This window comes from Thalia democratica, chromosome 5 (assembly GCF_965202585.1).
Source record: "Thalia democratica chromosome 5, ktThaDemo2.hap1.1, whole genome shotgun sequence".
Lineage (NCBI taxonomy): Eukaryota > Metazoa > Chordata > Thaliacea > Salpida > Salpidae > Thalia > Thalia democratica.
The window spans coordinates 61,935,766-62,079,944 of NC_139169.1; the positions used below are offsets into that span (position 1 = coordinate 61,935,766).

The 144,179-nt window shown below is 26.4% G+C and overlaps 6 protein-coding genes and 1 pseudogene across 7 annotated transcripts; 5 read left to right on the forward strand and 2 right to left on the reverse strand.

Annotated features, from left to right (window-relative positions):
- Positions 1–8,744: 8,744 nt before the first annotated feature.
- LOC145835420 (uncharacterized) lies at positions 8,745–23,562 on the reverse strand. The gene is made up of 14 exons (XM_082943000.1): positions 23,326–23,562; positions 19,607–19,802; positions 19,200–19,299; positions 18,192–18,325; positions 17,567–17,632; positions 14,861–14,999; positions 14,265–14,425; positions 13,665–13,858; positions 13,096–13,268; positions 12,606–12,665; positions 11,161–11,285; positions 10,656–10,761; positions 9,393–9,510; positions 8,745–9,123 (listed from the first exon to the last, which is right to left on the reverse strand). Exons 1-14 carry the CDS (start codon positions 23,484–23,486, stop codon positions 9,015–9,017), a joined length of 1,842 nt encoding a protein of 613 aa, XP_082799126.1. The 5' UTR covers positions 23,487–23,562; the 3' UTR covers positions 8,745–9,014.
- Positions 23,563–23,628: 66 nt separating this feature from the next.
- On the forward strand, positions 23,629–28,407 carry LOC145836712 (N-alpha-acetyltransferase 11-like). Its single transcript, XM_082944493.1, has 4 exons — positions 23,629–23,637; positions 24,006–24,094; positions 27,065–27,221; positions 28,192–28,407. The coding sequence occupies exons 1-4, from the start codon at positions 23,629–23,631 to the stop codon at positions 28,405–28,407; spliced, it is 471 nt and encodes a 156-aa protein (XP_082800619.1).
- Positions 28,408–50,793: 22,386 nt separating this feature from the next.
- LOC145837203 (beclin-1-like) lies at positions 50,794–68,915 on the forward strand. Of its 2 annotated transcripts, XM_082944975.1 has the most exons (9): positions 50,794–50,951; positions 52,682–52,849; positions 54,909–55,045; positions 64,629–64,736; positions 65,789–65,881; positions 66,562–66,708; positions 67,085–67,292; positions 67,523–67,662; positions 68,150–68,915. In XM_082944975.1, the coding sequence occupies exons 1-9, from the start codon at positions 50,808–50,810 to the stop codon at positions 68,319–68,321; spliced, it is 1,317 nt and encodes a 438-aa protein (XP_082801101.1). In that variant the 5' UTR covers positions 50,794–50,807; the 3' UTR covers positions 68,322–68,915. The 2 variants fall into 2 exon arrangements, with proteins under 2 accessions (XP_082801101.1, XP_082801100.1); XM_082944974.1 differs by lacking the exons at positions 50,794–50,951; positions 52,682–52,849; positions 64,629–64,736; ... (3 more) ...; positions 67,523–67,662; positions 68,150–68,915 and adding an exon at positions 57,626–60,305 and having other exon boundaries at positions 55,015–55,045.
- Positions 68,916–79,505: 10,590 nt separating this feature from the next.
- On the reverse strand, positions 79,506–94,006 carry LOC145835780 (cytoplasmic dynein 2 intermediate chain 2-like). Its single transcript, XM_082943495.1, has 12 exons — positions 93,875–94,006; positions 93,534–93,704; positions 91,879–92,015; positions 91,268–91,373; positions 90,109–90,236; positions 89,113–89,236; positions 88,084–88,144; positions 87,938–88,002; positions 86,929–87,115; positions 81,738–81,823; positions 80,978–81,181; positions 79,506–80,223 (listed from the first exon to the last, which is right to left on the reverse strand). Exons 1-12 carry the CDS (start codon positions 93,961–93,963, stop codon positions 80,034–80,036), a joined length of 1,548 nt encoding a protein of 515 aa, XP_082799621.1. The 5' UTR covers positions 93,964–94,006; the 3' UTR covers positions 79,506–80,033.
- Positions 94,007–107,140: 13,134 nt separating this feature from the next.
- Positions 107,141–109,569, forward strand: LOC145835493 (xylosyl- and glucuronyltransferase LARGE1-like). Its single transcript, XM_082943118.1, has one exon. It carries the CDS (start codon positions 107,228–107,230, stop codon positions 109,226–109,228), a length of 2,001 nt encoding a protein of 666 aa, XP_082799244.1. The 5' UTR covers positions 107,141–107,227; the 3' UTR covers positions 109,229–109,569.
- A 17,223-nt stretch (positions 109,570–126,792) lies between these two features.
- On the forward strand, positions 126,793–128,740 carry LOC145835732 (xylosyl- and glucuronyltransferase LARGE1 pseudogene; annotated as a pseudogene).
- Positions 128,741–140,774: 12,034 nt separating this feature from the next.
- On the forward strand, positions 140,775–141,302 carry LOC145836713 (ADP-ribose glycohydrolase MACROD2-like). The gene has a single exon (XM_082944494.1). It carries the CDS (start codon positions 140,775–140,777, stop codon positions 141,300–141,302), a length of 528 nt encoding a protein of 175 aa, XP_082800620.1.
- The last annotated feature ends 2,877 nt before the right edge of the window (positions 141,303–144,179 follow it).

The window sequence follows — 144,179 nt, forward strand, 5'->3', positions numbered from 1 at the left end:
TATACAAAAAACAATTCTAGCCAAAAACTAATAAAATGACTTAGTTGGCCTGAGATTTGAAGTCTTCAAATAGTGATAGTCTGAGTGTGTGTCAATGTTTATAAACTATCCCTAAGTCTAGTTTATATTAAATAGGTAGCTCCAAAAAACAGCAAATGTAGGTATTGATATGCAAAGCATAAAAGTTAACTTAGTTTGACAAAATCAATGTTTGATAAATGAAAATGTATACCTAACAAAAACTATATTAGTTTATGTCATATATATTGTTTTAATTGTGTCTGTACAAATTTAATTATTACATGTAGAAAAAACAAACTTAGAAAATTATGCATAAACTAAACTTAAACTAACTAAAGTATTTTATAAAAAGTGCTTTAAATATGAGCATTTTTTTAAGTTGGTGTGCATATAAATTAGTTCAAGTGCAAAGAAAACTTCTAAAAAATTAAAAGGTGTCAAAACAAAACTTAAATAAACCTTTTTTTTATTACTATGTTGTTTTAAATGTTTTTACACTAAAACATAACATTTACAAATAAAAAATATAAAGAAGAAACTTAGGTATGAAAAATATTGGAAAGAATATCTAAGCTATAAAGAAATGACACTTTAGTTAATTACTGTGCATTACTTTTGTACGAAATTAAAAACATTTGCATTTAGTTTATTTGATAAATAGGTATAATATAAATAACTTATTAAATTGAAGCACTCTTTTTTCAGATAATTACTTGCTGTTGTAAAATAGAAGTTATTATGAAATTTAGAAAAATATCCTGTTAGAATGCTAATTCGTCTTTTTCATATTTTTAAATTAAAGTAGTAACTTCTTCTAATTATTTTTAAATGTTATACAGAGACTTAAAACCAAACTAAACAATTTAAATCGAATTACCGAAAAACATTTTACTTGAAATTTATTTTTGCTCAGCGGGCCACTTTTACATGCTCGCGGGCCACAAAATTTTCTTTCGCGGGCCGCATTCCATTCAAAAAAATAACGTGCTTGCGGGCCGCAGATTTACCCTTCGCGGGCCGCAATTGGCCCGCGGGCCGCAGTTTGCCGACCCCTGTATTAACAACACATGCGTTTAGTTATGTTTATATGGTACAACTAAGTTTCACTGCTGGGCAGATCTTTAACTACAAATTAATAGACACAATAATACAAAAAACTTTATATAAATATTGATATGTTTATGATTAATAGCAATACTAATGAAAACAAAATACAAGTATTTGAAAATTTTTGGACAAAAGTTAATTTAAAAGTACTTACGACAAAATCAGACAAACACTGAAAATTAAAAAAACACAAAAACTATTTAATTAAAAGCTAAGCAACAACTAAAAAAAAACTTAAAAGTAGGACGATTTGAAATAAGGGCATAAGGCTGCGAGCTCTGATGTTAGATTTAATGTTTTACCTCTATTTGGTTCTGCAATGGCCATATTTTTTCGAAAATAAATATTGTACACGCTTCTGGTTTCAGAGAAGGGTTAAATGGCATTTTGTACATGATCGTTCATGAAATATTACTAAAATCTTTTTTTTTGCTCATCATGTATGTTGAAAATGTTGTTTAGGTAGAATTGTTAGATATAAAGCTACATTTGTGCTGGTTATATCTTGTCTTTAAAGAAACACCAGCGGAGCTTATGTACTCGTTTAAAATAAAGTATTTAAGAAAAAAATTGATTTTGTAGTCATTAAACTAGCCTAGCATTTTTTTTTAATCCAAGTTGAACTTTTACAAAAAGTATAAGCCTAAGATGGTTATACTATTTTTTTTAGTATTTAAAAACACATATATTCCATTTAAAATTTTCTCACAGTCTTGAAAAATCCATTAATAAAAACATTAAACTGTTAAGGCAAAAATTTAAGGTGTTAGAAATAGAAAACATTGTTAATGATGCCAATATAATTTTAATACTTTTATCTCCTTTATTAAAACTGGTGAGGTAAAGGTTTGAAAAAATATTAAAACAACACTTAGTTATTGTTAAAGTAAACATTTTTAAAAAGTTTAGGAATTAAAAATAGTAATACTGTTTATGTTCACTAGTTTTGCTTCAACAATATTCATACACAAAACTTTAACATTCAAGTTTGTCAGAAGAACTTACTCAGAAACTATACTTGTTATTTTTAAATATCTTAAATCCTAAATCAGTTTTACACCCAAAGCTGTTACTCCGAGAACTCTTAGCTACAACTGATTTTATTAAACTTCTTTTACTCCAGTACAATTTAATCCTATAGAATTTCTCATTAAAGGTACTAATTAGTTCCAATATACCAGTAATTAGAAATAAATAAAAACACTTATAAATTTATATTCTTCATTTATAGCTTTTTAACACAAAGTCGCTTTTCTTTGAAGCAAAAAAGCCTGGCTGACTTCCTTTTTAAGTTTATGCATAGTATAGGAAGTAATAATTTAATACTAAATAAAGATCATTAAAATAAAAAGCCTTTGTGTAAAGGCTTTTCAATTTTTAATACTAGCACAAAATAAAGAGAACTTCCTATTAGCCTAATGTTTCGTAAAAACTTCAAAAAAGTTTTTAAGCGGCTAAAAGTTGAGTTGGCATGTAATTTCTTTAAATAAATATTTTAGATTGAAACATTAAAATGTTTTTATTCTACACAGAAAAACTTAGGAAGTGGTCTTTTCAAATCTTAAAACTAATAACGACTAAAATTTTAAATGGCTAAATAACTGATTAATTTCTTAAATTCAACAGATGAAACATAAATCACTTTATAAAAATATCTTACTTAAAAATATGAAAAGTTCAAGACTTCATTTTATTAATTATAATAGTAACAAGTACGAAGTATATTTCAACATAGAATAGAAAAATGTTGTAAGTATTCAAAAAAAAAATACATGAAAAAATAATTTAAACTAACACTTAGTAAAGAACTAAAATTTACAGTATTTACGGTCTCAATGAAATACAGAAACCAAAGATATTTTTATATAAAATAAAGTAGACTAGTAGAGTTGTAGAATAAAATTTCTTAGGTTATTTTTTTTCTTGTACATAAATAATAACTAAATTACTCTGTCCGGGTTATTTTAACGCTTTAGTCTAAATATTCAAGGTCAAGTATAACTTAGTTTATATATTTTTCTATTGCCTATTGTTTTACAGAACTTTTAAATTGAGTTACTATTTATAAATAAATAAATAATTTCAAATAATTTTAATTAAGTTTTAAGATTTAAGTATAAATATCAAATTCTAAATTTCGCATGTAGGTATTGAATAAGTCGTTTATAACAGTTAACATGTACAATAAATTTGACGTCAATTTTCACCATCATTTTTAATAAAAATATTTAAAACTAAGTAAATAATTAAGATAAGTAAAACAAAATCTATAGATGAAATAATGTTAGTTTTTTATAATTGGAACTTTTTATTCAATTTTTTTTTTTTTTTGAATTACTCTTTTTTTCAAGTAGGCTTTAACTAGTTTGAAGAATCTTACGAATCCAAATAGAATTGCTATGTAAAACCAAGTACAGCTGCTTTCGTTTTAATTATTTTCTAACGTTTGCATTTTAACACGAAGGTTTAATAACACTACATATATCACCAAACCACAAGCCATTATAGAGTGAGACCTGGGTTTCGTTCTTATTGAAAATCGTCAGTCACAACCGTTTAAATAAGAACGAGGTCTCACTCTACTATGGCTTGTAGTTTGATGATTGAAGGAGTATTATAAAACCTTTTATTAACTTGTCTCACGGCATACCAAAGCCCACACTCCACAGGCTCTGTAGAGTTTTACCGGTGTTTTTTTATTGTTTTAACTCTAGTAATCATTTAGCTAATTCAACATTTAATGTTTAAATACTAAAAAGCAAACAAATTGGTATATGTAAGTACAGTTTTTGGCTATAAAAAAATTCGATAAATAACTTAAACAATCTTTTTTTTAAGCTTAGCACAGGTTTAAGAAAAGTTTTTCAGAGTCACATCTGCAATACAACCATCTAAAAACAAGAACAAACAAGAAATTATAATAGTTTTTACAGTATAAAATAAACGAAAAAAACTAAAAAAGCAATTTATAAACTGAAATGTTTGATGTTTTTCTGGAAAAAAGTTGTTAACAATAATATTTAATTTTAATTTAACAATTATCTTACAGTTAATGAAATATTTTGATGTTTGAAACTTAGTTCTATGTTCATTTTAAAACTTTTTTAGCTAATATTGTTTTGTTTATCTTAGAAAACTTTATGCATTAGTCTGCAACAGTCACGATCTTCATTGAAAATGCAAATTTTTTGTTTACATTTCCAAAACGTTTATCAGCTTTACATGATTTTAGTTCTAAACTTGATTACAATGGTTCAAACCACGATTGTCTTTAACGAAGATAACATTTTATGGCTTATAAATTTTTATATACTTAAGCTTATGTTAAATTTGTAATACAAACATAAAACTGTTTTGCTTTGATGATATAGAAGAATACGACAACAATTTTACTTATTAAACAAAGATAAGTATAAAAAATTGACATTTGGTATGTTTTTAAACTACTTGAGAAAAATAATTGCTTTATTGGATTATAAACTTTAATTTGTTTTAGTTCAAATTGCTTAGAATATTTATAACACTAATGCTTAAATATAAATTTTCCTATTGAAAATCTTGTAGTTAAATTCTAGAACTATTAAAAAACTTCATAAAAAACTAGACGTTTAACTTATAAATGATTTTTTTCTTTAAAATGATTTTTTTTATAATAAAATGGTTTATTTTTTTAGCTTCCAAGAAAAAAAAAATCTATGTAAGTTTTTTTTGACAACTTATGTCAATTATCTTTGAAAACTTTTAAAAAACCCTGTTAGCTATAAAAACTTAGGTTGTAATTTAAAAAAGACACGTAAATTTTTTTTTGCTTTAAATTTCGGCTCATTCGAAAGATATTGTATTTTTTTATGTGATACTAGCTTTTGTAGCTTTATAAGCTTTTTTTTCAAGAAAAGTTAACCAAAAGTATTCAAACAAAAGTTGTTACTAAGTTTTAATTTATTAACCACCAACTTTCATTTTACTTTTTGTTTTGAATTTTATAATCTTTTAAATCAAGGTGTGCCTGCAACAAACTAATTTATCGTGCTTACAATCGAAGTATTAAATTCAAAATAAAATAATCAAACAAGTATAAAACTCTTAAGTTAGTTGTTAAATTAATTAGTTTTATAGTTTATTTTTGTTCTGTTGTTTTTAAGCTACGCAGATTTTATAAACCTAAAGAAAACGTTTGCCTAACATAAACAATGTATAACATGAAACAGCTAACCAAGTATTATATTAATAAACTATGGTATACAAACAATCAAAGTTTAAAAAAAGTTGTTAAATTAAGTGTGAAATTTATTTTCAACCAGCAGATGCTGCCTTTATTTGAGTACAAGTCAATGTGATGACAAGAACAAACTAAGTTTAAGCATAACTTTTTTTAATCAAACCTTTACCTAATACCTTTTTACTAGTAAAGTTAAAAAAGTTTGTAGGTCTTGGGATTAAACTGTTATTGTCATACTTGTGTACATTTAGAACTTTGTTACAAGTAAATATATCCTGGACAAGACTTTAAAAGGTATCCAAGTGGTGTGCGACTCGATAACCGGGTTTTTTTTCGTGCACCAGGTCTTAGGATCAAACATTTTGAGCGCTTTTATTTGTCGTTAAATAAACATTATAAAGTATCTTTCTTTTCGGCTACATACCACTAAATTTGTCTTTTTTAGTACTTTGATTGTTAAGTTGATAAATATGCTCTGCACTCTCAAATTTTTATTACTTAAAGAAAGCTAAAACCTAGATAAAATTCATATCTAATTAAATTATAAGTGGATTAATCAAAGGTATTTCTGAAAATGATCATTTTTCATATAAAGAAAAATAATCACTTTGTTAGTATGATACAGAGTCTAAAGCAAGTTGTTAAAATCTATTTTTTTAAATATTAGAATCTAAGTGCTATGGTTTCTTACTCTTAATAATTTAGATCACCATGCGTAATGTGTTGATGACTATTAAAAGATTTTATCAAAAAGATAAAATGTTTGGGCTTGAAAAGTCTTAAATTGTAATCATTTTGATTTGAAAATGAAGCTTGAGATCTATGCCCTACAGTTACAATTTTTATAAATTACAGTTATTAAAACAATCCAAAAAAAAAAAACATCGGCGAAAGTTTAACAGAGCCTAAGCATGGAAATTCGTATGCCGGGGTCAAGCTCAAGCTAACAAGATGGTTTGATTATTTTAACTCTAATCATCAGACCACAGCTTTCGGTGGACTGAGACCCCGATTTCGTTTTTATTCAAGTTTCGCAACCAAAAAACCTGCAGCCGTCAGTTCATCATGTTTTACTTTGAAGTTTGCTTGTATGTTCAGTGATGTCAGCTTTGTCCCTTTGCCGTGCAACGTCTAATACATGTCCCTCAGACAAGACAACTACTACGCTCGTTTTGAATACGATCAAAGAAAATACCGGCGATAGTCTTACAGAACCCAAGTTTGGACTTTTTCGTGGTAAAATATTATAAACCGCATGTAGATTGACGACTGCTGGTCTCTAATTAGTCTTTAAGATGCAACTGACTAACGAGTTTCAATAAGAACTAAACTCGGTCTCAGTCTATTGAAAGCTTGTGGTCTGACAATCAAAGTGGTACGATCAAACCTTAACTTTAACTTGAATTATTAAACGTTAAATTTTTTTTTCTAATTCTTAGTTTTAAAAATGTTGTTAAAAGCTTATAAAAATACTGCAAAAATAAATTTGTAGACTTACAGAAATCTAATAGGCATTTAAAACTTAGTAAAATACCCTAGGATAAAAACATGAAGGTTTGACATATAAGAACGTTTATGATGGAGTTAAAATAATTTTTAAGTTATATAAAAATAAAAAATACAACAATCACATTGCAGTCCTACGTAAAAAGATAATTTTAAATGACGTTCTTTTTTTTCATTAAAATTTATCACCAGTTGATTTCGTGGCCCAGTAAAAACTTATTCCCAAATTGCTTTCCAGCAAATTAAAAGATTAGATTTCCTTATTTAAAGTAAAAGATTGATAAAAATAGTAATTCATAGTACTGTATTTACCTTAAAAATAATTTCAAAGTTGAAATTTACATTAATTAGTTATATAGTGTTTTTTATATTATTTAATTTAGTTATTTTTTCAGAACAGCTCTACATATTAATGGTGTGCTTGCGGAAGACTATCGACGTTGAAATAAAATTCGAAGCACCGCTTTTCGAAAAATATCATATCAATTTAAGTGTTTAGTAACCCTACAATTAATAAGACATAAAAATGCAAAAAAAAAACTATTTTTTATTACTGTTGATAATTACTTTTCGCTTATATTGATTTATTGCTTACGTTCATTTTAAGTTAGTATCTAGGTCTGATCTAATCTTAATAAAACAGTGTTTTACTTAATTTCATTTTTCAAATAACTTTTTAAAACTTTGTTCTTGTAGAAAAAAAAAGAACTTAACTATAAAAAAATAGTTATTTCAAGTGATCTTTATTTGTGGACATCGACTAAACGGAGACGAGTCTGTTTTGATAGAGGCCAAAAGTTATTTTTATCCGAAAACTTCACTTGAAATTAATAAGTATAAAAGTTAGACTTCCGAAGAATCATTTTCAGTTGTTCTAACAGTTTCCTTACATTATTAATAATTTTAATGCTTATAAATTCATTATCATATGAGCCTTAATTATAGTTGACATACAACGTAAATAGCCATATGATCTAGTTAAAATTTGTTGTTAGTTTTGAAAACTCTCTTGTATTTTTTATCGACTCATTTAATTAAGTATTATTTCTAAATTTCAAAAAAAGTTAGACTAGCTATTTTTTGCAATTACTAAATAAACTAGGCACAACTAATAACTAATACTATTAAGTTAAGATTTCTTGTAGCTGCTATAAATACTTTGGGCATAAAACATCACATCAAAAATTTTCATTTGGTATTCTGCCGTTAGTATTCTCTTAATCTAAACTTTATAAAGTTGAATCCGTCAGAAATAGGTTCTTGTTGACTGACTTTAATTCAAAACAATGGAAATGCAGTAAGAAAGTAGTTTCGTTAATTAAGTAATAATTTATCGACTATTAACCAAAAACTTGTAGCATACTTATTTTTTTAAGTCTAAATGATAAAATCTACTACGTTTATTGAAGAAAAACTAAAAAAAAAATTAATTATAGGTTGTTGCACAACTTTTATACAAAACTCAGGTTTTTCCTCGATTTTACTACAAAATTCCAAGCTTTTATTTTGCCTACATTTTCAAATATCAGATTTTTTGGCTACTCTGTAGTATAAAAGTATATTACATTGTATCAGTTTCTTATTTACATAATAAAATATTTGTAAGGTGTAAAAACAATTAAAACTTTTAGAGTTTATTTAAACTTAAGGTTATGGAAATACGGTTATTTTGAAAGTTTTTGTTTATTAGTTATCATTGACCTAAAAAAATACTAAATATGAAACTATATAAAAAGCTAAACAAAAAAGTGTTTTACAATTTGAAGTTTAACGAAATTTCATAAACTTATTACTTAGTAGATTATTTTTGTAATTCTCTAGCTGATGTGCACATAGAATTTATTATCGTAAATTAAAACAACTTCTTATAAATCTCAAGCTAGATCAATTATATACTTTCATTTCAAATTTTATTTAAAACAGTAAAACAATAGAAACATTTTTGCTCACTATAAATAACTTTAAAAGCTTCAATGTAAAATAGAAGTTAGCTAATTAAATCAAAAAAATATTTCTTTATAAAAAAATGCACTAAAAGGCTGTATTCACAGCAAATAAATTTCCTAAATCCAAAGCCTAAAATCGCGTGTGGTTGAAAACTTTAGCGGTTCAAAATAAATTAAAAAATATTACAAGACAAATTTCCCTGGCATCAGTATAATTACTTGTAGTAATCGTCATTGTCATAATCGTCATTATAGTTGTCATAATTTCTACCCCTGCTGCTGTTGTACCTGTTGTCATTTCTGTTGTATCTGTCATTGTTGTACCTGTTTTTTTTGTTTTTTTAGATTATTAAAAACAGTCTATAAAATATATTCAGTTGTTAAAAAAGTTTTTGAACAAATTAATGGACGGTATCTAATTCGTCTTCTTATAGCTACATAAGTCGAGAACTTTCTATTATTAAATCTAACGCAAAAATCTAAATGTAATTCAAAGATCTCTTAAAGTTTACTTTATAAGAATGTTTTTTTTTTATTGTTATATATGTTATATAGTATATATGTTATATTTAAACATAACATAATTGTTGTACCTGTTTGAAGGCCTGTTATTGTATCCACCCTGGTTGTACCCTCCCCTGCTGTAGTTATCTCTCCTGTTGTACCCACCTCCTTGGCCGTATCCTCTATTTTTACTTGCTTTGGTACTCCCTGTTTAAACATTTTCACAAGTTTTTTAAAAAGGGTGTTTTGTTAGAAATCTGCACCTTAAATTTTGTAATTACGTTAATTGATTTCGTGGTTTAACTTTTTAATTGTAAAACCTTGTTTCAGCTTTTTTTTTTATAAGAAAATGTGCTAGTCGACCGTTTAACTGTTTGTAAAATTTTCATAAAGATTAAACGTGCCACCTATGTAAACCAACAATTTATGTCTGTTACACGAACAACCTAAAGTTATTAGGGTCGCCACTCTTTCAGGAAAAAAAGCCAATCCAAGCTTTTTTCAAAAAACGTTTAAACTAGCCTAAGTTTGTGGCGACCCTGATTTCTGCACAACACTGATATAAAATCAAATACACCTTGAGACCACATAGTAAAGCTTTTTATTGAACTTCAACGACCATTTAGAAGAAAGAAACGTTAAAGATAACTCAGCAGCAGTTTCAAACTCAACAAAAACTCTTTTTTATTTAAAGTAAAATTCAAGTTTAGAACAAACTCTTTTTGAGTTATATATTTATTGTAACTGAGGATCACATTAAGATTAATCATTAACTGCGTGAAACATTGCTTTACTAATAAATTTGTAACTTTTCTCCTCAGATGCAAATTCAGATATTTGATTGTTAATTTTTAAATAAATGAAAATTAACTTTAGTGAAAACATATAAATACAATTTTTATTCTCTTTTATTAAGATTAATAATATTCTCAGGCATTATATTATATTTTTGTTATACATTACTACAATTCATTATAACTGAGGATCTCATCAATCTTATTAATTGGTGGAAAAAATTTCTATAAAGAAAATTCGTGAATAAATAAATTTGTTAACTACAAAACATATTAAAAGCCAACTTTTATTTTCTCTGTGCAATAGAAATGTTAATGATAGTTTCAAATCATTTTTTGAGTTTAAGTATAATATGAATATTTATCAAATTCTTTCAAGATATTTGAAAGCAGACTCAGTTTCGGTCAAAGACTTCTTCAGTGCTTATTTAAATGTCTAAAATATTTTAAAAGAACTTAGTAATCATACTTGAAATAAAATTTCTCCTCTAGAAGTTGAGATCTTTTTACTAGTTTTCGAAAAAATAAAACATATAGTAGTATAATATGAACACAAACTTTTATTTTCTCTGTTCCATTGTTGCATCTGCCGAAGTTTGTCGTCAACTTCGTGGTCGATATTTTCCAAACTGTCGATCAGATCGTCTATTACTGCACCGTCGTTCTGTTTGTTTATTACATTAACATTTATTTTTTTTTAATTAACAATAAAGATAGTCTGTTGTACAACTAAAATTTTAAATTAAAATAAACAAACGTATACAACATTTATTTTTTAGATCGTCTATGACCGTTTCGTTTTGTTGATCAAGGAACCATATTTTACTATAGATTTGATTGTTGAAGAAAAAATAAGAGGTCGTTTCTTTGTAAAAGGAAAACAAAGATAGTTTTTATTTTTTCAAAAAGCTTATTAGGCAAATAAGGTTTCGAACCATTTTAATTAAAAATACCTATAAAATAACCTTCTCAAACAAGGGAATTTACCTCCAGCGGTAAACTTACCCCAGGTTAAGAATCGCTGCTCTATAACTTGCAAAAAAAATACCAAATAAAATTTTACCTCAGTGATAAAAGTCCAGCTGTTGCCATTTTTGCCGGCCCTCCCGGTCCTTCCGATTCTGTGGATGTAGTCGACGCAATTTAAGGACATGTCGAAGTTGATCACGTGCGCTATGTTTGATACGTCTGTGGAAATTAATATATAAAAATTCTAATTAGTTTAATCAAATACTTTTTTAACGTTGAAACTAACAAATATTTTTAAATAAGACAAACAATAGACATTTAAATGAATAAATTAAATAGTTGATAAAAATGGGTATGTTCGGTACGTCTGTAAAATTTATATGTGTATAATTAAAGATGAATAGTTTATATAAAAATACAATGTATGAAACGTCTATTCAAAAAATAAATAATGTATGCAATGTCAGATTGCTCGGTACGTCTGTCGGACAAACAACTCCTTGATATTAATGTTATAGTAAAGTGGAATTAATAAGAGTCAGCTTTAAATAACGCAGCGATATTATACTTGTAGTAAAAAATATATGCATATATTCAAACTGTATGAATGAAAACCAAGTCAAAAGTTTTCAATTACAAGCGACAAAAATTTACCTTGAACTTAATTTTTTATAACATTGTTTTTTATGCGAATTACAGTTTTATATTTTATTTTGTTGCACAAATATTTTTAATACTAAATTAGTAAACATCAGGGTTTCCACTCATTTGAATCAAAAAAAACTACCCTGAGTGACCTTAAACTGCCCCAAGTCATCCGGAGTTTTTAAAGTTCTTTACAAACAAAATTTTGCCTCTAGCGCAAACTATCTATACCTCGTAATAATTTTTCTTATAAACATCAAAAATAAAAATTGCAAATATACGCTTCTACATTAAATGTTTATCAAACTAATAAAAAATACTGTTTTTGAAGATTCAACATTTTAAGGTTGAATCGATTGAGATAAAAAAAAGTTGTGGACAATTTAATGTAACTTAATTTAATATAATAGAAAACAGTTTGATTTTTGTTATTTTAGAGTGGTAAAAAGCCTAGCCACAAGTCTAAAAAATTTCAAATTAGCATTTCAAAATCAATAAAACTAAATTCTTGAACAAAACTTGTAAATTTAAATAACATAGTATCAAAACTACTAGATCACCTAAATTTCAGACAAGATCTAGAAAACACCTGTCTTGAGATTTTCAAAATCTTAAAACTATCATAAGTTTTTATAAAACAACAAAATTAATCTGAGTCAGCCTGAGTTTAAAATTATACTCATAGTTATCCGGATACTTTTTGAAATTTTAAAGTATCCTAAATGAGTGGCAACCCTGTAAAATACAAATATGTAAGCTTTATAACTAAGGAAAACTAAAAAAGAGCATTAGTTTAACAATTATGTTGTAAATTCATGATAAAATATGAATATATGAAAACGAAATTTCTTTTTTTTATGATACACTACAAAACTATCAAAAATTCAAACAAACCAATTCCTCTTGCAGCTACGTCGGTTGCGATCAAAATGGAATTGTCCCTTCTCTTGAAATCTGTATCACAATTTTATATTATTAGAATGTTTTTGTTCATTAAAAGCGTAAAAACACAAAAGCGTTGAAGTCTAGCAATACAAGTATATAAAAAGTTAAATTTATTCAACTTAGAGGAAAAATAAGACATCTTGAACTTCAAACCTGTTAAAAGCCTTACTAACAAGAAAATTTAATTAAATGATATTGTTAAAACAAAATAACAACAAAGTTAAAATAAAACTACTATTTCAAAACGAACCAAATAAAAACATTAAAACCAAGAAACAAAATAACTTTAAAAACACTGATTCATATTTAAAATCAAACAAATTATAAAAACAACAAATATTTTCAAACAAGTTGCAACTATGAACATGACACTATAACTTTTTTAAAGTAAAAAAACTACGTACAATTAGGTTTTAAGATTTTTTTTTTCTGAACCAACCGTTTAAAACTCTATCTCTTTGTTGCTGGCTCTTGTCCCCGTGAATTGCACCCGCCTGAATGCCGTTCCTCCTGAGTACACTCTGCAGGTTGTCGCACATCCTCTTGGTGTTGCAGAACACGATCATCTTCCCTTCGTTCTGGTGTTGCAGCTGCTGCGCCAGCTCGACGAACCTGGGTTTTCATAAAACATGTTGGTTGAATGTTTATGTAGTTCGTTGTATCATACTTTATTAGATATTATCTTGTCAGATCGTTTAATATTTGTTTAAAAAAATAAACGAATAAAAAGGAGCTGTTCTTCATAATTGTTCATAAAGCTTAAAATAACCGTTTCATGAAATTAGAAAAGCGTTGGTGACAATTTGCTGTTTTAGGATTTTAAAAAAGAAAACAAAAATTTTACACCACTCCACAATTTTTTTATGCCGTCTTGCTTATAAAACTTAAAATAACTAATCAAGTAATGTAAGTAAATATAATTTAAGAAAAAAGAAACTTTTCCTGCCTCAAACCTTATAAAAAACTAGTTGAGTATTATAATCTATTTAATTTAAAAAACAATCTCACTTGTTCATTTTGGCCTTGGAAGCGATCAGGTTGAACTTCTGCGTGATAGTCTTTGAGGCGTTGAGCTCGTTTGAGCCTATTGTGACTTGCACGTGGTTCGATTTATCAGCACCCTTCACGGTCAGGAAACTGGACGCCAGTTTCTGCACTTCTTTCGGCCACGTTGCCGACCACATGGTGAATTGACGGTCCGGCTGGGGTAAACATTGAAAGTTTTAGTGAAAAAGTAAAAAATTTGGAGGTAAGACTTAAGGCTGTATTAAAATAAAAGTTCAAATTGTTGTTTGAGTTTTATTAGAACAAAAAAAACAATTTGATTACAGTGTTTTAAATATATATAAAACTTCATGGTAATTACACAGTTTAAAAAAAATAAAAAATATCATTAATGATGCATATGTATTTATGTAAGATGTTAAGATTGCTTAAAATTAAAAATAGGTTATCTCATTACTTATTTTAAAAATATTAGAACTAAAATTGATTCAATTTTCTTCAATTAAAAACTATCTTATGCTTTGAGAAGTAAACTCAGTTGCTATTAATTAATCACTAAAACTCTACATTTAACTATTGCTGACACGTTAATCGCAAACAAACCCTGATCCTCTGCACGATGTTGGTGATGTCTTTCTCGAATCCCATATCGAGCATTCTGTCAGCTTCGTCAAGCACCAGGTAGGAAACGTTATCTAGCGAGAGCTCAAACGACGTGACCAGGTCCAAAAGACGGCCGGGTGTTGCCACCACAAGGTCGCATCCTGAAGTAAAAATATTTATCTTAAAAATTTTTTTTTTTTTTAATTTTGAAGGTTGTTATTATTTTTTGAAGTTTAATGAACTTTAAGTCTGCTTTAATTAAAACTTTAAGAATTTAGTAGCAATTAGTGTGTCACTACCACCAGGTCACAACCTGGACAAATATGTATTGTTATTATTGTACGTAGATATTACTCAATTAAGTTTTATTACGTTAGTTGAGTACCTTCTATTTGTTATTTAAACTACACCTCAAGTCACAAGAAATATATATCATTGTACAATAAGAATAATTTATTCTGAAAAAATGTTGTATAGATACCAAAATAAGTTTGGTTGTTCGGAAAAAAATTGAAGATAATTTTTTACTTACCTTGTTGTAAAAAATGAAGTACTTATTGAAAAATAATAGTCAGCTTGTAAAATAAACAAAAAACCTCTTTGTAATGCGTTTATTTGTATAATTTTCGAGGCTCCACCGTAAACGGCCACGCACCTCGAATTTCCGGGCGATATCTTCTGGTACATCTGCATGCACTGGTTGGCCAGTTCTCTCGTTGGTACTACCACTAGTGCCTGTACAATATAATATAGAATTTATTAAGTTAGAAAATTACTTCAATTTTTATACCACTAACGCCTGTTCAGTACAAAGTTTATTTGAAGTTTTAAATGAAAATTTAAACTGTAACATAGTCTCAACTACGTTATTTGAAATAGACATCGAACTAATCCAACCAAATGTTTTAATTTTTATTTAGAATTCTAAAATATTTTTAAATGTGCTCCTAAACTGGTTTCAATGCAAATTATGTTTTATCAAATAACTAAAGTGATCTTCCTTTTGACTATGCACTTTGAACGCAGGCCAAAAGTGCTTACTCGAGAAAAACATTAATATATTCATTACAATATTTCTTAAAAAAAAAAATTATTATTACATAGTTCTTTTGATTATGTGGTCGGTCATAACACAAGGTTGCCACTTGTTTTTTCAAAAATTTTTCCAGGTTTTCCAAATTTCTTCCAGGTTTTTAAAAGTTAACATTTTTGGGTCTATTTTTAGTTTTAAGTTAATTTCTATAAACGAAACTGTGTTAAATAGTACAAAAACATTTAAAAGATGTTGTAAAATTACTTTAAATGTGTTTTTTAATAAAATAATTTTTGATGATGACAAAAAAATCTTATTTATATAATAGATTTTTTGTGTCAAATTAAAATTTTAGTACTGAAAATGTTAAAATTATTAAAAATCCCAGGTTTCTCCAGGTTTTTTGATCAAAATTTCAGGTTTTTCCAGTTTTTTTTTTCAAAATTTCTCAAATTCCAGGTTTTTCCAGGTTATTTTTGCCTAAATTGTCGAATTCCAGGTTTTTCAAGGTTTTTCCAGGTAAAGTGGCAACCCTGATAACATTTTTGTAATAAGTTCGATTTGCAAAAGGTTTCACTCGTAAATTTGCCATGCCAACTAGATAAGTCTCTCAACCTACATTAAGGTAAAATTGGTAAGGTATCTTGACCTTTATAAAATTTATTTGGAATTCGTTGCTTTTCTAAAAATTTAATACCGCTAGTTAAGCAGTGCAAACTGAAACAGCTTAGGTTTGCACGTATTACTTGGTTTTATGTAGTTTTTTTTGAAGCTTATCAAAAAATAAGTGTAGTTGGCGTAGTTTTTGTTGTATTTAATCCTGATAACTTTTACTTGGAAAAAGTTAAAAATATTGATTTGAAAAATTGTTAAGTGCTTTATAGTTTGTTAAATGTTTAAAAACGACGATAAACTTTGTTATAAGTATTCAAAAATAATATTTTTTTTTACAAAATAGTTTTCTTAAGCATTTACTTAGTTTAATATTTTCTCCCTAAAAACTACTGAGTATTATTTTTTACAACACACCCACAAACTACCTCTCTATTTAAATTTTTAAACAATTGAAACTTAAAAAAATGCTGGATGCTTTTATTTAACATACTTAAAACCAAGATCCTTAACATGTTTAAACGTGAATGGTTACTTTTTTATTTGAACATAAATTTTGACAAAACTAAGAATAATGTTTTTATAATTTTCATATTAAAGATAAATTAAATGATCAAAATATGCTTTAAATATTTTTTAATAAAGAACACAACGGAAAAGTTTTGTTTTAATTACTTTTAGTACCATAATACTTAGAAAGTAAGTATTTTTTGTCTTATGCATTAGTATACTGTTGACTGTAAAATAGTTTACATACTAAGAAATAGTTAAAGTTATCTTAATGTACCTCACGCCCTTTTTAATACAACCAATCTCAATATGACATGAGTTTGATAAGCTAAGATTTAAATAAAACACAAGTTTATAAAATTTTAAAGGTTGTATCAGTAGGGAGACTAACCTGATTCTTTTTAATCAAATAAGCCTCAAGTTTTTAAAGCAATCTTAAAAACTTTACTTCTTTATAAATTCATACCATGTCATGTAGAAACTAAACTATATACATTTATGTGAATTTCGATCTTTTAAAGCAAAAATATCTAACCAAGTTATAGAAAAAAATTCTGAACGTATCTTATATAACAATTTTTTTAAATCTAAAATAAATAGCCTGAAAGAGTTTTAATCTTATTTATCAAGCTAATTTGAATTCTAGTCCCTATCAAAAAGTTTTAGTATTAAGTATTAAAAATGTGCAATAAAATTATAGTTACATGCATAAGAACTAATAGAATAAAAGTTATTAAGGCTCCACAGGCTGTTTTGAGAGAGTATATAAGTTACAAAAATTTTTGTATGAAATTGAATACTTAGTTTAGATTAGAATTTTGAAAGCTACCTTAAACTTAAGGTCTAAAAATTAGTCTCAAATACTAAAAAAAAAAAACTTAAATAAATAAATTGTAAATTTAAAAAGGATAGATTAACACTTTTAATTTTAAAACCTTAAATAATATTTCTAATTAGTCAAGTGGTGATTAAAACGTAAAATCAAAAGTATAACAACTTTTAGGTTCAAGATTATCTAAAATGCATTCAATTCAGCAAAAAACACATCGACTTGTGTTCTTCCTAATATTTAACAAGTAAAGTAAAAAAAATATGAGAAACACCAAGTATTTAAAATATTTTTACACTAAAAACTTTAAAAAATTACCTTAGGATTTCCACGCGAATTGTTGCCTTCTTGGCCTTGCATGTGAATGAATGCGGGCAGGAGAAACTGAATGTAATATATAAAATCAAATATGGAACGTATAGGTCTGCTCTTATTTCATAATATTACAGATAATTGAAAAAAGGAACTGCAAGTATGAAAATTATCACACTCAAAAATTTAATGAGGTATAAATAACTTGTTATTTTATGTTATAACAGGGAAATTACACCAAAGTTATAAAATATCTTAAGCGAACATGATTAATCAGTATTGGTTAATTACATTAATATAATTAACTTATTCTACTCCAAATTTTATTGAACACTTTAGTTTATGACGAAATATGTTGCACTTTTAAAATAATAATTGCTTTTAATGTCATGTTTACCATGTAAATTTTCTATCGGTTAGTTTACCAAAGTAAATATAAAATATATATTCAATAATACAATTCAGTTGACACACTTTAACATAGTTATTTTAGTAAAAAGGTTCAAAACTATTCATATTAAAACATAAATCCTCATAAAACCATTTACAGACTTTAATTAAGAAATTAGTTTAAGTAAAGCTTTGTTGAATTGACATAAATTAACTAAAGTTGAAAAAAATATCTACTAACAGATAAAGTCTTTCCAGATCCCGTCTGCGCAATGCCAACCAAGTCTTTGCCACTGAGAGTTATTGGAAGCGTGATGGACTGAATGGGAGTTGGTTTGTCAAAGTTCAGTCGCTCGAACTTGTGGGCTAGATCGTCTGTTTCAAATGTGTTTTAGTAGTAAAATTTACCATTGCATAAATTGAAATATAAAACAGTGCAATAATAAAATTATTAGTTGTATTTAGTTTGCAATATTAGGTTTTTTTTTTTGAAAAAAGTAAAACTATCTAATAAAATGTTTATTAGTTTTTTCTCTTTGTTTCTTAATAAAATAATTAATCAAGTTATTATACTTAAAAATATGAAAAAAAGAATTAATAAATAAAAAAAGTTACATAAAACAAAAACATTATGTTTTAAATTTAAACCACCAAATAAAAAATTAATCATAAAAGCTTTATGCACAAAAGTTAATAATAACTCTCCTGCAAATAAAATTTATAAAAAATTATCTTCAAAAATAAAAATAATGTTTAGAATAATTTAAAAAATTAAACAAATAACACAAACAGTTTTAAATTTGGAAAGATTGGAAAACGTTTTTTTCTTATTAACATTATGTATTATTCAAGTAGCCACTCTTTAAGGTCTAAAGCTATTCTGAGTGACCAAAAAATAGCCTGAATTACATTATGGTAGCCTGAGTTTTTAAGAAAGTTTAGAAAATTTTACTATGAGTCAAAAACTAAAAAAAAACTGTAATTAAGGATTAAACTTGAAAATATTAACAAAGGACTTATTAAAAACATATTTTTTTAGTAAAAACTTTAGTAGATCTAGATAAAAAAATCCAACCTAAGTTGAGTTTTCCAGAACAAAAAACTTATTATCTTGATTTTACTTTTAAGCTTAAACTAGCCTGAGTTTACCAAATTTTTAAAGTAGCCTGAGTTGAGTGTGTAAAAACCCGAAGATATTTTTGTTAAAAAACATATTAGTTTCTCAGATATTCAAAAAGTCTATTGTTACCTGGTAATTTGAGCTGCGAGAAGTTCATGATTGGGGAAACTTCAAAATTGTTTGAGTTCATTTCAATGGAATGTGTTTTGAAGTAATCCTTTATCTCTTCCTGAATATTAAGTAGTACCACAATCATTAAAGCTTTTAAAATATAGCTAGAGCACAAATTGTGCAGTATATAAGTAAGCATTGTAATTTAAAATATTGTTGAAAAAAATGAGATAATATGTTGAAATACAACTATAAAATATTTAGAGCTTCAAATTAAAGGTTACTAGAAACTTAACATATATGATCATGCTTAGAAATCATTAGTTTTTGTTGCAGAAGGACTAATAAATTTAAATTTATCATTCATATTACAATTACATTTTTTGTTTATTTCTGTTTGTCATAAACAAAGTTGATCAACCAACGTCTGAAGCTTCCGTTTGGCTCAAGAGCACCTCGTCATAAAAATCTTTCTTGATTTCCCTGTACTCGACTGGCTCACCATCCGGCTTGTAATCTTCGAACAAGCCTCTTCGTGGCTGATTGTAATTGCTTCTATTGTCAAACCTGTTTCCATAAGATGAGGTGTAGGTCTGTTCGAAGCCGGCTCCAAAAAGATTGCTGTTTAAAAACAGTAAATAAGTAAATTATTGGGAAACAGAAACTTATACAACTCTAATGTTTTTTGGTTTATTATGTGTTAAATTAATTGAACTACAAAATATTTTTATCAAAGTTATAAGGAGATAATGACTTTTTTCAATAATGGGCATAAACCCTAAAATATATATATATATATATATATTAAAGGTTTTATACAAAGTTCTGATCGATAGTGCTTGACAAATCAAATTGGAGCTTAATATTTATTTATTTAATTATATAAAAACTATAATTCAAACAGCTGTTTCACACATTGAAATGTAAAATTTCATGTGATCTTCAGTGAGTTGTAGTTTATTATAATAGTGAACAGAAATTTCGATTTTAGAATTTTTTATAGTAATTATGACGTAGTAATGGTACAGTTTATTGTACGATTAGTTGAATTTGAAATACGCTGTAATATGTAATACGCTGCATAGAATAACATTTACAGCGTATTTCAAATTCAACTAATCGTACAATAAACTGTACCATTACTACGTCATAATTACTATAAAAAATTCTAAAATCGAAATTTCTGTTCACTATTATAATAAACTACAACTCACTGAAGATCACACGAAATTTTACATTTCAATGTGTGAAACAGCTGTTTGAATTATAGTTTTTATATAATTAAATAAATAAATATATATATATATATATATATATATATAAAGGTTTATTTATAGATGTAAAACTCAAAGGACTCGAGTTTTGTGCCTATGCACTCATCAGCTTCAAAACAAGTTTAAAATAAAGCATAAAACAAACCACACAAACAAAAGTTTAAAAAAAAATTAATTTCAAACTTTAATTAATTAAGGATTAATTATTATTAAAAATTAATTTTAAACTTGTTTTGGAGCTGATAAGTGCATAGGCACAAAACTCGAGTCCTTTGAGTTTTACATCTTTAAATAAATATTTTTATTAATAAAGCCCTTAAGGTGGGCTCAGTGTGAAAGATTTAATTTATCAAGTTAAATAACTTCATTCTTTATATATATAAGTTTTACTTCAGTGTCAAAAAGTATACTTTTCAAAATTAACTTTTTTGCAACATTAGCAGAAATCAAAAAACATGATCAATTGTTATTTAAATACTGATAACTTTTTTAAAACGGAATTTAATTTTAACTAGTTTAAAGCATTTTCTTGATGAAATCTAGGGTTACTGGAAAATTTTATATTGTAAGTAATAAAAAAATCATTAAACTTGGTTTTAACTCACTGTGTCTCTCTATGACTAATACCAACTTAATTATACTTTAGTTTTTGTTTTTGAACAAGTAAAACTTGTTTGCAACTTTAAGAAGTTTATTTGCTCCTTTCTAAGTATATGTAAATTTTATATATTAACTTTATAATTGAAAACTATAACACGCTTCAAACATAACAAACATTTTTAAAATTTACATACTTAACTCAGGCAGGAAACTTGTACATCTGTTTTTATGTAAATATCTATTCATTTCATTGGGAAACTTAAAATGTTTTAAAATTGTTGACAAATTTTGACTTATACCATTCTTTTTTGTCATAATTTCAAAGTCATAAATTAAAGTTTCTTCAGATGCCTATTTGGAAAATTTTACTCGACTAGAATAAATTTGGATAATTTATGTTTTTGATCAATTAGCTGAACAAATATTAGAATCATGTGTTTAAAATAAGAATATATTTTTGTATTTCAAAATTTCAAAAAAAAAGAGCAGGTAGATTAAAATTAAATTTAATTAAATTAAATATAAATTAATAAAAAGATAAAAATTAAAAAGATTAAATTATTAAAAGGCTAATGATTTTAGTCATTTAAGTTAAGGCCAAAGTAGGGGTAGGGAGTACTTGGGTGATGTTTTCTGGACTTGATTTGGATGTGTTTTTGCTTCATTAAGAAGAATCTGAAAAAAAATTCAAAAAAAAGTATGCTTGCAGCCCAAAAAACTAATTTCAACCCCAAAAATCACATACTTTTTAATTTCTTGACTTAAACAGTAATAAAATCACTTATACATGTCCTAGACTTATAATTTATGTCTTAAATGAAAGCTTTTACTTATTGACATACATTTAAGGACATATTAACTGATTTTGATGTATTATGAGGTCATAATCTACCTAAATGTGCAAAATTTATCTGTAAAATGTAGGGGTAGGAAGTACAGCACATTTTTTGGTCATATTGTAAAATTCAAATAAGTAAGTATGATTAAGATGTGTTTTGGCTTAGTTAAAAAGAATCTAAAAAAAATTATAATTTTGCAAAAAAAAAAGTTGCTGCCCAAAAATTAAAATATAAAAACATTAAAAACATACTATAAAGCTTCTTCAAATGTAATTTTTAGTAAAAAATTTATGATGATGACAAAAATTGTTTATCTATATGGTAGATTCTTAGTGTCAAATCAAAATTTTTCTATTTTACATGTAAAATTTGTTTAAAACTCCAGATTTTTAAGTGATTTATGTTCAAAATTCTAGGTTTTTCTAGGTTTTTTTTTGGCTAAATTGTCAAATTCTAGGTGCTTCCAGGTTAAGTGGCAACCCTGTGCTTATCACCCACTAAATTTCCGTAATGAACAACAAAATGTTCTCAAAATAATAGGTTCTAAGACACAAACAAAAAAAGTGCACAAAAAACCTTTTGGTTATTTACTTGTACACCACTTGGATGCAGTCCAGGACATAACCGCCCCCGAGGGGGTTGTATAGTTTACTTTGGGAAACCCTTGTGTAGAGAATCTTCCAATACAGTTTATAAAACTTTCTGATTTGAACTTTGATTGAAAACCAGTGGTTGACACATGCATACAAAAATTAAATTACTGTTTTAAGGTTATTTTTACCATAAAAATGTAAAGAAAAGTGATACTGATGTTTTCTATTAAAAAAAAATCAATTAGGTATTTTGCAGGGATGGTGATGATGTCATAGAGGAGATAAAAGTAATAAACTAGATTGAATTTTGATTTACTAATTTTATTGTAGTATGCAGTCTAGTTAATAGTGTACATAAACTAAAATAGAAAATGTATGAAATTTTTATTTTTTGTATATTTGTTTAAGAGAGTTTTCATAGCCATTATAAGGACCCCTACATCATCCTGCCAGACTATATAAAACTGTAGTTGAAGTACTTATGTAAATATTTACCCCCTATTACACATCATCACTTTTTACCACTTGTATCTGTACCTAGAAAGTCAGCAGTTATTTTTAAATATAAGTTTTTTATATTTTGTAGTAGATGTCGTTCAAAATTGAAATCAGTTATGTTGTTTATAATATTTATCTTGTGTTGATGAGGTTTTGAAACAATATAAATTAAGTTGAACAAAATTTTTTGGTTTTTCAAACTTTAATAAAAATTATTACAATGCAAAAAACTGAAAGTTTTTACTTCTCCATCTCTTTAAGGTAAAACACTTTGCAAAAGTTTGGACTATGTAAATACTTTTAAAAATATATATAAATATTACACATATAAAGAACTTACTCAAAAGTATCATCAGCATAAAATCTTTTTGTCAATACTGGATGAGAAGAAATAGGCAGTGTATTAGATTTAAATATCAAACTTTTTGTCAAACCATTATTTTTCAAACACTTCAAGGCTATGTTTTTTCTTGCAAGGCTTAAAATTTTACATAAAGACATATTCAATTATCCAATATCTTTTTTTTATTTATCTTAGTGGTGGATATAACCTTTTCAATTTTTATTTAGTTCATAAATTTTAACTATTCACTAAGTAGCTAAATTAGATAAATAAATTTAAGTCAAACTCTTATTGAACATTATGGTCTTTGTTTAAATGCAACTTGAAATAGAAATTTAAACTTTCACTGAATATTCAATTGAAAACTTGTTTGCACATAATAACTATCATACAGTGAAGTGTAGAAGTTGGTAAGAAACAACGGCCTGCGCCGCATAAACACATGATTTTGTTTATAAACGTCTTCTTTTATTTAAAGAAATTTTCTGCATATAGTTTGTTTCAAGTAGTAAAAGTGAAATAAAAAAGTTTAAAAGTTTAAGAATAATGGTGAATTTTAATTAAGTAGTCTTTTTTACCTTTCAACTTAAATCTATCAAACTCACCAACTTGAATCTCTTATATATCTCGATTATGCTACAATTTAATGGGTAACTAGTTATTATTTATTATTTCAGGCTGTACGCAGGACGCACAGGAGACTGGGGCTCGCCAGAAAGCTGATGGACCAGAGCTGCAGGGCCATGGTTGAGTCTTTCGGGGCGAAGTTAGTTTTGTTATTACGTGTGCTTTTTTTCATTAAATAAAATAACAACTCTGATTGCTCAGAGCCGCTTTCAAAATTGTTGTAGTATCCGAGTCAAATTTAAATTTGTAAGAAAGTTTTGGTTTATAGTTTGAGATCGAGTTAGTGATAAAAGTACCTGAAATCTGTACTACCTCTTATAATGTTGGCCACGGTTGATACTTTCGGAGCAAAATTAGTTTTAATTATTTACAATATATATAAACCCTATGTTAATTGATAGTAAAAACTGAGTTTTCAAATAACAACTAAGAAAGCCTATTGATAAAGTTGCAGGGTTGATTCAGTATATACAAAGCTAGTGCTAGTTGTATTTATCTGTTGTTTTACATGATTTTTTCAGTTTAGAATACTCAATATTTTTTATAAAAGGAAAACTGTGACAAAACATTCAACTTAGCTAATGTTGTGATTGAGAAAGTCTTAGGTAAAATCGTCTGTTACATATTCTACTACTTGTTACACTACCAAGTTGTAGTTGCTAAAGTTTTGTTTAGTGGTTTGACCCAGTAAGACTTTTGTTCGATAAAATAGATGTTAAATAAAAATTGCAACACATTTTAGTTTAGGTTATCCGTTGTTTAAATAACCAAGTAACATGATTAAATATTTAGACCAAGTTAATGATAGTTTATGTAACTAAAGTTTAAACTATATCATATGTTTTAGAATTTTTATCAGTTTATTATTAGTTTATCAAACTAATGAGACATAATTTACATTTCATTCAGTTAGTTCCAAATTAGTGTGACATTTTAAGTAATTAAAAATTTATTCAACTAAAAAAGTTTCTATTAATCAGTAATAGTACTTTAAATATTGGACAAATAAGTGCTGTAATATTTATATGGGTTTTAACATTGCATCTAGAAACTAAATTTAAGAATTATTTACCAAAGTGTTTTATTATTTACATTTTATTTACTAACCAGTTTTCCCATCAAAAGTTTGTTTATTTTATTTAAAACTACTGTTTCATTTTATCGTGAAAGACCTACCATTAAAACTCACTTAATTTTTTTAAAGTGTTAGAATAAAAGCATTGTGCATGATGTATTTATTTTATTACTCATGTTTATAATTTAATAAAATAAAATAAGTTTGACAAAAGGGTTGATCATGCCAATTCGATCATCAGACCACAAGTTTCGGTAGACTGAGACCGGTTTCGTCCTTATTAGTCCTAATAAGGACGAAACCGGTCTCAGTCTACCGAAACTTGTGGTCTGATGATCGAATTGGCATGATCAACCCTTTTGTTAAATTTGAGCTTGTCTCACGGCAAACGAAAGTCCGGACTTGTTCTGCAGACTTTCGCCGATTTTGTTGATTAAAATAAGTTTGTTAAGTATTTTATATCTTTATATCTTGCTTTAAAAAAAAAATTCAAAAATTTCAGTCTGTTATAGTTTTCTTAAAAGTAAAATTTGCGCAAAAAGTTAATTAGATTTTACCTTGCTCAAGTTACCTTTTTAACCGAAGTTTAAATGTAAAATTGTATTTATTTCAACATATTATATAGAAAACAAAACAGTTAAACTATATTTTATACATTTCGTGCACATTATAAAATCAGTTGTACTACCTTATAAATGTTCGAGTTAATATTTTTATATTGTAGCACATTTCTTAATTAACTTAATAAATCCGACATAATATGTAGGCAACTAAAATATTTTAAGTTTGTTCATGAACATAGTATCGTTGTTGACTAGTTTTTTTTTTTAATAATTTTTTATCAAAATTATAAGTAAATAAATAATTAAAACTAGCACTAAATTAAAATCATAAAACCTAATTAAGATAAAATGTGATAAGAAAGTTAAAATTTAATGTAATTTTTGAGTTCTACAATAAAAGTTTTTTACAGGTGGCCAATTATCACACAAACACATAGTGAACAATTAAAAACATCTTAAAGAAAGTCTAAGGGTAGCATTTCTTGATTTTATGTGTTTTTTATCACTTTTGTAAATTTTCTTTAAATTCCAGTTTTTTAAACTAGAAATGCTACCATAAAATTTTATTTGAATTGTTTTCAATGTGTTAGTGTTATAATTAGCAACATGTAAAAAAAAAACTATAAGTTTTAAGGTTGCATTTTTTGGATCTTATACATTTTGCATTGGGGTGGTTTTTAGAAAACCGGTTGGTGAAATTTTGTTCAAATCATCTAAAATTTTGCACAGGGTGGTTTTATGATATTTCTAAACCATAAAAAAATCTTTGGTTAGAAACTCAAAAGTAGCTGTAAAAATAAGTACCTTACAAATTATGTAATTTTCACAAAAACTTAAGTTTTTCTAATTTTCATTCTGACATATATCACTTATTAATCATATCTTTATAAAGATGACTAATAAAATTTATTTTCCTAAATATTCAAGTCCAAAATCTATCTTACTTTCTCAAACATTCATGTCCCTGAAAGCATATTGTTTTGACAATGATACGTGTCACTAAGTCACAAAGACACATTCAATTGGCATTTCCACTGCGCGTCCGAGTCAGCAGTAGAGTAGTACTGAGGTTGTATAATATAAATAATTAATAATTTTTTCCAATAGGTATGTTCCACTGCATGTCAACAGAGCCGCTTTGGGGTTGTACGCTGACACCCTGAATAAAAATAATACCATTTACAACTGGGTTTCTCAAACTTCATTTCCCAAAGTATTTTTTAAATAGCCCCTTTTAAAGAAATTGAAAAGGCTATGGCCCCCTTGTACCAAGATTACTCAAAACTACCATGAATAAAACTTAATACCTTTTTTATTATCCTCTTCATCATCAACTGCAGAATATCTAGTGTAAGTTTCAATTATGACCTCATGGCCCCCTGTGGCTCCTTTACTGCTCTTTCTACCACTTTGGGAAACCCTGATTTACAATTTGTTGTTAAATAATGATATTTTTTATATTTACAAATAGGTACGTTTCACTCCACGTAAGGGTCAGCAACAGGGCAGCACTGAGGTTGTACGCCGACACCCTCAAGTTCCAGCAGTCAGAAGTGGAGTCCAAGTATTACGCCGACGGTGAGGACGCTTTCGCCATGAAGAGAGACCTCACTAACCTCATCAGCAGTGTTAGTTTTTATTTATTTTATTTATATGTTTTATTTATTTTACTATGCGGATATATCTCACTAATCTAATCAGTAATTTTAGTTTTTATTTATTTTATTTATATGTTTTATTTATTTTGCTATGAAGAGAGATCTTACTAATCTAATCAGTAATGTTGGTTTTTATATATTTTATTTATATGTTTTATTTATTTTTCATTGTGGATATATCTCACTAATCTAAATAGTAGTGTTAGTTTTTATATATTTTATTAATATGTTTTATTTATTTTGCTATGAACATATATCTCACTAATCTAATCAGTAATGTGTGTTTTTATTTTTTTTATTTATATGTTTTATTTATTTTAATATGTGGATATATCTCACTAACCTCATCAGTAATGTTAGTTTTTTATATATTTTATTTATATGTTTTATTTATTTTTCTATGCGGATGTATCTCACTAATTTCATCAATTATGTTAGTTTGGTAAACAGAGATGCAAAAAAAACAAAAACAAAGTACAATATGATGTTAGAATTGCAAATCGTACATTACAAATATTCGGTGCAAAAATAGTGTAACATATATTCTATGGGAGTAAGAATTTTGATGTAAGCACTGACGAGGTCTTTGCCCGAAACTTAGCATTAAAAAGTTTTGAAAGAATAAACGTAGTATATGTATTTAAATCATTCTCTTTACCACCCAAACCGTATGTAGTTATCTAATTTAATTGGTTGAAAAGCTCATTAAAGTTGGTGGTAGTTTTCACAGTTTATAAACTTTACACAAAGATATTGTTGTTATTTCTAATTTTATTGATTTAAACTTACTAATTTTATGACATATCGCATATCTTATTTAGTTTTGAAGTATTTTTTAAACAATGTAGTATTTAATTTAGAGGTAATAACAACTTATTAATAAAAGTTTGAAAAAACTGTAAAAACCTGGAATTTGAACAAAATACTTTTTTAAACACAGTTGAAGAAGCCCGAGCCTTTCAGCATTCCTTTCGTAAACAAGAGAAAAAACAAGCTGAATGGAACCCAACACCCGGAAATAGTTGAAGCCGAGAACATTCAACCGCATGGTGGCGCTGGCGAGATGGAAACTGACGAAATCGACGATTGCGCAGGGGTGCTCGCGGAAGACAGGATTTACGAGGCTTTGAAGGAAAAATGTTCATTGAAAAATTAATTTAGACGTTTGTTGTTTTGTACAATTTTCAGAAAAAATAAGAGTTGATAATATTTATGCGAAGCTGCAAGAGTTTTTATGTTAATGTTTATTAAGTTATTTTAGTGAATGTTTAGCACAAAATATTAGACAAACTTTGTTTCATTTAGCTGTTTAAACTTTGAAAAACAAAAGCTTTTAAAACTCAGAATTTTTAAGTTAAAACACTAAATGAAAGACAGTTTATCTAACATTTTGTGCAAAACATCTCATCAATAAGTTTAATTTATTTTAATATAGGTATAATTTTTGCAGTTGTTATATAATTTTATCTAGCTTAGTCCCTAACTTATTTGAGATTTAAAGGATTGTATATTTTGTTTGGCTAAATTGAAAGTTTTTGTGATAGTTAGTATATGATAAATAAACTCTTATTTCTATTCTTAAGTTTTGGTTTTAATAAATTAATTTGAAATTTTATAAAAATAAAATGTTTTGTATTCACTGTTTCAGTAGAGACTAAACAAAAAAATAGTTTGTGTGAGCTTGTACTTTTACGTTTGTTAGCTTAATTTTATTTTGACATTTTAAAAATTATAGGCAAATATTATGCACTAATCTTTCAATTATAAACTTTACACAAAGACATTGTTGTTTATTTTAAATTTTATCGACTTAAACTTAAAAATTTTATGATATATCGCATATTTTATTTAGTTTTGGAATATTGTTTTCTACAATAAAGTGTTCTATTTAGAAGTAATTTCAACTTATAACAGGTTTGACAAAAACTCAGGGAATTTTCAAGTTGTAGAAAATCTTAGGTAAGCTCAGGAAATTTTGATTTTTTTTTACTCAGGAAAACTCAGGGCAGTTTTGTTTTTTTCAAAAAATTTCAGGGCAGTTTAGATTTGTTTTTAAATCTCAGAGAAATTTTTTTTCTAGATCTAGAATAAGTTTCAATATTTTGTTCAAAAATGTATAATTATTTTAAAATTCCTTAACAGAAGTTTTTTAGCCTTGCGGCTAGTTCTTCAATGTTCTTAGGATTTAAACTAGTTTATTTAGTTAATTTATGAAATTTCTTTTGGGACTAGAAAAAAACCCAGTGAAAGTTATTTGACTCAAACAAGTGGGAACCCTGAAAAAAACTGGAATTTAACATTTTAGGCAAAAAAAAAACACAAGAATTCGAAAAAATTTGAAAAAACTGTTAAAACCTAGAATTTTGAAAAAGTAAATCACAAAAAACCTGTAATTTAAAACAAATTTAACAAATAGAATGATTAAATTTTGATTTGATACAATAAACTATCATACACAATATTTTTTACTGTATCATCTAACATTTTGTTTGTTATTAAATACGTCTATAATTTTTTTACTGTATCTTTTCACTATTTTTAATAATTAATATTAAAGGCATTTTTTACCTTACATTTAGTTTTAAACTCGAAATGTGCAAAGAACCTTGTGTTTTCAAAATCTGGAAAAAATCTAAAAACGTTTGGCAACCCTGTTGTAGAGACTAGTTATTTTTAATATTTTAGAACAAATTGAAAAAAAAACTTTCATTAGCAAGTTTTGTAATATATTCAGCTTATATTAGGTAAATAATAAATAAAGTGAATTACTTTATATTTTGCAACACATAAATAGTTTTGAATGTCTTGTGTGAACATTAAAAAGATATTTAAAATATAAACAGTTTTATTTTAGCGATACAATATAGAATGATATTACTTGACATTATTTTAAAAGTTAATTAAGTTTTAATTGCACCCTTTGAAGTGCATTTAGAGAAAACTTTACAAAGTTAATTTCATTAATCAAACGACTATCCAATGATAAGTTTTTAGCTAGTTAACATAAATGTGCATTTCCCAGAGTCTTTATTAATAATTTAGATTTGTATATTATCAAAATTTTTAGCTCGTCTACTAACTAAAACTCATAGCTATTAAAGCTCCATATCAAAGATAGTTCAAATTACCCACTACAATGACATGCTAAATTTTTATAAACAGTACAAAGATTAAATGATCTTACTAAGACTATTTAGACCATGGTGTCCCAAACTTTTTTTTTCCAAATTGCCCCGTTTGAAAAAATTAGAAAAACTATTGCACCCTACTACACGACTACTCAAAAAACTACCATAAAAAACGCCTAAGAATTTTTTTATTGCTCTTTATCTGCAACTCGAGAATATCTAGTGTAAGTTTCAAAATTACTATTAAAACACTTAAGACTTTTTTTATTGCTCTTTATCTGCAACTCGAGAATATCTAGTGTAAGTTTCAAAATTACTATTAAAACACTTAAGACTTTTTTTATTTTTGCTCTTTGTCTGCAAATCAAGAACATCTAGTGTAAGTTTCAAAATTAATATTAAAAACACCTAAGACTTTTTTTCCCCCCACTTTTGCTCCCAAATCGCCGAAAGTTTTAAAATTGTCCCCTTTCGCTAAAAAGTGTGAATAAGACATAATAGCATTCCACCAGGGTTTTTCTCAATTTCATAATAACTTTCTCTTCACAACAGAAAGTTATTTTCTTAAAATAGAAATCGAATCTTGAAAAACTACATTTTGTACTTTTTTACAATGATAATATTTTAATTAGGTTTTAAGTTTGATTAACAGAAAGCTTTTAGCCTTTTCAAGTTTTAGTAAACTTAGGCTGGTTTGATATAACTCAGAATTTTTTTTCTTTTTATCTGGCAACCATGTAAAAAAATAGTTAATTTTTTATAATGTATTTTGTTACAGTTAGAGAATTAATTATTTAAAAAAAAGTTTGATTTAGGTTATCTACAATACAAAAAAGTATTGATTTTATTTACTTAACTTATCACTGAATTTTCTAAGGAGTACAAACTACTTAAGACGCAAAATTCATATTCAAAATATAATATTTTTAAAAATATTAAAAGGTGGTTCAAAGTAAATAAATGTATAAAAGTGACCCATAAATGTTTTTCAAGCTCGGTTTTTACAGAGAGTTAGTTTGTAAGTAAAATAATAGAAATATTAAGTTTAACTTATAAAGATTTGAGAAAACACACATTATATTAGTCAATGTAAATTTTATTCAAATAAATATTTATAACTTAAATACAAGTTCTTTGTGTAGCTAAAAGTTATTTAAAGTTATAACAACAAAACTTTCTTTGGTGTGACTAAAACCAAAAGATCATTCAAACTAAAACTGTGGCCCGCGAAGATTTTGGAAATTTGAAATTCGGCCTGCGAGCACCAATAGCCTGCCGACCCCTGATCTAGACCATAGTGAAATTCTTGGTTGTAGATAGAACAACTAAACTAAATTTAAGATAAGTAGAATTTACAATTAGTTTTCTTTTACCTCTAAGAAAAACTAGCAGCCAGTTAATTTTTTGTTTATTGTAGTTTTACAACACACGTTTATTAAATGAGGCAAATAACTTTTGTCAGTAGATTTTCTGTTATATAAAATTGCTGATTGAGTGTATGTTTTTAAAAAATGTAAAGTGCTAAAACCTAGTTTAAGTTAAGTTCCCAACAATTGAGTGAAAAAAGTAAGAAAGGTTTTAAAATAGATAATTTAATTTTTTGTTAGTTACAGATTATTTTTTGCTTCATTAAATAAAAAATATTAACTGAAAAATAAAAAGATTCAAAGAGTATGTTTAAATATTTTTAAATAAAAAAGTTCTTTTTTTAACATTCTTTGAGGGTTTACAAAGATAACAAACTTGATACATAATATCTTTTATATTACTTTGAACTTAATAAACTAAAAAATATGTGATCGCAACGATTGACAATAAATAATCAAAAAACCAAGGCAGACACTAGTGGCGTCTTTTTGTTACGGGGTGCTGCAGATTGACATTGTCAAGTTAAAAAAATCCTCTAGTTTGAAACTTTTGATAAAAATCATAAAGGTAACGTAAACAAATAGGCTAATTATAAAAAAAACCTTTAACAAATTTCTTTTAATAAGTTAGCAGTCAAATAAAAAAAATAAATACATTTAGAAAATATCTTATACCTGTATATTTCACTACTTTTTTTAAACAACTTTAGCTACTTTTTTGTAAACTTTATAACATGGTAGTTTCTGTATTTATTAAGATTAAATTTACTAGCTTAAAATTAACACTTTTTAACTAGAAATAAAAAAACATTGTTTTAATGAAAATAAACTTTGTGCTAGTAATTTGATAAGAAATAACAAGGTTATAAAAAATTATTTATTAAATAATCATCTAAAGTATCTAAAATTTTTATATAAATGACAAAATAAAGACTCAATAAAATTACTCAAAAAACCTACACGTAATAATATTAAAAAACGAAAAAAAGTTGTATAATAAATTTAAAGTTTTTATAGATATCTAAAAACTTTCAGTAACTTAAAAAACATGAAAAGCAAAGTTTAGTCTGACATAGCTTTCAATATAAATAATAAACAAATAAAGCAAAATTTTTTTAAAAAGTATTTTTTGTAAACTAAATAAATAAAAGTTATAAAATTATCTGAAACAACTAACTTTTACTACAAACAAAATTGAAGACAAGTCAGAACTAGTTTTAATATACAAAATTAACAAATAAAGCAAAATCTATATAATATAATAGATCAAAATTTGCAAACTAACAAAACTAAAAATTGTAGAATAATCTATAAGCATTAATATCTATATAATGAAATACTAGCTAAAAATATAAATTGTATCTGAAAAGAAATGAAAATTAAAGTTCAGTCAGAGTTAGCATTCAATACACAGAATTTAATAAAAAGTAAAATATTTTAGTAGTTCACTACTTGCAAAATAATAATATTAAAAGTTTAAAAGTAACCCTTGAACCATAACACTTAACAACCACAAATATTAATCAAAAACCCGAAACAATATCAACTTAGTTATGTTCTATCTTTTAATGATGATAGGAATATTGTTTCTTTTTAGATGAAATGCATCCTTCTTTCTTTTTTCTCAACTAACATTTATATAACCTTCGAATAAAAACTTTTACAAACACTAAGTAGATCTCGACCAACTGATAGCGCACTTAAGGAATTAAGTCTTGGCTGGCCCATAGTGTTTCTCAGATATTTTTTTTTCTTTTGAGAGCTGAAAGTTTTCTTTCAGCCTCTGTTAAACACATCGGCATGGCTATTAGTATGTTCAAAAGCTTTTCGATTTCAGTGAATGACTTAAACAAGTTATTTTTTTCCATACCTCCCAAAATTTTAACCAGACCACACTTATGCATTTATTTTTTTAGAGGTTTTGCTACATCTGGATAAAATGCTTTTACTTCTTCTATTTTATCTAATTGGAATGTAGACAAATACACGGTAAACTTTTTTCATCAGATAACTGAGCAAACTTTCTATACAAAACTTATTAACAAGTTTTTATTTTAAATAAATGCATGGAATTTGTGAGTTGTTAGAACAGCATAAAGTTTACTTAAAAGTCTACAAAGTACAGTCAAGCTGTAAAAACTTATTTTGTAAATGCTTTAACATCAATTTAAATATCAAGTAAAACCCGTACAGTAATGAAGTATTATTATATTCATTGTAAACAATTTTTTGTTATTTTGTTCAGAACTAAATTTAATAAATAAAATAATGAAATGCAACTAAGGTATAAGAAAATAACACATAGAGGGCTTACTAAAATTATAAATATTTACCGGACTAAAATTTACATTCGATAATATACTTCATACTTAATAAAATGTCTACTATTAAAAAATTAATAACTTTAATTTAATTATTTTATTTGTTTAGTTACCACCTAACGTTCATTAAAAACCAAGTTCAAAAAACATTTACGTATCACTTTTGTACATTTTTCATATAAACAACAATTTTTTCTTGCACTTTTTGGAATATTACTTATGTAAAACAATCTTTGCGAAATAAATAACTTGCTCTCTTTGAATAATTCAGTGATCTTTTAGGTAGTTTAGTAAAATAAATTTATACCAGTTCAAACTTTATTTACTGCAAACTTATTTTAAGTCGTTTTTAATTGGGTAAGTAGGTTTATTTGCTGTACATGTAAAAAAACCTAAACATTTTTAGTTATATAAAAAAAAGGCTAGTTTTTTTAATATTTTTTTTAATAATACAAAAACAATAACATAATATAATTCTGTAAAATGTATTTATTATCAATAAAGGAACATTTTTTACGTATAGAAAAAACATTTACTTTAAGTACTAGAGAAAAATGTTATAAATTAGCTTAAAACAAGTATTTCAATTTAAGAATTCTTTTAAAATAAACTTTCTGCACAGCCAAAATAAATTACAACTGCTTTTACTAGTACACTCTACTTTTAAATAATATAATAATATATTTTAAAAAGTGTTAAGTAATTTCAACCGTACCATTTTATTAACGTAAAGAACTACAAAATTGTTTGTAAAGAAAAAAAAAAAAAAACTGTTGCTGAGCATTAATACCGAAAAATATATTTTAACATTGCATAAAATTTAAAAAACATTTAAGAAACTCTCTGTTTTATTGAACGTTAGTATAATGTCAATAAACAACAATGAAGTTTTACTATGGTTAAAACCTGCGTTAAAAAAACCTTAAGCATTGATCTTATTTGCTAGTAGGAAAAAAGCACGGTTTATTTGCTTGTTTAAAACAAGTCTTGAAAAATTTAAAAGACGGTGTTGATTTAAGGCGTGTAACATGTGAAACAACTAAGTTTTTGAACCTTGTCCTGCTTATTTTTGAGTTTATTTGTGAAACGGTGCTGTAAAAGTAAAAAGGATTGATATAAACTTCATTTAAAAACATAGTTTCGCACTTAGTGTAAATTAAAAAAAGTCGATTTTATATTTGAATACCGCCAAAGTCAATTGAATTTCACGTTTAATCGATTCTACTATTTTTTAAAACACCCAAGTCTCACATGTTAATCATTTCACAGCAGAAAAGTTTCACAGACAAACAACAAAGCAATGAACAAAACAAGACTCGTACGATTCTCGTGGACGCGATGAAAGTAATTTTCTTCAAAATCACAAGCATCCAAGTGTTTCAGGTGCAAACTCAAAAGAAGAGTTTGCACAGAATGCGCGCCACCTTAAAACACAAGCGCGACGTGGAAAGCGCTGAAAGCGCTGCAGGCCACGAAAAGCGCGAAAAGCAGCAAGTTTGCGCGGGAACGCTCAGATCCGGAGTTTGGCGGGTTTTCATCTTCACAAAAGGTTAAGGTTTTACAAAGAGCGTGTTTTTCATAGTCACACGTGTTGGTTTCCATCTTTCCACCGCGAAGCACAAAAACGCATCTGTAATGACCGCCCGATCTCTCGCCGTAGTCGGGCTCGGCGTCAGACGCCCACTTGAAGACGAAGCCGGTGTCGTTGACGGGGTCGGAGCCGTCTGAGAACACGAACGGGTTGTCGGTGGCGTTGGCAGCTTCACTTATGTTCTTGACAGTGATTCCTATCCAGATGGCCGAATTGCTGGTTTCGTGATAATCCTCGATTAAACGTTCTGCTTTTACGGAGTTTACACTGTGAAAAATTGTTTTATCGATTTCGATTTACTACTTCATGGTTTTCAATCTTTTTGATATATTTAACGTTTTATTGTTTCGTTTTAAGAATAGCTTTTATATGTTTTTACTAGTATCAAGTTTCGTGTTTTTTCTTTTTTTTATGACAAAAACAAATTTTAAAATTTAACAACTAATGATTAAATTAACTTAGTATATGTTTATTTTACAGTAATTGAACATCAAACTTTATGAAATTGGTTATCTACGCTTATAATTTGCTTTTTATTTATTTAAACGTTTGCTAAAGAACACTTATTAAACGATAAAATAATTGTTTCAGGTAAAATATAATTTAATGTAATTAATCTTTTTATGGCAGCTGCAAAATACAAAGACCCTATTTAATCATCAAAAAAAAATTTTCCCAGCAGGTGTTTACATCGCTATATATTCAAAGAGTTCTGTTTGATCTCTTAAGTATTTGATAGCTAGTTTTCTTTAAGCGGTTGTAGGTTTAATATAAAATAACTAATATGCTGCTTAATTTTTTAATTTACTTAACAGTGTCAGAAAATTAAAAAAAAAAAAAAAACAACAATTTAACAATAATGTAAATTTTAAATACTTGATATAAATATATATTATCGACTTGATAACCGAAAGATTTTTTGCACACTATTTTGCTAGGACACAGTATTTTGAGCGTTTTTTGTCGTTAAAAATACAGTATTTTTTAGAGGTCAAAAATAATTTTTATTGTTGGTGTTTAATAAAAAAGTTTAAGTTGCTAACATTTTCAGATAAATGTTCTCTTTTTTTAAAAATTAGGTCTTTGTTCTGTTATAGGTGGTGTTCAAAAAAAGTTACGCTTTAAAGTTAAAAAATATACTTCTATCTTTCAAGTTATTAATCACAAGTAAAGCTGATTTTTTATTACAAAATATATCGTTATACAGCTATAGCCTTTTTATTTATTAGTCATTATTTTTGTACTAAGTTGGTTTTTAAATTTTCTGAAGTATATTTTGTCGCATAGTTGTACTTTGTTCTATTAGTCATTGTTTAGTATAAGTTGGCTGTTTTAACTTTGTAAAACAACACTGTTTTTCTATAATTTGTTACTTTTCCTAATAAACTAGCTTTAATAACTATAAAACAAACTGCATTTTTATTCTACATGTACAAGTTATAAATAAATTTTTTGCTACTACTAAAAAAATCCCTAACACGACCATTATTTTGATGTAAAGTTGCTCTTAACCGTAAAATCAATATTATAAACTGTTATTAATTTTGTACTATTAGTCTTTTTATTCGTACAATTTCAGAATTTTAAACGATAAAAAAAACTTTTATTTAAAAATGCAATACGTTTTTTATAGTTTTATTTTTTAAGTTTAATGAAAACTATACCTTTATTCAACAAATACAAATTTTTGAAAAAATTGTTGTAATAGTACAAAAAAATGTATTTGACCACTAAATCGTGACTATCCACTAAAAATTATTTTTAATCAAAAGTTTAAACTATAGCATATACTTTAGTTTCATTTGTCTTTATTCTTTATAAAGTTAAATTGACGTTTTAAGTTTAGATAAACTATAGTTGCGTTTTATATATTTTTTTTCTACCGTTTTAAATTTTTAGATTTAGTAGCTACTTTCCAAGATAACAAAAGCTATTGTCTACTGAAGTCGCATTTTAAATAATTCGCTATTTACTCATATTCTTTTTAGGCTTAGAATTGTAATTTTGCTTTGTTTGTCATTTTCTGTACAAATTTATTCTTTTAAAGTGAATGTTAATTTTCTTCGAGACGACATAACTTTAAAACAAAATCTATAAGTTACCGTAAATTTGGATTTTTATTCTAGGTTTTAAGTTTCTAGTTATTTTTTTTCAAAATACAAGATAAATTGTATAACTAGCTAAAGTGATTTTTGTTAGTTACATATATTCATCACATAGTATATTAGTCACTGAACTTTTAAAGGAGCTGTTTTAACTAAAGAAATAACATTATTATTTTAAAAGTTTTAAATATATTATATATAAGTTACAAGTTACTTTAAAGTTTAAAATTAAAATAAGCTAATTATAATTTGAATTACTTAATGTTTTTTTTTTTAAGTTGATAATTTAGTTATTAACTAATAATAGTTTTATTCTGCAGTTATGATTTTTGGATGAAGTTTATATAAATAATTTAAAATAAAGCTTTTCTGCCTACTACTACAGTCCCTTCTTTTGTATAATCTTCCTTTAACCATAAAATATTTATTTATCATAAAGTTTTTATTTTTTAAAAACATGTATTCGTTTTTTTAACATGTATTTAAAGTTGTTGTTACCAATAAAAACATATTATTCTTGTCTACTTTAGTTTTTTGGAGCTGCTTTTTGATCATAATGTTTATCTTATCAAAAATTCATTCCTTAGTTTATTATTTTTATATGAATTTGCAATCAACCTGTCCTTGAGGTCTTCCGATGCCATACCACCCGAAAGACTTTCGCATGCCTCTTTGGATTCTGTAAAGCTCGCCTTGTTTTTCGTTATTTCATACTTTTTGATGCACTCTGTAACACAAATTATATCCTTAATTCAAGCTCATTAAAAACTCCAGTGCTTTGGTGCACAATAAAAAAAAAAAACAAATCGAAAGCAGTTTTTTATGACTGACATTATTAAAAGTGGTAATTTCAATTAAATACAATGTACAACTGTTGTACAATTAGTATTAATACAACAAAAATATGCGAAAACACATTTACTATCATTAACAACCCGCTGTGGAATTTTTAACAGTTTAAGAACCACTGAGCTGTTGACCGATTCGTTTTAAGTGATAAAGCCAGTCATTTTCGTTCGACATTTTTTCAATAGGTTTTTAAACACTTTTAATTTTATAAAGAACTTAATTTCATTAGCTGATTACAAAGCTACTTAATTTGATTCATGTACTTGTACGTCTGAACTGATTTCCAACAAGTTTTACAACAATTAGTGTGATGTTAGTTGTATACCAAAAAATATTAATACGAAAAACTACATGCTGTTTGTAAAAATAAGAAACTTATAAAACTAACTTTTTGTCTCTGTCGCCTGCGTGTAGAATAGTAGTGTAGCTGCCATTAACAAATAATTCATTATGTTAATTTAGTTTTTTAACTAATGAATAAACTGTTAAAAGTTTAAAAATTATTTTTTTTTATTAACGTTTTGAGAAATTCGTTAGTTTGACGATTAAAATATAATTTTGTCGAGAACAACAGAAAAAAAAAATCTTAAATACAATTTATTTTGTTTGTAAATTTAAATAACAAAAATACAAAAAGCTCTAAAGCATCTCATCTACCAGGTTCAGCATTCTATTGTCTGTACAGAATTTTAAAACTGGTAATTGCTGACAAGACACCAGCGTATTTATGCTGAACACGGCTGGGCGTTTTCGTAATCTGTGATTGGATGAAATTTTACACGTGTAACTATATCAGCTCATTGCACGTAAAAATGAGTAAGAAGCTTGTTGTTATTACAAGTTTCTTAATAAACTGTTGAGCAGCGTGATTAAATGTTACGTCATCAAAACTTTTTGTTTGTTGCTTTATGTATAATAAGTACGTAAGCACTGACTAATTAAGCTTCTCTAAAGCGCAGCTTGCTTATTTTGTTTGTATTTTAAGTTAACTTATTTAGTTTAGCTTTTTTCAAAGCACATGCGATACACTAATAATGAAGCGGCTTAACTAACAAAAGCTACTCACGCTAGACTATTATAAATGATACTGTGTACACTAGATTGTTTACAATGAACAGCTTAATTACTGAAACTTTTTATTATGTTTTTTGCTATGTGTCTTATAACAAAATAGTATTAAGTTCTCCAAATCATACTTTACGCCTCTGAAATAATCTGTTTCTGCGTACTCTATCTACTTTTATACAGACGCTATACTTGTTTGACTTGCTTGTATAAAGCTGTTGACTTCATAAAATGTCTTGTGTAAAAAGCACGTAGGCGTACACCTTATTGAGCGTCTTGAAAATAAGTGCTGCTTGCTTACTTTTTGTGTTTAATAATTTAAGTATGTAATTGGTATTATTTTCAAGGCATATATGATACTCTATCGAAGCAGTGACTTGCCAAATTTAAAAAGTAGGCAATTAGTAAAAACTTTATGTGCACACTAGATTGTTTACGAATAACTTATTGTTGCATATTTTATTACGATTAAAACTTATTGATATGTAGTATAAGAAAGTAGTTAAAGTATTACTTTGTGCTTCTTTGATAATCATTTTTTCCTCAACTATATAAATTTATAATGACACTTTACTTTTTTGACCTGCTAAAATAAAACTAAACCATTAAGTCTTTATTTCTTCAAAATTGTGTAATAAACTAAGAGTTGTAGAAATTGTTTAATTTTAAAACATGTGGCTATAGCAAACATTGTTTTTTTGTTAAAATTTATATGGTTTTGACTAGCTCTTTTTAAGTAAGAATTTTTTATCTTAAAATATCAAAAGTTTTAAAATTGTTTAGAGTGATTTATTTATTATTATACTAAAATAACAAGCATGAAGTTAACTTTGCTTATTTGTTAACGCTATAAGTTAACTTTGCTTATTTCTATTCAATTATTGTAGAATTACTTAATAATTGTTACTTCAATAAAACTTTCTTTCTATTACTTGTTGTGTAATAAGTACGTAGGCGCAAACTAATTAAGCTTCTCAACGGTAAAGGAAGCTTGCTTACTTTGTTAGCTTTTTAGTTTAAGTTACTTACTTTAATTTTTTAAAGTAAATATGGTACTCTATCGAGATAGCGGCTCGCAAAATTTAAAAAGTAGACAATTAGTAAAAATGTTATGTGCACACTAGATCGTTTAAGATAATCAATTTACTTATTGATGCTTATTTTATTACAATTAAAATTTATTGATATGTAGTATAAGAAAGTACTTAAATTAATACTTTATGCTTCTTTGATAACCATTTTTGCCTCAACTATATAAACTTTTAATGACACTATACTTATTTGACCAGCTAAAATAAAACTAAACCAACAAGTTTTTATTTCATCACAGTTGTATAACCAACTATTAGTTGTAGAAATTGTTTAATTTTGAAACATGTGGCTAAGGCAAACATTGTTTTTTTTTGTCAAAATTTATATGTTTTGACTAGCTCTTTTTAAGTAAGAATTTTTTTATCTTAGAATATCAAAAGTTTTAAAATTTTTTTCAGTGTTTTATTTTTAACATACTAAAACAACAAGCATAAAGTTAACTTTGCTTATTTTTTAACGCTATAAGTTAACTTTGCTTATTTCTATTCAATTATACTCTAAAACTTAATAATTGTTACTTCTATAAAACTTTCTTTCTATTACATGTTGTGTAATAAGTACGTAGGCGCAAACTAATTAAGCTTCTCAACGGTAAAAGCAGCTTGCTTACTTTGTTAGCTTTTTAATTTAAGTTATTTACTTTAAAAGTAAATATGATACTCTATCAAAGCAGCGACTCGCCAAATTACAAAAAAAAGACAATTAGTAAAAATGTTATGTGCGCAATGATTGTTTACGATAAACATCTTAATTACTGAAACTTTATGTTTCTGTAATTTATGTATATAACTTCTTTATTATGTTTGTTTTTTATTTGTCTTAAAAACATAGTATTAAGTACTTAAGACAATACTTTATGCATATGTACTACTCACTTTCATTTTATTCTATCTATTTTTTAATGACGCTATACTTGTTTGACTTGATTATATAAAACTATTCTATCAAGTTGTAACTTATTGAAAATTTCATTGTCGGTTAAGAGTAGCAAAACTTATTTAACTAGCAGTTTTGAAACAAGTGGCTTAGGTTAGCGTTGATATTTTATTATTGCTAAAACTTTTGACAAGCTAATTTTAAGTAGGATTTTTTTCAAATCGAAACCTTAATGTTGTCACACACTACAGGATTAGCGAGGACCGGATTAGCGAGGAAGCACTGTACACGAAAAAACTTTTCGGTTATCGAGTCGCACACCACTTGAATACTTTCTAACGTTTTGTGCAGGACCAAAACGTGTAAATACAATTGCTCATAATAACATTTAACAAATATCATTTCTGAAAATTTTTGTTGTGTTCATCCTCGTTCATAAACAAAAGTGCACATTAGCTAATCATCACATTTGAAACAAAGATTTTGTAAATAACAGGTAATAATTACCGTGTAAAAATTGTGTAGCTAAAATAAATTAAGTATAACAAACATATAATCTGTTAAAAAGTAAACAACATAATTGCAAATAACAATTGTGTTGAGCTTTTACAAATAAGAATTTTTTAACTCATACAAAACTTCAGGTTCATGTTTTTATAACTCTTTGAACAACATATCAACTTTAATTTAAAAATCACACCTTTTTTTAACCATAGAGTTTAAAGTTTATATTATTTTATGTTAGTTAGAAGACACTTATTTTTATACTTATTTTTGTTGTTGTTGTTGTTACACATTTCAAAATAAAAATCAGTTAACGAATATAAAAACAAAGACAAGTTTTTTTTTACTTTTTTTTATAACAAATTTATTAAATCTTATGATTGTGTTGCTTAATATATTTTTGTTACAAAATTTTACAAAAAGCTAATTGTAACGGTTTTTAAAAGGTTATGTTACAAACCTAAAACGAAAACGATTAAATTCAAAAAAAAATTAATACAATACAGAATATTTTCTTTTCGTTCTTCATGAATGTTATTTACTTAAGCATATAACAAACTTTAACTAATTGTTAGAGTTTGTTAACACCTTATTTACATTTATTAGAATTAAAAAAAAATTATTAGCAAAACAGAAACATTTTGGAAAAGTTAAAAAAAAGTTTCTATAATAAAAGTATAAGCAAAACTACAAATAAGCTATCATGAAAAAAATTACAGTATAAAAAAAAGTTCATTTGATTTAAAATACGGATGGCTTTTATAAGTCGCGGACTTAATTTTAGAGAAAATTAATTGCGGGCCAAACTGTATAGAAAATAGTATTCGCGGGCTTCATTTATTTAAAATGTTTTTAGTAATTACCAGTGGCGTCGCGTGGTACTTTTCTTAAGTGGTGCAGAAATTAAAAAACAAATACCGAGTTGCCCTGCTCGAGTTGCCAGTGGTCGAGTTGCCTCTGCTTGATTTTACCCTGCTAAGATTGCCTCTGCTCGAGTTGCCTTTGCTCGAGTTGTGCCTGCTCGTGTTGTATCTACTCGAGTTGTCCCTGCTTGAGTTGCCGGTGCTTGAGTTGCCGGTACTCTGCTCAGCTTTGTTTTCTTTTTTTTTTGTTTACAACAGCTCGTGGAGCAAAATGGTCGTTGTCTAAATTTGAGTTTATTATAGACTTTAATCTAAAAAAATAAACAAATTGTTATAGCTTATAACAATGTTTATAATAATAAAACTATAAGATAAATTGTATAATTTCACACTTATGGTCAATGACAGTAATTTTTGCCAATATATTTTACAAAAGTTATACTTAATTACCTACTTTAGATATTTTAGAGTGTTAACTTACTGCAATATCCTCTGAAAAAAAAAAAAAAAAACTTGTTGATATTCAAAACAGAATTTTAATAAGTCCTGTACTTTTCGAGCTACATTACATTTTCACTGTTGTAAAAACCACATACGACAGTAAATTTTAATAATACGTAATTTTCTACAATGTTTAGAACCATCAATCTTTATTAATCTCCTAATAAACTCCTTTAAATATTTAATTTTGAACAGCTTCATTTTTTATTTGAAAAAATAATTATTTTGAACAAAAGTATATTACTTATTGAATAATTATATTTTTATTAAAATAAAACATCTGCAGATCTTTTTAAGAAGTTTACAAAATTAATAGATTTTAATAATAAAACGAAAAATTGCAAAACATAACATTTTTATAAAACCTATCGGAGTATAGAACAAACAAAAATTAGAGATTGAAATTATAAGTATAATCTCTACGTAAAAACTATCAACTTTTTACTTAAAGTTTTTACTTTAACAAACAGTTTTCCAATACAAACGTTTGAAGGCTATCATTTTGAAAAGTTAAAGTTGTTTTAAACTTTATTCATCTCTAAAATATAAGACCTGTTAATTATAAGAAATTGTAATAGCCAATTAATGATAAACTTTTTTCATATAAACTATGTAAAAAGTTTATAAAGATATATTTCAAAAGTTTATTACTACTTTTTATTTAAAAAAAATTACAAATCGAATGTTAACACGTTTAGAAAACATTTATTAACAGTTTATTAACAACTAACTTGAAAAATATTTACAGCAACAAAAAAACTATTAAGCAGCACACTTTTGTGAAAGTTTATATAGTTTTGTTTTGTTTTTCATAACTAACTTTTACTTGATAACTTAGAAGTTTTAATAATTAACAAAAACTCAATATTTATGTACTCTGCCAAATTATAATATTCTACATTAAAAATTAAAAACGAATGTTAATAAGCCTTTTTCGCGATAAGTTTCGAATAGTTTTCCATAACAAAGTCAATTGTACTAACAAACAAATAGCTTTTATTATTTTTGAAAAACATTCTTAAAATTTATGAGCATGTAATTACTTATGTATACAAACATTTTAATTTTAAAAGTTACTTAGCACATCACTGCGGGCTCGATCCAGCCCAAATATAGAAATATCTAGCTCGCGTCAATTTTTTTTTAATTTAAGAACAACTTCCACAAAAGTAAAAAGTACTTTTTAGCATAGAGTATAAAGACTTCAAATGGTTCTACAGATTTATTTTTTGTATATAACACTGCTTGTTTATCATTGTTTATCGAATGACAAAAAAACCGCTCAAAATATTTGGTACGATTACCTGGTGAACGATGAAACCTTTTAGTTATAGAGTTATGCAATATTTACCACTTAGATAGCTTTTAACGTCTTGTCCAGAACAAGGCGTCTTATTTCTTTATGATAAATTAATAAAAAAGTTTACTTTAATACTGTTAGTTAAGTTTTAACCATTATTGTCTTTCGAATTCTATACGCTAAGAACTTTTTTCAAGTCCGATCCACAAACGATTTTTTCTAGTAATCTGACTTGCTGGGCATCGACAACCTTCAGCGTATTACCTTACTTACAAAGCTCTTACTTTTTTCATATATTATCAAAACAGTTCAACTTTTCAGTTATTCCAAACTCAAGAAAAAAAACTGTGATATAAACTTAAAAATTTATTTAAATACTACAGTAAATACTTTATTGTTAATTTTTTAAATGCTGTAAACGTATTATTCGATTTCAAAATATTTTTTTTTTGTCAAAAATATTTGTTCTTCTTTTTACTTTAATTAAACGAACTGGAAACTAAATTTAAAGATTTGTACAATAAAAAGACAATCACGTAAAAAAAAATCTAATAACTTATTCTTTTATATGTTTAGAAATACATAATGTATTTAGTCATTTTTTTTTATAAATTTACTTTTACATATTTTTTATTAATAAACGTTGTTTAGAAACTCAAAGTTTTGTAATAAATGTTTCTTCTCTTTCTAAAATTACTTATTTTCTGCTACTCGTCTTTTTATTGGAATTTTTAAATAAATTAAAGCGATTTATATTATACAGTAAAACTACTATTTATAACGAACTTTCATTAAAATTGAAAGATATATTAATTGTGTTTTTTTAAAAATGACTTTAATATAAATATTAAAACAAAATTTTTTATGCAAGTTATTGCACTGAATTTTTTTAAAGAGGTTTTAAATTAGTTATTAGAAGAATATAAGCAGGAATTTTATTTCTAACACAGAGTAAGTTGATTTTAAATTTATTAACTTGTCGTTTAAAGATTAAAAATTATGGCTAGTTTTCATTTTAATATAATAGTTAAGGTTCAATTTATAAATGTTTTATACCTACATACGAGCTGTTTAAAAACTTAAATGCCAGTTTATTTACTTACTAAAAGATAAAAACAAAACTTTTTGCCTAAAATATTTTGCAATCTATACCTACAACTAAAAATACAACTATATAAGATTTTGATTTAAGCGAAAAAGTTTTTAATTTAACTAAAAAGTTAGCAAACTTTAAATCTAAAGCAAAATGCATTTAATAAGTAAAATTAAAATTAGCTGTAAGTACATTTAAAAATTACCATTTTATAAATATAAAAACTATATCGATTTTAAAGTAAGTGATATTTATTATATATATTAAAATATAAAGTTTGAATGAAACTTTAAGATGCTGTGCAATCAATAAAAATTAAGTTAATTGCAAAAACACTATTTTTGTTAGAATTTTCTAAAGCACATTTTGAATTACTTTACATAAAAGCTTAAATAGCTAATGAATTGCAAAAAAAGATTTTGCCGTGTTTACTGTTGATCTGATTTTAGTTATAATTTTTCTTTTAACTATTAATACTCAAAGTTTAAACTTTGTATTCATTAAAACTAATTCTAGAAAATACTAAATAAATATTTTATACTATAGAAGATTTTTAAACTTTATTTAAAAACAATGGTTTTTATTTTTTAGATATAGTTTTGTATATTCATAAGCTTAAATCTTAGTTTAAAAATTACAGGCCTTTTTTTCTTGAATACGTATAAACGATAGTAAGTAACAGTGCGTGTTTTGACTGGTTTCCTGTTTCCTGTGAACCCCCTGAAAAATTAATCTTATAATATCACTAAAAACGTTTTTTATTGACTTTGTTTTGTTTATTTGATATACTTTGAATAATAAATGTTGAATTTATAACACTGAAAGATTATAAATTTCCGTAACAAAAAATGCTCATTTTCGCCCAGCTGAAATAGATTTTAAATAGTTTTTTTTATTGTAAATTTTATTAAAATTTTTAAAGTAGCATTTTTTTTCTAGAAAACTTTTTACTAAGATGCTCTTAATTCCCATTATAAATTGTTACTTAGTGTAAATAACTTTTGATTAAGTATTTTTTCAACTACTAAGTACAATTTTAGTTAAAAATGTCCAATATAATCACTTAAGTTTTATTTTACTTAGTTAATTGTATATATGAAGGCTAATATATAATATATGCTGTGTGAAGCTTTTAATCCTTAAAAAGTTCAATTAAGAGAGTTTTCAAAATGATCTTTAGACCACTACACCACATGGCAGTTTATTCTTTAATAATTTAATGGTATTTTATTAAATTTATTTAAGTTATTTATTTTGTATATCTGTTGGCCACTATGTTGATTCTTGATTTTTGAAATTTTCAACACAGAGAGATTTCAAAACCATCATTAGAATCCCTGCACCATCAGACAAACATTTAATTATAATTTAAAGATTTTTTCAATTTAGTTGTTTAAGTCTAAACATTTTTTTTAGTGAAATTTCAATTTTTATTAAGTTCTTTTATTTTTGTATATCTGTTGGCCAGAAAATTGATTCTTTATTTTTTGAAATTTTTAACTCAGAGAGATTTCAAAACCATCATTAGAATCCCTGCACCAGCTGGCAAACACTTAATTTTAATTTTAATATTTTTTAGTTTAATTGTATAAGTCTAAACATTTATTATGGTGAATTTTCATTTTTTATAGATTAAATTACTTAAAAAAATATTTTTAAAATAGACAGATATATAAATGTAAAGAGTTTAGAATTTAAAAGAAAAACTTGTAAAAACTCCATCTGTACTAACATTTAAATCAAAATTTGTAAGTTTATAAATTTTTTCTGGTTCTTTTAGTTTTAGTTTATCTAAATATAATACGTATAATAAATAAAAAAATATTTTTTTTATTACTACTTATATGTTTTTAAAATTTCTAAACAAAAAAAAAAGCATTTTAAACACAGAGTTTTTCGGCTAAATATTGCGTACTTAACTGACTGTGCTTACCTAAGAAATGCGTACTTGAGTGGCAAATTAAGAACAAAAAAAATGTGAATCCCCTTTGAAAAAAGTCTAGACACGCCCCTGGTAAGTAATTAAACAGTTTGAATTAAAATTGTTGTCGTAAATCGTTAGATTAAAACGTTTTAATTGTTTCACAAGGCGTTATTAAAATTCTTAGATTCTAAACAAAGCAGAAACTTTGTAAACTAAAACAACATGTGTTTTTAAATTTTATTATTTACTTGATTAATATTTTTCTATTTGATCTGAACTTCATAATAAACCTAACCAATTTAAGCATAACTGCCAGTTTTATCAGCTAGTAAAAGCCACACATATCTAAAATAAATGTTAAAAAATTTAAAAGTTTAAAAAGTCTGTACATTTGTACGTATACGTTTTCGGCTAAAAAGCAAAGTTTTTGGATCTTTATAAATAAAAAAATATTAACTTTATGTTAAGGTTTACATAGATGGTAAATGAAAGTTTGTTTTGTTATTTTATTTTGAACGTTCTTGTATATCTTCTTAAGTACGAAAACCATTTTAAAAGCACCTTTTACTGTTTTTTAACTTATAAAAACTTTAAAAAAATTTCAGACGTAATTAAAACTTTAAATACTTTAATATATCTAATTTTTTTTTTGTAATTTTATAAATATTCTTTAATCATTTGACATTATACTTTTTTATTTTTATTTTCTAGACTTTTAAAACTTTGCTGTACCTTTGATACATCTGGTTTGATCTGTAATTTTTAATTTTATTTTATGTAAGAATTAAATTAAAATTAGTAAAGATCAAGATCTTAAAAAATAAAGTAGTTAAACTGCAGTTTATTAAAAATTAAAATAAACATAGTCATTTAAATTGAATGAAACAATAAGTTCATATAAGTATTTATCAAGACGGTTGATAAAGAATACCTGGAGGCTAGTGGCTTTTATAGATTTTGCGACTAAAAACTTACAAATTAGAATTTTTTAAACGATAAAAATCTAAATAAATCAGTTGTTATTCCATATTCAACGATTAAAAGTTTTATAGTTTGTATCATATATAGAAAAACAACAATCAAAATAAAAAAAGTCCGGATCCGGACCGGATTCTATCCTTCACCAGTTGTTATAAAATAGCCAAATCAGTCTAGAAAACGTTTTCAAAAATGGGTCGGTACAGATACTTAAGGGGCTATGAGCAGCAAATGGGCCAAAGGGGGGGGGGAGGCATGAGGTCATAATGTCATAATTTGAAATTTACACTAGATGTTTTTAGACATTTAGATTTTTAATGGTAGTTTATAGAGAAATCTTATTGGAGGGGCTCATAGCTTTTTTAACTTCTTTAAAGGGAGTTTTTTGTAACATTTTTGGGAAACTCTGGTCCAGAATCTAGATTAGTTTATTAAACATTCTTACAGATTAAAAAATATTTCATCTGAAAACCACCGTTTATTAGCTCAAAATGTGATGTATTGACTTTTTAGGACTTTTAAGTTTATGGGGTTTTATTTTGATAAAATCATGTGCAATCTTCTGCTATTGGAATAGTCACCCTTGAATTAAATAAAATTCTTTATAGCTTAACATTAATTGAAAAATCTGCTGAAACTAGATTATCAAACATGTATTATGCTAAACACAAACTAACTTAATCATGTCCAATATTTTTATTTTTTTCTTTCAAATGAAAAGGACATTTTTGAGATACATAACAGCTGAACCTTATAAAGATTAAAGAATAACAATAATTGTACTAATAAGTTTTTGATTAGAGTTTTAAATTAATCACCTTTTGTGCACAAAAATTTTAGTTTTGGTGCAGCAGTGAATACTTGAGAATTAAAGGGAGTGTGCCAGAAAACATCTTAAAAAATATTTCTCTTAACACATGCATGACATTTTTTCAAAAGATAGGTCTCATAAGTTAAATTTATAAAATCTATTGTTTTCAAGTTGATTCTTCTCTTTGTTGCAATTTAAAACTTGGAACACAAGTTATGTGTTACAAAGTTTTCATTTATGTGTTATGTCAACTTTTGAAGATTAATGTATAAAAAAAATTACCACTTAAATGAAATTAAAACTAAATATGTATTCCATTTAAATCATTTCTACGTAAGTGTCATTTTATTAGAAAAATAATACTTCTGTCATTTAAACTTTAATACATACTTAAATTTATTTAATCTCTACTTCCACATCATTTCATTATTTGAAACACAATGAACCATATTTTCTTTGACTTGTAAATAATCTTTTAACAACTCTTAACATAATTAAAGCATAAAAGCTTAATCTAACTAAGAAAGTTAATCAATGCTTAAAAGTAGTTAAATTAAGGTTTACCTATTTGAAATATAGATAAAAATTTAGTATTTATCCTTGAATATAATTTTAACTTTTACATAATCAAACTTTATTTATTTGCTTCAAAATTTTGACCTGTCATTGATTTTTTATAAAAGTACGTTTAAGGGGCACCTTAAATCTAAGTTTATATGCTTTGAAATGTATTCTATATAGAAAGTTTTCTTAATTTTCAAATGCTTTAATTTTGCTTGTTTGAACCAAGTTTGTACACTTCAAATACTATCTAGAAATTTTAATATAATGGACATGTAGGTCTCTAGGTTTTTATTGACCAAAATACACTTCTTGACTACAAGTTAAGACATTGACCTCAGTCAATTTTTCTACCTAATAACTTGATAATAATTTTTGGTCAATAGTAAGAACAATTTTAAAATTATACTTGTGAGCTAGGCATGTTGCTAATTTGCTCATTCTTTCATTATGATTTTGTTGAGGAACAAAAGTTTTGAATATTTGTTATAAATTTACAAAAATAACCTGTACAACACTTTGTTTGAAAAATTGACCAGTTTAAAAGGCTGTAGACTCATGCTTCAAGCCATAGTCATTACAAAATAACATAAACTTTTAAATTTTTAGAAATTAACTTAAAGAAAAATGTCTGATGACCCAAAACTATTTTTTATTTGTACCAGATGCAACAAGTCCCTGAAACTTGACCAGTCTTTTGATGTTTTTTCAGAAGAAGATATTTGTGGGTTCCAACTAGCCAAGTATGACAGAAATCAAGACTATACTAATGTAAGCTACTTAAGATATAAAAGTATAATTTGAAACAAATTTTCTTAATACTTGTTTTAGTTAGTTCAGTTTTAAATTCCAGTGAAATAAGTTGTAAACAGTTTATTTTTGAGAAATTAATAAATTATGACTTTATATATTTCAATATTTTAAAGAACATGTCCCTTTCTGAAAAATTAAATCATTTTAAGTTTTTTGTACAAAAAAATAAATTATATTCAACATTAAGGCCAAGGGGAAGTATAATCAATTTTTTTAAAAGTTGATCTTAATTTGTAAAGTCTTAACTACACTATAAGTTGCTTTTTACAGCTTTTTACTATTCAAAATATTTTTTGAGATATTGCTTGTTTAAGTCTGAGATAACAAAATGTTTTTTAAGAAAGGAGAAAACTTAAAGGGTGTTTAAAAAAATACCTGAAATCTTTTTTCTCCTTGTTGTTTGAGATACATGCTTTAATTCATAGGAAAATTTCTTGCAATGTTTAAAAATATTTTTTTCATAAAATTTTAAGATTTTCTAGTAAACTATATAGATTTTTTTTAAATAAACATAAGTTTACTTTTAGATCATAACACTTTATTTTATAATTTAAAAAAAATTTTTTAAACCTTTTTTACTCTCTGACCTTGACCAGCTATATCTCATAAATTGTTTTAGATACCTAAAACTTTGAAAAACTACTTATAGCTGAGTTTAAACTCTACAAATTAACAAAAGTCAGAAATAATGATTAAGTCCTCTTCTATGGTCTTCACTTATATTTCACATATTCGAATTTTCACAATAAATTTACCAAAAAGGGCATTAGACGTCTAACATTTGTTTCACCATAATTGACATTTACTTTTAATTGAAAGCCAAAAGTATGCATATTTAGTAAAATCTGTTAAAACATAATTTAAAATTAAAAAAAGGACTAAAGAAAGAAAATAAATGGCTCAAATAAAAGTTAGCGAAAATTCCTTCTGATAGTTTTTTCTTACTTTTATATTATAAAGACTAGACTTGAAAACCTATAAAAAGATGTCAGCAATGGTATAAGGAAATAGATCTATGAGAAAATGTTTATTGTGCTTTTTTGTTTTCCAACTTACTTAAGGAGCCTATGAAACTGTCTAACTTAAATTGCTTATATCTTAAAACTTATTTTAAATTATATTGATGTGTAAAAGATAATTGGTAAAAAAAAATAAAGAACTAATAATAGTTATGTACCCACCCTATTTCCTTAAATTTTTGATTCTGAAGTAATTGTTACAGTTGATATATTTTTTTAGTTGGCAGTTTTTACATGCTGTATACAGGGTTGCCAAAAAACTTGGAAACCTGGAAAAACTTGTAATTTGACAATTTAGGCCAAAAAGCCTGAAATTGAAACAGTTTTTTCATATGAAGTAGAAAAATTTTGATTTGACACAAAAATCTACCAAATAGATAGAAAAAATTTGTCATCATCAATTTATTATCAAATAACACATTTTAAGTAGCTCTACAGTATCTTTTCAATGTTTTTTATAATATTTGACACAGTTTTTTACTTTAAACTTAACCTTAAACTAAAAATAGACCCAAAAATGTGTACTTTTAAAAAACTGGAAGAAATTTCAAAAACCTGGGGAAAACTTGCCAAAAAATTTGGCAACTCTGTATATAAATATGATGTGTTATCATTAAGCTAAATACAATTTGAAAATTAAACAAAATTAAAATACACAATATTTTCCAGGAAAACTTGGAAAGTTTACCAGACAGACTTTACACTGACCTAAGGTCGGCCATGAGAGAAAGGTTAAGTGACGACAGCGAAATGAGTGTGAACAACTTCACACCCGTCGGCAGTTCACACTACACTTCGAGTGAGGGAAGCAGCAGTACCATAATGAAAAATATCAATGTTAGTTTTCTTAAATGTAGAATATAATTGAAGTTTGCAGAGTACTCATACTGAGTATTTCTGAGTTTAGGTATTAAAAAACAGTTTGTAATTGTACAGATTATATTAAATTAAATGTTTAAAACAGTAAGGCAGCTTAAAAACACTTAAGGAATCATGGCAGTACGAAAATTTGTTTAATTTAGTTATAGATAAAAGTTGTGTGCTTAAGAAGATTTCTCAAAAATACAAAGTAATAGTATTACTTTGTATTTTTGAGAAACCTGGGTAAAAATGTTAAAAAAACAATTTACAACACTTAAATTGAGTTAGTATTACTAATACTAATTCAATTTAAGTGTTGTAAATTTTTTTTTTCTTTATGAAGGTTTTATTATTTTTTAAATATTCTAATAAATATAAATCTCAGGACGTGAAACCGTAAAACTCAACGTTTTTGTTAATAAAAGATAAATTATGTAATTTTTCTCATCAATGAGTTTTTAAGTAATTTTTTTACTTGACATGTTTTAATATGATATTTTTTATACCCTTAGGCTAGTGGAACTTTTTTGTGAAATTTAACTAAATAAGACTATTGTAAAAATAATTCTCCTAGTCTTTTGCATAAGTATTTTTCAGATTTTAAAGTTAAACAATCAGGATAAATTTGCTATAGGTTTGAGTGTTGAAAGACAGGGTTGCCACTTTACCTGGAAACCTGGAAAAACCTTGAAAAACCTGGAATTCGACAATTTAGGCAAAAATAACCAAAAAAAACCTGGAATTTTGATCAAAAAAACCTGGAAAAACCTGGAATTTTAACAATTTTCAGATGTTCAGTTGTAAAATTTCGATTTGACCCCAAAAATATATCATATAAATAATTTATTTTTGCCACAATTAAACTTTTTTTTTCTAAAAAACATATTTAAAGTAGCTTTATATTATCTTTTTAATGTTTTTATACCATATAACACAGTTTCTTACCTAGACTTAACTTTATACCAAAAATAAACCCAAAAATGTGTACTTTTAAAAACCTGAAAGAAATTTTGAAAACCTGGAAAATTTTTTGAAAAACAAGTGGAAGAACAATTAGATGTCTTTACTTTTAAAAGGAGAACTAATATTTGTTTTTGTTGTTTCAAAAGTTTGTCAAATAAACTAATGAAAAAATTACCTTTAACTAATTCTTAATTAGGATTAGTTAAAATTAATAAAATAGTTAGGTTTTTTCATAAGTAGTTTGTGAAAACACTTAAACTTATTAGTAAATAGATAAGTTAAGCATAGTTTAAAAAAAAGTTTAAAAATGATTTTCAAAACATTTGTATGATGCTGTTGCATGAAGCATAAAAACAATTGTGCTGATTTAAAAAAAATTTTTAGCTGCAGGTGCTTTCTTTATGCTAGACTTGTTGACCATAAAAACAAAATTATGTTTTTACTTTTGTTTTGCACATACAATGCAGTCGTATATATAATTTACAGGTCATTACAGTTTTTTAAAACAGTTGATGGATAACTGGTTTAATGTAGTAATTATTACACAAGAAAGTATATCAGATCTTTTTGAACTAGAACAGTTAATTGAAACTTCAGACCTATTTTATGGTTTTATTTATAGATTTTTAACTCTTTTTTTTAAAAGTTTTGCTAAGTTTTATTATGAATTAAATTTATAGTAATTTTGACTAAAAAAATAATCTATAAAGTGCAGTATATTGTACTCAATTTAACCTTAAGTTGTAATTTTAAAGTTTTTGTGACACATAGTGCATAATATATTGAGCTTTTGTGGTAGCAAGAAGTTCAAATAACTTATTCAATTACTTGATGTTTATAACTTTTAATAACAATGTACATTTGTTCATACTGGTTTTAAGATGTTATTCTTACTTTTAAGTGTATTTCAAAAGAAAGGTTTTCTTATAGTTAATGAAGAAACCACTGCACTTTTTAATTTAGTTGTTATAAATTTTTGTACTAGTACAGTAAGTGTCGTATGAATGCTTTGTACATTAAAATCAGTTCCAAGTATTTCTTGTAACAAATATTTATTATTATTATTTTTCAGAAAGTTGCAACAGTATTCGATATAATATCAGGAAGCACTGAAATTGATCATCCTTTGTGTGAGGATTGTACAGACTACCTTCTACAAACTCTGGATAAAGAAGTTAATGACCTCGAGGATCAGGGTTTAAAGTATAGGTAATGTGCAGTGTTTTACAATGACATACATTTTAAGTTTAGTTTTTTTACATCAACTTTTAAATTTAAACTATTTGGTTAATGTAAAACCAGGTTTCTTGTAAAATGAGGAAAACACTTAGTACATGCTTATCACTTGATCTGTGAATCAGTTTAATAGTTTATTCAATTTATAGTAATTTTGAAAAGAAAAAGCTATAATCCATAAATTAAATTTAATACAGTGATATCAAAAAAAAAGGTTTAAGTAGCTTTTAAAAATTTTATAACAAGATTCCAGTAGAAAAAAAAAACTATTTTAAATAAAAATTGAAAACTTTATCTTGTTTATACTTGAACATTTTTTCTAAGCAGTTTTTATGTATACTTAATTTATTTTGTGTTTATACAAAGTTATACAAATTAGATAATTTAGTGGCTTACTTAAACTTTAGTTCTACTTAATCAAGTTAAGAGTTTTAATATTGTTAAGTTTTGTATATAATTAGTTAATTTTAGTTTTAGTTAAGATAAGACAAAAGTAATTATAAAACAGTTTGAATTTAATTTAAATAGCTTTATTAAGCTTATCACTCAAAGGAAGTACTTTTGTCAAACTCTGTTTACTGACTTAGTAGATTGATGTTTCATAAAAATGTTGTTTTAATTTAAATAGCTTTAAGTACTTTACAAGTTTTACATAATTAATCAAAAGTCACTGATCGTTAATATGTCTCAATATGTATTTATATTTATGTAGTTTAATTGTTTTTTTTTTTGGTTTTCTCAGTAGTTTTTTTTTCTGAGGCTCGTATTTAAATCAAGATAGTCATAATATCCTTAGAAATTTTAGAATATATTGAATAGAATTTTTTTTTACTTATCTGGACAACTATAACATTTATTGAAAGTTGTTTTCAAACTGTTTTCGAAAATTTAAAAGAAATACTATTTAATATATTACTTGTATTAGTAATGTAGTTTTTAACATCATAAAAACCTGAACCAGTATAAATAGTAATTTATTAAAACTATCCCAGCAAAACATGACTCAACAAAATACTTTTGTTTCTTTTTAACTTTTTCATATGCGTTTGAAAAATAGGTTCTTTTCCATAGAACTATACTATGCATTTAGATCAAGGTTTCTAAAAGTTGGCAATAGCTTCTCTTATGGAGGGGGGATTTTGGCTATAAGATGGCAATATTACAAAGTAATTATGTAGAAACTAGTAGTAAAAGGCAATATATCAAATAAGGGGGAATTCGTTTTTTTTTAATTTGAGCCATGTAAGCGAATATGAGAAAACTTTAGAACTCGAACTTTGGATAAGATTCATATCAGTTTTAGTTTTAAATATATTAGTTTGTCTTAGCTAATAGATTGATTTAAATGACTTTGCATTGTCAGCTCGAAGTTTAGTAGTTAATTTGAGATTTTAAAGCTTGTTAAGATGATACCTACTGAATAACAGAAAATTTTCTCTAGAATTTTTGCATTTATGTAGATTTAATATCACAATCTGTATAAAAAAGTGTTGTGTTTTTAATGCAGGAAGTAATAAAGTTTAAAAAAAACTATGTTTTTGTATTTTATTTGATGTCTCTAAAATTTTGAACTAAATAAAGCACTATCAAGTATATTTTGATAAACAATGTTATTAAAGCTGTCTATAGATTAATTTAAAAAAACTAGTAATTGGAACGATATTTAATATCACTTATACCTATTTAAGTTTTCAAAAAGCGTGTGTTCATTTTGTTAAAAAACACAGTGGTTTTGCCTTTATAAACAAATATTTAAAAAAAGTTGCCTTTATATACAAGTTTTGTGAAATATTAGATTGTTAATATGTTTATTTTAAAAGAACTGAACAAAATAATTCAATAAAATATGACCGTAACAATAATTTGCCAAGTAATTGGCTTATTAAGTTTGTTGTGTTACTAGTTTAGTTTTGTATTTAAAACTTGTTTTTTAAGTATTTTATTAAGTTATTAACAAAATAAGTTTTAATCTCTTAAAAAAAGCTGTTGTTGCTTTAAATTATAAACTGTTTTTAAACACTTTTTAATCTTTTTAATTTAACTAATTCAAGTTAAGTTAAACTGTTTGTTACTGTTCACTCGACTTACATGATAATAAGTACTATACTACTTGAAATGTATTGAAACTTTTGTCATTATCTAATTACCTATACATGTTATAAACTAATACATTTAAGTAGGTAAATTTGTTACTGTTACTTAAGCAAATTAATTTTAAAATTCAATGTGATCCTATCGAAGAAATAGTGATAAGTAATAATTTTTTATAAGAAGATTATCAATAAGTAAAGCTTAAATGAAGTTAAAGTTTTTAACTAAAGTTGTTCAACTACTTATACATTTCTTATTATCATTTAGTTTACTGAAACTTGAAATATTATTTATTAAAAATGTTCAAGAAATTTATTCTATTAAAAAGTTTACTAAAAGTTTTACAATTTTGTTTGCATATTAAATAATAAATAAAATACTTAAATAAACATTTACAAATATAAGTAGAAATAGCACTTTTTATGAGTCATGTGTTTGATATTATGTATTGTTGCGTTGCAGATATTTTTAGATTAATTTGATAAATGTCATCAAGTCCAAGCAACTTACACCGAGGAGTAAAAAGGAGTCGCGCCAACAGTCCCGATTCGGACGATTACTACCCAGCAAATGTAAAAGTTCAAGATTTAACAAGGCACAATTCTAATAGTGGTTTGCACCAGAGCTCTCCAAGTGCTTCAAGCCAAAGCTCTTCTAATGGTTCAAATCAGAGCACTTTGTACGGACCAAGCCAGAGTACTCAAAATGTTAGTGGTTTTAATCAGAAAGCTATCAACAGTTCATACCCTAATGTTATTAATGGTTCATTTCAGAGTTTTATAAATGGTCCAAACCCTAATGCAACTAATGGTTTAAACCACAATGCTCAAATTAATGGTTCAAACAAAATTTTTCAAAATACTAATAGTTCAAACCAGAATACTCTAAACACTAATGGTTTAAACCAGATTGCTCCAATTGATGGTTCAAACCAAATTTATCAAAATATTAATGGTTCAAACCAGAATAATAAAAACACTAATGGTTCAATCAAGACTAGTATCAATGGTCCAAATCCTAATGGTATGAACCAAAATGTACAAAACAGTGTGAATCAGAATGCACACAATATGTCACACATGAATGCACCAGTCAACGTTGCTCCCTCTTCTCAAATGTTGCAAAGACAAAAAGCAACATTGAACAGTTTCCCCATGCAACAAAGTAGGGTGAATCCAGCCAACAATGTGAATGTCAATCCGTATGCAGTTGGTCCATACAGTCATGCTTTTGGTCAAAATCAGCAAATCTTTCAAGGTCCTGTACGTAACCATCAAAAGTTGTGGTCAAGAGTTCAAAGTTACCAAATGTCCCTTCCAAATCCTCAGAACCAGCAGATATTCCTTCCAAGTGCTCGGAACCAGCAAATACCCCCTCTAAATGTCCAGCACCAGCAAATATTCCATTTAAATACCCAGAAAAAGCAGATGTTCCCTCCAAATGCCCAGAACCAGCAAATGCCCCCTCAAAATGTCCAGAACCAGCAAATGTTCCATACAAATGCTCAGAAACAGCAGATGTTCCCTCCAAATTCCCAGAACCACCAAAATCCCCCTCAAAATGCTCAGAACCAGCAGATGTTCCCTTCTCTTGCTCAAAGCCAACCAGCGTTTTTTCTGAATGCTCGGAAACAACAAACAATGAGCACTAATTTACCAAACCATCAAAAGCCTCTTCCAAATGCTCAGATGCAACAAATATTTAACCCGAATGCACAAAACCAACAAAATTTTGTTCAAAATGTTCAGCATCAAATGGCACAGGCTTTAAGTTCACAACCGTTTGTACCTAATGGGCAGAACCAACAAAATTACCTTGTATACTCTCAAATGCAACAAGTTAATGCAAATGCTACAAATGGTCAATTGATAACCAATGCCCAGAATCAGCAAAGAACCGTTCCAGTTAGCCTGAACCAGCAAGTATTTCCCAATAGCCTTGTGCGTTCACACGCTCAACACCAGCAAGCAATGCCAAACCCCTTCAATGCTTTGATTTCCAGACATCAGACTCCGCGGTTTCTAGTACAGAATGCTCATTTGCAGCCCAATATGATGCAACAAGGCCCTTCAAACGGTAAATATCTTTACTGCTGCAAAACAAATCGCGTTGTGAGCACCGAAAACTGGGGTGAAAAAATCCCAAACTTTGACGAGGCAAACCCACAAGTGGGTGATAAGGAAAAGTTTGTTGGGGTCGATGTTAAGTTGACTGAAAAGGATGAAAAAGAAGACTGTGCTGTTTGCTTGGGACCTTACAAAGAAGGTGGACCCTTGAAAGGTACAGGCGTCTGTAAACATTTCTTTCATGAGGAGTGCATTAAGGGCTGTTTGAAGAACGACTCCAAATGCCCCATTTGCCGCAAAGTTATAATAAAAACGCTTGGTCCCTGCCCCAACGGGTACATGTACATTGCCAGGGATCCCAACGCCCGTTGCCAAGGACACAACGACTGTGGGATCATCAGAATCAGGTACGTGGTCGAACCGGGAGTTCAAGGACCAAAACACCCAAACCCTGGTAAAAGCTTCAATGGGGACCACAGGCAAGCGTTCCTGCCGGACAATGAAGAAGGAAGGAAAGTGCTGGAGCTGCTGAAGAAAGCGTGGCTCAGGAGGTTGACGATGACCGTGGGACCGAGCTTGACCAGGGGAGTGAACGACGTGGTGACTTGGAATGACATCCACCACAAGACTTCACTGGACGGAGGGCCCTACGGGTATCCTGATGCCGGGTACCTGCAGAGAGTGACTGAGGATATGAACGCTCTTGGAGTGAAGTTGGACGAATGATGGTGTTCTAGATGAAGTTAGAATGTGACACATTTGTTTTGTTAAACGTTTTCTTACGCTTATGCTTTTTAATGAATTGTTTTTATTTATTTGATGATTTATCTACGAAGTTTAGACTTATGCACAGAGTTTTTTACACTTTGTTAAAGTTTTGCATCAAAAAAAATATTGAATTAGACCAGCTACTTTGACTAAGTGTGAACAAGTTTTATAAATTAAGTTTTTCGCTGATTTTTATTTGATGAAATATCGTGGAAACTATTGAAAAAGTTTTTTTTAATGTTTATTTAATGAATTACTCATCTTTATAAAGTTTTTGTGTGCTCCGAGTTAAAGTTTTGCTAAATATTTTTTGAACTATTTATCTGATGAATTATTTGATCTGTATGCATATTGTTTTAATCTTAAAAGTTTAAACTGTAGTTAGTTTTTATGAGTTATTTACATGAAATATTTGTCTTCAAATTATTTTTGGTTGTTGATTAAAAATAACTAATAAGAAATTATTTTGTTGTTATTTTTACCACGATTTGTTTAACAAATACAAAAAAAAAACTAAAGTGACATTTTTTACTTATTCAATAAGTAGCTAGCTTAATATGCGTTTTAGCCCTATATTTCTCATTTTTCTTTCAAAAGTCCTCTTTAAAGAAACACAAAAAGCTATGGCCTCCCCTGACAAGATTTCTCAAAAAACTACAATTAAATATGCCTGATTTTTTTTGCTCTTTATCATCAACTTCAATATGTACTGTAAGTTTCAAATTATGGCCTTGTGGCTCCCCCTTTACAGCTTATGGCCCACTAAATTTCTGATATTTTCCTATAATATCTAATATAAGTTTCAATCTACCCTTAAGACTTATTTTGCTCCTCATCATTAACTCCAGAATATCTGGCGAAAGTCAATGTCCTTCTGTAGCCTCTTTGCTACTTATGGCCCCATTTTAAGAATTCCTGTTTTAGACCTTTTTAGTTTTTATTAATATAGAATTTAAAACTAATTAATAGGTTATGTTGTTGCTTTTAAACAACTGTAGCCTAAAATGAAATAGTTAAAAGTAATGCACCTGACATATTAGTTTTGGTAAGACTATAATATTGAATATTAAATAATGAACTTCACACGACCAACAACAAAAGCATCCGAGACAACCTACGACCGGTTTCGTCCTAATTAGGACATCACATGCAGTCATAGTTGCGAGAAACCGCTGTTGTGATTTCACCAAGCAGGCTTAAATACAAAGTACTGAAGCGACTGTTTGTGAGAAAAGTTGAAAAAATTTAAAGTATAACATAAAATAAAAGGAATCTTTAGCAGAATATAAAGTTGACATAGTATACTAAAAATTTAAACAGTACAATAAGTCAACGGAAATTATAATACATAGATATCGTAATATTTTTCTTGCACTTAGTTTCATATGCACATGTAATAATATAAATACAAATATACAGAATAAAATAATTAGTAAAACTTTCCATGAAATTTCTAGCTTAAGATGTGGAATAACACATTGTTTTGTGAAATTTTGTGCAAAAGAGTAGAAATACATATTATAAAAATGTGGTAAAAATAAAGTTTTTAATTACTTTGGATTATTTGTTTCAAAACTTTCACTATAAAATCTCAAGAAAACTTCGAATTTACTTTAAAGAAAACACTTAACGAATATAAATTTAGTCCTGTAATACTTGATAGACTGTTGAGTTGTAATACTTATTTATTAGTTTAAAATAAATTAAAAATTCAAAATCGAAACAACTTCATGTTTAAATAACCAACAGATTATTGATTAACTTGTATTAGAATATAATTACCTTTTACTTTTAAAATTTTAATGTATGTGTATGAATATTAAACCAAAAAAGTGTTTAATATCGAAAAGGATCAATGACTTTAAGTTAAATAATAGTTATTTAGCTTAGATTGTAAAGGTTAAATTAAATTTACCAACGTTAGACAGTTCTGGGTCTACCGTGAATTATTTTAAATAGGTTTGAAAATTATATATATAATGAATTATAAAAACGATCAGTGACTTGTACGATATAAAACAATGGCACCATTTTGAAAACGTTACAAGACCATGTGCAAACTATGCAAATATACAAAAAAATTAACTCTCGCCATCAAATGAAAATCTATTAACATTTTAAAGTTTTTTTTAATGTAATATGTAATAAATAGTGAATAATTAAGAACTATTGTGTTTAATATTATCTCAGTAAATTTAGGTATGAAAAATATAATTTGGTATTTTTTTTTCGATATAGTTTTATTTCGTAGATTTATAAGCTAGGTACCTCTTTGTTATTACTGTTATTAAAAATTAAAAGTTACTTTTTAGTTTCAACGAATTTATTTAAGAAATTCATTAGATTTCTTATGAAAGTAGCGAATTGTTAAGCAAAAATGAATGTTTCGATATGAATCCATCTTCTCCCGGTGTTTGTATGAGATTATCTTGAAGTTTCCTCATTTGATACATCATTATATAAAAAAACGAGTTATAGTAATTTTTTATTGTTAGTGGTTAAAAGAACTTTTATTTTTTGTTGAAATTCACTACACGAAGTTTTAAAAAACTACTTGGAATTTTATTTTTTATTTTAGGTCTTAAGCTTGTTGTGATATAATTTTTCAAACGTTAACAAAGTCCACAATAACTACTCTTTCAAAACTGACTTTCTCTAAAGCTAAAAGATATTTTTATATTAATTAAAGTAACTACAGTTCATGCTTTTAGCTTTTAATGTTATTTCTTGTTCACAATGCTTTTATTCCCCTATGGCCTTAATAGTCTAAGATTTAATGAAAAATGACAAAAAAAAAATCTGTTTTACAACTAAGAGAAGTATATTGAAGTATTGAAAGTTAGAATTTTATTTAATTTTGCATTTGGTTATGAATAACTTTAAAAATTAGTTATAGTAGAATCTTTTTAAAACTTTGGGAAGAATACTGACTTTATGAATAAAACTTATTTTTAAAAATCACAATCTTATAACACAACATGAAACCCACTGAACTCTTAATTATATACGCAATATAGAAATTTAAAGACTAGGGAATAGAAAAAAAAAGTATAGGCTCTTATATAACATCTTTAAAAATTAACTATAATTTAATACTTAAGTTTTCATAAAGTACAAGGATTGCAATTAAAATTTTAGGTAAAGTCTATTTGTAAAATGCTTCTAATAGAAATGTATGAACCACTGTGTTTTATTGTCAACATACTTTGAAATTAAAAAATACACTAACAGCATAATACTTTTTTATGGAGTTAACAACCTAAAATTTTTATGAGACATTCCTATAATAGTTTAGAATATTTAGTTTTTATTTTTTTAAGTGCTAAATTGCTAAAACTTCAGGTTGCGTACTCTGACGGGGAAACATCATTAAATAAAAGGAACGAGTTAATATGCTCTTGTATACACTTTAAGAAGCTTTATTTCAAAACTTAAGAGCGTTTTGATAAAAAAATATCTATTTTAATTTGTACAAGTACTTAAACCAATATATAATTACGTCATAATACAATAGCCAAACTTTTTTTAAACGAGTAAACTTAACTTAAAGGTTTAGTTAAAGAGATGTTTTTCTTTGTTAGTTATCTAAAGATTTCACAAGGCCACTAAATGTTAGTAGAATTATTTTTTATTATATATTTATTTTTTTTTTTGTTTAAGTTTTAAGATTGTATAATTATTAAGTAACGTGCATTTTCCTAAATTTAGCCTAGCAACATTAAAATCATCATACGCTAGTAACTTTAAACTATAGGTTTTAATTAGATTTTACTCAGTTTTTTGTTATACATTTTTTCTTTTTTTTAACTTCTTTTATTTCAAGTTTAGCCTAATGTCTTCCTACTTGTTATCACATAAATTTTTACAGATTTTAAACAACTGAAGATCTCGTTTTTTTAAACGAGTGAAACATTGTATTGTAATAAAATTTTAAAAATTTATCATTGAAAACTTCAGGTTAAATAATGTAATTATTCAATTCTTTTTATTTTACAATTAAAACGTTTCCTTGGGTAGAATGATTTATTGTAAGGGTTACTTTCAAAAGTTTGAATATATTAAAAAAGTTTTAAAATAAATTGTGAACTTAATGACTTCGATCGCTTGTATCTAAAAAGTTACTTTGTTAAGCAGTTAAAGGTGCCTGTTAAGTAAGTTAAAAATATACATTGGAAGATCGAAAATAACCAATACTAAAGTTGTATGACTTTTTATATTTTTTGTTTAAAACGAAAAAAATAGCTATAGAGTAAATGTAAAACAATGGATATAGTATTGTAATTATAAAATTATTTACTATTATTTTAGTCTTCGTATCAAATGAGCTTTAAATTAACTATGTATTTAGTATTTGTGTGTATATTTTTATCTCAAACTTATTGGTTAAATATTACTATTTTTTAAATTGCTGCTTTAACAACGAAAGTAAATTAATAGTTTTTGTATGTTAAAAGTGTTTTATTAAAAAAAATGTTGCAAAACTGGATTTATCATAAGGAATTAAATTATGTGATTGCCATAAAAACTAAAAATGAGTTCGTCAAGAAATAATTAAATTTAAAATTTTACTTCGACGGTTAATTTGTAGTTTTTCGCATTTTAACAAATAAAAAAACAGTCAACTTTTCCAGAGAATACTACCAATCTGTACTGACTGCTGAAACCGAAGGCTTGAAGAAAAATGATTTAGAAAATGACATTAGTGACTTGGAAAGGCAAATTGAAGAAACACTCAAAATGTTAGTTATGTGTTACAGTGCTTTCCAAAATATGAACTTGTGTATGTATAGAAATAAGTTTCTTGGGTGTTTTCAAAATAATGAAATACTGTCTTGTTTTATACTACAACACTGACTTTTAATAGTTATCAAAAAGTACAAGTGTTTTTATAGTAACAAATGCAATTAAACCTATAATTGTAGTGCTTTAGAAAAATATTTAACTTTTTGGTGTAATGTTGTTTCTATATTTTTCTACCGAGAATAGTTTTTGAAAAATTAAGAAATCAATGATATATTTGTGCTAATAAAATGATAAATTTCTAATTTTAGTAATGATTAATTTTTCGTTTTAAGTTTCATTAAGTTTTTTTAATTTTTTTTAAATTTTGTTAGTTTGTTTATTTGATATAAATTTTTCAACCTTATGTTTTTTTATAATTTTTTAAATTTAAATACTTTCAAAAAAAAAAAAAATTTAACGCTATTTTTTTTTCTTTATTGATAATAAGTTTTGCAATCAGTAACTGTTTTTGAGTGCGAATTATTTATTTGATCCTTTTAAATACCAAATTTAAATACTGTTGTAGAGATTCTTAATTTGTAAAATAAGTGTTTAAATCACCATCTTAACAATTTTACCAACTCAGTTTTTGAGATCATTATTTATTTTTTTTATTAAAAAAGTAGACAATACGGAAGCTATACAATAAATAGCTTTGTTTTTGCTACAAGCACAATTTAATACTGCTTTCAGTACAGCCTTATTTATTGTCAAGTTTAGAAAATTTTATGTTTCAAAAAAATTAAAAACTTTTAAAACTACTTTGACCATACTTAGGCGTAAACTATACAAATATGTTTATCTCAGTGAAAATTTTTTTTTGCATCTTAGTTATACCATTTTCATGAGTATGCTATTTATTCTTAATAGTAAACATATAAAAAAATTTGAAAAAAAAATATTTATGAAAAAAAAATATTTATGAAAATAAGAAAATTATAAAAATCTGACCCATATACTTCATATGTTTATAAATATGCGTACAAGGAAATTCATTCTAAAAATACAGTTTAGAAGAAACGGAAGCCGAAAGGTTGTCCGTTGAAGCAGAAACTGAAAAGTTGAAGTTGGAGGAAAAACAGTTGAGAGACGTGAAAGAAAAGTTTGTATTTTTTTTAGTTTACTGTTAGTGTTTTGTTAGCACGTCTACAACAGAAAAAGTAATTATAAACGTTGATTTCTATAAAAATAAATTTATAACGTGGGTTACCAAATACAATTGATAGTTCCTAAAAATACATTGATGTTGTTTTAGTTACTATCGACTTTTAGTTTCTTTTGTAAAATTTATGAGTCTGTAATGTTAAAAATTTTTTTTAGTAATTTTTGAATGTAATTTGGTTGCCATTGTTTTAAAAACGTTCATGATTTTTTATTTGGACATAACCAATTTTCTCTAAAGTTATTTTACTAAATATTTATTAACAATAGATATGAGTTGAATTAGGAAAAATTTTCCGAATAACTACAAACACTATGCTCGAAAGCAAGACTGTAGCAGAACAATTTTCTTTGTGCAGAGTATAGAATATATGTTAAGTTTCAGTAACAAATAATTTAAAATTTTATTATTTATAATAACACAATTACACTGTTTCACCGCAAAGCGGATTTTCAAATTGTAAATCTTATTCAAATAAAATCCGCTTCTCGGTGAAACAGTGTAATAGTGTTTCTCAAAATAATAAAAATTTAATTTTCTATCTCCTTCTTTGATAGATTACCCTGTCAAGTTTTTTTTAACCTCAATAGTTAAATAAACTAGTCGTACATTGAATTCAGACAAACTTGTGCGAGCTACGATTTGAGGTTGCAGTTGATGAAACTCGAGGACGAGCACACGTCCGTCGATCAGCAGCTTGATCAGGTGGAACAGGAAATTAAAAAAATCGTGAAGGCGAACGTTTTCAACGCCACTTTTCACATATGGTAGGTTTTATTTTTGTTCTTATCATTTTTATTACAAAGTATGTATGTTAAACAAGATTACCCGAACAATGCTTTTAGTATATTGTAATTTTTTATTACTTAACTCTGAAAGTTTACCCAAAGAAAAAGGCTTTAGTTGAGATTTAAAAATTAATTGTAACAAATTCTTAATTGTTTTTATTAATACATTAAACGTTGCCATCATTGTAAAAGAAGTATTTCTGTTGTTCAAAGTTTTCAAATGACTGAAAACTTTAAAAGACAAGTATTTGTGATAAATCAAGTTGGGATGTTAAACAATGTCCCAGCTCAATTATATTTATAAATGATAACATAATCAAAACAAAACTCTAATAAACCAAAACATCCACAACAGGCACAAAGGAGCGTTCGGCACGATAAACGGTTTCAGGCTGGGGAGATTACCTGAAGTGAACGTGGAGTGGGGGGAGATAAGCGCGGCGTGGGGGCAGTGCGCCTTGTTACTGAACTGCATGGCCAAGAAGCTGAACCTCCAGTTCAGCAAGTACAAGGTGGTGCCGTTCGGTAACTTGTCATACATACTCGACCTCAAGACTCAGAAGGTTGGCCGAAATAAGTGGAATTTTTAGAAAACTATTTTATATAACATATTTTTTTTATGTTTAAAGCATTTATTTTATTCTTAACATTATACGACTTAAGTAGACATTGTTACTGTGAAATTATTTTTGTTGTGCAGTATACACTACTACTGATGTTATTTTATATCAATTTTGTCTGCAATGGAGATAAGAAAAAATAAAGTAGTAAGTTTCCAAAATCATTTTAACAGAAACTCGACCTGCACTCGAAGGGAACGCACCGGTTATTTTTCAGTTCGAGTTTCGACCAGGGCATGGTGGCCTTTCTGGAGTGCTTGGACCAGTTCAAAAACGCTGTGAACAAAATAAACAACTTCAATCTGCCCTACAAGTCGGTTGACCTTCAGTTTAAATAATTACTTGTATTCATATTAAATAAGAACAACAAAATGTCTTTAGTCTTACACTGTTTTTTTTTATAATATACTACCATATTTTTATTTGGATCAATTTCAATTCAAGTTATTTTTTCCAGTTCATTAAAAGTATTAGAAGCTGTATTTCATATTTTTTGTTTAATACACTTTTTTGTCTAGTTTGAATACAGTTTTTCTTCGGTTGACTGAAGTGCACCCAGCTTTTGAAAGTTTTGAGAGCCATTGTTCCAAATAACAAATGACTTTTTGCTCGTTATTTACAATATTCGAACATTCAGGACGTACCAGGGCAAGATAGAGTAGAGCAGCAAGTTGCTGTATCGTCTGTTATGCACAGGAATTTAAATATTTTGGTACAACTTATGTTCTGAAATCTAGATAACGTATGCAACTTTGTTGCGCGTCATTTATACTATTCTAACATTCAACATTCGAACACAGGATGTACCAGGGCAAGATAGAGGACGCCAGCACGGGAGCCTGCTACTCGATAAGGACGCAGATCAACAGCGAGGAGCAGTGGACGAAAGCGTGCAAGTTCGTCCTCACCAACCTCAAGTGGGGATTGGCCTTCACCGCGTCACAGTTCACCGCACCCGTTCCTGATCACTGATTTCGTTCCGGATCGCTGATCACGTGAAAATCCATCACAGTTCGTTTCGGATGGGCAGCTTTAAAAAACCGGCTATACTAGTTTGCATTTCTGCTGAAGTTAAACTCATTAAACTTTTTTTTTTCTTTATTAATTTTAGTTATTACAACTTTTTAGATTTGTTTTTTATATGTATGTGTAAGGCTGGTTAGGAATAAAGTAAAAGGCTAAAATATATACATAACACATTGCTGACTCAGCGAATATGCAAATTAGTTGAGGGTTTCTGAAGCCACTCTTCCTAATCATTTAGATAACGTTGATTGGAAAATCATTTAACGATAATTTTAATAGCATCGAGTTATATGTTAGTATTATTTTTGAATTGCATTAAAATAGGGGTTTTATTGAATACAAATCTGTTGATTATTTAAACAAGAATCGCCAACTTAAATAAATAATTTTAATAGAGTTGCCTAATTTTTTGATCTAAGCATATTTTAAAAGTATTTTTTATTATTTATAAAATAAATTAGTGTACTAGGAACCGTTTTGAAAGTACTTGAAGTAAAATTTTTGAATAGTGTATGAAAAGAGTTAAAAAGATTTATGAAAATAGGACGCTTTTGCATATAAGTTTGTTTTTAGCAGTTATTTTTATCGATTTTTTTGATTGTTTAAAGTGCAATAGTTTTGATTAAGTTGTTTATTAATTTTGCAGCTGTTATTATTATTTCTAAGTAGCTTTAATTTAATTTATTTTTATTAGCTGATAAAAAAGATGGCTAAAATTTGCTTGCTTGTTTTAAATAGAAAGTTGTAATTAAAGTTGTTAAACTGCTAGAAAGCAGTTTTTAGTCTATTTAAAGTTGTTTTAAACTAAAAGCTTTAAAGATGTATAAACAATAAAATTATAAATAAACTTTATCTTAACAAAGTATTTAAAACAACTACTTAGTACTGATCTCTTAAAAAACATACTTTTATTAAAGTAAAAACTCAAAAAAAAAAAAGTTTGGTACCTTGACACTTTTCACTTAGACTAGGTTTTCCCAAGGAACCAAGGTTGAAATTGTATTTTGGGCGATTATAGCGACAATGGGCGAAAGAGAAACGATTTTGATTTAGTTTTTTTTTTGTTTGTATATTCAGAAGGCTGAGTTAGTTATTCGTTTTTACTTTCCGAGGTACAGCTAAAATAAGAAAAAAAAAAACACTTCTAATTACTTTTGAGAAATGAAATTTATCAACTAATTATAATTTATCATGGTTTCTGAAAGAGACTACCGGAATCTCTTATATAATAAGTTACTTACATATGATACTTTTCATTTTTTTAATTTGTTCTTAATAATAAACCAGTATTCATTTCGGCCATCATCTACAAAAATGAGATGTTTCGCGCCATCAATAGTAACCAACGAAACCGGCCATCATAAACTTCAAAATGTATCAAATTACTTCTAGTAAAAACTATTATTTATTTCATTTGTATTTTAGTAAATAACTACGCTTTTTTCAAGACACAAATACTTTTTGTTAAAAAATAGCAATAAGACATTTTAGAAGCAGCAATAACTGTGATTGTAAAATACTTTTTATCTTATGTTTTTAATTCTTGTGCATATTAAATAAACAAGTATGCATAAAAGTTTTATAAGTTCTAATTCGATGTGACATAAAAATATTGTTAAGTAATTTTTAGTGAATTAGTAGATTATAGACTAAGTATAATAAAAGTTAACGACTTTACTATATTATTTTGATTTTAAATTTATTAAAATATTGTTGTAAAGAATAAAACTAATCATAAGGTAAGTGAAGTAAATTCAAAAATTTTTGTCGTTTGTGATAATGAACAGCTAAAAATCTTTTCAAACTTTTTTTAAATTAAATTAAAAAACAAAACTCACAAAATGTTTTCTAATAATATAAATCTATAACAGTATAGTTACAGTATAACAACTTGGTAAATCTGTTGCTTTTAAAATGTTTAGTCATAATGGCTTTATTTACCTAAGAAAAAAATTAAACAAACTTTATTAACAAAAATTAATTGATGTTTAATTAAAGTTTAAAAAAATCGAAAATACAAAAAAGAGTTTCTTTTATTCAGAATAACATCATATAACTAGTAATAATAGTTTATTTAGAAGGAATGCACTTGTATGTGATAATTTCACAGAGTCCGAAGAACAACCGTGAAGCTTTTGGGTACCTATCCATGTGACATGGGGAGTCGTTCAAACCGATTTCTTTTCCCGGTTCACCTACTATATGAACACAATCTTCGTCTATTCCAGAGATATCACTTTGATCTAGCGCATTATCAGGTTGACCTGAATGCCATCTGTAAAGTGCAGGTTGATCGAGGTCTGTTACGTCATAAGAAGTTCCGTTTATCAGTCTGTAGTTGCCTTCTTGACCTCTATCATTTAGTCCTATCCACAAATGCTTGTCACCAATGCTGTCCTCTACGAGCTTTCTGATTTCTCTGCCTCGAATGTCATAAGTCTTAAACATTTATAATAGTTCTAAAACAATTTTTCTTTACAAAAATTGTTAACATTTTAATGTTAGTAGTTAATAAAACATACCCGTGTCTACTGCTCCCTTGATGATCTAAATTGCGAAAGATTAAATCTCCACCCATCTCATTACAAAGAAAACGAGATTTTTCAAAACTTCCCGGAGTCGGAGTGTCTAAAGCTGTAGCTGACTAGAATAAAATAAGCAAAAAAATAGTAACAATTATACTAATTTTCAGCTTTTCTACTGTTAAAGTTATTATTTATTTACCTTTAAAGTTAGGGCGTATAGTTTTCTTGTCATCTGAATGAGTACTAAAGAACAGGGTATCGGTTAAATACAAGTGTAAATGGTTTTAGGGTGCAGTTTGTTATAATACTCAGCCTAAAATTTATTTTTATTGAAATTTAATAGCATTAAACTGACTTCATTACAGTCGGGCCAGATTTACCAGAAAAAAGTCTTTCTCGGTTTAAGTAATTATAAATAAATTCACTCTAAAATTAAAATAAGTGATGTTTAAAAGCAAAATAAAATAATCAAATCACATTGTAGTGCTAATAGTTAACTGTTGGGACGTTTAGCACATTTCAAAAATTTGTTTACACAATATGTTTTTGAGCTAAGAAATACATTGCAGGCCAAAAATTTCTGGTGGTGGACCGTGCGTTACAAAATTTCCCTTTATAGAACAAAGTAGACAATATTTATTTTTATTACTTTTTAATTTAATGAAAACAGTAAAAGTTAAAAAGTATGAATTTTGCAGTATAAAAAATATCGTAATTTTTATCATGTTCTATTATGTAATATATCTTTATATATCTTCTAAAAAAAGAAAACAAAGTAAACAAACCGTAGTTATCTTGTACTTCGGTGTGCATGTTTTCTAGTTCATCGCAAGTCCATGCCCAGCCTCGGTCATTCGAGCATTCCACTCTTGATAAACCAAAAATTGCAATAACAGAAAAGAATAATTGATAATAGTTAACAGGCATTTTTAATTAAAGTTAATAACTAAAAAAATATTTTGTAAACAGTAGTTGTAAATAAAAAAAAAAACTGAACTTAAGTAAAAATTACGTTACTAATACAATGTTGCAAGAATATCATGTTTTACAATATACAATACTTCATGTAATATATTAAAATGTCGACTAAACATCACAAACTGTTATAAACTTAAAAAAAAATGACTTGGATTTTTACATTAAAACATAGTTATTGATTGTATAACGTAAACTCGCCCATTCGCCGGTTTACTAAAAGATATTAAAGTAAATTTTATGAAACGCTGTATTTTATACTGAAGTAAACTACAATAGGAAAATCTGCATATGTTTAAAAAATTCATGAATGTTTATAATTACATAATTTCGTTTTATAACTTGTTTGTTTTCTTTATATAACTTGTTTTATTACATTAATGTGTCTAATTATCTTAAAAAAGTTTTAAGTGTTAAACCAACACTTAGGTAAACAAAGTTATTTAATTAAATTAAACTTGCATTTAAAAAATGTATAAAGACCGAAGTATATGAACTGAAAAAAACTGAAAACTTGTGTATATATTTATAAAATCTTTTGTTTTAGGTAAATTAAATAGTGTAAATTAAAATCAAAAAATTTTAAATGATTTAAATTAAGTGACAATTATTTTAGATTAATTTCTTTGTTTAACTTTTTAACAAATCTGAGTACTATTTTACTTTTTTTATATATAAGCTAAACTATAAAAAACTAAAAATAAAACAATTTTAAATTAAGCTATACTATCTACACTTGAATGAAATTAATATAATATGTTTGTAGTTGTTTGTTAATACATTTAAATACACGTAACAGCTTTGTAGCTTTACAACATTTGGCTTATCAATTATTTCTCAAGTAAAAATCACACAACTTTAAACAATACAAAAATAAAACTTTTAGTAAATAAAACTAACTTATTTTAAATGTTTTGAGCTTTAATATTCTACACTATTCTACTTTTCTTTGTTTTTAAGCTTATATAGTAAACAACGGGGTATAACAGCTTGCTTTGATGAAAATTATACAATATACACTAAACTTTTCTTTTAATCTTAAGACTTCTGTAAGTTTTATAATGTTTTTCTCAGCAGTGTTTCTTAAGTTTTAGATAGACTGAGAATAGCATGGCGGCAAGTATTTCGGTCAACACTCGATTGTTAGTTCTTTATAAGAGTAACATTATCATTACTACTAGCAGTTCATTTGTGATTTGGTCAAAGCCAAAGTTAAAGAAAAGTTAAAAGTAATAATAGAAACAAGAAGCTTTTAAACTTTTTAAACTCTGATTTTACTTACCTCACTTTTTTTTTAGCTCATATTTGTTTTCATAAGTGAGATCGTTAATATGTTAAGAGAGTGTACAACTCAGTACATGCAATGCTTTAGTTTAATTTACTATTTCTGTTTGAATTTTTTTTTTAATTTTATGAAAAAATTGGTGCAGTGCTTTTTATAATGTTAAAGTTATACAAAAAATCTAAATAAAATAATTTGGTTTAATTTTTTCGTAAAACATTTCAAAGTCATCAACTTCTGAAATTTTAGGAAAGAATTACTAGAAGCGCTGCATATAACACCACAGTAAAACTAAAAGAAAGCACAAAGTTTTAAGATAAGGAGTTAGTAATCCCAGTGCAATTTTTGGTAACCGTACCTTCAAATACTACAATACCAACAACCAAAAAAAAAATACAGTACCAATAACCAACCTATCAACTGACTGTAACAACTCAACTGGTAGTGACTACTCAGTTCCTATCGTTGCGTTTTTAACGATTGCGATTGTTTTGGTGGTTTATAAAATCATAACAAGTACAAATTGAGGCGCATATTTTTAATCTAGAACTTTTTGAAATAAGTAATGACCATAACTTACTGTTGTTCAAATATATATGTATACTTTTATTGTAACTCTTTTTGTTTTTATTATTCTTTGATAAGTTAAAAGTTAAGATATTATTATTAGCTTATAAGCTAGATTACTAAGTTTTAACTGATATTTTTGCTTTTTTTTTCGAATATATTTGTAATAACGATTGCTAACGATAGATAATATAAAACAGTTTTAAAAACATTTAAGCTGATACTTTAAAGCTCTACAATACAACAAAGTTACAACTAAGCTTTATTTTAGCAAAATAAGTACTTAAAATAACACTTTAGTACTATGTTCACAAAAAAGTATAATTTTAATAAAATAAATAAATTTTAACTAGTTCAAATAAATAATTAAGATCTTAGCATACTTGCAAGAACGATTGGTATTTTATATATTTTGACATTTTCCACTATACTGTAGTTTATTGAACGACAAAAAAGTTGATTCAAAGACCTGGTGCACGGAGAACCTATCGGTTATACATACAAACCTTTTGACAAGACTCTCAAGTATTTCAAAGCAGATCCGCTATAAACAAAGTTTTGAAAAGGTATAACAGTTAAAGCTTCTTTGACAAACTGATGAACTTTATCGCTATTGAATTTATCTTATCTAGTCTTCTAGTAAATATATATTGCTTAATTATACTAACGAAATTACGGATTGTAAATTAAACTAAACTTAACAACATTGAACCATCCAATTATTATTTTGTTTTATAGGTAATACTTTTGTATAAGCTCTACATTCTTTAACTAGTATAAAAAACTAACTAATTCCCTAAAGAATTTTTAGAGAAAAAGTTAATGTAATTTTCAACAAACGGCATAAACTTAGGAAATAGTACCAAAATATTTAATAAAAAAGAAAATTTAAAGCTGTTTAGTTTATATAAAAATCGACAAAAACTATTTATTTCCAGTTACACAAAAATTGTTGTGCAAAAGTACAACTTATAATGTCTTGATGTTTTATTATCATTAAAAGAAATTAGACTAAACTAGTAAAAAAAACACGACAAGTAAGTTTATAAAGTATTACATATACCAGTGGCGTCGCGTGGTATTTTTCTTAGGTGGTACAGAATTTAGAAAAAAAAAATCCCCTACTTAAAAACTCTTTTTTATCTTAAATAAAGACTTTTTTCTATCTACAACAATTACATTAAATTGCTAATGTAACCTGGGAAATTTTATTTAGAAATAAAACATTTATTTTTTCAAAAAAAAATTATGTAAGAAAATAACTTTAAAAAAAAAGGTAAATACTTTGAAATTTTAAGTAAATATAAGAAAAAATTTTTTTTTAAGTAATTTACAAGACTCAAAAAATGTTAGCTTACTTATACGTATTAATTTTTAAGAAGGCTTTAAAATTTAAACTAACAGTAGAAAAAAAATTGGACAAAACAAATTTTTATTATATTGAAAAACACAGCAACTTTAATAGTTTTTCTTTTGACTTAACTTAATTTAGAAAATATTTGATTAAACATCATACTAAGAATGGTTATTTTACTAATATTTAACTTAACAAAAAAAAAAAGAGATGTCTTATTAGACTTGGCAAGAACATTAAAAAGTCTACAAACAAACAAAAAAATGTTATGTACAAACTGCAAGTTTATTTTAAGTAAAATTTATTAAAACTCAGTAGAAAATAATTGCTTATTTACTGATGAATAATGAAAAAAATAAACGAGTATCAACTTATAACTAATTAAAATTTTTATGTTTGAAAAAAAAAAACAGCTTGACTACTAAGTTAAAAACACAAAAGTAAAATAAGCAAGCTCATAAATATCAAATTTTACGAAGTCTCTAACTTACAATTTAGATTAAACTGATTAATATTATAATAAGAAAATACAGCAACTGCAATAATATTTTTTTAAGACTTAACTTTAGTTTAAAAATATTGGATTAATTAAATATCAAACTATTAATAATTGTTTTACTAATATTTAATAATAAAAAAGTCTAATTATACTTGGCAAGTAAATTAAAAAGTCTACAAACAAATAAAATGTTGTGTAGAAATTGAAATTTTTTTAAAGAACAACTTACATTACTCAGTAAAGAAATTTAAAATTCATTTATGATAAAAAAAAAAAGTTTAAATAAGTGAAAAACTCAAAAGTAAAACAAGCAAACTAAATAATATTAAGTTTTAAAAAGGCTCTAAAGTTAAAACTAAAGGTAGCTTACAATTTAGATATAAGAAACTTATATTATAATAAAAAACACAGCAACTATAATAATATTTCATTTTAACTTCAACTTTACTTGAAAAATATTGGATTAAATACCAAACTAAAAATAATATTTTTACTTATTTTTAACTAAACAAAAAAAGGAATGCATAATGAAGCTTAGCAAGTAAATTAAAAAGTCTACAAACAAAGAAAAATTTATGTACAAATTACAACTTTTTAAAGAAAAACTAAACTTGCTTAGTACAGAAAATAGTTACTACTGAATGTCTACCTAAATAATTAAACCTTAAGTTCTAACTTTGCAAACACAAATACTTAGACTCTTACTTTTCACCTTTGTAAATAAAATTCATTCTTCTCTCCTTTTGGTTGATAAATTTCTCCATCACCTCTTCCTTGAAACTAGTACAGATTTTAAGTAAGTCCCTACTAATCGAAATTACAATTAAAGAATTTAACCTTGACTGACCCATGGTATTTCTCAAAAATGTTTTTATCCTTTTCAAATATGAAAATGTTCTTTCAGCGTCTACACTATTCATGGGAATAGTTATCAAAGTTCTAAGAAACTTTGTAGTTTCGTTAAATATTTTAGTCAGGTTATGTTCTTCAAGATATAACAGTATTTTCACTAAATCATCCTGATGGATGTGAATAAAATGTTTTCAGTTCTCTTTCTAACTGTTTACATTCAACTACAGGATAACACTTCCTCACTGTTTCTATAAGTTCTAAAGGAAAACAGGATTTATAAACAGTAAAATATTTTGCCAACAATAACTGTGAAATTCTTAAACTGTTCTAACTATACAGAGTAAACTAATAAATAATTTCAATATTAAAAAATAATTCAAATAAAAGCAAGGCTGCCACTCTTTGAGTCAAAAGAAACTGTCCTGAGTGACCTTGAAATGCCCTGAGTCACCATGTGTTTTTGAGAAAAAAATCAAAATAACAGTTTCCCTGAGATTTTTTAGAACTTAAAATATCATTAAGTTTCACTGAGTACCCTGAGTGTGTGGCAATCCTGAATATAGCTAAAAAAAAGATTTAAAAAATTTTAAAAACAAAGAGTTTCATTTTATCAATAACTTTAAGGACATGAAGATATTTTTTAAATATACTTTTACTATTAAGTTTGAAAACAACTGAACTTTTGCTACACCTGAAGATAAGCTTTGCTTTTAAGGGCATAGGGAGGATGAAACACTTCTTCACAATTTGATCTTATTTTATGAAGTTTTACTAAGCTACAAGATGCTTTTTACAGATTTTAAAAATTCAAAATACTTTTTTAGATATAGCCGATAAAAGTCGAAGGCAACAAAAGGTTCCTTACAGGAGGCACAAACTAAAACAGCGTTTAAAAAAAAAGTGTTTTATCCCCCTTTTATGCCCTTAACATATACTTTAGAATTATTTTACTGAACTTATTTTATACAGTTTTAATTTAACTGCAAGGCATTTTTTATCAATATAAAAAATCATATTAATTTTTGAGATATGGGAATTCACAATCAGAGATACAAAAGAGTCCTTATTAATATAATATAAACTCAAACAAAAAATAAATCAAATCACTAAAACCATATCTTTTTTTATAAGTTGGCCTCAAAATCTTTAGATGTTTCTTTTATAAAATAAAACAATTTGCTAAAATAGATATTTAAAACACTAAGAAAAAAAAGTTATAACAAAAGTAATATTTTTTTTTTTGTATATATAAAAAAATATATTGATAGTTAAAAATTTAACACTTCTCTCCAACAAAAGTATAAAATTTCATAAAGATTAGGATGAAAAAGTTTGATAAAAATTGCTTTAAAAATGATGGAGAATATAGGTTTTCAGTAAAATTGTATTTTTTTGCTGTTTTAGTTTGCTCCTTGTATAATAAATGAATGTAATCTCTGGCCTGACCGGTTGTATCTAAAAGTTTAATTGGAAGTTTCAAGTTTATTAAAGAGTAACTATTAGCTTTCTGAAAAACTTAGAATAAGAACAACATGTAAAAAAGTGCCTATACATCCCCCCCTTACCCCTCACTATTTTGCACAATTTTTTTCAACAAACTTTGAGATTTTTATTAACTTTTTTTCTAAACTTAATGTTTTTTTTGTTGGAGGTTTAAAATTCAATAGTTTTTTAAGGGTAACTTTTATGTATTTAAATTTAATTTGTTTTTCATTTTGATGACAGTATTTTTCTCAGGAGCTCAACTTTTTAAAGTTTAGTTGGTGAGGCTGTTGAACTTTTCAAGAAATTTAAAGATAATTAATAAATATGTAACCATTATAACAGTAAAAAATTGGTTAGTTAGTTTTTATGTAGCCATAGGGGTAAAACACTTATATTTTAACTTTAAATAAACTTGTTATTTTCAGAGTAAAAAACTAAAACTGCTTTAGTCAGCCTGAATATTTTCTAATTTGGTCAGTTTTAATTTATCTTGGGTCATCTTGAGTTTTTTTAACATTTCTAAATTATCCTGATTATGAGGCAAGGCAACCATGTTTCAACAATTTTATCTAAAATTTTTGCTTTGTTTATGAAAAAAATTAAACCAAAAGTCATATAAAGTAGACTAAAGTGTTAAACTACTCTAAGTAATCAAAGTTTCTTGGGGGGTCAGACCAATATTTTAAGTTAAGGCTATTTACTTTATTTAAATATGTGACTGTTTCAATAATAATAGTTTTTATTTAATATAAATCTAAATTAATTTTCTGTAAGAGTAAACTAGAAGTTTATAATAAACTGCTTAACATTTTTTTTCAGAACTCAAATTTTACATTTAAATATTATTTAATTAAATATCTTATTAACTTTATGATTACAATAATCAGTTATAGTTAAGTTTATGTATGCAGATTAAAATAAAAAATCGAATTTTTAGACTTTGGTGATTTAAGTTTCTTATATATTTTTTTAAATATTTAATTTATGACAAGTTTAAATTTAAAAAATCATGTGAGTACATAAACTCAAGTTTAATCCTTTGCAGTAGCTTAGCTTTGTTTTTATTTTATGTTTACAATAGCTTGTAGATGATACTTAAGCATGTCCTGATTTAGGGAATTTTCAACTTAGCTTACTTACCGCAAGATATTGATTTTGCGGTAATTCTTGAAGAAATTTTGCTTTTTTGAGTTCATTTGCGGCAGTCAGCTAAGAGTTTGCGGCAGTGAAGTGGGCAAAATGGTCGTTTTCTAAATTGGAGTTTTAAAAGAGATTTCGTTCTAAAAAATAACGAAAATATTATAGATACTTAATTTTTTCCTTACAAAATTTCCAGGTGGTGCAGTTGCGGCAGTGCAACATCCCACGCGACGCCCCTGACATATACCAGTTAAATAAGGTAGTATAACTTTTATCAATACATAAAACAATGTAACAAAACGGTCTTAAATTTAAACTTAATTTAACAAATTTTATAATTTTTGCTAAAATAATGTAACTTAAACTACTTATTCTACTTTTCATCAAACAAGTAAAAAAAACCTATTTTTAAAATTATTAAATACCCTTTTAAAACAGTTATGTGTAACAATGACTTTTGTTTAATTTTTAAAATGTTTGAAGAACACTAAAACAAAAAATGGTTTTATAAATATAATCAAAAAATAATATAGTATTGAAAAATATCAAACTTTAAAAAGTTTTACTTTAATTGAACACTTGTATAACTTTGCTATGTGTCTCAATTAAATCATATCAAAACGTTAAAGTTTGTAGAAAGTTGAAATTGCTTGAATTAAAACTCCATTAAAAACTTAACTGGAAAATAAACAAGGAGCAAACCAGTTTGTTTCAATCTTATTTTTTGAAACTTTTTTTTGATTAACTACAAATTATAATTACACGGAACGTATATACTGTTCTACTCAAGCAATTTTAGCGATAAATATAAAATTCCCAATGAAAATTTTTTACATTTGATTTAAATGTCATCAATACAGATTTGAATTAAAAATTTTATGAAAATCAATATAAACATTTAATATTAAATGCATATTAAAAATTCACAGTGTAAAAATACAAACAACTTTAAGCTTTTGAATAAAAAAAAGCTTTTTCTTCAATCTTCGAAAACATTCGATTGGCTTTCAACCTTTTTCAAGTGGTTCATTTCGTACTGCAGCGAAAACTTTCCCTCCACCAGTCCCTCTCCCATCCTCCACAAAATATTCTGACCGCTTGATAGCGCTGTTACGACGCTGTCGCGCCTCAGCGAGTTCAACTGAACGTCGTTGATTGAACACGTTTCGCTGTTTGTTTAAAACTCGTAAAATGTTTAAATTATTGAAAAATCTATCTAGCTTGTACGATGAACTATACTTAAGGTTCAACACTAAACAGCTTAGATATAATTTTTCTAATAATGTCTGTTAAACTTATAAAAAATGAAATAAAAAAGACACTGTACATCAACTTAATTGAAAACTAATCGATAACAAGTGGTACTGTGCATTGTTTTCAAGGTTTCATAAATATAGCATAATAAACCACATCAAATTAGTAGCTTTAAAACAAGGCCTAAACTTTAATACTGACCAAGCGTAGCTAAAATAAATGATAATTAATGAAATTTACCGCAAGATCAACAACAACAGCATCCGACAGAACCTACGACCGGTTTCGTCCTAATTAAGACTGAAAACTCGATTAAAATTTGGATGTTGTTGTTGATCTTGCGGTAAAGTTCATTAATTATTATTGATGACGCGAAACATCTCAACTCTGTTGATGATGGCCGTAATAACTACTGGCTAAAATAATTTAAATATACTTTTGTGTACCTAGCGATTTTAAATGATTTTTTTTTAATTTTGAATTGACATGAACCTAGCCTTGACTAATCTAGTCTAAACAAACATACAACGTTTAAAACCAATATATTCATAACTATCATTTATTGATAAAGACTATGCTTAAAAAAAACTAAAACTGATGCTAAGCCCTAACTATGCTGAACAATTGGTGTAAAAATTAAAAATAAGATTAATACTAAAGTCAACTAACTTGCTGCTGCTTTCAATTTTAGCGCAGAAGTGCGCCTTCTCCTCTATGACGTCATAGCAGAACACGTGATCGTGGCAGCCAATGAGGAAGAGGCAGGGTCGCGTGTGGCTCCACCTGGCGGTTAAAAGTTGAGCGTTGAGTTTTTGCGCGAAATCTTCGAGTTGGATACAGCGAAGCGGAACGGACTCCAGCGAATGGTAGATTCTGTGAAATTTTTTAGAAAAAAAATATTATTTTTTTTTTCAATATAACTTAGGTGCTTAAAATTTTATTTTGATAATAAAAATAAGTAAATAAAATATAAATATATACTTTTTAACTATCAGACAATAAAATTCACTGTATTTTTTTTTTATATAACTGAACTTTGATTGGTAACATTTTTAATAAGAAAATAAACAAAGTTATAAAGTCATATAAAAGACAATGTATTCAAAGCAATAAATTGCTAATAATCAAACTTCATTGTTAAACTAAGTAATTAAAAGTAAACCGTTAAAAATGTATTGAGAACCAAACAGAATAAACAGATGATAAGTCTAGAAGTCTTTTCAAATAATTCTAAACAAAAAACAAAATAAGACCATTTAGTGTTATAAATTATACTTTTTCCAAATATTAAAAAAAAACTATAGTTAAAAAGACCTAAAAACAAACTTAATTAGTAGTTAAGTTAATTAGAAAAAAGCTTCCTTAAAAAAACTTGATTGTCGCTTTGTTAGAAAAAACAAAGTTATAAATACTTTATTTATAAACTAACCGACAAGTTTTATCAGTAGAAGAAGTTAGAAATATATTTCTACTGAACGGCGACCAATCTATTGAATAAACTGGTCCTTTATGTGGCTGTAAAAAAAAATCATTAAAAATTTCTTACAGTTATCGAAAACTTTTAGTGACTATTAAAATTAAAATTCATCTAAAACCTTTGAAAATAGTTTACACCAGGGTTTCCCAAAGTGGGCCATTATAGAAATTTAAAGGCCCGTAAAAAGCAAAAGGGGGCAATGAAGTCATAGTTTAAAACTTACACTAGGTCTTAGGCATTTTAAATGGTAGTTTCTAAATTTATACTAGATACTATGAAAAAATCTTAGGAAATTTAGGGATCCATAAGCTGTTAAAGGGGGAGCCACAAGGCCATAAATTGAAATTTACACTAGATATTTTGGCGTTAATGATGAAGAGAAAAAAAACGGTCTTAGGCGTTTTTAATGGTAGTTTTTTAATAAATGTTGTTTAGGCTTTTTTACTTCTTTAAGGGTGCCTTTTGAGAAAAAATTTGGGAAACCCTGGTTAACACTAATACGTTTTCAGTAGATTGAAAGTTTTTACCTAAATTAAATGATACAATCAATATTCAACAAATCATAACAAGTTTGAAAACAATCAAACCCTGTAAAAATATGTGAGTATTTTTTTATTTGGTTTAAAATAATAAACTTTTATTGATTAACTACTTTAACTAAAATCAATCACAAACAAATAATTTATATAATTAAATATTTAAATCAACAGTTAAAAAAAACAATCAAAAACCTTGTGTGCAAATGTGGCGGGGTTGTAGTATACAAAATATTATGTAAAACTCTTAAAATCATAAAAAAAAAATTAACATGAAGAATTATTTACGACATTTTAAACAAATAGGACTTTACTTTCGAGCTAGTTTAATATAGTTACAAACTTATTCCTAAGTTATTAATAAAACACACTTTGAATAAATGCAATTTAATTTATTTTCAAAAATAATTCTTAGTTCTGAAGAAAGAAACTATTAAATCACGACACAAATAAAATCTATAAAAAGTATCAACAATCGTAAAGTTACATAAATACTAACATCAACTCCGCTATGTAGACGTTTTCTTGATTCTCAATAATTGAAGTAAAACGTTACTTGATCGTACCGCGTAATAACTTTGCAACTAACTTTAACGCGTATTTGAAAGACAAAACGCCGATATATACGCGTCGGAATGAAATTAACTCCTTAAAATAATAAAAATGTTTGTTTTTTATAAAAATATGTTTGTTTTTTTAATACTAGAAGCACGTCACAAATATCTGCGCAAAACACTCCACAACATTCGCTTTTTAATACGAAAATGAGATGTTAATATCATTACATTGTTTCTTTTTAAATTTTCAATTTTAACGTTTAAAGCCTGGTTTTAAATAATTTAAATCCTTAAAATCCTACTTAAATTTAAACTTCTTTATCGATATTAAAAGTTCGGATTAAAAAAGTAAGAAAAAGAAACTATTACTTATTATCTCAAAAATTACAATATTTACAAAAATTAAGATAAGACACAACATAAGGAAAAATTAACAATGATAGTCATTTAGTTGTCCTCAGGCTTCTTATCTTTGGGGTTCTTGTCCTTGTGCCTGTTGTCCTCGGGCATCTTCTATTCCGGCGTTTCTCTTCCGATTTCTTCTTCTACGGTGGTTTATTTAGCAGGAACGAATTTTTTTAATTCGCTTGTTCTTCTCTAAACTTTAAATTCAAAAATTCATCGAAATCACTTTTTGACATAGAAAAATTCATCTTTTCATTGGCCATCATTGTAGTATTCATTTCAAAAATACGCGGCTCAAAAAAGAAAAAAAAAAGTTGAGATATTCTTTCAAGAAAGTTTAGTAAAAAGTACTATGTTACTATGCCAAAAGACAATAACGAAACTGTCAGTATTTACGATTAAACCTATTATTTTATACAAAAAAAAAATTAAGCATTTAAAGGTGCATTAAAAGAAAATTTTTAGGTTTAAAAAAGAAAAACTTTAATTTTGTTTTTAACTTAGAAAAACATAATTTCTTAATATTCAACTCGCAAACTTTAATAAACAAAACAGAAAACACTTTCTTGAAAATATTTTACAAAACAATAAGTATTATTTTCATGCACAAACTTTTATAGGATTCAAGTATAAAGTATTTCTTTTTAATGTGACACAAAACTTATGCATTGTAGAAATTAATAAAGAGAAAAATTTAGCGAGTGCTATTTTCGATCGTTAACAGTCAAAACTAAATGGGAGTTGAAAGTAATTTAAAATTCAAAATTTATAGGAAAAATTTATCACGAGTCGAATTGAAAGCTTTAAACTTGAACTTGATTATTTTACGAGCAAATAATCTGATAAATAGTTTTGTTTTAAAGTTAGAGTGGAATGTAGTTACTAAAATCTCAATATAAAAATAGGCTTATAAAACTTTTTTATAATATAATTGTTATGTCTTAGCTTTTAATTAATTAGTACCAAGCTGTAATTTATAATATAAAAAACTTCATAACACATCATTAAAAGTAAAAAAGCTATAAACTTTACAATTCAGAAATTTTATCAGAAAAGAATACAAAATAAACACACTTAATAGTTTCTTTCAGTATAATTTCTTAAAAACACTACCTGAGTTTAAAAAATATTAAAATAGGTGTTCATGTTAATAAAAAATTACAATTTTTTACCTTTATTAAAATCCGTTTCGTTAGTTTTGTGAAAATACTTATATTTTATCTTCAAAAGGCTTTATGATAAATGTTAAAAGTTTTAGACCTGCTATTAGTAATTCTGACTCTTTTTTATTCTGTGTTATAATTTCTTTTTTGTCAAAGGAATTAAGTACTGCCAAATTGTTTTTCTCTTTAGCTAATATGTTGCTTGATACGCTAGTTTGTGATTTTGTTTTTGAAGAATTGTAATAGCCTGAGTCTTGTTTATAACTTTTAAGCTGCACTGTTGGCACTTGATATTTTGGCTTGCTATCATACTTTTTATTGTAACTGATATTTTTCTGCTGTTGTTTCTGCTGTTTTTCTTTGATAAGTTTACCTTGTTTTGCTGTAAAAACAAAAACTTGCTTGTAAGCTCTATTAGCTTTTCTTTTCCTCTGTTGAGGGTTACTTGAATAATAGTTTCCGCTTAATCTTTTTTGTTGAAACTTTTGGTTGTAGTTTGAATTCTTATCTACAGCATATTTAGACCCTTGAACTGTTTTACCATTAGGACCTGTCACGTTTGCGGCTTCTGACATGTTATTTTTACCTACAACAATATCAAATTGGACTTTTTCTCCTTGTGCAAGAGACCTTAAGAATTTGTTCGGGTTGTTTTTGACGATAGCTGTATAATGAACAAAAATATCGCTGTTCCGATCATCACGTTGAATAAAACCGTAACCTTTGCGAACATTAAACCATACTACTTGACCAGTTACTCCAACTGCTATAGTGTTTTTGTTTACCTGAGCTTTTTCTTCGGCTGTTTGTGACGCCTTAGTTATGTTAAATGTTTTTGTAGGTAAGTATTGATGACATGACAAACACTGTGCTATGTTAACATTATTACTACTATTCCCATTGTATGATTTTCTTAGTTTAAAACTATCTCTATCTTGGTTATGTTGACGATAATTGTAATTATGATTAATACCATTATCTCTAAAATGAAAATTTTGTTGATGATTAGGTCGAACTTGCTTATGGTAACTTATTTTAGACTTATAATGATTTTGCTCATACTGCTGTAGTCTATCGTAATTAACTTGCTTAGGTATTAATGCGTTTTCTTTATAAGCATTCCATATGGCTTGTCCTTTCCTTTTAAAAACTTCTAAGCTTTCATCAAAATAATCCCTAATCTTATCTTTAATCGAAAAGGGCATTAAGTATGCAAGAAAAAACTTAATTCTGTCCTGCTCTGGACATTTGGCCCAACTCACGGCTGTAGCAAATATTTTATTAAAGTTCGTACAATCATTCCAAATTGGAATTTTATCTAAAATTTCAGCTAATTGATTGTCCCTATTAATAAAAAAGTTTCTTAAAGAACTGTAGTTTCTTTCACCTCGTTCTGTCATTTTATAATAGTCTGACAACTCTTCTCTCGGCCAAAACCCAGTTAAAAATTTATACTTTTCTGTATTACTATAAATATTTTCATTTAACATTTCCTCCTCGAAAAAACTAATAATATCACGAGGGTTTCTTACAAAGTCTAACCTTTTAAACTTTTTACTTAGTCTTTGCGCCTTAAATGTGTCGCTAAAGTTATTAAAATTATTTCGATTACTATTTTCGTAATCATTGTAAAAAGGTTCGCGTTTTTCTAGCATCGCACGTTCGAAATGTGGTGATCTAGACTGCTTTAATCTATTATTTAGTTTTTTTATTTGCATTTGCAAAACTTTTAACTCTTCTTCATTTGTTAGCTGCTTAACTTCGCTTGATTTTCTAAATTGTTGTTGAATGCTGTTTAACTGATAAAATTCAGCATTATCATTCATCATCTCTGTTTGATGAGAATTATTAAGATTGATATCGTCATTGTTTTTTGTGTGCATTTATTCTGTTGACTGCTTAAAGATTTGTAACCAGAAGATTCAAGGTTCTTAAAAGACACTGCGTGGTTTCCACTTTAAACAAATAGGACTTTACTTTCGAGCTAGTTTAATATAGTTACAAACTTATTCCTAAATTATTAATAAAACACACTTTGAATAAATGTAATTTAATTTATTTTCAAAAATAATTCTTAGTTCTGAAGAAAGAAACTATTAAATCACGACACAAATAAAATCTATAAAAAGTATCAACAATCGTAAAGTTACATAAATACTAACATCAACTCCGCTATGTAGACGTTTTCTTGATTCTCAATAATTGAAGTAAAACGTTACTTGATCGTACCGCGTAATAACTTTGCAACTAACTTTAACGCGTATTTGAAAGACAAAACGCCGATATATACGCGTCGGAATGAAATTAACTCCTTAAAATAATAAAAATGTTTGTTTTTTATAAAAATATGTTTGTTTTTTTAATACTAGAAGCACGTCACAAATATCTGCGCAAAACACTCCACAACATTCGCTTTTTAATACGAAAATGAGATGTTAATATCATTACAACATCAGCAATTAAAAAAAAAACAGTCAAATACCTTGTAAGCAAATGTTACGGGGTTGGACTCGTTTACTTCCACGGAGCACTTCAACACCATCCCGTTTTCCATTCCCACCACTAACCCGCTTCCCACCTGAACCAACCTCATACCTGAACCTATCAGGTTGTAGGAGGGACACATGCAGGTGATGCCCAGGTTGCCCCGACCCTTCGACCCGAAACTCCTGCGTAGGGAAAAGTATATTGTGACATAAAACATTAATTGATGAGGATACGATATGAGAATATTCGACAATTTCAGTAAAAAATAACATTTCAATGAAAGTTTACAAGTAATAAACTAATTTTAGAAAAAAATCCGAAACTCCTGTGGGGATCTATGTGGCGAGTATTGTGGGAAAGTCGTTTTGTGGCGATGAAGGTTTTTTGAGAGCACGATTTTTTTTGTAAAAGCAAACAAGGTTGGTTAAAAGTTTAAGTTTATTTATTTCTGCAGTCTAGCAGCTGTAGTGGAAAGTATTAGTCCTAAATTGATAACAATACGCTAAGGGAGTTTTTAAAATTTGAAGAGACCCTTCTAATAAAATTGTAGTTGTGAAAGTTTAGTTTTGCAATGAAGTTCCGTATAATTGTTTTATAAGTTTTAAACAGCAAAACTCAATGTATTTGGTATAAATTAAATTTTTAACAAAAACTTAGATAAAAAAAGTTAAATGCCAAAACCCATAGTTCTTATATCAAACCGTGTGTGTAAACTTAAGCACAAACTGCCATAAACATTCCTTAGAATTGTACTAGTAATTCAACTCATAAAAAACATCCTAAGAAAATATTAAAGTACTACAAACTAAATTAGTATATTGAAAAAAAAACGCAATTAGTTCGGATTCTTTATGATCAACACCTTTTATAGCTACAACTTTTAAAATGTTTTTTTTTTAGTTAAAAAACAATGAGCTAAAACTGACAAAATTTAAACTACGAAATATTTCACAGCTATTTATTACTGCAATTAAACTTTAGAAGCACATTAGGTTGAAACCTACTTTGGTATGTTGGAGCCGAGAATGACATGCTCTTTTTCGAAACTCAAACTCGTTTTAGTGCTGCCCTGTAATTTTGTTTTATGTTTACAATTGAATTATTTAATATAATAATATAATTTTAATACAATTAATAATATAGTACTAGCCTTTCTGAACTTCCAAATAATCAACTTGCCATCAGTGCTTGACGAAAGAAGTCTTAAAGATCTGTTTAAATTATTATTGTAAATAAATGAAATGTGGTTTGTTTTTATGAAAAACTGTGTAAAACAGAAAAACTTTTTTTTTTGTTAATTTTAAACTGATTCTAACTGATTCCTTAAGTTTTGTTCATTTATTACAAGTAGAGAAAATGAAACTTCAATTTTTAAATTATTTTTATGACAATTTTTAAAAAGTGTTTGTGCTTAAAAGACAATACATGTCTAAGTCTCTACATATAGTTTAACATTAAAAAATCAAAAATTTACCCAAGAGTCAAGTAAATAAAATAATGGTTAAAAAATATTTTTAAAAACCTTCGAAAGACATAATCACAAAAAACATATCTTAGTAAGTTTAAAATTGTAAGTAAACTATCTCTCAAAACTATAATTAGAAATTAAAGAAAATGTTTTAAAAACTCTAATCAATAAAGATGTTGAAAGTAATAGAAATAAATTAAAAAAGAAATAATTAACAATCACTTGAAATTATAATAATTTTAAATGTCGTACACCCTTTGTTGGTGTACAAAGTAAGTTAAAGTTTGAAAAAAAAAAGTTACAACATTAAAACAAACAGTTGGAGAACTGAGAGTTCAAACTAAAAAGTCACATGACCTTATCTTATAAATCTTTAGATGTTTAGATAGTTATATTTGGTAAAAATAAGCTGCCAAAGTAAACATATAATGTAAAACTTAAAAAAGGTTTGAAAAAAAAATCCGAATCCTTTGAAAAATTTCAACCAAGAAAATATTTCAATAAAGACACGATATTTTTTAAACAACACCACGTTAAATATACACATGTGTATGAACATTTATTTTTGAAAGTTTTAAAATATCAGAATTTAAGAAGTAAGTCATATATTTACTCACAGGGTCAAAGAGATTAAATCAAAAGATGAGCAAAAACTTCTTTTTGTTTTACAATAAAAAATACATTTATAAAACATTTTTACTGAAAACAAACTTGGAATTAGAATTATTTTCCATCCATCTGACGCAAGTTACAGGGTCGTTATGTGATTGGTTGCTATGGTAACCTTCGTCATTGCTGACGTCATAAACAACTATTACCCCCGAAAACAACCCTCCTGATAACATATAATGTTTAAACTTATAAACAAAATAACAAACTATAAAATTATTTTTGATGGTGTCACCAAGAATGAGCTTGATACATTTAGGTAACATCTAAAAACAATCCTTCTATGTCATAAAGTATCAAGTTTTTAGCTAAAAATATTGAAAATTTCAAAACAAACAACCTATGTTAGTAAAATAAAACACCAACTTTTTATATTAAGATATAAAATACCTTTTTACTATAACAAATAAAACATAACCTTTGTTTAAATTATTAAGTTTAAATTTTTGCTTATTTAGTAATATTGAACAATTTTTAATAATGTTTTAAACAATCAGATTTTGTAATTTCAACCAACTATGTGTTGTAATCGACTTTTTTATGAAGAAACATTAAGTTTGCTTATAAAAGACATGTATTTTTTGTTTTTTTATGTTATATTTTTATAGATATCTTAAAATGTAAGTTATAAAACTTTTTTAACAATACGATTTTATTCTAATTACTTTTGAAATAAGTTTTTAAAGTACAAGAAAATTCTGAAAAGTTTCTTAAAACTTAACAACTTAGTAGATGGAAATTCTAAGGAATATTTTCCAAACTATTTTGAGATAAATATTTAGTTTCTTCACTACTAAGTACTAACTGGTTGTTATGAAAAGTATAAAATATCTAAGCTCGGATATATTAGCGTTTGATAGAAATTATGCTTGTTCAGTTTGAAAAACAAAATAGATTACACTTAAGACCGATGTGAAGCCTACTTTAAATAATTTGTTCCGTCATCAAACTTTTAGCGTCGTACAGTTTAAAAAAAAAATGATTATTTTCTATCTAATTCTCAGCTTTTTTTTTCAGCAATACAAGCAAAAACCCAACCAGCAATCAACCCGTTCATGGTCGGGTGAAACTCGACCACTTGCACGCTGCTCCCAACTTCCAGCCGGTGGTCGCACTCGTCCAACTTCACCTTGGGTCGGTCCAAGTTCCACACGCAGATGTAAGACCTGGTTGGATTTGTTGAAGTTTGCATTAATGCATAAATTTGTTGTTCATCTATTTATTAAATTTACGCAGAGATTTTTTCAATGGTTGGTGGCAAAAATTCTTATCATAGTTGCACACGCAGATGTACGACCTGGTTGGATTGGTACATTTTTATTCTTAATAAACTTTTGAAACACAAAGAGTTCGTCATGAAAATCTTTAACAAATGAATTATTTGTAACGAAAACAAGTATAAATATATACTTGTTTATATATTTATAATACAAAAAAAAAGCAACTAGTTTTTATATCGTTTACTAAGTTTCAACGTTTAACACGTATCTTCAGAACGAAATAAAGTACATGGCAAATTTTTTTTAAATCACACAAAAAACACATTATGACGTTTCAAATAAAATTGAATAATTTTAGTTAGCTTATATATAAATACAGTGTAATTTATAATAAAATGAGCTACACTTCAATTATTCTACAGAAATTTACCTAGAAACTTTTTCAATAGTTGATGATCAAAAAATTCGAACTATAAGGGGTAATTTTATGGCATATGACATTGAAATACTGCTTAAGTTCAATTTTAAAACTTCTTTCAACTTACTTAACATTAATGAGGCTGTCAATGGAAGTTTGACTTATTTGTAAGCTATGACTAAAAGATATTTAAAATAATTTTTTTTTATTTAAATGATTTTTTTAGATTAATTTAGCACTGTTTTATAGCAATTATTTACTATTTAAAAATAAATTCAACTTTTAAGTATAAAAATAGTAAGAATAATTAAACTGCTATAAACTATTTTTTTTATAAATGGTTTTTCTAGTTGATAAAATATTATTTATAAAAATAATTGAAACTTCAAAAGTATAAAAATCTATTTCAGTTTAAAAAATAAACATACACTTATTTGGTGTAGTTACAAAGTTTTACTTGTGTATTTCACCTTTTTTTACTAACCTATGTCAATTATTACTTGCATACCAAGAAAACTAACTATTATAAAAGTTAAGTTAATTTTTTTTAAACAATAACCTATGTTCACTCCATGACATATTTTCATTGGAGCCATAAGATATAGCAACAGATGCTCCAGTTTTACTCCAAGACACTGAAGTTACTTCCAATTTTGTTTGAATATCTGTAGAAAGCATATCATTAAACTCTTCAAATATACAATGTTACTGATCAAAATCTCAAACCATTGTTCAAAAATAAATTTTACAGTTTACATTTTTGTAGTTTTTAAACTGTTTAAACGAGATTTGTAAAAATTAATAATTAAAGTGCTACTTAAAAAAATACATTCCTATACTATAAAAGAAATATTATAAAAAATGTAAACACTACAACTAAAATAACAACAGCAATACTTTGTACTAAAAGCAACTGTTTTTAATATGAAAAATATACACTTATTACTATTTTATTATTATGTATTTTTGCACTTAATTTAGTAAACATTAAAATCTAGATTTATTAAACCAAAACTATTTTTGCAAATGGATTCTATGAGTTGAAATAACTATTTAAGTTCAAAATTCAAACTAATTATTAATATCACCAAACTAAAAACTTTAGTTCTATTTCATCACAGAAGGTTTTGTAAAAAAACAAACTTTATTAGAAGTTAAAATAAATTTTACCTTGATCATTTTCTTCATTTATAGCTAGTTTTTCATAAAAAGTAAACTCTTCTGTTAGCAAGTAGCTAGACTCGTTTCTTCTTGACTGCAGTACATTAGCATAAGTTGATGCCATAGCATTGTTTATTTTGATTTGTCTAAAAAAATGAACACTTAATAAAAGGTACAAAAGATTTGAAAAAACTAGAGTGTAATGTAAGGGCATATGGAGTAAGTTACATGTTTTTACATGTTGATGTTATTTTGAAGATCTTCAACTTATCTAGCAGTTGCTTTTTACCGTTTTGTAAAAGTCAAATTGTTTTTGAGACATGAGGGTTCAAAGTCTAAGAGTTTAATAGGTTCCTTATTGAACGATTGAAGTGAAAAGGTCAACAAAGCATATCTAATTTAAGTTCAATTTTCTAACATAGTTTTTAGACATTTATTTTAAAACTTTCTCAGTTAAATCTAAACTTAACAATAAAATATCCTGTAATAAGAATTTTTCTAATTTTGAGTTTTTATTCTATAAAACTTAATTTGGTAACATAGTTTTGGTTAACTGATAGGAAGAATTTAAAATTCATATAAAAGGGCATGTTCTTAATTATAAAGCTCATGCTTACTACTTTGTAGTCAAGCTTAAACTCTAAAAAGTAGAAAGATAGAAGTTAAGTAGTCATCTTATTTTAAATACCTTTTAATTTAAGAAGCATTTAATAGGACACTTATAACTTAAAAGTATTTAAGTTAGTAGTTTTATCTTAAGGCTTTGTACTGTTATTAATTTTTAAATTATAATCAGTAAGTATTTATAGATTGCAGAGTCAAAGCTTACATTTTTAGAAATTGGGGTAAATCAAAACTTAACATTAATATCATTGAAAAGTTGCCTTTAAGTGTAAATTAACAGCTAAACATTTACTTCAACTTAATGTAAAAGATTTTAAAGCATTTGAAAACATAAATAAATGTTTTTGTTTATCACTATATTTTTTAGAATAATAAGTTTATTTTCAAACAATTAATTTATCAAATTCGATTATCACACGTTATTATGCACAAACAAAACACAAGCATTTATATATCTTTAGTGAGTCTTTAAAGTCACAAATATTTATTCAGGAGTTTATTCAGTAAAGACATAAAAAAATATTTTGACAAAACTAACAAATTCTCAAAATAACAAACCTTTAATTTTATATATTTAAAAAGCTACATACACAAATATTTTTGGATTAAAAAAAAAGCTTCAAGGATAATTTCAACATATTTTTATTTTGACGTAAAATGTTAGGAATGTAGCTGTGCTAAAAATACATAATACATATTTGTATATATAAAATCAACTAAACTTTTTATAACCAACTAAACTTATTATAAACACAGTTTTTAAGTACCAACTTAGAGTAGTTTAAACTTTCGTATTACTCTTAAAACTATATAAGAATAAAAAAATTAAATTCATATCTACCAAAAAAACAAGATTTTTAATAGCATCATTTATTATAACAAGAAACGTTTTTAAGGTAAATATAATACAACTTACTTAATATAAAAAGTATATCATTTTTATTCTTAAGTTTTTCACTTATACAAGATACTCAAATATATATAAACTAATATAACAACTTTATTTAATTCTTTAGTTACTATCAAAATGTTATTCTTACTTTGTCATTTTAGGTTCAACAGACTTAAGAAAGTTTGTTAACTTTTTTACATCCAAATGACCAATGTGATTTATTGTGTTGGCCTTCATCAACTGTAAAAGCGTGTCTGTTTGAACCTCTGCATCTTTGGGAAGTTTTGTTTGCAATCCTACCTCATAGGTAATTGTTTCACTAGAATTGTTTTGTTATGCTTTGTATTGCATAAAACAAACGTTTTAGACCAATAAAACCTTAAACAAATTGTTTCACAATTGTATTTTATAAAACAAAAACTTTACATAAACAAAAACTCAAACAAAATACGTACTAAGTATTGTGCTTTTTTCATATTAAAATCTTACCTGGTTTGGCTTCTTTGGTTTTTATGCTTCTTCTGTTTTTTCCATGTTGATTTAAAACTCACTGGCTCAGATTCATAATCATTAAACATTGTTAATTTTTTATAATGTTGTAAAAGTCTACTTAAGTGGTGAATAAACTTTAATTACTTTTAAAACTAAAACCAGTTTAGTAAACTGTATTTTTTTAATAAGTTACTACAAGTTGTTGTAGTCTTAATTTAAAAGGTTGTTTGGCATAGAATAAAGAGATTATTTTCTTAATTTCGAAACTTAATTTTTTAAATTAAACACAATATTTTTAAGTGTTAGCTTAAAGTCTATAAAAGGAATTTCAAAACATAAACTGAATAAAATCTTTTGTTAAGTTAATTAATAGATAAGTGTAAGGTAAAGTATTTTTGTCAAAAATATTATGAGTTTTTTATTCATATATTTACTACTTTTAGTGCAATGTTGACTGTACAGCTTTGATAGCTTAATTTTTTTTTTCCTTATTTATATTCTAAAAAGAAGTAAGAAAAGTTGTTTGCACCTTCTAATCAACCTAGTAGCAAATAGAAAAGGTAAACTTAATTGTAAAAATAAAACTTTACATTAAAAATTTAACTTACTAAAAATTGCTTTGCTATCAAATTGGCTTAAAAAAAACCACACATTTTTTTTTGAAAACAAAAAAAGAGTTTTATTAACTTATTTAGTTATTGACAATGACAGCCATTTATATTAATAATTCAAGTTTGATAATGCTTATACTCTACTAAGTTTCATGCACCTAGTCGTGTGAAGAAAGTTTATTCAAATAAGATTTATTTAAAACTATACAAAGACTAATAAAAACAATTGATTTATTTTTTATTTTATGAAATATACTTAAAGCAGTTATTTCTATTTATTTTTATATTGATACTTGAATCAATAAAGTTTTGTAACTTTGTATAAACTTTTTGAATAAGCTAATCTTATAGAAATAATTGTTAAGTTATTAATAACTGTAACTCCCTCATTGTTAAGCTGTTAAAAAAATATTTTTAATTCAAAAATATCACAACTTCAATAGTTTTTCTAAAACTATGATTTAACATTAGCTATATATAGGGTGTCACTCTGTGAAGCAATAAAGCCAGCCTAAGTGACCAAAAACTAGCCCAAGTTGGCCTGTCGTTACAAAAAATAGAAATATATAAACTATACAAGTAAAAAAACTGAAAAATACTGTCAATCAAGCTAAAATACCTAAAACAATTTAAAAAATAACAAAAATACCTAATGTAAACATAAATTTTAGAACAAATTTAGTTTGAAACAAAATAAAAATGCCTAAACTAGACTAAATTTTTCTAAAAAAACAAGCCTAAGTCAGCCCTAGTTTTTCAAAATTTTCAAACTAGCTTGAGTTGTTCTAAGAAGCCTGAGTGTGTGGCAATCCTGAAATAATGATTTAGTTTTTGGGCCTATAAAAAAATATCAAAACAGTTTTAAAGACTAAACAAAAATATCAATCACTCAAATTTATATTAATTTATATATATTTCTAAAAAGCTTAATTTTTGAGTTTTATGTCAATTTAATACTAAAAAACTTACATAAAACTTATTATTTTATTGATTTTTTATTGATAAATATATATACATATATTATTTTTTCAAATACAAACAGTATCTCTTTTTTCCTACTTACAGTATATCTTTATTAAAGTCTTTTTTTAAACTTAAAAATTTCAATTAAAAATTGATTTATTTGAGTTAGCAACAGCTGATTTTGAGTTCCCAGTGATCACATGATTGGTTTGTTGATGTGTTTTTGCTGTAGCATCGGCACATACTTACTTGAGGATTTGAGCTTCATAATTTTCCACACTTTGTGTTTTTTTGTGTTGAGATTTTAACTTTGTGAGTGTTTGCCAAGCGACATGCCACAAGGTTTTTTTCAATAAAGGGTTAGGATTAGTTTTTATTTATACTTTGGTTAGTTAAAATAAAAGTTATGCTTTTTTTGTTTATAGATAGGTTTATCTTTATTTTTAATTAAAAGGTAACTTTTTTCTTGATAAATTTAAAGATAGGGCAAGTGGAATATCGCATGATGAGCTCAAACTCACTTGCATGAACTTCAGAAAATGTTTATTGTTGCAGAGGGGAGAGTGAGTTCTGATGTTTTTCTATTTAAAAAAAAATATTTAAACTAGATAAAGCGGATAATTCAAAAATTTTGAGCTAGGATTGATTTATGAGTGTAATAGTTAATACTTGGAAAAGATGGTTAAGGGTAATGTTATTAAACACTGTTATATTTTAACAGATTGGAAAATCATATTCTCAACTTGAACTTTTAAAAGCAAAAAAAATATTTTCCATAATAAGTTTATGTTGTTTTCAAAAATCCTTGTAAAAAAGGTGTACTAACTTAAAACGCCATAAAACAAATGATATTACTTAACTTTTTTTTTGATTCTGTCAAAAGAACAAATAAATATTATGTTGAAGTGATTAAGTTTAATAATTTACAAAAAAAAAAAGACTTAACTACATTAACATTACTACCAATGATTTTAAGCATTCTAGAAATACTTTTTATGGTGAAGAATTTTATGAATATTTATAAACTTTTTAAACAGTTTATATAGATACTTCATTAAAATAAATTGTGTGTAAAGAACACAATAGGTTGTAATATACATAACTAAACTGTGTATTCATATCAAAGTAAGGTTTAAGTTCTAAATTTATATAATAAATATTAATTAACATTTGTATTTATAAATAAATTTATCAATACCATATTTTGCCTACAAATTACCTATTTAGATGTGTGCTGATATTTTGTAGAAATAGCATCAAAAATGTTAGATGAAATTGTTGAAAAACTGTGAAGTAATAAAAAAAAGTACCGCTCATAGTATACCAAGTTTGAAAACAGCTGCTCGTCAGTTTTTAAATATTAAAGTTGTTAAGTATGTTTTTTTTTAAATAAAAAATGTTCTATACATTTTTTTATTTGTTAATTTTTAAAATTCTGAAAACAGTAATAACTACTGAGTTGTAACTGGATGACTGAGGGGTTTTACTCCACACAAGGTCCAAAGGCATTTTAGAGTGTTCAGATTATCCTTTTTTTGTTATTTAATTTTAAGTAAGGTTTTAAATTACTTTTAGCTTGGTAGTTACAACTTAGTGTTAAATCTACTAAATATTTGTTGGGGAAATACCGCAGTTTAAGAAAAAACATGTTGAACTATTTAACAGCAAAAGTTATAAAACTCATTTATAAGTATATAATAAAGCAATAAAAAAAGATAAATTGAAAAAAAAATGATTTTAAAAAATAAATAATTCATAAATAAATACTTTTGGACGAAATTTTTTTGTTGAACTACGATATTTTGCTCATCATAAAAATTAAACAGTTCTACATAGTCTGTGACAAACTAACGTACATTTAAAAAGAATGTTTTGAATTTTACTTTTCTGTATTAAATATCATCACTATTAGCAAACCTGTGTAAAAAACATTATCTAACTGTAAAAACTACTTCAGTCTAAAATGGTTTAACTTAAGGTTTTATTCAAGAATCTTCGAACTAGAACTAGCATCGAAATACCATACTTCTTTACTACTTTAAACATTTTTACAGTATCTGTACTCTGTAGAGAAGTTTTTTTATGAACTGCGAAACGTCGTAAGTTAATAAATTGTTTTCGTACAAAAGTAGTTGGTTTGAAATTTCGATATTTCTGCTTGTTTAAATAACTAGACTAGAATCAAACGCCTAACTACGTTATGTTTTAATTTTTAATTCATCTAATAATTGTTACTAACAGCAACTTTAAATTTCGCTAAAGATAACATCCTTCCAGAATTATACACGTTACTTAATTTTTATCACTAATATTGCTAGATTGCAACCATTGAGTAGTGTTGTTTATTGAACGACAAAAAAAACGTTAAAAACATTTAATTCTAAGACCTGAAGTACGAAGAAAACTTTTAGTTATTAAGTAGTACATCACTTGGATACAGTTGAACGTTATTGTCCAGGACTAGTATGGTCTAATAAGGACTTGGTGTACAAAGAAACCTTTTGGTTATCGAGCGGTACACTACACGGTACACCTCATGCTTAAAAATTTTTTTATGAGCTTTTAAACATAATTTTTATATAACCTAAATATTTTAATCTTTCAAATGAAACAATCAGTTAAACGAGAAGAAAACAAAACTAAACGATTTTAATTAAATTTCGTGTTTGAAAGTTTACTAGAAAACTCTCTTATAAAAAAGAACGAAAAATGAAATTTTTAAAGAAATTTATAACATGAGATATACAATTCTAATAGCAAACATGTGAATTCTTGAATGATAGTTACAACTTTTTTAAATAATTTAATACATCTTAAAAACACTAGAACCAGATATGGTATTAAATTTCAATATGTATTAAAATTGAGGAGACAATCATTGAGTTAGTTTTAATACCCATTTAAAACAAAAAAATTAAATTCTAAACTTAGTATTTTCCTTGTCTTTTAAGCTAACTAGGAACTTTTTTTATTTTAAAGTACACTCCTTTGCCTTGCTTTTATTTAAGATAATTTTCATCAAATTCGGACACCTTTAAAAATGTTGTAAGATAAGATATGATAACGCTTGAACAGTTTAACTACTTAACTTTAATACTTTTAATCGATTAGCTTCAAAAGAAAGTATGTTTGTTGTTAATACTTATTTTTTATTGTAGGGGATTTTCTAACTAATTTCAATTAAAACCAAACAACATCTGCTTGTTTCAATCATGTTAAAAACTTTAAATATTTTCTTGATATATTAATTATTTGAATTTGTTGAACATATTTCTATCAAAGATTAGTAAACTTGAGTTTTTTAAGTTTTATTCACTGAAAAATACTTAAATTTAAAAATCCTTTTCCACACAAACAAAAACTTATTTTTTGAACATTTTAATTAACTTAAAATGATGAGCTTATTAAAAAAAAAAAAAAAAAACATTTGTTAGGCTTCTCTTTTTCTTTCAATTTATTGATTTTCCTTGTTTTCAATAGATAATTGCAAATCTGCAAAAATTAAAATAAAAATTGTTGGATTTCCCTTGAAAAAATTGAAAAAGTTAAAAAAAACATGGATTTTTCTTATTTCTATATCTTAAATAAAGAGTGTTTTTTATGTTTGCATACTATTCAAGAGTATTGCCACACACTCCGGACAACACCGGTCAGTTTGAAGTTTTTGAATTATTATGAGCAAATTGAGTTAATACAAACTGTCTCAATAAACTTAGACTGAGTCAGACTAGTGTTTTTCACATATCCCAGACTAGTATTTTGGTTATAGTTAACTTTAGGTGAGCACCAATATCAAACTGAAAATATAATATATTCGATGTCTTGTTTAACCATAATTTTAGGCTAAAAAAAACAACACTTTGTTTTAAACAAGCTATATAAATTCATAGAAAGAACTAAATTAATATATTATAAACTGTTCAAAATATAGTTTTAATTGTTTGCTAACAAAAGATCCTAGTGAAGTAACTTCACTGGAATATAAATAAAAACAAATTATACAGTAATCTTCCTTTATTCTACCAACATATGTTTCTGTGTGTCAACGAATCAACACATTTCAACTGGGTTCTGTAAAAAAATAATTACTGTAATGAGAGAATAGAAGCATAGAATAAAGTAGGTGTATACATGTTTTCATTAAAATAAGATATTTTCTACAGATAATAGTTAATAATAGGTAAAATACTTAATATTAAATCCGACTGTTATAAAACTATATAATATTTGTGATTACTAAGTCTAAAATAAGTAAAGTAAGCTAAATTTCACAAAAAAACAACAAATTTATAATATAAACAAACAACTCACGTTAATGGGAAAGATAACTGATTCAAAATTTATTGCTGTTAACTAATGAGAAATACATTCATTGCAACTAATAATTACGTCACAATGTAAACAAGGTTATTTAAACTATTTAATTTTTATTGCAAAGAACATTAATTTAGTTTTTATGTAATCTATTTTGAACAAAAATTAAACATTAACCATTGATAGTGAATCAATAAAATTTAATAAAACTTAACAAAGCTGAAGGCAATAAAAGTCACAGAAACATGATGTAACATGTATATTATATATTGAATGTTTGTAATGATTGAATCAAAGTTATATAGAATTAGGAAGCAGATTTAGTTCAAATGTAAAAATCAAAAATAAAAAAAAATTAAACTTTAAGAAAAACCAAAACACAAAAAAAACAAAATTGTTATTGGGCTTACAATGTACTGACCGATAATTAATTTACAGCGACATACATAAAATCATAATGAACTAAATTAAATATATATTGTATTTTATAATTAATAAAATAATTAATTGGTAAAGTAGGAGTCGGATGTTTAATTTAAATATCCCATACAGATATTTTAAATATTTAATAAGTAAGTTGTGTTATATATGAAAGTTAAAATGTAAAACAACAAGGTAGTCATATGCTAAGTATAAACCTGCAGTAAAAAACCTACTAGCTCTCTTGGGCGTAGTAGGTAAAAAAGCACGGTTTATATGTGATTTGAATACAGGCTCTTTTTTACAGATTCCAGTTGAAGTGTGTTGATTTGTTGACACACAGAAACATATGTTGGTAGAATAAAGGAAGATAACTGTATAATTTGTTTTTATATTATAAACTAAAATATTTAATAAATTTTATTTTACAATATCATAATCAATATATATTATTGTATTGATATAATCACTTTATATTGTAAAATAAAAGCAATTAAATATTTAAGTTTATTATTTTATAATACATAAGTTTAATTTTATTCCTGTATTTTCAAAAGATAATTTTTTAGCCTAAAATTATGATTAAATAAGAATTCAAATGTATTATAATTTCAGCTTGATATATGTGCTCACCTAAAGTTAACCATAACCGTATTTTTGAATACAAACTTGTTTTTATTCTTCTTGTTACATAGTTGTGTTTCAATTTATAATTAATGCACATGTTTGTCATAGACAAGACATTAAAAGGTGTCCATAGTGTACAACTTGATAAGCGAAAGTTTTTTTGTGTACCACGTCCTAGGACCAAATGTTTTGAACGTGTTTTATTGTTCATTAAACTATAGTCCTGGACTAGAAGTTAAAAGGTATCTGTGGTGTGCTACTAGATAACCAAAAGGTTCTTTGTGCACCAGTTCCTAGGACCAAATACTTTTAGCGTCTTTTTTTTTTGTTGCTCAATAAACTATAATAGTACTTGGCTATTTAATTTAGGTAATTAAACTTCATTAACTATTTTTATTTTCAGTACTTTACTCATTTAAATTTATTTTTTTCTATTTTATCATAAATTCTGACTGACTTAGGCTGTTTTTTATTTACCTAAAAGTGTGGAAACCCTAAAGTTTTTAATGAAGTTTCATTTTTTATAGTTAGTTATAGTTAAAATTGCAAAAGTAAAATTAAGCCTGTTAAAAGCATTTAAAAGCCTATGATTTTTTACCCAATTTTGTTCATTTATTTAAATTCTGCCCCTGTACTTAGTGTAACAGTCTTAATAAAGATTAGTTTTCATTTTGTTATATGTTTTTAATAATCTGTACATCTGTATAGTGTTAACAAAAACTTATTAAAGGCTAAGTTTTTTTTATAAAAGTAAACTAAAATTTTTAATGAAGAAAGTACAATAGTATTAATGAGTAAAATGCAAACAAAAGATAGAGAAAAATAAGTATGGAAGTATTATACAGATTGGAAAAAATGTACCTGAGTTGTTTTAAAGTTCAAGCTTTAGTACTTTATTTAAGTTTACTGTTTTACTGGAAAACTTAGAATAAACTTTTATAAATTTTGACAAAAAAAACCTGTAAGTTGATACTTTTTGAAAAAACTGTAAATTTGAACAATTTAAACCCATATACAGTGATAAAATTTAAGTTACATAATATATTGACATTAACAGAGAACATTTTTAACTTTCTCAAAATTGTTTGACCAAGTAAAGTAATTTAACAGTAAATAAACTAAAAGTAAAATTTATGATCAGGTTTTGTCAAAGATTAGTTGAAAATCAAGTATAATAATTTTGGTTGCATTAAGACAACACTAACAATTGTAAGTTTTACTGCATTTATAGTGTTAATTTGTTCAAGATTAGAATAGTTTTTTTTTATTCCTTAATGTATCAAAAAATCTGAAGTCACAAATGGCTTTACAAGGTCACAAACATCCACAGTTGCTTTGCTCCTGGAGTAGCCTCTACTAGTAATAACAGTACTCATAGTATTTATGTATTTATGCTTACTAAACAAATATGTGCTAACTACTGTTAACAATACACACTGAACAAAAAAGTGCACTAAAATAGAATTAAAAAAAAGTTTTATAATGAACTCAGGCTAGTGTATAGCCAAGCAGGCTAGTGACTATATTTTGATTAATTTAATTGAATTTAAGGTATGGCAATTTTACATTGAGTTTTTTTTTAAATCTTAATATTAACTATGATTAAAAGGGAATAAAAAAGGAAATTTAAAAAACGCACAAGGAACTTTTCTTCACATTTAATCACATTTAGTCTTGTTTTTTACATAATTAGATAAGCTACTTGTTACTTTTTACTGTTTGTTAAAATTCAAAGTAACTTTTGATATATAAGCAATTAAAGTTAGAGCCTTCAATAGGTTCTTTATGGAAGGCGTAAAAAAAAGGGCAAACATAGACTATTTTACTAAGAATCTGTCTTCTCTTTCAGTTTTTGAGCAATTGTTTTAAAACTTTTTGGAGTAATCTTTAACAAACTTTTAACAACTTGTACAAATTAGATTTTTTAATATTTGTAAAAAAACATTTTACAAAAAATAATTGATTTAAAAAAAAAATATGGTCATCATTAAAAAAAGTTTTTTTTTTTAAATCAGCTTCATAAAAGTTTTTTGTGATATTAAAAAGTAAATTTCCTGAAAATTTGAACTAAATTGCTTTAAAAATGAAGGAGGAGATAGACATTTGGTAAATTTTCAAAATTCAGAGAAAATCAATCTTGAAAATTTTTGATTCCATATGGTTGTATTTTATTTTTTTACATAATTTGTTATATCTCGAAAGCTAGATTAAATTTTTTTATTCTATAAAATGTCTCTTATAGTATATACTCTAAGCTTTAAAATAAGTGCCGATGTTAATTTTTTTGTAATTAAATAAGTGTAACAAAATGTTGGACCCCCTTTGCCCTTAACTTAAACTTAATAATCTTTTTTCATAAAATATTAAGATTTTTTATAAATCTTTATTAAGAAAGTTAATTAACTGTTATTGCTCATAGAATGTAATTGATTTTTAGTGAAGAACATTTTAACTAAAAATTTTAAATTTAAACAAGTTAAAACCTGGATTATGATACTTAAAAAAAAAATTAATAGAAACTATGTGAAAAGTTCAAATTTAAACAACATTCTTGTATAATAAACTATTTAAGTTTAAATAAGATAGAAATTATATATTACAGTCACCTCTTGCAAATCTATGCACTTGTTTGGTTACACACTCTTTAGTTATGCATTTTAGAATTCTCTAAAAATGCAACAAAAAAGATTGAAATATTCTTATTTGAATTTTTATTAAAATTTTTGTATGTACTGAATTAGTAATATATTATTTTTTATATATTATTTTAAATGATAATATATGAGGAGATAGATCTTCAGAAAAATTGATATTTGTGCATTTTTAGTTTGTGCCTTTCATAAGGAACCTATTGAACTTTATGGCTTTGCTCTTTATATTTTAGGTGTTTTTCCCCCTTATACCTTTAAATCAAACTAAATACAATTTTCAATTTACTCACAATAACTATGTCAGAAACTTCATTTAAACTCAATAATTCTCTTATTTTTAGCTAATTTGTTCCTTCCAACCTAAGATTAAGTTTGTCTTGCACGGTGTTAAATAAAAAAATTAAACTTAGGATCTAGCCTTTTTCAAGTATTGGTTAGAAAGTCAAAGACACCAATCTTGGTTACATGATGACAAAACTAATAACACTTAGTTTAACTGCAATCTACGCAAATATCTTATTTGTTCATAATATTGTTTAGATGTGGTCCTGATTTAGCCATATTAAGCTTGATATGTGGAAGCTCTGTAATAACTATAGAAATAAGGTTAAAAATAGAAAGCACTGACCATGCATATTTTTGAATATTTTCTTTTGCTTCAAAGATTTTCCTTGTCACACTAACATAAAATATATGCATCTACTAAGCTCAATGCACACTGAGTTAAAATTATTTTTTTCAAGAAAAAAAAATCTAGAAGTTTTTAAATAAACTGAGACTAAGTTATAGTCACTCCAGCCAGTTCTATGCAATCTATTGCAAGAGATAATTCTATAAACGTCAGAACACTAAAAATTTTTCTTCAATGAATGTTACTTTCACTACCCAAAGTTTCTTTCAGTTCTGCCACACACTCACGATACTATGATGTTTTTGAAAATCTCAGGATTACTCAGACTATTTTGAACTATTTTAAATTCAAACTGGCTTATGATAGTTTTTTTATATAAAATTTTCAGAATATTTTTCAGATGGTTTTAAAGTTCTATAACAGTTTTTCTTATAGTTTTTGAACTATATTTAGTTATTTTCAATTTTGTTTAATTTTTTTTCTCTTTTTAATTTAATATTTTTCTGTTAATTTTTTTTTTTAAGAATTTCAAAAGCTTAAGATGACTCTGGACAATCACTCAGGACAGTTTTTTTGACTAAAGAGTTGGGTAACCATGTTCTTAACTCACTTTACAAACTATTTTCTTAAGCCATGTTACACAATATGACTGATTAAGTTAAACCATGGTTTCTCAAACTTTACCAAGTAGCCTCCTTAGGGGCCATTACAAAAATTTAGGGGGCCATGAGCAGTAAAGGGGGGCCGTGAGGTTATAAATTAAAATTTAAACTAGATATTCTGGAGTTGATGATGTAGAGCAAAAAATAAAGTCTTAAATGGTTTTAATGGTAGTTTTGAAACTCATACTAGATATTATAAAAAAAAAAGTAGGAAATTAAGGGGGTGTTAAGTCGTAAAAAGGGGGGGGGGGGGCACAAGTTCATAATTTGAAACTTACACTAGATGTTCTGTAGTTTATAATGAAGAGCAAAAAAAAAGGTTCTAGACGGTTAATGGTGTTTTTTAAGAAATCTTGTTAGAAGGGGCCATAGCTTTTTTAATTTCTTTAAAGGGTGCCTTATGAAAAAATTTTTAGGAAACCCTGACTTAAACTGATGATTTATTTATTTGTACGGCAGCTAGCATTTAGTAGTGCTTAATAGTATATTTAAGCAGATAAGTTTTACACATTTTTAATTGACAAGAGTTTTTAAATTATAATTCATATTTTTTTAAAAGCAAAAAATTACTGAGAACCATTTTAGTAAATACCCACCGAATCTTATAAATAAATTTTCCACCAGTTTTGACTTTGTTAAACATTATTTTTGTTTACAGGTATCATAGACATTAAGTACTTATTATAATGCACAAAAGTAAGCTAAAAAAATATTGATGTTTTTCTCCTTAAATATGGCTACAAATTATTGAAAACAAATTAATGAACTTTAAAAAAAACAAGCAACAGTATTTTTTATGTACTTTAATTTTTTAGACCCACTGGTATTAGACTGAATTAATACCTACACAAAAATGCCAGGAAATGTTGTACAGTGCTTATTTACTTATCAGGACTTCACTTATCCGGACGCTCACTTATCCGGACAGTTTTGATAAGAAAATTCAAAAAAAAAATTTAACACTAACATTTTTGTATGATGCAAATATTTAAACTTACATGCTGTAAGAAAACTTGAAGTGATCTTACAAATTCTACAATTTTGTTCATTATCATGAGGTAATAATACTACTAAAGATTACATTCTATATTCGTTCAAAACTAGTTTAGTTATCAAAAAATTTTGCATGTAAAGTAAGTCAGTTTAGAAATTTTTAAAGCAATGTAATTAAAACATAAATTTTAGTTTTTTAAATAAACTTTCAATTTTTTTTTTATAGGTAATTAACTTCTGATTTTTTAGAAAATGAGTGTATAACAGTTGTTTTATGTTTGATTTTTAATTCAAACAACATTACAAAAGTTGTTAACTCAAAAACTTTTTGTTTAAGATAAGATGCATGACTATATATATATTTTTTTAACTTATATAAGTTTGACACACTTAACAAACCAGGTTTTAGAAATTGACAAGAGTTCTAAAAAAAGAAAACAAGTTACACTAACCAACAAAAACAAACTAGAAGTTTGAAAAATGGTAAAAAAGAATGTGCCAAAGTCTTTTATAATCAAGCAGTTCAATATAAACAGGTCGACATTGTACAACATTTTAAAAAATGAAGAAAAGTTGAAAAAGTTTAAAGCAGAAAAGGAGGAGGCTGGTTTGAAAAGTTGGACAGCGCTATTTATATCTGATTTTGTCAGGAACGTGAGAAAAGTAGTCCAATAACTGGTCAAATACTCTTAGAAAATGCCTCCGAACTACACTGTTTAATTTAGGGTGGACATTCTATGTCATTTTTAGCAAGCATTGTTCAAATTCATATTATTATATGAAAAAATTGATTTTTTGTACTTATTTGGAACTTTGGTTATCCGGACATGTTTACAGAAAATTTTTGTCCAATGTGTACGGATAAGTGAATAAGCACTGTACTTTAAAAACACTTAAAAACATTCTGAAAAAAAACTTGTAAAAATTATAATCAATTTGCTTGATTGATATCAAAAGAAGAGTATTGCTTATGTATTAAATGCATATTAGTTTAAGACAAAGCTTTCCAACATGCAAAATAGTATGTAAAAAACCAAAACTTTATTTTTTTTTTTAAGTTTGAGTTACTTATCCTTTATTTAATAAAAATACTTATATAATTACATCTCTATTCTTCAAAATAACAAGACTTACAACATTCTATTTATAGAAGAAGTAAATCAAAAGTACAATATTAAACAATCATCTTTTTTATATGTTGGACCATCTTAATAAATAGTAGAAAATTTTTTTTAATAAATATATTAACATCCTTTCTTAATGTTTTTGTTGATCTTCTTTGTATTATAAGAATTTTAAAATTTTAGTTTAACTATATAAAATGATTTTTATCAATAAAAATTGTATGCAAAAAACCTTTAAAAACACTGTGTATTCATAAACAGGTATAAATGTAGTTATTCCAGATGGTTATTAAACTTTTCTTGTCAAACATGTAATTTTGCAATGAAAGTTCAAAAAAAGAAAAAAAATTCCAAATGAGATTTAAGAGGAAAAAATTGGTATTTGTTGTGCTTTTAATTGCAGTTCTGATATATATCTACAGTACTAATTTTACAAAAAAAGTTGCAAAAAATGAAAAATGCAGCACAGTTCACATAGCAGTGGTCAGTGTCGGCCAGGACTCCAGCAGGCGTTTGATTGTTTTGTGCAAGTCGCTTCTGTTCCACAGAACCAAACCTCTACACTTGCATCTTATAGTGGATGATGTTTCAGAGCACATTCTTGCAAACGTTTTCAAAACTTGGAACTTGCCTGACTTTTCTGTGAGCTTCTACATGGACTCATCATACATCAGTGAGGTTTCTTGGATCAAAAACACGCACTACTCAGGGGTTTATGGTCTTTTGAAATTAATAGTTCCTGATATCTTACCTGTTTCTGTCAAAAAGACTGTTGTTTTCGATGTGGATATGATAATAAATGATGATATTAATTCCTTGTTGAAATATTTTGAAATGTTTAGCAAAGATCAAGCAATTGGGTTAGTGGAGAACCAGTCAAACTGGTACTTAAAAAGTCCATGGCCCGCTGTAGGTCATGGCTATAACACTGGAGTAATATTAATTGATCTTGTAAAGGTTAGATCAAAAAAGTTGAAAACTTTGTGGGTAGAACTTACAAAGAAGTTGTTACAAACACATTATGAGACACAGCTTGCTGATCAAGACATTATAAACGCACTAATTTTTAAGCATCCAACTGTTGTGTATACTTTACCTTGTGTTTACAATTATCAGTTAAATCAAAACGTAGTAGGGCAGTTCTGTCCATTAAAAGAGTTAGACTTGGACCACAAAATTAAAGTTTATCATTGGAACACTCCATACAAACAAGAATCTAAAAGTTCTAACCAGCACGGCTCCATAGACTTGTACAACTTTTTCTCTGAAATGAATGGTGAACTTTTAAAGCAAGAGCTCACTGCCTGTAATAAGCAAGACGTTTTTATTAATCCTTCAACAACTAGCTACCTTGTTGTAGAAAACTATAATAATTACAAAAATGATTATAACATAGAAAAAGTTTGTGAGGAGTTGATTCAAAAACCAAAATTACACAGGATACATCTTTACTTTCTACCTTACACAATAAATACTAAACCAAAAAGCACCCCAGATATCACTCTGGTTGTTCAATTTTCAATAGACAGACTTGGCTCCTTTGAAAAGCTCTGTGAAAACTGGAGCGGTCCAATAAGTGCTGCCATTTTTGCCACAGACCACGAAACAATCACACTTGAGAACTTTTATAAAAGTTCAGATGTAGTTAATAAACGCAGCAACATTGGCTACCATGTTGTATTTAAGACTTCTCACAATGACGTCTACCCAATAAATTTGCTTAGAAACATTGCACTTCAGCAAGCCAGTACAGAGTTTGTGTTTCTGCTAGACGTTGACTTTGTCCCAGATTCAAACTTGTACAAGTATCTTCAAACTTTCTTTTTAAACAATTTAGAAACTGGAAAGAAAGCTTACATTGTTCCAGCCTTTGAAAACTTATACTACAACTTGCAGTTTCCTGAAAACAAGTCACAATTGATTGATCTGGTAAAGCAAGGCAAGGTGACAACATTTCACTCGTACATTTGGCAAGAAGGTCACAGAGCCACAGACTTCGAAAGGTGGTACGAAACTGATCAATCTTATAAAGTAGAGTGGCAAAAGAATTTTGAGCCCTACGTGGTGATACGCAAAAGCTTGTGTCCATTATATGACAAACGCTTTGCCGGTTTTGGTTGGAACAAAGTGACCCACGTAATGGAACTGGACGCCATGGGTTTCGAGTTTGTGGTTTTTCCCTTTAACTTTGTGGTGCACCAACCTCACCAGTCCAGTTTGTATTTGAAGCAGTTCAGAAAGGAGGAGCATCACAGGGACTGTATGCAGTGGTACAAGATCTCGTTTGTCAGCTACTTGGTTGAAACTTACAACGTTGACAATCCCGACAAGTACAACGACTTCACTTCTGATTGATTGTTTTTTGTGAGTAAGTTATATTTTTTCTGTGGTTGTATGCTAGTAATTAATTTTAAGGGCATTTTTATATAAACTAATATTGGCTTTATATTAAAGCTTTAAGTATAAACTGTGAGTCAGTTTTTAAAGGATACAAAAGAAAAGTTTTGAATTTAATAAAAAAAATTCACAGTAATCTTCCTTTGTTAAACTAACATATTAACAATTTAACAGACAAAATTTTAACCTTGCAAAACTTTCAAAAAGTAAACACTTTTTTTGTTAAACAGTTGTTGAAGTTGTCTAAAAACATCAGTACCTAAAAACTTTTATACATACTAGCTGTTAATTTTAACATACGTACTAATAAAAAAATCTTTGATGAGTATTATAAGATTAATCAGTGTTTTTATCATGTCTTTAATTTTTTAATAATTACTTAATTTAAAATTTGTGGTATAGTTATTTATTAAATTTTCATGAAGTATTTCCTACTATATTGTTAACATAAACGATTGATATAATTTTTGATAAATTTTGTTGATTACCAAGAGATGTTTCGTACTTTTTGTGTAATTTATATTTTTTAACAAAAGTAGATAATTTTAGAGTTTTCAACCTTGCTGTATTTTTAATTATAATTTTTTTTTAATGAAACTAAAGCTATCTAAAAGCCTTTATACACATAAAAATATTGAATTACTGCTTATTAATAAGCTCAAAAGATATGTTAGTAAAACTTTTTAAGTATTGTAATACAATATTAGTCAATTTTGATTTAATTCGGAAATAATGTTAATCAGCATTTAACTTAAAGTTCGTAATAACATTGTTTTTTTTAAGTTTTTATATAGTATTTTATACTATATTAATCAAAGAAACAATTGTTATCGAATTCTGTCTTCCATAAATACTTGAATTTTTATTATTTCAAAGCAAAATCATACTTATATACCTATTTGCTGGTAATTTTATTTAGTAAAAAGACTTACAATAAAAAAGAGCTTCTTGTTAATATTTTTTTAAACTGTGTTTATTGCCCTAATCAACGATACAGATTACAATGATCATTTTTTAATATCTACCTTGCTGCATAAGTCGTTATCTATTTTTTAAACACTACTGTCCTAGTACTTTGCACTTTTTTTGATTTTGTGTGTTGTAAATGTGTAATATGTTTTTTAAACATTTAAATCACTTAAACGCGTATGTTGTATTTTATATAGAAATTTTATAAAAAACGCTATTTTTAAGACTAACAGTAGTTAAATTTGTTTTTTCATGAACAAAAAAATTATGAAATGTTTTAATAATTAATTTAAAACTGCTCTAAAAAGTTTTTTAAATTATTATTGTAAAAGCTAGCTTGAATTTTATTTTTAAACAGTTTTATAATATATTGTTTTTATTGCATTACCTTTAAAATATTAATTTTTATACATCAACCATATTTACGTAAATTTAGCTTCAGGGTTCGTGCGCGCCAGGCTAAATCAATTAGTTTTTTGTAAAAGTGGAAAAATGTCAGTTTTTGTCAGTTCAAACAGTTGAATATTTTAGAATTTTTTAAAGTACATATATTAATTAGTCGTGATTTATTTTTTTGTTAAACAAGCATATGGCTTTTGAAGGTAAAATGTCAGTACAAATACTTGAAAGTTTATGAATTTCTTAAAGAAATTTGAGAAATTTTCATATTTTGTTTTGGGTAGATTACTAAGGTGGGAAAATATTTCTAAAGAAGCATTTAGTTATTGAAAGCAAAATGATTATTAGCAAAGAGATGAGTATATTAATAAGTGAGAGGGAGGTATCACAAGTTGAGTGTATCAGTGTTGATCTATTTAAAATTATTTCAAAAGTTAAAGAATGAGTGACCTATCACACAGAAAGTGAAATGTTGAATATGTTTGTAGCAGTTGCACAACAGTTCAAGTTCAGAAAACTGCTAACTTTCATGGACCATATTTTTTACATGATATGAAATGAAAAATGTACTAGAAAGTTTAACAATCTTTAAGCTTATGCAGGGTTGCCAAAAAATCTTGAATCTTAGAAAAACCTAGAATTTGACAATTTTGGATTAAAAATACCAAGAATTTTAAATAATTTTTACATGTTAAGTAGTAAATTTTAATTTGACACAAAAATTCTATCATATAAATAAAACAAGTTTTGTCATCATCAAATTTTTTTCTTATTTAAGAACTTATTTAAAGTAGCTTTACAGTATTTTTTTAATTTTGTTATACTAAACACAGTTTTTAGCTTTAAACTTAGTTTTAAACTAAAAATAGACTCAAAAATGTGTTCTTATAAAAACCTAGAAGAAATTCTGAAAACCTAGAAAAAAATTCTCAAAAACATTTGTCAGCCAGGGCTAAGAAACTGAAACTTGTCTAATAGGTTGTGTCGTTTCATCTGGTTATAAGACTAACTGGGAGTTGACAAACAAAGTTTAGGAAGAGTTTCCAAAACTTAATTTCAAGACTTTTTGTTTTTTTAAGAAACTCTGTGTAAAGTTGAATGTAGTTAAACTTTCAGTGTTTTGTTACCTTTAAAACTCTTAAAAGCTGTAAAAACATAACTACATTAAAAAATCCATCAAATGTAGTAAAAATTACCTTTAATTTTATTTATTAACAATGTACAAAACAAATCTTGATATTATTTAAGATACATTAAAGTTCTAAAGTTAGATCTCCAAATTCAGTATAAAAAGTTAGATCAAATTTACTGTGATTTTCGTGAGTATAAGAAACTTAGTGAGCATTGTTTTTATAACTATACAACTAAAAATACTGATCACGTTTTATTTCTAAAATAATAATAAGGTGAATGTTATAAGTTCATTTAAACTTAAATTTGAGTTTTAACTGAAAAAATCATAAATATAATATCTAACCTTTAAAAAATGTTATGGTTTTAAAATATGACTTACTTTCTTTTTAAGTTTGTTTACAAATTTATCAAATAAACGTTTTTTTTTATTATTTGTTTTTTCTAAGCTAAAATAGAACTTATAAAACTGTGCAGTATTCTGTACAAAACAAACATTTTTTTCTTATAAAGAAAAAATTCTTCTACTTACATGGCAATTATCTATCATTATTAGAACAGCATACTTTTTGCTGAGACTAAATTTATACCTAAAGATGGCCTAACAAAATTATAATTTCACTAGAAAAATATTTAGAGTAAATTATTTTATTAGCAGTAATATTATTATTATTATATTGTTTATTGTGCAATGTTGGACTCAGGCATCAAAACCTGAGCCACTTAAACAGGACACACAAAAAAAGAAAATAAACTTATATTCAAAACTTTAAGATAAATTATATATATATACAAACATAATTTAAATGAAAACACAAAGTTAAACACAATATGATAAACAAATGAACTAAATTGAAAATTCAGTTCAAAAAATTCAAATTTATATATTACTTAGTACACAGAGTAAAGAAGTTTGTCTAAAATCATGGCTTAAAAAAAAAATTCATAACTACAAAATATAGAAGTAAACTAATAGTTTGTAGGGGGGAGGCGTAGGGAAACGAATATTTTTTCTTTTGTTACAGTGGAAAATTAGTGAATTTTACTGATATTTATCGTATTTAAATCAAATCTTTTTAGCTTTAAACGAAATTGTTCTACCCTCTCACAAGATACTATATCCTGAGGTAGTCTGTTCCACATAGCTTTTGCTCTGTGAAAAAATGCGCCTTGCCACTGACTGTTTTGAAAATCATGTTTACATTTTATTTTCAAATTATTTCTTCTTAGTTGATATTTATTTTAGGAAAAATTAAAAAACTGGTTAAAAAAACTTTTATATTTGCCATTGATAATTTTGTAAAGAATTAATAAATCAAATTCCCATCTTCTATATTCCAGTGATTTCAAGCCAAATTTAATCATTATATGACGTGTAAGATATGTTGCAACGACTACAAATATGACGGGTAAAACTCCTTTGCACAGATTCAATTTTGTTAATATCCTTTTTTAAATGGGGTGACCAAATTTGGGTACTAAACTCAAGTTTAGGGCGAACGTATGTTTTAAATAGTTTTGTCAGAATTGAAGCAGAATTAGTTTTAAAACTTTTCAATATTTGATAACATGTAGTTTTTGCAATTTTATATAAATAGTTGATATGTTCATTCCATTTCAAATCTTTGGAAATATAAATTCCTAAATCTTTAAAAACTTTAATTTCTGGTAACTTGATGTTATTGATTAAGAGGTCAGTTGGAGAAGATTCTTTTTTGTTAATGGTTAGAATTTTACATTTGCTAGGATTTAAGTTTAGTTTTCTTGTTTTTAACCATATGTAAATATTATCTAAAGATAGTTGTAATGAAGTATTTGACTGACTAAAGATTTTGGCATCATCTGCAAATAAGCTTAACTCACTTTTAATATCAATGTTTGAACAAATATCATTAATATAAATTAAAAAGAGAAGGGGACCAACTACACCACCTTGTGGTACTACACTGTAGATTGTTAAAGAGTCAGAAAGCGTATTATTGATGAGTACTCTTTGTGATCTATTATTTAAAAAGTTATCAAACCAATCAATTAAGCTTTCATGTAGCCCATACTGATTTAAAATTTTTAATAATCTTTTGTGTGATACTGAATCAAAGGCTTTTTGAATATCCGTATAAACTACTTTAGTAAATTCATTTTTGAGATAAGGAACTAACCAAGAATGTAAGCATGTTAACAGTTGAATGGTTGATGAGCGGTTTGGAACAAAACCAAACTGTTTGTTAGTTAATAATTTGTTATCAAAGAGGTGATTGAGAATTTTTACAGATATAATATGTTCATAAATTCTTGAAAAGCCACTTGTTAGAGATATTGGTCTGTAATTTAATGCATCGTGTATATTACCTTTCTTGTGCACAGGAATAATAAAAGATGTTTTCCATTGTTTAGGAACATCAGATAGTTCTAGAGAGCAATTAAATATTAATGAAAGTGGAAAAATTATTGATTGGATAACATGCTTGATATAATAGGGTGGAATGTTTTCTGGCGTTCGTATGATTTTATCTTTTAAGTGGTTAATTGAACTTATAATGTCTTCATAGGTTATGAAAAAATTTTGCATCTTACTACAATTCTTTTGGGGTAGCTTAAAAGACTGGTAACTCTCGTCTTTTTTAAAAACTTTTTGAAAATTTATGTTAAAAAGTGTTGCTATTTCAAAATCTGAGGTTACTGTTTTGTTTTTATCATTATCATATAAGAGATGTATGGAATTATTTAACTTAAGTTTAGATTTCACGTAGCTATAAAACTTTTTTAAATTTGGGTTTTTGCAGAATTTGTTTTCATATTCAAAGTTGTTTTTTTTAACAGCTAATTGATATTCTTTAGACTTGTTTTTGTATTTTATCAAAAGTGATTTATTTGTCTTACTTTTTTTGTATAGATTCGCTTTTTCTTTTAATAAATTTTAATATGAGATGGATATTTTTTAATTTTGTTATTTTTAGAAAAAATTGGAACAAAACGTTTGATTGAGATTTGGATTGAGCCAATGAATTGATCGTAGAAATGCTAAAGATTTTCTGAATTTTTAAATAAAGAGGTCCAATCAATTTTTGACAGGAAATCATTGATGCTTTCAAAATCTGCTTTTTTATAGTCATATGAGACTTCTTTAGCAATAGGTATTATTTTGTTTTTAATTTTAATTGTTAGTGAAAGCAAGTTATGATCACAAGTGTTTGTTAATGGAAAATTAGTTGAGTGTGATATGATTCTATCTAGACCAAAATGATTGCAAATTATGAGATCGAGAATGTTACCATTCTTATGGGTTGGATTTTCAATTACTTGGGTTAAAAAATTGTCTGTACAAAAATTAAGAAAACACTCATGGGGTTTATTGAAATCTGTGCTAGGAATCCTCCAATCTATATTTGGCATATTAAAATCACCAAGAACATAAAAAGAACACTCTTTTGGAAAAACCATTTTAATCATTTTGATTACATTTTGAACAGTCAGTGCGCATCTAGCAGACAGTGGAGGAAGGTAGACACAACAAAATCTTAATTTTATCTTTTTTAAAATTACATCTACACATAGGTATTCAAAATTGATGTTGCTAGTAGAGATAGAATCGTTTTTAACTTTAATAACTTTAAGCGAATTTTTGAAAAGGATAGCAACACCTCCACCCCTACTAGACCTATCACTTCGGTAAATGTTATAGTTAAAAGGACACACTGTGGCATCGTTGACCTTATTAGTCAACCATGTTTCAGTCAAAAAAAATAAATCAATGTTATTCAAATTTGTATAGTTCTCTAAAATATAAAATTTATTTAAAACAGATCTTATATTAGTGTAACAAACTTTTAAATAGTTGTTGTTACAATTTATATAGGAAAACTTGTTAGTGTTAAAATTAATCCTATCACTTAATAAGTTTATACCCGTTGACTCACGATTTCCTCCACTAATCCCAGATGTCCTGGGAGCGGTAACGAAAGGGCTGTTTTGTCAGTTCAACTATCTTGTTGTTCCTTATAACATATTCTATGTCCAATTTATTTTCATCAGCGATGGCTTGCTTTATTTTAACTTCTTTTCTCAATGTTCTGAAAGCTTCAATTTCCAAGAGAGTTCTGTCAGGGTTGATGTAGATTTTTGATTCAATTTCACCATTAAACATTTTCAAATCTCTCAGTCTTAACAGTCTGTGTTTGGATGCTTAATTGTTAAATTTGACTATAATTGGTCTGATTTTGTTAGCTGCAATTTTACCAACTCGATAAAGTGACTTAAACTCTTCTTTTTTCATTTTATTTTCTCCTAATACTTGTTGAATAATTTTTAGATCATTTTTGCAACTTTCTAGTGCATTATGAGTTGGATTTTTACTTTCTGGAATGTTAAATATTATTACATTTAAAGCCTTTTTTTCTTTCAGTTTTTGTTCATTTTCAGCATCTATTTTTTCTGCTACTAAATTTAATTTGGTACTAATATTTGTGATAATTTCTATTGGTTCACTTTTCTGCATAGCATCAGCATATTTGGAGAATTTAGTTTCAAACTTGTTAAATTTAGAAGAAAAATCAGACTTAAATTCTGAGAAACTTTTTTGTAATTCTGTAATTCTATTTTCTATATTGTCTATTCTCTTACTGCTGAATTCATCTTTTTGAATCTGATCAATGTTATTTTCAATAATTCTACTTTTTTCATTATAATCTTCCTTCAATTTAAGCATCTCAGCTTGAAAACAACTAAATTCATTGTCCTTCTTACTTCCAATGGCAATCAGTTTTTCTTTCAGCTGTTTCCCAATTTTGGAGGACTCAACCAATGCTTTAATTTCAGCTTCAACAGACATTTACTTTTTTATATTATAAAACCTTATTCAATATATTTGAAATAATTAGTTAATATCTTATTCAATATATTTATGAATACGAAAATGATAATATATTCTCAATGCTGTTTTATTTTTTTATATTCTTAGAATAATGGTTAGCCGAAAAGACCAAAATGTCCAAATATTTTTATATTAAACAAACAAAGATAATAAATTTGTGCTAACTGTTCTTATGTTTACTCTAAAAAGAAAATTTTACTTGTTAAAACTAATATAAGTATTGAAAAAATCATGATTATAGCTCAAAACATGTTGTTTCCTATTTTCTAATTTTTTTCATTATCATTTTCTCCTAGGAAATAATTGTTTTATTTTTTTCAAACGTTTGTTTTGTGATCTGAGTTTACAGTCTGACTGTGGTATTTAGTTTGTCATCTACACCAGTGCTTACTGTATTAATATTTTTATTTGAACTAATGTCGCTGCCTTGACTATGATTTTGCTAGGATAAATGTTACTTTTAGTATTATACTAGTAAAGGGTTTTTGGTTAACACCTGCTAAAGGATAGAAACTAGTTTGTCGAAACAGTTATTCTTCATAGAACTTTGTTAAGAAAGTTTTGATTAAAACTTGATTGTGTCAGCATTCTTATTTGGTAATTAGTGAACATTTAAGCTTTGATATTTGCTATTCTACTCAATACTTCTATACTTTAATTAAAAAAAAGTTTGTTTCAACAAATCGAGAATCGCATTACTTTGAAACTTACCGTTAAAAAGTGGTGTAGCAGGTTAGAAGTGAATTTTTTTTGCTGAAAGTCCAAAAACTGTGATGCTGAAAAATATTGCTTCAAATAGTAATAAAAGGTTTGCATGGCAAAATTGTTGTTATCAGATGAATTTCTCGTTGAGCGAAAGAACTGGTAAATTGCATTAACTTAAAACGTTCCAAAACAAATGATGTTACTTAATATTTTTTTACTTGTCAAAAGAACAAATAAATATTTTGTTTCAGTGATTATGGTTAATATTTTACAGAAAAAGACTTAACTACATAAAAATTACTACTAATGATTTTAAGCAGTCTAGAAATAATTTTTAAGGTAAATAGTTTTATGAACGTTTATAAAATGCTTAAATAGAAATTTCATAAAAATAATTGGAGTATAAAGAACACAATAGGTTGTAAAATACATAACTAAATTATTTATTCATATCAAAGTAAAGTTAAAATTTTAAATTTATATAACAAATATTAATTAATGTTTGTATGTATAAATAAATTTATTTATACCATACTTTGCCTACAAATTATTTATTTAGATGTGTGCTGCTCAGGTTTGCAACAGATGAAAAATCTTTGAAGACAGAACAGAGAGAAAAATTTCCTGACTTCTTACTAAAATTTTCCTGACTTTTTAAAATCCAGCTATTTGTTTAAATTTAATTTGAAATACATGGTCAAAAACTTAAAACTATATAAAGCTTTGTATCTTATTTTTATACAGGTTAAAACAACAGTTTTTTTTTTCTGAATTCAATCATCAAACTTCCATTACAACATTTAAACCATCTATGTATGATTGATGTATTTGTAAAAAACAGCTCAATCAGCAAAATACTTGTATTTTCTAACTTATAAATACAACTTGTCTGAAAAAATATATTTTAGCTATTTACTAACATAAATTTATCTAAAAAAACGAAAAGACATAAGTAACTTTTACAATTAAAACCTTAAAACCATAACACTTTTATAACTAAAACCTTAAAACAATAACAAACTTTTACAGTTGATCCTTAAAACAATAAATAACTTAAGCAAAGACATTTTTTTTTAATATGTACTAAAATCTATTTTCTCTGTTTCTTTGTTAGCACTTCAACCTCTTCATCTAAAAAAGATATGGTTTCCTTTGTCTGGTCTGCACCCCGCTTAATTTTTTTGGTAGTTAAAACCATTTGCCTTATTTTACTTAAATCGTTTTCATCTGCTGCTCCTACACTTGTTGAAGAGAACCTCCTCTCTAAACCTAGCCACAGTTAGTGGGCTTCTTTTCTTTTTGCACTCAAGTTAACAATTTTTACCAGATGAAGGTATTGGAAATTAGGTAGTTTTATAAATTTATAGGAAAATTTTGCAATTTAGTCTGATTTAAAAAGGACTTTCAATAAACTTTTTGTCATTTAAAGGCTTTGAAAATAAGAAATTTTGTAAATTTGAACTAACAAAATCTGACATTTTTTCAAATTTCCTGACTTTTTTTTCAAGAACCCCCATTTTTCCCGACTTTTCCTGACATTTGTCTTTTTTTTTTAGTTTTTCCTAACTTTTCATGATTTTCCTGACTTTGTAGCAATCCTGGCAGCTACTTTTGTAGAAGTAGCAAGGAAAATATTAAATGAAATTATTGAAAAATTTGAAAGCAATATAAAAATTATAGTGGTTCCCCTAGTATTCAAGTTAGAAAACAACTGCTTATTGTTTTTGAAATACTAAAGTTGTTAAGTATATTTTTTTCACAAAAAAAAACTTTATATTTGTTAATTTTAAAAACTTTGAAAACCGTAATAGTTACTGAATTTTAGCTCAATGGCTGAAAGGTTTTACTCAACACAAAGTCCATTGGCACTTTGGAGTGTCCAGATTATCCTTTTTTTGTTATTTAATTTTAAGGAAGGTTCTAAATAAGTTTTAGCTTGGTAGTTACAACTTAGTGCTAAATTATACTAAATATCTATTGGTCAAATACCGCAGTTTAAGAAAAAACATGTTGAACTATTTAAAAGCAAAAGTTATAAAACTCATTTATAAGTATATAATAAGCCTATTAAAATATTAAAATGCTAAATGAAGGAAAAAAGTTTTTTAGATATTTATATACGCTTAGTTAAATACTTTAGTACGTGAATATTTTGTTGAACTACGATATTTTGCTAATTAAAATATAAACAGTTCTACAGAGTCTGTAAAAAATTAAAGTACATTTAGAAAGCATGTTTTAACTTTACTTTTCTGTATTAAATATCATCACTATTAGCATACATGTGAAAAAAAAAACATTATTTAACTGTAAAAAATATGTTAATCTAAAAAATTTTAATTTAAGGATCTATTCAAAAACATAACTTGTTTAATAATTTTTAGTGTATTTCTACAGAATCTTTAGATAATTTTTTTTATGTAAACTGTAAAACGTCGTAAGTTAATAAATTATTTTTGTACAAAAATAGTTGGCTTGGTTTTTCGATAATTTTTGCTTGTATAAATAACTTGCATTAAACGCCTTATTACGTTTCCATTTCATAGTTGTTATCAGCAGAAACTTACAAATTTGCTATATATAACCTCCTTCCTGAATTACAAACGTTACTTAATTTTTATCACGAATATTACTAGCTTGCAACCAATGAGCAGTATTGTTTATTAAGCTACAAAAAAAAAGCGCCTTAAACATTTGATCCTAAGACCTAAAGTACAAAGAAAATTTTAGTTATCAAGTAATACACCACTTGAAATTTGGATACAGTTTAACGTCATTGTCCAGGACTGATCTGATAGCATTGTATTGTTATTGTTTATTAAACGATAAAAAAACGCTCAAAAAGTTTTGTCTAAGGATCTGATGTACAAAGTAATCTTTCGGTTATCAAGTCGTACAACACATGCTTATAGAATTTCTTATGATTTATTGCCTATTACACATAACTTTTCTTTGATCTAAAGAATTAAATTTTTAGTAACAAAACAATCAATTAAATGAAAAAAAGGAAAAGAAAACTTAACGAAAATTAACAAAATTTCATGTTTAAAAATGTACTTAAAAACATATCTAACAACATAAGAACAAAAAAATAAAAATATAATTTTAAACTTACTTATAAAATTTGATGAACAATACTAACAGCAAACATGTGAATACTTGAACGGTAGTTACAACTTCTTTAAAGAATTAGTTACATCTTAAAATTAGAAACTATTAGATCCAGATAAAGTATTTAATGTATAAAAAATTGACACAATCATTAACTTAGCTTTAATAGCCATTTTTGGAAAAAAAAACTAAACTTAGTATTTTCCTTGTCTTTTAAGCTAACTAGGAACTTTTTTTAAACGAAAGTATACTCCTTTCCCTTGCTTTAAAAAATAATTTACATCAAATAGGGACCCATTTAAAAATTTTATAATATAAGATATGATAACGCTCGAATAATTTAATTACTTAAATTTAATTGAATCGAATAGTTTCGAAGAAAGAATGTTTGTTGTTAATACTCATTTTTATTATAGGGGATTTTCTAACTAATTTAAATTAAAGCCAAGCAACCATATGCTGGTCTCAATTATGTTGAAAACTTTAAATACTATATTCATGTATTGATTATTTGTATAAGTATACCATATTTCTTTCAAAGGTTTGTAAACTTGAATTTGAAAAAAATTCTGTCCCTTAAAATATGCTTAAATAAAAAAAATTAAGATAAACAAAAACTAATTTTTTGAACATTTTATGTGAACTTATTGATGAGCCATATTTCAAAAAAAAACAGTTGATAAGTTTCTAACTTTCTTGAAATTTATTTATTTTATTTTTTTTCAATGGATAATTGCAAAACTGCAAAAAAAAGGTTAAAAGTGTTAGATTTCCCTGGAAAAATTGAAAGAGTTGGAAAAAACTTTATTTTTCTTATTTCTTTATCCTATATGTTTTAATACTAGAGTGCTTTTTTAATTATGCATATAATTTAAGAGTGTTGCCGCACACTCAGGCTGTTCAGGACAATACAGGCCAGTTTAAAGTTTTTGAATAATTATGAGCAACTTGAGCTAATATAAAATGTCTTAAAAAATCTTAGACTGAGAAGACTAGTTTAAGTTTTTTTAATATCCCAGACTATTATTTTTGGATTTAAACTTGTTTTTGTTATTCTAATTATAGAGTTGTGTTTTAAATTTATAATTACTTTGCTAGTTATCTTAGGTAATTAAACTTCATTAATTGTTTTATTTTCAGTTCTTTGCTCATTTGAATTGATTTTTTTCTAATTTGTCATAAACTCTGACTGACTTAGGCTAATTGTTTTGCCTATAAGTGTGGCAACGCTAAAGTTTTTAATGAAGTTTTTTTTAATTTTAGAATTGCAAAAGTAAGATTAACCATATTAAAAGCATTCAAAAGCCTATGATATTTTACCCAAATTATTCATTTATTTAAGTTCTGTCCCTGTACTAAGTGTTACAGTCTTAATAAAGATCAGTTTTCATTTTGTTGTATGTTTTCTATAAACTGTATACTATAGAAATTGTTAACAAAAACTTATTAAAAGCTAATTTAAAAATAAAAGTAGACTAAAACTTTATAATGAAGAAAGTACAATAGTAGAATGAGTAGAATGCAATTAAAAGATAGAAAAATGTAAGTATGGTAATAGTATACAGATTGTAAATAATGTTTCTGATTTGTTCTAAGATAAGGGTTGATCATACCAATTTAATCATCAGACCACAAGCTTTTGGTAGACTGAGAGTTTGTCTCCTGGCATACAAAAGTCCAGGCTTTTGCTTTGCTGACTTTTGCCAATGTTTTTGTTGGTTTTATTAAATACAAGTGTACCAGCTGTCTTGCCTAGTGGACAATGTATTGAATATTGCACGGCAAAAGACAATGCTGACATCACTGATCAATGCCAGCAAATTGTTGCTTCATTCTTGCATGTATAAACCGTTTGTAGATTGAAGAATGCAAGTTTTTTGGTTGTATCTAACTGATGAGTCCTAATCAGGACAAAACCAGTCTCAGTCTACCAAAAGCTTGTTATCTGATGATCAAATTGGTATGATCAACCCCTTATGTTAAACTTGAGCTTGTCCCACAGCGTACAAAAATCCAGGCTTCTGCTCTGCTGACTTTCACCGATGTTGTTGTTGTTTGTGAGTTATTTTAAAGTTTAAACTTTAGTACTTTGTTTAAGGTAGCCGTTTTACTGGAAAACTTAGAATAACCTGGGTTTTTAAAACTTAGACAAAGAAAACCTCTAAGTTGATACTTTTTGAAAAAAAAACTGTAAATTTGAGCAATTAAAACACATTTCAGTGATAAAATTTAAACTAAATAATATATTGACATTATATACTAAAAGTATTTTAACTTTTTCAAAGTTGTATGACCAAGTTAAGTAGCTTAACAGTAAATAAACCATAAGTAAAATTTATGATCAGGTTTTGTCAAGTAGCTTGAAAATCAAGAATAATAGTTTTTGTTGCATTAAGACAACATTAATAATTGAAAGTTTTACTGCATAGATAGTGTTAGTTTGTTCAAGATGAGAATTGGTGTTTTTATATTCCTTAGTGTATCAAAAAATCTTAAATCACCGTTGGCTCTACAAGGTCACAAACATCTGCAGTTGCTTTGCTCCTAGAGTAGCCTCTACTAGTAATAACAGTACTCATTGTATTTAGTGTTGTATTTATTTATGCTTACTAAACAGATTATGTGCTAACTACTGTAAACAATACACACTGGACAAAAAAGTAGAACTTTTTTTTAAAGTTTCACTCTGGCTTGTGTATAGTCACGCAGGCTAGTGTATAGTCATTTAGACTAATTTTATTTCCTTTGAGAATCGCAACCTTACATCAAAAAAGCATTATACCTTTATATTAAAAGGGAACAAAAATGTTAATTTTTAAAAATGCACAAGAAATTCAAAACACCTGAAAGAAAGTAAAAAAAAAAAACAGAAGGAAACTAGAAAACTTAAAGATATTTAAAAAAGCCAGTGACACCTCTGTTTAAGGTTTATGTCCCAAAACTTATACTGCTTAATATACAGCTTGTGGTCGTAAACTCTGTATACCAGGTCAGATATATTAATTAATTAATTCATTTTAACTTGCTGTTAAAACTGCTTAGCATGATGCCATTATTTGACTTTAATACATAAGGATATCCATAACAAAGTAAATAAAGCAGCTAAAACTATTGAAATCTACAGTTAATAATATAGTGAAGAGCTAGAAATAGCCTGGCTACAAAATTATTAAAAATAGACACCTTTACTCATGTTGTACAAAAAGCAAGACAGGTAAGGAGTTCCCTTAAACGCTCCATGACAAAAAATTGCTCAACAAGGTCAATTGTAAAAACTCATCTTAGGTTTATCCTTTTGAAGCTAAAGTAGCATCTACAATCTACATCTTACTGTTTTACAACAAATAAAAAAGAGCAGAGAGACCTGGTCTTCTTTGAAATTTGCTATAATTTAGCACGCAATGGGTTAAATCTTTTTTTAGATAAAAAAATATTAATTTTGTTGATTTTATAAAACAATAAAGTGCCAACCTGAAGCTTGAGTTCCTGAAAACATGCCAACTGTTTATCAACAGCAGTAACCAGCATATTTAATATTTTGGATTGCATTGTCAAAAATTGGAAATCTCCTCCAATTTTTGTAAAGTAGGTGCCAAAGTCAACACAAATGAGTACATCAATAGCATTTTGCCCCTGCTTTGAGTGATGAGAAATAGCACTTGAAAAATGATGATTATATGTTTAAAAAACAATGCTCCCTATCACGCTTTTAGCAAACACAAGCTTGGTAAAAAGACAATTTCTTAAACAGGAGCAAGCAATTCTGGCTTCCTTCATTACCCAGTCTTAAACTAATAAACTTCAATGTTTTGTTCATCTTAGAAACTAAAGCCTGTTGCTTGCCACTCACAACTATAGAGTCTTTGAAAAGGTTATTACTTACAGCTGTAAAAAAGGAAAAAAGATCTTTCTCTTCTACCATGCAAAACAAGCTTAATCTTAGGTGGGCAAGGAACATAGTACAAAAAAATACTTTATATACATACACATAAAAAAAGTTTTATTAAAAAACTTTTCAAACATATTTACAACTTGATAAAAACTATTCATAAACTAAACAAAAAAGTGGAAAAGTCAAATAACTGTATTTAATCAGTTACATTACAAGAAAACAGCCTGTATAGTTTGTACCTTAATTACCTACCTCTCGTATAGTTACATTCTATCATTTAGTTACACACTTTTGCGATGAACATGATGTGTGTAGATTTGCAAGAGGTGACTGTATTTAGAAATTTATATAGTTTTCACAGTTGTATAACAAAGTAAATTTTTGAAGTAAAACATTAAAACTCCAATTAAAAAATAAACTTAGGATCTAGCATGGGTTAGAAAGTCAAAGACATTAATCTTGGTAACATGATGACAAAACTGATACTGAATTTAACTGCAATCTATGCAAATATCTTATTTGTGCGTAATATTGTTTAGATGTGGTTTAGCCATATTAAGCTTGATATGTGGAAGCTCTGTAATAACTATAGAAATAAGGTTAAAAATAGAAAGGACTGACCATTCATATTTTTGATTGTTTTCTTTAGCCTCAAAGATTTTCATTTGCACACTAATATTAATTATATGCATTCTACTAAGCACAATGCAAACTAAGTTACTGTTAGTTTTGCTGAAAACAAAAAAAAATCTTGAAGTTTCCTGATAAACTCGGACTAATTTTAAGTCACTCAAGCTGATTATTTTGCATTAGCTTCAGAACCCTAAAAGTATTTCTTTAAGGATACTTTCATTACCAAACATTTCTTTCAGTTTTGCCACATACTCCGGATATTATGATGTTTTTGAAAATCTCAGGATAACTCAGACTATTTTGAACTTTTTGAAAATCAAACTGGCTTAATTTAGTTTTGTATTTTATAAAATGCTCAGGATAGTTTTAATACATTTTTAAAGTTCAAAAAAAATTTTCTTATAAATTTTGAATTATATTTTGTTATTGTCAGTTTAGTTAAAGGACTTGTATTTTTCTAACCTATTTTTTTTAATGAATTTCAAAAGCTTTGGATGACTCAGGACAGTTTAAGATCATTCAGGACAGTTTTTTTGACTTACAGAGTTGAGAAACCCTGTTCTTTACTAAATTTAATAAATATTTTTTTAAGCCATGTTACACAATATGACTGATTAACTTAAACCAGGGCTTCTCAAACTGGGGGCCACTGGCCCCCTTAGGGGTATTACAGAAATTTAGGGGGCCAGTTTTATTAATTATTAAAAATATTATTTTAATTTTAACACATATTATTTTCAAAATCAAAAAATCCTTTTTAGTAAATACCCACTTAGTCTTTTGAATAAAATTTCCACTAGTTTTGACTTTGTTTAAATATTATTTTTGTTTAAGAGTAGCATAGACATTAATAAATTTTCTTAATCCTCAAAAGTAAGCTTAAAAATATTGATGTTTTTCTCCTTTAATATAGTTACAAATTATCAAGAAAAAAAAAAAACTTTAAAACAAACAACAAAACTTTTATGTATTAATTGTTTAGACCTACTTGTGTTATCCTTAATTTGTACTTACAAAAAAATGCCAGGAAATGTTTAAAGTAAGTGAAAATTTTAAAAATGCTTAAATACAATCTGAAAAAAACTTGTAACCCCTCAAAGTCATTTATAAGTAATTTGCTTGATTGACACCAAAAGAAGTGTATTGCTTATTTATTAACTGCCTATTAGTTTAAGAGAAAGCTTTTCAACATACAAAATAGTATGTAAAAAACTAAAACTTAATATTTTTCAAGTTTGAATTATTTGTGCTTTATTTAAAAAAATATTTATATAATTAAGTCTCTGTTCTTCAACATAAACAAGACTTAAAACATTCTATTTATCAAAGAAGTAAATCAAACGTAAAATATTAAACAATCAAAATTTTTTATAGGTCTGACTATCTTAATAAATAGTTAAAAAAAAATTAATTAATATATTAACATCCTTTCTTAAGGTTTTTGTAGATCTTCTATAAATTTAAGGAATAAAAAAAAATTAATTTTAATATATAAAATGATTTTTATAAATAATACCTTTAAAAAAGCTGTGTATTCATAAACAGTTAAAAGTGTATATTTTCAGGTTGTTATTAAACTTTTCTCACCAAACATGTAATTTTGCAATGAAATCTGAAGAAAAAGAGAAAACAAGTCCAAATGAGTTTAAAGAGGAAGGAATTGGTATTTGTTGTGCTTTTAATTGCAGTTCTGATATATATCTACAGTACTAATTTTACAAAAAAAGTTGCAAAAAATGAAAAATGCAGCACAGTTCACATAGCAGTGGTCAGTGTCGGCCAGGACTCCAGCAGGCGTCTGATTGTTTTGTGCAAGTCGCTTCTGTTCCACAGAACCAAACCTCTACACTTGCATCTTATAGTGGATGATGTTTCAGAGCACATTCTTGCAAACGTTTTCAAAACTTGGAACTTGCCTGACTTTTCTGTGAGCTTCTACATGGACTCATCATACATCAGTGAGGTTTCTTGGATCAAAAACACACACTACTCTGGGGTTTATGGTCTTTTAAAATTGATGATTCCTGATATCTTACCTGTTTCTGTCAAAAAGACTGTTGTTTTCGATGTGGATATGATAATAAATGATGATATTAATTCCTTGTTGAAATATTTTGAAATGTTTAACAAAGACCAAGCAATTGGTTTAGTGGAGAACCAGTCAAACTGGTACTTAAAAAGTCCATGGCCTGCTGTAGGTCATGGCTATAACACTGGAGTAATATTAATTGATCTTGTAAAGTTTAGATCAAAAAAGTTGAAAACTTTGTGGGTAGAGCTTACAAAGAAGTTGTTACAAACACATTATGAGACACAGCTTGCTGATCAAGACATTATAAACGCACTAATTTTTAAGCATCCAACTGTTGTGTATACTTTACCTTGTGTTTACAATTATCAGTTAAATAAAAACGTAGTAGGGTATTTCTGTTCATTAAAAGAGTTAGACTTGCACCACAAAATTAAAGTTTATCATTGGAACAGTCCATACAAGCAAGAATCTAAAAATTCTAACCAGCACGGCTCCATAGACTTGTACAACTTTTTCTCTGAAATGAATGGTGAAATTTTAAAGCAAGAGCTTACTGCCTGTAATAAGCAAGAAGTTTTTGTTAATCCTTCAACAACTAGCTACCTTGATGTAGAAAACTATAAAAATTCTGAAAATGATTACAACGTAGAAAATGTTTGTGAGGAGTTGATTCAAAAACCAAAATTACACAGGATACATCTTTACTTTCTAGCTCACACAAGTGATACTAAATTGGAAAGCACCCCAGATATCACTCTGGTTGTTCAATTTTCAATAGACAGACTTGGCTCCTTTGAAAAGCTCTGTGAAAACTGGAGCGGTCCAATAAGCGCTGCCATTTTTGCCACAGACCACGAAACAATCACACTTGAGAACTTTTATAAAAGTTCAGATGTTCTTAACAAACGCAGCAACATTGGCTACCATATTGTATTTAAGACTTCTCACAATGACGTCTACCCAATAAATTTGCTTAGAAACATAGCACTTCAGCAGGCCAGTACAGAGTTTGTGTTTCTACTAGACGTTGACTTTGTCCCAGATTCAAACTTGTACAAGTATCTTCAAACTTTCTTTTTAAACAATTTAGAAACTGGAAAGAAAGCTTACATTGTTCCAGCTTTTGAAAACTTGTACTACAACTTGCAGTTTCCTGAAAACAAGTCACAATTGATTGATCTGGTGAAGCAAGGCAAAGTGACAACATTTCACTCGTACATTTGGCAAGAAGGTCACAGAGCCACAGACTTTAAAAGGTGGTACAAAACTGATCAATCTTATAAAGTAAAGTGGCAAAAGAACTTCGAGCCCTACTTGGTGATACGCAAAAGCTTGTGTCCATTATATGACAAACGCTTTGCCGGTTTCGGTTGGAACAAAGTGACCCACGTAATGGAACTGGACGCCATGGGTTTCGAGTTTGTGGTTTTTCCCTTTAACTTTGTGGTGCACCAACCTCACCAATCCAGCTTGTATTTGAAGCAGCTCAGAAAGGAGGAGCATCACAGGGACTGTATGCAGTGGTACAAGATCTCGTTTGTCAGCTACTTGGCTGAAACTTACAACGTTGACAATCCCGACAAGTACAACGACTTCACTTCTGATTGATTGTTTTTTGTGAGTAAGGTGTATTTTTTCTGTGGTTGTATGCTAGTAATTAATTTTAAGGGCATTTTTATATAAACTAATATTAGATTTATATTAAAGCTATAAGTATAAACTGTGAGTCAGTTTTTATAGGATACAAAAAAAGTTTTTGAATTTAATTAAAACAAATTCACAGTACTCTTCATTTGTTAAACTAACATATGTTTTTGTGAGTTTACAAGTTAACAGACAAAATTTTTAACCTTGCAAAAGTTTCAAAAAGTAAACACTTTTTTTGTTAAACAGTTGTTGAAGTTGTCTAAAAACATCAGTATCTTAAAACTTTTATACATACTAGCTGTTAATTTTAACATACGTACTAATAAAAAGATCTTTCATGAGTATTATAAGATTAATAAGTGTTTTTTTAATAATTTATTAATCTAAAATTCGCGGTTAAGTTTTTTATTAAACTTTTATCAAGTATATCCTACTATATTGTTAACAGAAACAAATGATAAATTTAGTTGATTACTAAGATCTGTTTCGTACTTTTTAAGTAAATTTTATTTTTTAAGAAAAGTAGATATTTTTAGAGTTTTCAACCTTGCTGTTTTTTCAACTGTAGTTTTTTTTTTAATGAAACTAAAGATATCTAAAAGCCTTGATACACATAAGAATATTGAATTACTCCTTATTAATAAGCTCAAAAGATATGTTAATAAAACTTTTTGTAAGTATTATATTACAATATTAATCAATTTTGGTTTAATTTTCAAATAATTTTTATCAGCATTTAACTTAAAGTTCGTGATAACATTGTTCTTTTTTAATTTTTATAAAGTATTTTATACTATAACAATCAAAGAAACAATTGTTATCAAATTTTGTCTTCCAAAAATATTTAAATTGTTATTATTTTAAAACAAAATCATACTTATATACGTAATTGCTGGTATTTTTTTTTAGTAAAAATACTTACAATAAAAAAGAAGTTCCTGTTAATATTTTTTTAAACTGTGTTTATTGCCCTAATCAACGATATAGATTACAATGATCATTTTTTAGTATCTACCTTGCTGCATAAGTCGTTATCTATTTTTTAAACACTACTGTCCTGGTACTTTTATTGCACTTTTTTGATTTTGTGTCTTGAAAATGTGTGAAATAAAGTTTGTAATATGTTTTTTAAACATTTAAATCACTTAAAAGCGTATGTTGTATTTTATGTAGAAGTTTTATAAAAAAAAACACTGTTTTTAAAACTAACAGTAGTTAACTTTGTTGTTTTATGAACAAAAAAATTATGAAATGTTTTAATAATTAATTTAAAACTGCCCTAAAATGTTTTTTAAATTATTACTGTAAAAGCTAGCTTAAATTTTATTTTTTAATAGTTTTATAATCTCTTGTTTTTATTGCATTACCTTTAAAATATTAATTTTTATACATCAACCATATTTACGTAAATTTAGCTTCAGGGTTCGTGCGCGCCAGGCTAAATCAATTAGTTTTTTGTAAAAGTGGAAAAATGTCAGTTTTTGTCAGTTCAAACAGTTGAAAATTTTATAATTTTTAAAAGTACATAGATTAATTAGTCGTGATTTATTTTTTTGTTAAACAAGCATATGGCTTTTGAAGGTAAAATGTCAGTACAAATGCTTGAAAGTTTATGAATTTCTTAAAGAAATTTGAGAAACTTTCATATTTTGTTTTGGGTAGATTACTAAGGTGGGAAAATATTTCTAAAGAAGCATTTAGTTATTGAAAGCAAAATGATTATTAGCAAAGAGATGAGTATATTTATAAGTGAGAGGGAGGTATCACAAGTTGAGTGTATCAGTGTTGATCTATTTAAAATTATCTCAAAAGTTAAAGAATGAGTGACCTATCACACAGAAAGTAAAATGTTGAATATGTTTGTAGCAGTCGCACAACAGTTCAAGTTCAGAAAACTGCTAACTTTCATGGACCATATTTTTTACATGATATGAAATGAAAAATGTACTAGAAAGTTTAACAATGTGTAAGCTATGCAGGGTTGCCAAAAAATCTGGAATCTTAAAAAACCTAAAACTTGACAATTTTGGATAAAAAATATCTAGAATTTAAACCATTTTTACATTTTAAGTAGTAAATTTTTATTTGACACAAAATCTATCGTATAAATAAAACAAGTTTTTTATTTATTTAAGAACTTATTTAAAGTAGCTTTACAGTATTTTTTTAAGTTTTTTATTCTAACACAGTTTTTAGCTTTAAACCTAATTTTAAACTAAAAGTAAACTCAAAAATGTGTACTTATAAAAACCTAGAAGAAATTCAGAAGACCTAGAAGAAATTTCTCAAAAACATTTGGCAGCAAGGGCTATGAAACTGAAACTTGTCTAATAGGTTATGCCGTTTCATCTGGTTATAAGACTAACTGGGAGTTGACAAACAAAGTTTGGGGGAGTTTCCAAAACTTATTTTCAATACTTTTATTTTTTTAAGAAACTGTGTAAAGTTAAATGTAGTTAAGTTTTCAGTGTTTTTTACCTTTTAAACTCTTAAGAGCTGTAAAAACATAACTACCTTAAAAAATCCATAAAATGTAGAAAAATTACCTTTAATTTTATTTATTAACAACATACAAAACAAAACTTAATATTATTTTAATATACATTAAAGTTGGATCTCTAAAATCGGTAGAAAAACTTTAATTACTGTGATTTTCGTGAGTATAAGAAACTTTGTGTGTGCATTGTTTTTATAACTATACAACTAAAAATACTGATCACGTTTTATTTCTAAAATAATAATAAGGTAAATGTTATAAGTTTATTTAAACTTAAATTTGAGTTTTAACCACCGAGAAAATCTTAAATATAATACGTAATCTTTAAAAAATGTTATCGTTTTAAAATATGACTTACTTCTTTTTAAGTTTGTTTACAAATTTATCAAATAAACGTTTTTTTTTATAATTTTATTTTTCTAAGATAGAACAGAACTTATAAAAGTATGCAATATTCTGTACAAAACAAACATTTTTTTTCTAATAAAGAAAAAATGCTTCTACTTACATGGCAATTATCTATCATTATTAGAACAGCATACTTTTTGCTGAGACTAAATTTATACCTAAAGATGGCCTAACAAAATTATAATTTCACTAGAAAAATATTTAGAGTAAATTATCTTATTAGCAGTAAAATATTCTCAATGCTGTTTTATTTTTTTATATTCTTAGATTAATGGTTGTTAACATTCGCCGAAACGACAAAAATGTTCAGATATTTTTATATAAATCAAACAAAGAACTAATAAATTTGTTGTAACTGTTCTTATGTTTATTCTAAAAAAGAAAATTTTACTAATTTAAAAACTAAAAGAAGTGTTTACAAAAGTATGTTAAAAACTCAAAACATGTTGTTTCCTATTTTCTAATTTTTTCATTATCTTTTTTTTTTAAGAAGTAAGAATTTTGCTTTTCTTCAAACTTTTTTTTTGCACATCTGAGTTTTCAGTCTGACTGTGGTATTTAGCTTGTCATCTACACCAGTGCTTACTGTATTAATATTTTTATTTGAACTAATGTCGCTGCCTTGACTATGATTTTGCTAGGATAAATGTTACTTTTAGTATTATACTAGTAAAGGGTTTTTGGTTAACACCTGCTAAAGGATAGAAACTAGTTTGTCGAAACAGTTATTCTTCATAGAACTTTGTTAAGAAAGTTTTGATTAAAACTTGATTGTGTCAGCATTCTTATTTAGTAATTAGTGAACTTTTCAGCTTGAATAATTGCTATTCTACTCAATACTTCCATACTTTGGTTAAAACAAGTTTGTTTTACCAAATCGAGAATCGCTATATTTTGAAGCTTACCGTTAAAAAAGTGATGTAGCAGATTAGAAGTGAAACTTTTTCGCTGAAAGTCCAAAAAGCTGTGATGCTGAAAAATATCGCTTCGAATAGTAGTAATAGTTTTGCATGCCAAAATTTTTGTTATCAGATGAACTTCTCGTTATGCGAAAGAAGTGACAAGGTAAATTGCATTAGGAGATCTGATAATATTATGATGGATAAAACATTCCAAGACATTTAAGTTGTTTAAAAACTGAGCTTGAGTATACTATTGGAAAATTCTGTTGTTTTTCGCATCTGGTATTTCATCATCTTTTCATGGCTTGAAATTATTCATTCTCATTTTGCTCAAGTCGTTAAAACTTTGCTGATCTTGAAAAAATAGCGTTTTTCAAAGGTAACTTACTTAAAAAAGGTAAAACATTTAAGTTCATAATCTAACTGCAAGAAACTTAAAAAGTACAAACGACTATTTTTTTCAAAAACCAGTACTAGTCTTTTTTTAAATTTATTAGAACTAATGTATTAAGACTTATCCGAAATCTTTTTAAACTGTGTTAACTGACTAAAAAAGGTTTAATTACAATTTTTGTAATGGAAGAAACATGTAGAATAAAGTTTAGCTTTTCAACTCACATATACTTAATTATGAAAGATTCCATTTTGATTCCTGTTTCTGTAAATTAATTTCAATAAATTGTTTAATTATTCAACTAAAGCCAATAAAGTACTTTTTGATGTTCATAACTATAGTAAGTTATACTATCTCAGTGATTCTTTAACCTTCATTATTATAGTTTAAAGAAAACTAAAGTTCTACTAAAAAAGTTTTGATAAGGTTTTTAATACAAATAAACGGTACTGTTTTATTCTGTGTTGGTTATAAAATTAAATAAAGTATGCTTACGAATTTTTAGATGACTTCCATTTTTTGTCAACTTTACGACTTTTTGAGTTAAAATTAGTTTTTCTTTTTATTTCGTTCATTTAAATATTTAGTTTCAAAGTGTTGTCTGTTTTAATTTAGTGACTAAAAGTTCTTTAACATTCTGTTATTCTAATTTTTGTGCTGAATTCTCATTATTATAAAATAGTAATTTTCTCGTGCAACATTTAAACAAGTTAAGACCAACCGGTAATTAAAAAAAATATTTTGACTGCAATAAACTTGAACAGGTCAAAAAGAAAAGTTTTTCTAGAAAAGTCCAATCCGTTTTATGAGAATGTCTTTTTATGAGTATTAAATGTCCAGTATTTAGATTAGTATATAAATTGGATAGTTATCTAGTTACAAACAAGTACTTTCTTTTCTAACAATTTAAAGAAAAGTAATCTGTTTGTATACGCTGTGTAAACAACCCGACAGTTTGACAGGACATTAAACCATAAGATTCAGAGCACGACGAAAAATTCATACAACTGTTTACGTATGAAGTTTTTTTACAACTGCTTAAAAAAATTATATTTAAATTTTCATAATTATCAAAATAAAGTGTTTGCGTGATATCATAAATTTTATTTTTGCTTAAAACTTTTCTTACACAATCCCGGTTTTAATAATTAAAAATTAGAACAATCTAACTACTTTTTACATAATATAAAACAAAAAACGTTTTTTACTTAACTATTTTTTCTGTATTCAAGATAGAATTTATACATACTAATTATAATTTTTACTACATTACAAATAATTTTATAAAATTTGTGTATAACATTTTACAATCTTGAATTTCCTGCCATAAATAATATGGCAAAACGTTTTCAATTGTGCTAAAGATGTATAACTAGCGTATTTAAAGCAACAATAAATTTTTGTTTATTAATCAAAGGATGTAAAATAAGTTAAAAGTAAAAAATGTAAATTCAGCTAATAATTTCACTAAACTTTTTGTGTGATTAGTATAATTTATTTAAGTTTTCTGTGTGAAACTAGATTTAAAGTTCAAATTTTTTTGAATTATCAGAAATCAACAATTTCTCTCTTTCAGATAGAAATAATAATCTTGCAAAGTTTCTATCAACATATGAAGCAATCTTTTTCATCATCACAATCTTTTTCCTTAAAAAATAATCTGCTTGACCAGTTTATAAGTAGTACGGTTTCAAAACAATGCGTTCCTTGATCTTGTAGAACAAACTTGTTTTGATAAAGGCTACAAAGTACTGAGCAGGGTAGCAACAACAAAGTTAAACACTTCACTAATTCTCAAGTGAGAATGCTCACTCAAACAAGCTATGACAAAATTTATTTTTACAGAATAATTAAAGAGTAGCTTTTTGAAAAATATTTGTCTTATAGTTGTTAATCAAAAACCATTTACTAGTAATAATAAAAGTAACATTTATCCTGGAAAAATGATATTAAAGGCAGTGATATTAGTTCAAATGAAAATATTAATACGGCAAGCACTGGTGTAGATGACCAGCTAAATTCTACAAGCTTCAATCAAGCTGTAAATTCAGACGCACAAAAGGACGTTTGAAAAAAGCTCTTACTTTCTAGGCTGAAATAATTATCATCGAAATATTTTGAGCTTCTAATATTTTTATCATTTTTGAACGAATAAATATTTTTTATTCGAATGATCCTAAGAAAAGTTGGCTTAATTTTTGCCCTGTTGTTAGCCATTATATTTAAAAGCTTTAGATATTTTAGTTTCTTCAGCTATGATCCAAAAAGTATTAAAATAAAGACGAATCTTTTAGACAATAATACTGAGAAGATTTTTTTCAAGTTAAGCTAAAGTAAATTGCTCTTAAACCTTTTTCTAGTAAAACTAACAACTAAGTTTAACTAGACTTACTTAAGCCAAACTTTGCTTTTAGCAACTAAAAGAACGCTATCGTAAAGAAAATTTTAAAGGCCGTTAAGAAAATACACATTTAAATACTTTTTTACGTTTTGCCTAAAAAGTATTTGTTTATACCAATTTTCATCTATGGAGCATTTTAGTAAGAACTTGCCCTGTGTAAAAACTAATTGTGGTAAAAAATTCACAGTAAAATTAAACTTTTAAATTAGTAAATGTCTAAATAAAATTAAAAATATATGTAATAAAACTGGATACTTTCTACGATTTTAATACAAGATTTTAAAATATTATAACTTTCAAATACTAACTATTGTTCTAAAACAAAGTAAAAACAAACACAAATTTATTACACAGCATAAATATAATTTTTTCTAAAATGTAAGTTTTAATACGTTAGTGACTAAAGTTTTATATATTTTTCAAACTTATATGATGTTAAAAAATACATTCAAGTCACAATTTTTAAAGACATTTAATTTACTTGCACCCAACAAAAATATAAAGATATACAGGAGAAAAAAAACTTAATGTTTAGTAGTTTTGCTGATTGTTAAGAAAATTAGGAATATTTTTTATTTGAGTTAAGCTTTTATATTTCATATATACTAAAAAAAAAACAGTGTTAACGTTTACTAAAAATAGAACTGAAGCTTGTTCGTAAAAAAAAAAGTTTTACTTTTAATAGTATAAAAACACAATTACTGCTTATTTACTAAATGCTTTTGTAATTTTACTAAAATTTAAAATCAGCGTTGTTTAAAGTTATCAAGCATTTAAAAACTTTCTATTGCATAATAAAAACATACAGAAATGAAAGATTATAACTAAAAGCATAGTTTTGGCCAATACCTTTTTTTTTTTCATTTTCGTTTAGTAGCTTGATAGGATGTGTTCTGTTCAAGGATAAAAACTTAATATTTGACATCCACAAGGTTTAAAAAACAAAATATGAGATCAAGATTTTATAAACTAAAAAAATGTGTATTTTATTTTTGAAAAAATAAAAAAAGTTACTACTTTAAGTTTGACAATTTTTGATCTTATAAATTTTTATACAGTTTGGAAAAACATGCTGATAAAATGATAGACTACAGAGTCTATTTAAAAAAGATATGCAATCATTATTATTTATAGTGTTTTAAATTTTTATTTTACATAAAACGCAAATTGGGCCAACTGTGTAAAATGTCAATTTAATAAACATTCACGGTGTTTGACTTTTTTTACATTCCAAATAATTATTAAACACATTGTGCATATAATAATTTAAATAACTTTCTAGTTTTTTTTTACTATTTTTCACAGACATACACAACATTCTAATCTCATAACACTTTACAATTGCAACTAAATTTTTTAAACAGTCAAAGAATAAGTGAAAGATTTGGTGTTTTACTTTTTTTTGTGGCATTCACATTTTCTTATTGATAAATGGTTTCTCCTGCAACGAATGGTTGACAAACACCATTTAATTAGGAACCAACTTCAGTTGTAGTGGAGTGTTAACTAAAAATTAAAAAAGTTTAAGTATAGATTAGTGCAAGTAATAAAATAATTACACACATACAAAATGTAGCTAGTTATAGTTTTTTTTTGAAAGTTACGATTAGTAATAAGTATAAATAAACAATAAACTTCACCGCACGATCAACAACAACAGCATCCGAGACAACCTTGAACCAGTTTTGTCTTTATTAGGTCTCGTCAGGCAGTCATAGTCCCGAGAAACCGCTGTTGTAATCTAACCGATCAGGGTAAAGTGTATAAGCACTGAAGCAACCATTTGTTGGTAAGGTCCGAAAAATTGACGAAGCCAAATCGTTCACAGCTCAACGTTAAAGACGATGTCAGCTTATTGTGAGATTTAAATCTCTACGCTCGTTTTAATCAGTTTTAGCCAGTATTTAATAATAAGATAATATATTCTGAAAACCAAACAAACTTAAACCAATACAGTTTTATCTATTAGGTTTTTTGTACATAACAGATTCAACATTTAAAAAAAAGAATTATCAAGTTGTAAAATTATTTATTTATACTTAGTAAAAGAACGTTAATAAAAGAAATGTTAAACATTTGAAAACAAATTATCGATTAAGATTAAGTACTATAATGTAATTTATTGCAAATATTTGTAATAAGCTGTCAAGATTTCGGACCTGGTAGGATAAAAACAAAATAAAACTATAAAAGTTTCTGTGAAAATTATCACAGGGGGAATTATAAGTAGATTCTCTAATATTCAAAGTATACTTGGTACTACTATAACAAACTTAAATCATTTGAAATTGTGAAGAAATCAAGCAGGTTAGTCATTTTGTTAATTTATGCAACATATAGAAAAAAATATACAACTAGTTTATGACAAAGTTATTAATCTTTTTTTACCGTGATACACTATTGAAATTTTACATACTTATAACAATAATAATAGTTAACAAATAATATTATATTAAATAAAAAAACTCTAAATATTATTTTTAACTAGTAATTTAAATAAGTAAAAAATAAACATAAGATATTCTACTCCATTGTTAAAACAACTTAAAACTTATTTTGTTTAAGTAAAAATTAAATAATTTGTACATTTTCAGGATTGCCACTCATATGGCTATTTTAAATTTTTTTATTAGTCAGGCTAGTTTATTTAAGCTACAATGAAATTTTGACTGAAATAATGTTGTATTTGATTAAAATAATTAACTTAATGTTTAAGTATTAAAATGAAATAAAAATTAAATTTTTACTTTATAGATACCATAGCTTGATATTTAATTTACAAATATCTTGAAAAAAAAAACTCAGGTTGATTTTAGTTCTGATAAGTCTGGCTAGTTTAATAAATTGAAAAATGAAAATATCATTTTTAACTTTGGAATTTTTATGTTTATGTCTTAAAAATTTAAGTAAGCTCCATATAATCAGGGGGTACATTAAAAGTTTGAAAAATTAATATTTTAAATTGTCTATGTTTAAACTGGTTTTGATCTCATACCACACTTTTTTAAAATGTGGGTTTGACCTAAAATCTATTTATTTATTTTAAAAGCTTCCTTTACTTTCACACAGTTGATTTTTCTTAATGTAAACTTTTTAGAGAGTTTCATAACATTAGTTTCTGCACTAAATACATAAAACAGAGACCAAAGATAAAAAAATTTCTTGTATCATAACATGCACCCCTTTGTATATATTTTAGAAGCCTAATTTTTTTGTATTACATTTATAACAAACAAAATTTTTTTTAAATTTCATTAAAAAAAGAGCATAAAACAACATCAAATTAATAAAGCCTTCAAAATGGATTGAGCTAATATGAAAATTAGATTTTAATTTTTATATTTTTGTTTCAGCCTAATGCAGGGTTGCCACAAAACCTGGAATTTGACAATTTAGGCTAAAAAACCTTGACTTTGAGAAATTTTGAAACAAACCTGGAATTTTGAACAACTTTTACATTTTAGCTAGTAATATTTTGGTTTGACACGAAAAATCTATCATAAATAAAATAAAAACTTTTGTCATCACCAAAAAAAAAAGTTTTAAGTAGCTTTACAGTATCTTTTTATTGTTTTTATACTACTTAATCAGTTTTTAACCTTAATTTTAAGTTTAAACCAAAAATAGACCAAAAAACATGTACTTTTAAAAACCTGGAAGAAATTTCTCAAAAGCCAGTGGCAACCCTATTTATGCCTTTATCTATAAAAAATATTACAAATTCAACATTTTTAACTGTTATACTTATTTTTAATCTGTAAATTGTTCCATGTACTGTGTTTAAAATCTACAAATTTGGACAAAATTGTTTGAATGAAAGTTTGAATGAGTTGATACTTTTCTGTATTGAAATAAAACTTGTTAAAAATTTCTTGCCAGAATTAAACTGAGAATATAGTTATTTTAACCATTCATTTCTGAAAACTATCCTATGAATTAAAAAAAAATCATGAATATTTGGTAAAAAACCTTAACTTAACAAAAAAGCTTTCAAATTTGTTTTTAGCGTGATAATTTTATAAACAGAATGTTTAAAGTAGTTCTGAAATTTATACCCATTGGTTTCATTTATAAATTTGTTAATATATGGCACATAAATCTTAAAGAAGTTATAAAAGTCATATTTAACTTTATATTTTAGATATTATTGCATTGTGGTAATAAAAAGTATCCTTGAAAATATTTGAATGTCATAACACTAAATATCAGCCTTGAATGTAGTTAACTATAAGGAAATTTATTTAAACTCAAGTGAAACATAATGAAATATCAAGGTTTAAAATTTAATCATTTGTTGAAAACTTGTAATTAATAGGATCTTTAACCTAAAAATTATAAACAAAAAACTAACAGGGTTGCCACAAACCTGGAATTGGATAACATAAATAAAAAACTTGGAAAAATCCAGAATTTTGAACAAAAATCACTAAAAACCCTAGAATTAAAAAAAATAAATTTAAGCATTAAAATTTTAATTTTATATGAAAAATCTATCTTATAGATAAAAAATTTTGTCATCATCAAAATTTTTTTCTGTTAAAAAACATATTTAAAGTAGTTTTACAATATCTTTTAAATATTATTATACAATTTAACACAATTTTTAATCTTTATCTTAACTTTAAACTAAAAATAGACCAAAAACCATGTTGTTTCAAAAGCCTGGAAGAAATTCAGAAAACCTGAAAAAAATTACTAAACCCTGAACTAGCCTTTTTTAATAAAATACACCTTACTAGTTACGGACCTTAGTGCTCAACAAAAAATAAACTTTGGTTCTACATGGAAGGTTAAGTCAGTTTTTAGAAAATATAATAATTTAATTAACTTTTGAGATTAAGTTAATTTTTTTTAAATTTTCCGATAAAATTTATGGACTGCAATTCTTCCACTGTCATTTTTTTGAAATTAAAAAAGGACTAATTGTTAAAAAAAAATTTTTTGAGCTAGAGAACTAATTTTTTTAGGAAACATATATCAAAAAATTAAAAACATTTTTATTGTAAGAAATTAGAAATACTAGACAAATTTGAAAAAAAGGATACTTTCTAGTTGAAAGTCTTAGACAAATAAGACTTAAATAATACTTACAGTTTTACTGAAAATATCTATTATAAGACTGGTTAAAATTGAATAAGAACATAGATTTTCATTAAAATAGTATCTTTTTTTCACTTATTAGTTGCTCTTTCCATAAGAATGAACTCACTGACTTTGCTGTCAAATGTTACTTTGAAAAGAAGCGAAAAATGTCTAACTAAAAATTAATTAACAACTTGCCCCCATTATAAATTTATGTTGATAATAACTTTATTAGGTAAAATAATTATATAACAAAAATATTTCCTACTAAAAATTTGCAATTTTTCACTTAATCAACCAACTCAAACTGTTATTTATTTATTTACATTATTTTATTTTTTACAATATTTTATTTATTTTTTACAATATTATACAATAAAAGTAATAATTTATATGCTGATTTATTGAAATTAAACTGGATATTTTGCAGAATGAACGTGTTAAAGAAGATCTCTATCCAGAAAGGTGACATCACAAAGTTGAAAGTAGACGCCATCGTCAACGCCGCCAACTCCTCATTGTTAGGAGGAGGGGGCGTGGACGGGTGCATCCACAGGGCGGCTGGGAAGGAACTGCTGAAAGAATGCAGGACGTTGGGAGGTTGCAGGACCGGCCAATCGAAAATCACCAAGGGCTACAAGCTTCCCGCCAAGCACGTCATCCACACTGTGGGGCCGAAAGGCGAGCATCCGCAGGAACTTTCTAGCTGTTACCGTACCACCCTGGACCTGATGAAGGAGAATAATCTCAAAACAGTCGCGTTCTGCTGCGTCTCGACGGGGATTTACGGGTACCCGAACGGCAAGGCGGCTAAAATGGCCTTCGAGACGATCTTTGAATGGTTGCAGCGCAACCCGGATGTTGTGGACCAGGTCATCTTCTGCTGTTTTCTGCCGCTCGACTTGCAGCTGTACACTGGTCTGATGGCAGAGTACAAAAAGAAGTTTAAAGATCTTTAAAATCTTTTTTAAGAGTTCAGAGAGCACCAAAAGATAAATAGCTGACTGGACAAGATTAAAATTAAAAATTCAGATTGTTAGAAATATTATGTTTTTAGTAGTAATAAATAATTGATATAATAGACTTTTTCAACTAGTAAATAAACTTTAGAAGAATTGAAAACATGTCGTTTATTAGTATAAATTTGTGAAATATATTATTTACTTGCTTTTACTAAGGGCTAACTTCTCAATTAAGTAAAGCAATTAATTTATCTTCAAAGGTAGTTTCTAAAGTCATAGGGGAGTAAAGGATTTTTTTTAGAATAACTAACATTGTTCCTTATTTGAATATTAAAAGACTTCCACAATATAATGCTTATTAACAAAATAAGATTAGACTAAGACAACTTAAGAACAATTGATTAAGACTTGTGGAAAACAAATATTTTTTAATTAAAAGGTCTATACTCTATTGTTTTCCTTATTTAAGGAACCTATTTATATCTCCAACTTAGAACAATTGTATCTCAAAATTTGATTCAAAACTTAAAAAACAGTAAAACACTTCCGTTAGCTTAATTTATGATGTTTAAGATGTAATCAGCTCTCTGAAAAAATGTTTTAATAGATACAGTGTGAGACAGGTCGAATATGTACGACGGGTCACTAAGAGTTAATTTTGTACGAGTGACAACTTTACAAGTGAGTAAAAAATATATAACAATAAAAATACTGACCACGGGTAAGGGTTAGGGATAATAGTGATAGAAAAATAAAAAAGTTAGCTTAAAAAAAAATTTGAGATCTAAAAAAAAAAAAATTACCCACTAAGGGTAAGATTTAGGGGTAACAAAATAGTAAAAAAAAATTAATAAAAAATAATTTCAACCCGTATATTTTTGACACCTACCCCCTCGTGATATATTAGTTTTAACTTAGCAGCCTTAATGTTTTTTGACTTCAAATTACCAAAACTTTTAGCAGCGATTTTATAAATGAAGCTTCCACAAATCGATATGTTATAAAATTTTTACATTTTCTAACTTAATTTGTCAGGACTAAAAACATTACTAAAGTGAAAAAATTGAAGAACTTACAACCGCTAGATTTACAAATTCCTAAATTGTGGCATCATAATGTTATTAGTGAAACCTCATTAGGGTTTTAGCTAATCTTTGTAAATAAAAATCGAATCACTATTTACTGTTTTTGAAAAAGTTTAAAACAATGAGCTATTTCAAGTTTGATGCTAACAGCTGTTCATAATCTAAATACTATTTTTAAGATTAATTGAAGTTTATTACTTACCTTTTTTATTGTGTTTTCAATTCAATGAACAACATTGGTAACAGTGTTAGTTATTATTGCTTAAATTCAAATTAATACTTTTCGTGCTAAACAAGTACTAAAAATTTGAAAAAAAAATTCTAAGTAAAAATTAAAAAATAACAAACGCTTAAGGGAGGTTTTAAAAAGTTTTGTTACAAGGCGTTAAGGTTTTATTTTAAAGAGTTGTGTTGCAATTATCAAAAAGTTTCTTTGAAGTTAAGCTTGTGATAATACCGATGTAAACTGAAATATGTCTAAGCTCAAAATTTAAAAAAAGTTTAAGGATATTTGGGAATAAGGCTTGATTTAATATTTCTAAAATGGAGAATTAAAAATTTCGAAAAAAATATAAGCCTTAAAATTCTTTTAAGACAAAATTATTTATAGCCTTGATTTTTATCAGGATACATCTTCAACGCAAATAAAAGTATTTCTACATAAGTAAAATTTTTAATCTTAAATTAATGGATTTAATAGATGTTTATGATACAGTCTTTCTATTTCTTAATGTTGTTTTACGTTGAAAAAAAAAAAACTAAAATTAAATTGTGTGTTGTACAAAAATTTAAACATAAATATAGAATACTTTAAACAACATACTTTTATTGAATAAAGTCAAAAAATATTTAATCAGCACTGTTTTTCTTATTGTTTTTGTTGTTAAAAATGTTTTTATTTTGTAGAATCTTACCTTTAAAACCTTTTTGACTTTTAGTCAAAGTAAGCAAAGTTTTAGCAAAGTTATGTTTGAGAAACCAGATAGTTTAAAGAGTTAAACATATACTTTTAAGATATTTCAAATTATAAAAAATAAAAAAGACATGAAGCATATATTGTTATCTAAATTTTTTACACACTTTTTTGAAACCAGTTTACCAGTTACATATAATAAAATAATAACAATGTAATAAATACATATGCAAAAACTGTATACCAGCATTTGAATAGGAGTAAAAACAACAATGGCATTAAAACCCCTAAAAAAACTTATCAAATTCGCACGGACAACGTATGGGGTTTTATTGTTTACTTTTAAGCTGTTTTAAAATTATGAGTATAATTGAAATAACAAAGGTCATAGAGCATTAGGTGAAAGTATTAAAGAGTCAGCTTTGCAAAAGCTATAAAAATAAATAAGATTAACTTCATGAGTTTTTACAACTGCCCTGAAAAGTTTAACTTCAACTAAAAGTCTAAGATACTAGGGCAAAATCATCTTTCCTGGTTGATTGCGTCTCATTTGTTTAACTTAAAACTTGCATTAGATTCAAACAATTATATTTAAGTTAACTATTATTTTCCGATTCAAATACCTTTTTGCTGTTGCATTTGATGACGTCACATTAAATTTCTCTTTCTAACGTCTATTTCCGCCGTTTGATGAAGTCACATTATCAAGACCAGAAACAATCACTAATTTCTAAGCCACGACATTACTACGTCCGATATTTTGGCTTGCAATTCTGATGTTAAAAAAGTAAAACTTAAAAGTTCACATTTGGTTGGTTATGATAAAGATATACAGAACTTTTATAATAAAGGGCTCAAATTAGAAGGCAGAAGTTA

What these genes read in the sequence shown, in the direction of transcription:
- LOC145836712 (XM_082944493.1), top strand. An exon ending in GTTGAGTCTTTCGGGGCGAA is followed by an intron (nt 24,095 to 27,064) that starts GTTAGTTTTGTT and finishes ATTTACAAATAG; the next exon opens with GTACGTTTCACTCCACGTAA. An exon ending in TCACTAACCTCATCAGCAGT is followed by an intron (nt 27,222 to 28,191) that starts GTTAGTTTTTAT and finishes TTTTAAACACAG; the next exon opens with TTGAAGAAGCCCGAGCCTTT.
- LOC145836713 (XM_082944494.1), top strand. Translation starts at nt 140,775, where the DNA reads ATGAACGTGTTAAAGAAGATCTCTATCCAGAAAGGTGACATCACAAAG.
- LOC145835420 (XM_082943000.1), bottom strand. Translation starts at nt 23,486, where the DNA reads ATGTCTTTATGTAAAATTTTAAGCCTTGCAAGAAAAAACATAGCCTTG. An exon ending in ATTCGCGTGGAAATCCTAAG is followed by an intron (nt 15,000 to 17,566) that starts GTAATTTTTTAA and finishes TATATTGTACAG; the next exon opens with GCACTAGTGGTAGTACCAAC. An exon ending in CGTAGCTGCAAGAGGAATTG is followed by an intron (nt 11,286 to 12,605) that starts GTTTGTTTGAAT and finishes TAATTTCCACAG; the next exon opens with ACGTATCAAACATAGCGCAC.
- LOC145835493 (XM_082943118.1), top strand. Translation starts at nt 107,228, where the DNA reads ATGAGATTTAAGAGGAAAAAATTGGTATTTGTTGTGCTTTTAATTGCA.
- LOC145837203 (XM_082944974.1), top strand. Translation starts at nt 57,649, where the DNA reads ATGTCATCAAGTCCAAGCAACTTACACCGAGGAGTAAAAAGGAGTCGC.
- LOC145835780 (XM_082943495.1), bottom strand. Translation starts at nt 93,963, where the DNA reads ATGTTTAATGATTATGAATCTGAGCCAGTGAGTTTTAAATCAACATGG. An exon ending in ATGTCATGGAGTGAACATAG is followed by an intron (nt 90,237 to 91,267) that starts GTTATTGTTTAA and finishes AAATCCAACCAG; the next exon opens with GTCTTACATCTGCGTGTGGA. An exon ending in TTATTTGGAAGTTCAGAAAG is followed by an intron (nt 88,003 to 88,083) that starts GCTAGTACTATA and finishes ACAAAATTACAG; the next exon opens with GGCAGCACTAAAACGAGTTT.